Source organism: Papio anubis, chromosome 8 (genome assembly GCF_008728515.1).
Source record: "Papio anubis isolate 15944 chromosome 8, Panubis1.0, whole genome shotgun sequence".
Taxonomy (NCBI): domain Eukaryota; kingdom Metazoa; phylum Chordata; class Mammalia; order Primates; family Cercopithecidae; genus Papio; species Papio anubis.
The window spans coordinates 118,514,559-118,628,524 of NC_044983.1; the positions used below are offsets into that span (position 1 = coordinate 118,514,559).

At 45.0% G+C, this 113,966-nt stretch overlaps 3 protein-coding genes, 3 non-coding genes and 1 pseudogene across 8 annotated transcripts; 3 read left to right on the forward strand and 4 right to left on the reverse strand.

Annotated features, from left to right (window-relative positions):
- Window positions 1-4,085: 4,085 nt before the first annotated feature.
- Window positions 4,086-4,299, reverse strand: LOC116268793. The gene has a single exon (XR_004175949.1). It is a non-coding gene; the product is annotated as a small nucleolar RNA U3 (small nucleolar RNA).
- Window positions 4,300-4,919: 620 nt separating this feature from the next.
- Window positions 4,920-33,728, forward strand: FAM83A (family with sequence similarity 83 member A). The gene is made up of 4 exons (XM_003903126.4): window positions 4,920-7,085; window positions 17,544-17,711; window positions 19,764-19,888; window positions 32,062-33,728. Exons 1-4 carry the CDS (start codon window positions 6,606-6,608, stop codon window positions 32,591-32,593), a joined length of 1,305 nt encoding a protein of 434 aa, XP_003903175.1. The 5' UTR covers window positions 4,920-6,605; the 3' UTR covers window positions 32,594-33,728.
- Window positions 33,729-45,305: 11,577 nt separating this feature from the next.
- On the reverse strand, window positions 45,306-68,506 carry C8H8orf76 (chromosome 8 C8orf76 homolog). Of its 2 annotated transcripts, none has more exons than XM_021942606.2 (6): window positions 68,097-68,506; window positions 64,460-64,555; window positions 62,877-63,020; window positions 56,345-56,802; window positions 51,505-51,637; window positions 45,306-45,634 (listed from the first exon to the last, which is right to left on the reverse strand). In XM_021942606.2, the coding sequence occupies exons 1-6, from the start codon at window positions 68,211-68,213 to the stop codon at window positions 45,440-45,442; spliced, it is 1,143 nt and encodes a 380-aa protein (XP_021798298.2). In that variant the 5' UTR covers window positions 68,214-68,506; the 3' UTR covers window positions 45,306-45,439. The 2 variants fall into 2 exon arrangements, with proteins under 2 accessions (XP_021798298.2, XP_031525589.1); XM_031669729.1 differs by lacking the exon at window positions 45,306-45,634 and adding an exon at window positions 51,200-51,423 and having other exon boundaries at window positions 68,097-68,259.
- LOC103887091 lies at window positions 61,796-62,371 on the forward strand (annotated as a pseudogene).
- Window positions 68,507-75,557: 7,051 nt separating the features above from the next.
- ZHX1 (zinc fingers and homeoboxes 1) lies at window positions 75,558-103,516 on the reverse strand. 2 transcript variants are annotated; one of them, XM_003903131.5, is made up of 4 exons: window positions 103,152-103,516; window positions 96,331-96,443; window positions 81,060-83,909; window positions 75,558-77,419 (listed from the first exon to the last, which is right to left on the reverse strand). In XM_003903131.5, the coding sequence occupies exon 3, from the start codon at window positions 83,682-83,684 to the stop codon at window positions 81,063-81,065; it is 2,622 nt and encodes an 873-aa protein (XP_003903180.1). In that variant the 5' UTR covers window positions 83,685-83,909; window positions 96,331-96,443; window positions 103,152-103,516; the 3' UTR covers window positions 75,558-77,419; window positions 81,060-81,062. The 2 variants fall into 2 exon arrangements, with proteins under 2 accessions (XP_003903180.1, XP_003903178.1); XM_003903129.5 differs by having other exon boundaries at window positions 103,247-103,357.
- On the forward strand, window positions 91,878-91,984 carry LOC116268692. The gene has a single exon (XR_004175865.1). It is a non-coding gene; the product is annotated as a U6 spliceosomal RNA (small nuclear RNA).
- On the reverse strand, window positions 95,702-95,804 carry LOC116268768. Its single transcript, XR_004175933.1, has one exon. It is a non-coding gene; the product is annotated as a small nucleolar RNA U13 (small nucleolar RNA).
- Window positions 103,517-113,966: the final 10,450 nt, after the last annotated feature.

A 113,966-nucleotide genomic window follows, 5' to 3' on the forward strand; every position in this document is an offset into this window, starting at 1 on the left:
CGCATTTGGCTTTGTCTGATATTTCCTCCTAATTCAATTCTGATCATGTATCTTTGCCAGGAACATCACAGAAGTGATTCTGTCATCTTGTTGCATCCTCTCAGGTGGCTCAAGATTTCAGTTTGTCCCTTTATTAATGAGGGTGACTTTGATCCCTTGATTAGGGTGGTGTCTGATAAGTGTCTGTGTTGTAAAGTATCTTGTTCTCCTTTGTAATTTTCAAGTATTTTATGGGGAGTTTATTTTTATTTTATTTTATTTTATTTTATTGTTTTGAGACAGGGACTCATTCTGTCGCCCAGGCTGGAGTGCCTTGCACGAACACGGCTCACTGCAACCTGGACCTTCTGGGCTCAAGTGATCCTCCTGCCCCAGCTGCCCGAGTAGCTGGGACTACAGGCACACACCACCACACTAATGTTTTTTTGGTAGAGTCAAGGTCTTACCCTGTTGCTCAGGCTGGTCTCAAACTCCTAAGCTCAAGCAATCCACCCACCTTGGCCTCCCCAAATTCTGGGATTACAGGTGTGAGCCACCACGCCCTGTCGGGAGTTTATATGAAATTTCATCCCATTCCTTCTCAAACTTTCAAAATATGTGTTTATTTGTATTAGTCTGGTCTTGTGGTTTCCTACATTATTTCATGCATTATAATCCTTTATGGCCATGATTTTCATGCTCAGATTGTCCCAGGTAAGCCAGTGGGAACCCCTCCAAGTTGGCTTGCATGTCTTTTTGACATGGCCTCATCACTCTTTGAGCTCCTTCCTGCTTTCTGGCGTGAGATGCTCCATGATCACTTTGTACTTCGTCTGCTCTGGACTTGAAATCGGCCATTTCTCCAAGAAGCCCTGGGCACACATTGCAGTCTGAGCGTCACTGTCAGCAGACAGAACAGGAGAATCTATAATACATATTATAAATGAATAGAATATAAATACAGAAAACAAATTCTAGAAATATTATATATATATATTTTTTATCTATCTAAGTTTATCTATCTCTATTGAAAGCTGTGAGTTCCAATTGGTGCCTCCAATTCATATCTAAGAAGTCCATTTCAGTTTCCCCCTTTTCTCCATGTGTGCTCCCTGCTCTGACAATAAGAAACCTGGTTTCCCTTACCTTTAATCTATTTGTTTATTTGATCAATGCTCCTGTAGGTAACCAATCTCCCATCTTCCCCCACCTCCTCCTGCTAGAGCTCTGACACCCCTTTTAGGCAGCTCCCCTACCCACATGGACACCCTCTTTGCCCTGTTTGGTCTCCGACTGGCCCCTGTGAGGACACACCCTCACACCCTATGCAGACATTCCCTCACCCCCTCAGTCCCCTGCACCTCCTCACTTGGCCTGGGCTCCAACACATGCTCTGAGCCACCAAGCCCATTCCCACCGCTGACACCCACCTTGCTCTGACCCACCCATTGGCTTTAGGACTGACTTGTTCCAGAAGAAAAGAGAAGGGAAGTGTGGAGCAGGGAAGCATGCACACTTTTAATGACATGGAAAAGACACTTCTGAGTAATGCTAAGCAAAAAAGAAGGCAAGATATATAAAATTGTAAGGAGAGTGTAACATCAATGATGTAGAAAACTCAGAAAGAAACACTGGCACTCTCTCCGGCTAAAGAGCCAAGCAGAAACTGGACAAGGTTTGTTCACTGACCACCCAGTGCAGCGCCCTTAGATCTCACACCCTTTAAGGTTACCGCTGTGCCTTATTTCCTTCATGCATGAAACGGAATGATAATAGCATTTACTCACAGGGTTGTCATGAGGCTGAAGTGAGTTAGCACATGAAAATGACGTAGGACACCACCGCACTCACATAGGACGTGCCCCACAAATGTTAGCTGTCACTATAGGGACGAGAAGAGTGAAGTTCAGTGAGGTCCTCTATGATACCTTCCTGAGGTCCCCTATCATAGGCACAGTCTGGACACAGTTGTGCCCAACTCAGAGTTCATGTAAGCCTTTTGCCATTGCACTGCTCAAGGAATTAGAAGCAGTGGGAGATGGGGCAATACACCCATGACCAGGACAAGACTGCCTGAGACATATTCTACAAACGCCTTGCGGACCAGAGGAGGAGCAGTTACAGCCGCTTGGTAATTCACCAGGGGGGCTTCTTAGCATAGGTCAGATTCCAGATAGACCTTGAACGCTGGGAAAGATTTGAATAAGTTATGATGGTGGAGGGAAGGACTGGGGGAACAGACTGAACAATGGCAGGAGACTGGGATCCCCACATCGGTCACCTGTAAGGGTGTTCCTCAGCGCTGCACGTGTTCTGGGTCAGGCAGCTCTGTACTGTGGGGGACTTTCCAGTGTGTTGTTGGATGTAGCAGACCCCCTGGCTTATTCTCACTAACGCCAGTTAGCAACCCACGCCCCCAGAATGACAACCGAAAATGGCTACAGACGTTGCCTGATGTCCCCTGGATGGGGGTCCAAAATCGCCTCCAGCTGAGTGCCACTGTCCTAGATAAATGGAATCTTCAGGAAGCCCCAATATGCCACTCATTTATTAACAGGAGTCTGGCTTCTCATCCTTTCTCTGATTGTTGGATGACCTCATGAAAAGGAGACAACCACACTTCAGATGGCCACAGGAAGGAAGAAGGGAAGTGGAGTCCTCCATAATCCACAGTGCCTGTCACTGAGGGCTCCTTGATAAGGATTTTTCAAGGTATGAACGTGCAGTTCAACAGCTGGCCAGACTTCCTGGTTCAGAAGTGCAATCCTAGCTGGGGAAGTTTGTTATTGCAGCGGGCAAGAATGAGGACACTTCACAGGGCTGGGCTGCAGAGAAGAGATGAGAGACTAAGCTGATGAGAATCACCAACCAGTTTGATGACTTTGAGAACAGTCACTTCCTCTTTCTGGGCTACAGTTTTCTCCTCGGTAACTGAAGAGCTTGCAGTACCTTCAGCATTCCTTCAGGTGAGGACTTCTCTGTGATTCCTGCTATGGTTTGAATGTGTCTCCTAAAGTTCATGCGTTGGAGGCTTAATCCCCAGTGCAAAAGTGTTGGGAGGTGGGGCCTAATGAGAAGTAATTAGACCGTGAGTATTCTGCCCTCATGAATATATTAATGTCACTATCATAGGAGTGGGTTTGTTAAAATGAGTTCGGCCCCTTCTTTCTCTCTCTTTCTTCCGCCCTGCACTATGGGATGTACAGTGCAGAAGGTCTCACCACATTGCTGGCACCATGCTTTTGGACTTCTCAGCCTCCAGAACCATGAGCCAAATAAATTTCTGTTCATTATAAATCACCTAGTCTGTGGCATCCTGTTAGAGCAGCATAAAATGGACTAAGATAACCCCTACAAAGAGTGGCAAAAGAACAGTTTTCAACTCACTGGCAGAATCCTATGATCAACTAGTAATGTCTGCCAGGGATGGAGGATGAGTGACACCAACATGTATTCATCTTGATTCAACTGGAATCTCTGGGTCTGTGTGAGGACCAAGAGCTGGGGACAGAAGCAGGACTCTAGAGGGGAAGTTTCATTCAGATTCGGGTTTTTGTTTTGTTTTCAAGAGCTGCTCTGTGAGAGGACAAGGAGAAAATGGTCACAGATACCTCTCTCTCAGGGAGACACTCAAACATTTATTCAACCAAGAAAGAGAATTAGGTCCAGGTGAAAGGAGAACCCCAGAATACCCACCTACTTTTAAAGTTCTCCCCATGCATATTCAGGAACCAATAAGAGGATTTGTAATGCGCTGTAAATAGAAAGGGAAGGGGAATGGGAAAGAAAAAAGTGAAGCTTGGAATGGTGGAAAGTACACGGGCTCTGCCATTTACCAGCTGTGTGATCTTGGGCAAGTGACTCAACCTTTCTGAGCTTTGGTTTCCTCTTTGGTGAAATGAGGACTAATAATTCATTTCTCCCTCAGCACAGAGAGCCAGCAAGCAGTGAGCACTCAGCGATGGCCAAGTACAGGAGAAGCCAGGCTCGAATGAACATACGGGACCATTTTGTGCAGGGTCTCAGGTAGGCTCAAGACTTGGCACTTAGTTTAATAGGCAACAGGGAGCAATTGACAACTTTTAAAAAAATTAACATAAATGAGAACCACTCAGACTGTGTCCTCTTCCTCTTTCAGAGGAAGATAAGAACCATCTTCAATGGCACATGGCAGGTGCCAAATTGCCATGAAGCAATACCTAAAGCCACCTCATGCTCAGGAGAAAACGCTCACCTTCCCCTCCTGGTTCCCAGGGCTCTACACGTTCAGAGAAACTTCTCTAGTAATGAATTCAGGAACTGGTCGCTGAGAGTAGTCTATGGACAGCTTCGGAGCCATGGAGTGAAGCTGAGCAAATCCATGGACCACTGCCCTGCCCCGGGGTCTATCTCGCTAGACTGGGGACAGGACTTGGGTGATGCAGGAACAGAGAATGGCCTGAGGAGGACACAGACCAGACCAGAGAGGAGGGAAGATGGGAGGAGGATGTGGGAAAAGGGCTTGCATCAATCTACAGAAGCAAGAGTTAGCAAAAGGCGGAAGGGAACGGGCATAGATCCAAAAGGCAATGGGAGAGAGAGTTTATTGGGTTTGTCCTCTTTGACCGCCAGGGATTGTAGGGAATAGATAAAATAGAATAGAGGATTGCTCAAGATTATGAATTGGATTCCTTCGATGTTCCAAAAAGAGAGAGAGAAGAGATTCCTTTTATTTTATTTCATTTTATTTTATTTTATTTTTTGAGACAGAGTTTTGCTCTGTTGCCCAGGCTGGAGTGCAATGGTGTGATCTTGGCTCATTGCAGCCTCTGCCTCCTGGGTTGAAGCAGTTCTCCTGCCTAATCCTCCCGAGTAGCTGGGACTACAGGCCCAAGCCACCAGGCCCGGCTAATTTTTGTATTTTTGGTAGAGACAGTGTTTCACCATGTTGGCCAGGCTGGTCTCGAACTCCTGACCTCAAGTGATCCACCTGCCTCGGCCTCCCAAAGTGCTGGGATTACAGGCATGAGCCACTGTGCCTGGCCACACCGCACTTTAAAAAACACTGTGGTACTGCTGGGCTGAGGCACAAGGACCACAGCTACAGTAGGGTTACAGGTGCTCACGGCTGTTTTTCTCCAAAGAATGGCTATGCCACTGAGAGACATCAAGTTCTTACCATATCCCGGCTCTCTGAAGACCACACAGTCCTGATTTCTTGCTGTCGTCCCTGAGCAGATAGCGTCAGGGCCTTGCTTTAATTTCTTCCCTCCTCACCACTCCCACAGCACTCTCTGCCTGTAGCACCTGACACTGCCTGAAGACTTTCTCTGGGTTCAGGGCTGTGCTTGGTGAACTGGCTCCAGGAGCAGCCCTCAGCCAATGATAACTAGGACTCCTTAGATAAACTCTGCAGCTTTCTCACCCTTTGGGCAGGAAAACCTTAAGATGTATTTGCCACCATCACTCAGAGGTTCCCACAGGCTGGAAACCCCTGATGTCCCCACAGATGTCCATGAACCCAGATGTCCACAACAGTGGCCTGCTCATCACCTTCACCTGACCTGGCTTCCTTCCCTTCCCGTCTCTCTTTCCCACTCCTCTCTGTGCTTCTCAGAATGACCTTCTGATTAACCACCTGTACTCAAATCCTAGTCTCAGAACCTGTTTCCACCAGAGCCCAATCAAAGAGAGTCAGGGTTTTAGGCAGTTCATCCCATTGTCAGGCCACGACCTGATCTGGAAAGAACACGTGGTCACTCCCCTCAGAGTTCATGGATTTCAGACCCACGTGCTGCTCCTCCTGCTCCAGCACCAAGACCGACTGGTCCTTTGGGCTCGTGGGCTGCGGGCAGCCTCGGCTCGTTCTCCAGACGGTGTTCCAAGCAGCCTCTTCCAGCAAGGCAGCGTTGGCCTGAGAACTGGAAACTCTTTGCGGTCTCTGCAAACAGGACAATGACAATGACACTTGAGAAGGCATGGGAGAGAGGAGCTCCTTCATAGGGCAGGGAGGGGTGGGCACTTGGGCGTGACCAAGGAGAGGAGGCACACCTGGTCTACAGCTCTCCCTGGCCCGTGTCCAGCTCCCTCCTCACACGGGGCTGGGGGAGGCATCTCAGGGATGGCATCTTTCCCGTCACAGGGAAATTCTCATCTTTGACACAGCGTGGGAATCGAGGCATCCAGGAGGGGAGCAGAGGCAGGCAGGCCTCCTTCAGGCCCATCCTCCAGCTGGGCTGGTGGTGCTGGGGAGGCTCCCTGCTTGGTAACAAAGGCCTGAGGGAGAATTGTGAAACCCAGCAGGAAAGCCGGCTCACCTTCGCCTCCCCCTGCGGCTGGGAGGAGAGGAAATATCCCATGACTGACTGTGCCAAGGTGGTGTCTGAGCCAGCCCTCCCGGCCCGAGGGCAGGGCAGGTGGCCCTGGGAGATAAGCCAATCCCTCGGCTGCAGATGAGGAGTTCTGAGAAGCATTGCTCAGGACAGCGGTAAATCACTTCTTGGAGGTGCCCTGCACGCCGGTACTGGGATCAGGCGGCCTCCCAGGGGTGTGGGAGCCCCACTCCTCCGTGGTGTGTTCCATTTGCTTCCCACATCTGGAGGAGCTGACGTGCCAGCCTCCCCCAGCACCACGCAGGGACGGGCGGCATGAGCCGGTCAAGGCACCTGGGCAAAATCCGGAAGCGTCTGGAAGATGTCAAGAGCCAGTGGGTCCGGCCAGCTAGGGCTGACTTTAGTGACAACGAGAGTGCCCGGCTGGCCACGGACGCCCTCTTGGATGGGGGTCCTGAAGCCTACTGGCGGGTGCTCAGCCAGGAAGGCGAGGTGGACTTCTTGTCCTCGGTGGAGGCCCAGTACATCCAGGCCCAGGCCTGGGAGCGCCCCTGTCCCCCAGACACCCTGGGAGGGGCAGAGACAGGCCCTAAGGGACTAGACTCCAGCTCCCTACAGTCCGGCACCTACTTCCCCGTGGCCTCAGAGGGCAGCGAGCCGGCCCTACTGCACAGCTGGGCCTCAGCTGAGAAGCCCTACCTGAAGGATAAATCCAGCGCCACCGTGTACTTCCAGACCGACAAGCACAACAACATCAGAGACCTCGTCCGCCGCTGCATCACCCGGACCAGCCAGGTACCAATGGCAAAACCCTGTCTCCGTGGCTAAGTAGCAGGGAGGATGGGGGGCTGATGGAGCAGGGAGAGGGGTGCATTTTGCTCCCAGGGTCAGAGTCCAGATGATTGGGGCTTCAGATGGAGGGGCATTGCTGTCCGCCTTGCCCTGGACCACTGACCTCCTGATCCCACCTGTCACAACCGGGGTCTAGGCCACCACCACTTATCACCGGAACTCCTGCAATCACTTCCTGCCTGGCCCCCTCTTCCATTTTGATCCCCATCCTTGCAGTCTCCATACTGCAGTAGAGCGGCTTTTCCTCTCTTCTTTTCTTTTCTTTTTTTTTTTTTGAGACAGATCTTGCTCTGTCGCCCAAGCTGGAGTGCAGTGGCACTATCCCGGGTCACTGCAACCTCCACCTCCCAGGTTCAAGCGGTTCTCCTGCCTCAGCCTCCCGAGTAGCTGGGATTACAGGCGCATGCCACCACGCCTGGCTGGGTTTTGTATTTTTAGTAGAGATGGGGTTTCACCATGTTGGCCAGGCTGGTTTGGAACTCCTGACCTCAGGTGATCTGTCCACCTCGGCCTCCCAAAGTGTTGGGATAAAGGTGGGAGCCACAGTGCCCTGCTAGAGCAAACTTTTCTATACTACAAATCTAATTTGGTCTTTTCCCTGCTTAGAGCTTTTGGTAGCTCCCAGTTGCCCACAGTGGGAAGAGCAAACTCCTTAGCATGGTTCGCACCTCCTCCTGCTCCATACCAAGTGCCCTGTAGAGCTTGTCTGTGGGCCTTTGCGTGTGCTGTTCCCTCTGCCTGGCCCCGCTTGCCTTCCCTGCTTTTCATTTGATGCACACCTACTCCTGCTTCAGGACCCAGCATGAAAGCCTCTTCCCCAGTAAGCCTTTCCTGAATTCCCCAGGCTGTGTTGGGGTACCCACCTCCGCACTTCCAAATGTAAGGGGACCACTCCGCTGGGCTCACCTTTGCCCCTTCTCCTCTCAGACTCTGCCAAGACCTGTCTGCCCACAAATGACCTTGTGGCTCTTGAATCCAGCCAGTGGCCAGGCAGAAGATGGGGTAGGCAGCAGAGGGCGTTTCTCTCTCCCCAGAATTTTCACACCTTGATAAGTGTCTTTAGAAGAGAAAAAGCCCTTCAAGCCCAGAGCTGGGCTGGTAGGACTTCAGGCACCGTAAGAGCTGGATCAGGAGTTCTCCCAATGCCCCGGGATCTCCAGCCTCAAGTGACATCCTGCTGTCAGCCGGAAATGAGTGGAGGGACTCGACCTCTGGGGTCTTGTTCTATCCCAGGTGCACAAAATGACTCCAGCACCAGGCTGTGGGTGCCCACCCCTCGCTCCTGATACTGCAGAGGAGTAGGGGAGGATGGACCCCAAGGAAAAACATTCATCGTCTGTAAAATCCTGTCTCACTCTCTGCCTCTCTCTCATTAAAATTATTTATTTTGTTACCCTTAGAAGAACTCATAAAAGACCGTGCTGATGTTTAGGTTGGTTTTTTGCTAGGTCCCAGTCTCATAACTGAATTCCCTCCCAAGTTCAATACCGTGTGAAATCTTAAGGTTCCAGAAAAAGCCACCAAGGGTGAAGAGGCCATGCGTGGAGGAGGAGGGAGGGAGCGGAGTTGGAAAATTTAGTGGAAGGTAACAACAGGTGGGGCGTTGGCTTTCAGTGCAGCTGGGCTGCTTGGAGCAGTGTTTCATGTTTCCGTGGCAGGGCGGCATTTGAGGATGCGTCCAGGCAGGCGGCCAGGAGTGCCCACGCTGCCTTGCAGCCCGGCGCTGGCTGCACCCCCTCAGGCAAGTCCCTGGACTCCTCAGGGTTCAGCTTCTATGCCGGACTAAGGTCCCTCCAGGCTCCAAAGGCCTGTTCCTGAGTGTGCCAGTTCTGGTCTTTCTGCATGAAGTTCAGTGCTCTCCCGAGGTGTGGGGATCAATACTGTTGGGGGAAATTGTCAATCACAGCTGCTCGAAGGGCGAGGGAGGATCCCTGGAAGGAAGCCTGGTTAGGGCTTGTAAAACACAGTCCCCTGGCTGAGTCCCTCTCCTCCCCACTCCACACCCAGTGAGGCTTCTGCATCCACCTCTAGGACCCTGAGACCACTGATGTCCTTTGGACCAGCACAATGTGTTACGAACTTAGGACAACACTTAAAAATCTGAAGGTTTTACCCGAAAGTAAGAACTTGCAGCTCCTCTTAGCAGGTGGGCTCTGCTGGCATGGAGTTGTGGCTGCTTCGTTGGGTGGGTCCTCTTTGCCACAGTCCCTACCATTCCCTGTTGTCCTGGGACCCTCAGGGGTTCACCCGTTTGGATGTCTGCCAGGTACCCAATAATAATTAATTGGTTATAATTATTGGTTAACAGGCACTCCATTAATAATAAAGAACTATTTCAAACAATTCACAGTTTTAGTTTCTTTTCTTTTTTTTTTTTTATTTTTCTGTCCCCCAGGCTGGAGTACAGTGGCTCAATCTTGGCTCACTGCAACCTCCACCCCTTGGGTTCAAGCAATTCTCCTGCCTCAGCCTCCTGAGTAGCTGGGATTACAGGCAGCTGCCACCGCGCCAGGCTAATTTTTGCATTTTTAGTAGAGACGGGGTTTCACCATGTTGGCCAGGCTAGTCTTGAACTCCTGACCTCATGATCCACCCACCTCGGCCTCCCAAGTGCTGGGATTACAGGCATGAGCCACCGCGCCCGGCCAGTTATAGTTTCTAATATGGCAAACATCAGTAGCTATAATCCACATGAACAAAAGCTCTTTGAGATCACCAATAATTTTTAAGAGTAGAAAGCAGGGTTTGTGATGTCCCTGTCACACACACAGGCACATATGCACACACGTACACACACACGAATGCACACAAATGCACATACACACACCCCCATGTGCAGGGACTTGGGGACAGCCAGTTCCCACAGACACAGCTGGGGAGCTGGAGCCTCAGCCTATGCTGTCCTTGGAAGTAGGTGGCGAGAAGAATAGGAGAGAGTGAGGAAATAGATTTGAATTCTCCCTCTCCTAAGCCTCAGCCCCCGAGCGGAGTCGGAAGGGAACAAACTGAGAGACCCAGCCTGAGAGGTGTTTCCTGGAGCAGTTTCCACTCTAAAAGAAGCAGGAATTCTCCTTCCTTCCCTTCATGCCCAAATTCCTTTATTCCAGGCGGGGCGCGGTGGCTCTCACCTGTAATCTCAGCACTTTGGGAGGCCGAGGCAGGCGGATCGCCTGAGGCCAGGAGTTCAAGACCAGCCTGGCCAAGAAGGTGAAACCCCATCCCTACTAAAAATACAAAAATTAGCTCAGTGTGGTGGCAGATGTCTGTAATCCCAGCTACTCGGGAGACTGAATCAGGAGAATTGCTTGAACATGGGAGGCGGAGGCTGCAGTGAGCCAAGGTGGTGCCACTGCACTCCAGCCTGGGTAACAGAGCAAGACTACTCTGTCTCAAAAAAAACACTTCCCTTATTCCACAAAGCCTAACGTGCCCCCGCACCCAGGATGCCAGAGTGGACCAAGAGGGATCCCTCCCTCTGGGGAGCTCCCTGCCAACCACCTGCTCCTTAGGAGAGAGGAGAAAGCATTAGACGATGGCAGTCCCAGGCTTGGGCAACCCTTGGTGCCTGGAGGTGGAGAGAGGGATTAGGGCAGGCTTCACGAAAGAGTTGGTCTCGGAGTTGAGTCTCAAAGGATGAGTAAGCGTTTGCTGCGCAGAGAAGGAAGGGAAAGCAATTCCAGACCTAAGGAGGGTCACATGTGAAAGCCAGGAGGTGTGAGAGGGCCCATGTGTCTTAGAGGTGATGGGACCAGAGCTTGGGGATGTGATAAAGGGGGAGGACAGGAACAGAGGCTGTCAGGGTCAGAGCCAAAGACTGAGAGCCGTGGTTCCCAAAGAGTGGTGTGGGGGATCCCTGAGGTCCCTGGGGCCCTTTCAGCGACCGTAAGACCCTGCCCTTTCGAACCACTTATCCCATGTGGGGCTAGATTATTCCCATCCACTTCCTCCCAGACAACCCTTCGCAGCAGATTCACGCAGAAGCAGCTCTGATGAGGTGAAGGTGCGGACATCAGAGGTTTGCAAAAATGCAAAACAGTGCCGCTCTGCTCACCACGTTTTTGTTATTGTTTTGGAAAATACATTTCTTTTTCATGAAAATTGTTATTTTATGTTAACATACAATGGGTTTATTATTGATATTTTAAAATAACTGTTAATAACAAAGAACTATTTCAAAAACTATTCAGTTTTAGTTTCCAATATGGCAAACACCAATAGCTATAACCCACACGAACAAAAGCTCTTTGAGATCACCAATAATTTTTCAGAGTGGAAGGGGGTCCTGACACCAAATGGACAGGGAGTGTTTCAGGCAAGCCGGGGCCAGTGGAGAAAGTGAAGTGGGGATGAGATGGGATGATGTTCTCGGCAGGGAAACTCTGGGGGCTGGAATTATTGCTTTTTTATTTTATTTTTATTTTTTATTTATTTATATATTTTTTTCTGAGACTGAGTCTCGCTCTGTTGCCCAGGCTGGAGAGCAATGGCACGATCTCAGCTCACTGCAACCTCCACCTCCCAGGTTCAAGCAATTCTTGTGCCTCAGCCACCAAAGTAGCTGGAATTACAGGCACGTGCCACCATGCCCAGCTAACTTTTTTTTTTTTTTTTAAGTAGAGATAGAGTTTCACCATGTTGGCCAGGCTGGTCTCGAACTCCTGACCTCAAGTGATCCGCCCACCTCAGCCTCCCAAAGTACTGAGATTACAGGCGTGAGCCACTGCACCAGGCCTATTGCTCTTTTTCTAGCATGTCCTCCTTTCTCCCTCCCTTCCTCAGGCTGTATCTGATGGAAACAGACAAATAGGCAGACAGATGGACATCAGTCCTTCTCTTAGTCCTGAAGCAGAAGGTGCAAGGCGTGGACTCTGGGAGGGTCTGGGCCACCTCTGCATTCTAGCCCGGGGGAGTCGGAAAGTGATCTGCACCTCCGCTCCTCATCTGGAAACCGGGCCATGGTGTGGTGAAAGGCATCTGAGGTGGACACAGGACTAATAGAAGGTGCTCAACAGAAAGTTGCTGTTGTTATTACTCATTCCTCAAAAGCAGGCTCAGAAAAATCACCAAAACATAGGCGAGAAAAAGAAAGAGGAAAATAGAGTGGAGGTGGGGTGCTGAGTGGCCCCAACAACTGTGCCCAACATGGATGGCGGCCCCAACCGGACCCAAATCTCATTTCCCCTGAGGATTTCCAGCCCCTGAGAAACTCACATCCGCCTGGCAAGGAGCAAGGAATTCTCAGCCAGGATGCGAGGTCCCCACAGATGGCCCTGAGAGTGCTGTGGTCCCGCAGACAGCATCGCCTGGCTGGGCGCCTCCCTCTCACTGGAGCTCGGGACTCCTGGGTGTGCCAGGCTCTACTTCTAGACCCTCTTTCTTCAGCCAGGTGTCACGGAGAGTGTGTCCTTCTGCCTCTCGGCACCCCTCCCTGCTGTGCTGGTCTCTCTGAGTGGCCTTACAAGACACAGCCTTCTATATCCTGTTTCTTTGGCTTATACCCATAGAGGAGTGGCACTAGGTTTTTGTTTTTTTGGGTTTTTTTTAGATGCTGGGTCTCACTATGTTGCCCAGGCTACACTCGAACTCCTGGGCTCAAGCAATTCTCTTGCCTCAGCCTCTTGAGACTATAGACACGTGCCACCACACCCAGCCTGGGCACTAATTTTAACCCTCTTCCATAACCTGGCTTAGAACAACACTCTTGCATTCTGTTATTCTAACATTACCCATACTTTCTCATGAACAATGCACATAAAACCGAGAGTCATATTTTAAACTCTCTATATATACTAACGTACTAACTCTATATATATACTAACTAAACATGATATACTAACGTAATCACCTTTATTTTATAGTGCTGTAATTCACATTATCTGGGTTCACAGTTAGACCCATCTTTTCTGATAGCTAACGTGCTATTACTGTGTCGTATTTTAGAGGTAAAGAGACTGAGTACTGGAGAGGTGTTGACTTATTTGAAGGCTAGTTCCCAGCAGCATCAGGATGAGTGTCAAAGTTCCCTAACTCCAGACAGATTGCTTTTTCTCTGGGTTCTGTGCTACCCTTTGTGTTAGCTTTCTAGGGCTGCCATAACAAATTACCACACATTTTGTGGCTTAAAACTACAGAAATTTATTCCCTCACAGTTCTGGTGGCCAAAAGTCAGAAATCCAGGCGTCACTGGGCTGAGCCCACTACAAAGGCCTGAGGAGAGCGTTCTTCTTTGCCTGTCCCAGCTTCTGGTAGCTCCAGGCATTCCTGGTTCATGGCCGCGTCGCTCCAATCTCTGCTTTGGGCTTCACACGGCTTTCTCCTGTTCTCCCAGTGCTTCTCTTCTGATATCTCTCATAAGGACACGTATCATCGGATTTAGAGCCCACCAGATAACCCAGGATAATCATCTTGAGATCCTTTACTCAGTTACATCTGCAAAGAAGCTTTTCCCAAATGAGGGCATATGCATAGTTCTAGTGGTCGGGGTTGGACGTTTCTTTTCTTTTGAGGAGACACCGTTCAACGCACTACACCTTCTTTTTCTTTCTTTGTTTTTTTTTTTTTTTTTTTTTTGAAATAGGGTCTCTCTCTGTCACCCAGACTGGAGTGCAGTGGTGCAATGTCGGCTCACCGCAACCTCTGCCTCCCAGGTTCAGGCGATTCTCCTGCCCCAGCCTCCCGAGTAGCCGGGATTACAGGCGTGTGCCACCACACTGAGTTGATTTTGTATTTTTAGTAGAGATGGGGTTTCGCCATGTTGCCCAGGTTGATTTCGAACTCCTGGCCTCAAGCAATACACCAGCCTCAGCCTCCCAATATGCTAGGATTGCAGGCATAAGCCACCGTGCCTAGCCTTCAACCCACTATACCTTCTAAGGAAGAACAGTGGTCCAAACCAGTTACTGGCTTCAAATTAATCCAGCTGGAAGACAATCCCAACAGGAAGCAAACAAGATAACCCTAGACAGGGTGAGCCTGTATTTCCAAGCATCCTTTAATTCAAGATGCTGGGTTATTTCCAAACCTGCCCCGTCTCTGTTCATTCACCAGCTCACCCAGCCCTGTCTCAGGAAAATGGTGAGTCACTGGCACAGAACTGGAAGTACTTACTGACCTATCAGGCAGGGAGGCAAGGGTCTCTTTCGTCAATACCTTGGAAGAGGAGGCATTTATCTTTCAGCCAACAGGGAAAGCCTAAGCTGCTTTCGGTGCCATAAGGCTACATGTGTGCAAGACAATTAATTGTGTGATTACAGGGCCATGGTTCTAATGATCACACCCTCATTATTAGAACATCTTTTCCGATTTCCTGCCCAGGGTGAGCAATTTCTGAGGAGTTCCCTCTCCTGTCTGGCTATCCGTCCACATCACAGAAAGTAGATTCCAAGTGGATACCAGCTATCAGTTTGGCCTGCCAGCGAGACACCTCTCTTTCCTTTGCCACTTCCCAGATGGCAGTGGTTTAAAAAATATATAGCAATTATTAGAAAGAGAATGGGACATTATTATTGCAGGTAAATGAAAAAAGTGAATGGCCATATTCCCTGTGAAAGGAAATTATCTTGGGCCCCCAAAATCACTAAGGGAAACTCAAACTGGAAACTGCTTAGGGCAAACCTGCCTTCCATTCTATTCAAAGTCACCCCTCTGCTCACTGAGATAGATGCATATCTGATGCCTCCTTTGGAAAGGCTCATCAGAAACTCAAAAGGATGCAACAGTTTGTGTCTCACCTATCGGTGACCTGGAAGCTCCCTCCCAGCTTTGAGTCTTCCTGCCTTTGCTTCAAGTTGTCCCACCTTTCCAGACCGAACCGAAGTGCTTCTTACATATATTGATCGATGTCTCATGTCTCCCTAAAATGTATAAAATCAAGCTGTGCCCCGACCACCATGGGCACATGTCATCAGGACTTCCTCAGGAACGTCCTCAACCTTGGCAAAATAAACTTTCTAAATGAACTGAGACCTGTCTCATTTTCTGGGTTCACATGCCCCATCCTAACATGACTGCTAGTTTTTGCTTTGGGCTTATCTACAATCATGCACGGAATAATGACATTTTGGTCAGTAACAGACCACATCTATGACAGTGCTCCCATAAGATTATAATGGACCAGGTGGAGTGGCTCACTCCTGTAATCCCAGCACTTTGGGAGGCTGAGGCTTAAGGATTGCTTAAGCCCAAGAATTTGAGACCAGCCTGGGCAACATAGTGAAACCCCATGTCTACAGAACAAAAAAAAAAGAGGAAGAAAAAGAAGAAAGAAAAGAATGAAAGAAGAAAGAGAGAAAGAAAAAGAAAGAAGAAAGAGAGAAAGAAAACGAAAGAAGAAAGAAAGAAAGAAAAAGAAGAAAAGAAAAGAAGAAAAGGAAGGAAGGAAGGAAGGAAGGAAGGAAGGAAAAGATTATAATGGAGCATACACAGAAACGTGATATGCACTTGACATTGACATTGCAGATGAAATAGGAGAAATGATTAATATTCAGTAATGGTACTGGGACATTTGGTTTTCCATGTGAAAAAATATATATATATATATGAACATATATACCATCTAGGTTTGTGTAAATATACTCTATGATGTTCACACAATGAAGAAGTCACCTAATGACGGATTACTCTGTGTCTCCGCCATTGAGTGCCATTGACTGTATCTGTATTCACTCACTGGCAGTCATCATGGACACACTTCTACTTTATGTTGTTTTCTTTCTTCACTTAATTCATTGTTAACACACATTTGTTGAGATTATAGAGCAGGTTTAACTTCAGGCTATAAACATTTCACCTTGTCTTATAGCTTCTACATAACCATTGTAATTAACATTTTTTATTTTTATTTATTATTTATTTATTTATTTTGAGACAGAGTCTCTTTCTGTCACCCAGGCTGGAATGCAGTGGCGTGATCTCGCCTCACTGCAACCTCCGCTTCCTGGGTTCAAGCGATTGTCCTGCCTCAGCCTCCCCAGTAGCTGGGACTATAGGCGTGGGCTTCCAGCTCAAAAAAATAATAATAATTTTTTTTTTTTTTTTAGTAGAGAGGGGACTTCACCATGTTGGTCAGGCTGGTCTCGAACTCCAGACCTCAAATGATCCGCCCGCCTCGGCCTCCCAAAGTGTTGGGATTATAGGCATGAGCCACAGTGCCCGGCAGTAATTAACATTTTTAATGACTGCCTAATAAGCTGCTTGTCAATATATCACAAGGTATTAGAAAGGACTCATGATTGGGTGACAGAGAGTAAACCCAAACAAGCTTAAGAAGAAGAGAAACATTCATTGACATCCACAGTGGAAAAGACAAGGGTGGTACTGGTCTCAGGCATGGCTGGAACCAGCTGTCCAAATGACACTGCTGGTACTCTGTTTCTACCTCCTGGATGCGTTCTCCAGGGCTGGCTTCATTGTCAGGCAGGCTCTCCCCAAGAGGTAGCAAAATGGTTGCCAGCAGCCATTGCTTATAAAATGCCAGCTAAGCAACCTTGCAGAAAGAACACCTCCTTTCCTAGGAGTCCCAGCTAAAGTCCTGGGCTGACTCTCATTAGAATAACTTAGATCATGTGACCTATTCGTGTGACCACCTCTGAACCAATCTCCGTGGCCAACAGGAGATGCAATTCTCCTATTGGTCTAGCCCTGGTCATGTGGTCTCCCCATATCCAATCAAGGGATGGCAATGGACCCATCCAAACCACATTGATTGTGGAGGAGAGGCAATTCCTCAAGTCAGGCTGCGATGCTGTTGGCAGAAGAAGGGGGAATGAATGCTTGGCAGGAGGAACCCAGATGTTTCTCCTGCTCGCTGGATGTCTAGGACTCCCCTCCCCAGTTTCTGCTGTGACAGAGGATACAGTAGCTGTGGGTAGAGCGTCACTCCCTTCTCCGTCTCACGGGGAGCAGCTTGCTCTAGGCGTTTATATGCGATGCCTCCACATGGGATTTTGTTTGAGGCGAGGATTCCACCGCTTAACAGCATTTGAAAATCAGTGGCCATAGTGTGCCCTCCAGCTCCAAGTGGCTGAGAATCCATGACCTTAACTTTATTCCTCTCCTGGAACCCGCTGAGATGCTGCTTCTTGTTCTTCTCTGCTCTCCTTCTCTTTCTAGCCTTTTCCCTTCCTCCTCAGCACTCCCCACTCCCACAGTGGGCATAGGGGCCCACAGATAGCTGGTGAGGCTGGAGAGATGGTATCAGGACAGGGGCAGGGGCCTCCACTCCAGCTCTTCCTTTTCCTTCCATTAATCCTGCCCTGTCAGACCCACTCTACCCCTATCCTCTCCCCTCTGGCCCAGTGGGAACAGCTCTCCCAGGGCCACTGGGACTCAGGCAGTTTGGGTGAAACCAATTAGCACCTGGCCCTGACTTTTCTGGTAACTGAGCCCTCTACTCTGGCCCAGGTCCTGGTCATCCTGATGGATGTGTTCACGGATGTGGAGATCTTCTGTGACATTCTAGAGGCAGCCAACAAGCGTGGGGTGTTCGTTTGTGTGCTCCTGGACCAGGGAGGTGTGAAGCTCTTCCAGGAGATGTGTGACAAAATCCAGATCTCTGACAGTCACCTCAAGGTAGGGGCCCCAATGAGAGTCCTAAGGGTACTCATATGAGTCCAGACAGGATAGTCTATGCAGTAGTAACAAATGTCCCCATCTTGTGTTAACAGCTGAACATAATAAAGGTTCATTTCTTGCTCAAACAAACTCCTATGTAGGTCAGATGGCCCTCCTCCATCTTGTAGCTACATCCTGAGAAATACATGGTCTCTAAGATAGCCATGACAGGGAAAGGCTGGAGGACTCTGCAGGATTTTTCCAGGATCTGACCTGGAAGAGATTTTCATCGCTTTCTCTTATAACCCATTGACCTTACCCAGATGCACAGATGCTAGGAAATGTAAAGGGTCATGGGTATCTAGTGAGCAGCATCTCTGCCATGTACTCCTGTTCTCCTCTCAGCTGGGGAAGCCCAGGGGCTGCATCTCACAGGGCAGGCAACCTCCAGGGTCTGTGGGATACGTTCAGAACTCCCTGGCCCCAACAAGATGTTGATCCTCTTGGACTTCACTGAACCCTGTACTTCCCTCTCCTGGTAAAGAGAAAAGAAACCCAGAGATAAGGGTTCAATTCATCACACAAATTTGAGGACAACTAATTCAAATGTGAACACCACCCATAGCTTTCATGAGTAGGCCCAGCTGAGCAGCTGATGGGTGGCCCTCAGAGCTCCTTTGATAAGTCTCCTCTAGCTCAGGCAAGAGAGGTTCTGTTCTCTGGGAGAACCTCCCAGATAATAATGAAGCCTCCTCCCTCCCTCCCTTCTCCTATGCATGGATGCAGCTGAGTTCAGTGCTGCCTCCTGCTGCCATAGGCCTTGGGACCTCTGACTGCTGGTCTGTTTGGCATGACGTGGATCACATCTCCTTGGTACCAGGCCATTGAAACAGGTCAGGACCGTCAGAACTGGCCTTGCTTTCGTGGCCTATGCTGGCCACACCTGACAGTACTCTGCTCACCATAGGACAATGGTGTCCCTCCTCTCAAGATCTCACAGAGCTATGGAGAAACCCAGGGGAAGCGGCTGGAGGCAGGACTGCCCTTCCCAGAGCCTGGCAGCAGTCTTTTGAGGAATGCAGACAGTACTCCACCTCCCTCAGCCTTAACCTTGAGACTCCCACACTTTACCTGCCTTCCATTTCTCCAGCCTTCCAGCCCTAGGGCGGGAGCAGCAGGTGTTACAGGGAAGACAAGGGATAAATAGAGCCATGGTACGATTGCAGACTCACCTTTGCTTAAGACAATACAGGGTCTATTGCTACCTCCACAAAACTACCTCCTCTGGCTGCACCCAGCCTCCCTCTGAACAGCTTGCAGTCAGGGACTCAGGTCAAGCCACTTACAAGGCAGGGCTGGGCTTGCCTCCAAGTAACTGCCAGGCCACCTGTGGCTCATGGGGGCCTAGACTCGGGGCTCCATAGGCATCAGGCCGTTGCTTTTATTTGCTGCCTTATTTGAATTCTACCCCCTTCCTTTTTTTTTGTTTTGTTTTTGTTTTTGTTTTGTTTTGTTTTTGCCAGCTAATGCCAGGACAATGAAGAATAATTCAGCCCAAGGAAAATACTAATATGGTCCAGAATCCCACCAACCAGAGATAATACATTTTCATCTTGATGAACATTCTACCAGACATTTTCTTACACAAATTGTCTTAGTCCATCACAGCTGCTATAACAGAATTCCATAGACTGGTGACTTATAACAACTGAAATTTATTCCTATGGTTCTAGAGGCTGGGAACTCCAAGATCAATGTTCTGGCAGATTCGGCATCTGGTGAAGGCCACTTCCTGGCCTATAAATGGCTGTCTTCTTGCTGTGTCCTCACGTGGCAGAAGGAGTGAGGGAGCTCTCTAGGCTTCCTTTATAAGGCACTCATCCCATTCATGAGAGCTCCACCTTCATGACCTAATCTCCTCCCAAAGGCCCCACCTTCTAGTACCATCACCCTGGGGATTAGGTTTCGACATAGAATGGGTGTAAGGGGAACACAAACATCCAGCCTAAAGCCCAAATATATCTCTATAAACAGAATTAGGAAGTGACACCTTGACATTCCCTCCAACAGAACATTTCCATCCGGAGTGTAGAAGGAGAGGTGTATTGTGCCAAGTCAGGCAGGAAATTCGCTGGCCAAATCCGGGAGAAGTTCATCATCTCAGACTGGAGATTCGTCCTCTCCGGATCTTACAGGTGAGCCCTGGATTCGTCTCCTGTCAAGGGTTTGTAGAGGACAAGGGCTGGGCGAGGTGGAGCCCAGCTCCCATCGCTCAGACACACACACCCCCACCAGCTCCCAGAAGGTATCCCTCTGCCTGGAGCTGGAGCTGCATCACCTAGATGCGGGGAGAGGCAGGAAATGTGGGCCCTTTCTGGCAAGAATTCCAGGTAGAGAGGCATTTCCAGGTGCCTCAGTTTCCCTTGATATTGCAATAGGACATAGAATCCTCTTCTTTTCCCTCCTCGGATATCTTAGATGTGATTATGAAGTGATGCAATTTGTTTAGTTGTGTGTGTGCATACCCCATTGCTTTTCTCTTTTTTTTGAGATGGAGTCTCGCCCTGTCACCCAGGCTGGAGTGCAATGGTGCAATCACAGCTCACTGCAACCTCCACCTCCGGGATTCAAGTGATTCTCCTCCCTCAGCCCCCCACGTAGCTGGGATTGCAGGCACCCGCTACCACACCCGGCGAATTTTTGTATATTTAGTAGGGACGGGGTTTCATCGTGTTGGCCAGGCTGGTATCAAACTCCTGACCTCAGGTGATCCACCCATGTGGCCTCCCAAAGTGCTGAGATTACAGGCATGAGCCACTGCGCCCAGCCCCATTTTATTTTTTAAATTTTTATTATTTGCTCAAGCAATCCACCAGCCTCAGCCTCCCAAAGTGTTGGGATTATAGGCATGAGCCCCTGCGCCCGGCCTCAGTTTGTGTTTAGACCCTCACACATAGACTCCTACATCCAAATGACTGACCACCCATTTATTCTAACAATGCTACCTTGCCTGGGTCTGTCTTTGAAACTTGATTCAGAGCTTAAAAGATATTCTTTGAAATGTTCTTAGTGGTGGCACTAGGGAAGTGGATTTGATGGTGGGTTTTGTGGGAGGGATGAAATGAGAGGGCAATTGAGGAGGGAAGGAAGAGCCGAAGGTCATTTGGGAACATTTTGTTTAGGAAGGTGATGAGTGTGACAGAGAGTGCAGAGGGGGTAACTGGTTGCATCTTATCTTACTTCCTCTGCTGCAAACACATAGCAGTGACCAGAGAAATATGAGCACAAACATTGGGATAAGCTGCGAGTGGAAGGCAGGCTTCCGGGGGCGTTAAGGATGCCCTCTTTCCCCAGGGAGCAGGAGCCCGCAATGCTGTTCCAAAGCCAGGTGAAGCCAACTGCCAAATCTCTAGCCAGAGACAAATGAGCATAAAGGGAAAGAGAGAAAGGGAAAAGAAATAAATAAATAAACCCTAACATTTAAAATGTGCTATCTTTCTTTAGCCTTATTAGTGCCGTTTAGCTGAAATTCCACTTTTAATGACATTAACATTGCTACCTCCAGTCTTCCTTGGGCTTATACTGGTACAGTGTCTTAGTCCATTTGGGCTGCTATAATAACATCCCATAGACTGGATAGCTTATAAACAACGGAAACCCATTACTCACAGTCCTGAAGGCTGGGAAGTCCTAGGTCGAGGTGTTGGCAGATTCAGTGTCTGGGGAAGGCCCACCTTCTGTCTCATAGACTGCTGTCTTTTCACTGTGTCACACAGCAAAAGTGTATCTTTATCCCTTCATGGTAAAAAGGTGAGGGAGCTCACTGGGGCCTCTTCTGCAAGGGCACTAACCCCATTCCTGAAGGTTCTACCTTCATGACCTAATCATGACTAATCATCACATTGGGGATTAGGATTTCAAATATGAATCTGGAGGAGACACAGACATTCAGTCTAGAGCACAGAGCATAACTTTCTCTCCATCCCATTATTTTCAAACTTACTGATAGATTTAAGTGTGTCTTTTGTGAACAACATATCATTAATTTTTGTTTTTCTGAGACGGAGTCTCGCTCTGTCACCCAGGCTGGAGTGCAGTGGTGCGATCCCAGCTCACTGCAACCTCCGCCTCCTGGGTTCAAGTGATTCTCCTGCCTCAGCCTCCTGAGTAGCTGGGATTACAGGTGCCCGCCACCACACTTGGCTAATTTTTGTATTTTTAGTAGAGATGGGGTTTCGCTATGATGGCCAGGCTGGTCTCGAACTCCTGACCTCAGATGATCCACCCACCTCAGCCTCCCAAAGTGCAGGAATTACAGGCGTGAGCCACCGCTCCCAGCCTCATTAAAGTTTTTAAAAGTATAATTTTATCATCTGTCTTTTAATAGGTATAATCCACTTAGTTATTGTGATTGCTGATCTATTTGGATTTATTTCTAATATTTCTATTTTGACTTCACTTTGCTTTTCCCCTTTTGTGTTTGCAGTTGAATGGACAGGTTTTCATATTACTTCTCTTTTAGATAGCTCTTTTTTTTCTCTGCTTGCTACGAAGCTTAAAAATTTATATTTACTCTTTTCTTATAATGGGACTCCTTCAGTTTTTAAAATACTTTACACGTTTTCCAAACAAAGTCCAAAATTGTGTAATAATTCTCCTCTCCTCCCAAATACAACAAGGACCTTCGTGCACTGTTTTTCGACATTTTGGTTCCTATTAAGTTCATCAAGGCTGTTTCACTGTAAGGCACAGAAAATCTACTTAAACTGGCTAAGTAAAGGCAGAAGGGAGGGGGTGTTGTAAGGCTGTGGCAGTTAATCTCAGGCACAGCCAAGGGCAGGACCAGGGGCTGCCAGGCCTCCCCGAGTCTGGGAAAAGCTAAGGTAAAAGCTGCTCACTCTGGCTTTCATGGGTCCACAGGCCTGTTGTTTAGCTTCTTTTTCTGGTTCTCTCTCCTGCCTCATGGATTGTATAAGTTAAATCTGACCTCCTCATCCCTAAGCTTTGGGGCCTCCCAGCCCAGCCCCCACCACCATCACTCCTGGTCCAGCCATTCTGTCAGCCCAGATCACCAACCAGTGGATGAGCTGTCTCCGAGGCTGGTGTCCACCCCTGAGCCAGTAACCTGTGGCTGGGGCAGGGGTGGCAGAAGGGAACTTGGCACGTGGTGAAAACATGGCTGCCTTTCACCCAGGCCTAGGGTGGGGCAAGTTTTCAAAGAATCTCTAAAATATGTCATTCTGTCCTCAAACTTTTTAGAATTTGAAGGTAGGAGAACAAGGCTATGGGAAAAAAGAGAATGTGGCTTAGGGGGCACTTCAAGTGCAGTTCACACCTTCCTGCCCAGCTTGCCTTGAGGTCTGGAATGTCCTTCCTAGCACTGAGGGTCCCCATGTCAGTGCCTGCTCTGGGTGTTTCATGTAAATGGAATAATCATTCAATATGTGGCATTTTGTGGCTGGCTTCTTTCACATAACATTTTCCAGGCTCATCCGAGCTGCAGCGTGTGTCAGTGCTGCCTCCCTTTTCATGGCTGAGCAATATTCCATGGACCGGACGGACCACAGTTGGTTTATCTGGTCGTCAATCCATAGACACTGGGTGGTTCCCCCTTTCGGCGATTGTGAATATGAGCTGAGGAATTCTTGCAGCGCTCTTGACACTCTATTTCAAGGCACACATTCTCCCCTGGGGAATGCAGATTTTGTATCACTAAAGGGAAGAAGGAGGTTGAGCTGTGGGCTAGAATAGCTGAGGATTCCCTGAACATGGGGAAGAAATCAAAGAACAGGTGCAGTTGAGCTGTCTCCTCAGTAGCCCCAAAATATGATACACTTTAAAGTGATCTGGGCCGGGCGCGGTGGCTCACACCTGTGATGCCAGCACTTTGAGAGGCCTAGGCGGGTGGATCACCTGAGGTCAGTAGTTTGAGACCAGCCTGGCCAACATGGTGAAACCCCGTCTCTATTAAAAGTACACAAATTAGCTGGGCGCAGTGACACGCACCTGTAATCCCGGCTGCTGGGGAGGCTGAGGCACGAGAATCACTTTGAACCCGGGAGGCAGAGGCTGCAGTGAGCAGAGATCGCACCACTGCACTCCAGCCTGGGTGACAGAGTGAGACTCTCCTTCAAAAAAAATAAAAAAATAAAAAATAAATAAAGTGATCTGAACTTCAACAGATCAAAGTTTGGATGTTTAAAAAAAAAAAAAAAAAAAAAAAACAACTTCTTACCCAGAGGCTCTTATCTATAACATCCTGCCCAAAGTTCAAGATTAGACAATTATTTTTGAGAAATGTTGCACCCTCCCAGGACCCACTAGCTGCATTGCACACGACCATGGGGCGGTTATCTCTGTGGAAAAAAGGAGAAGGCCTGGGAACACAGTCATTTGGAAACAGAGATGTAAAGATAAAAGGCTGAGAAACAACTTCTTATTATCTGTGTGTATGACGAAAACTGATGAAGGAGCTTAAGCGACCGGGAGGGATTTCGAACATTTCAGGGAGATCAGAACTGCGCTAGTTGTGGGGGCTTCCTCCCTCTACCAAATGGTGTCAAATGCTGGGCAGATTAAGCTGAAACACATTCCCAAGATAAACTTCCCTGTAACACCTTCAGGAAAACAGTGTCTATCTTCAACTTCTCAAAATATGAATTGTTCCACCCTCGAATCCTCAAATCCATATCAGTTCACTTTTAAACCAAACAATATCTCATACATTATGCTTTCCCCTAGAAGAACAAGAATGTGAATGTGTTAGGTCGTACCCCACTCTTTTGTTTCGAGATGCTCTGTTGCCTAGCGTGGTGGTGGTGTGATCTCAGCTCACTGCAGCCTCAGCCTCCTGGTTCAAGTGATACTCCCACCTCAGCCTCCCAGTAGCTGGAATTACAGGCGTGCACCTGGCTAATTGTCTTGTATATTTAGTAGAGATGGGGGTTTCACCATGTTGGCCAGGCTGGTCTCGAACTCCTGATCTCAAGTGATCCGCCCTCCTCGGCCTCCCAAATTGCTGGGATTACAGGCGTGAACCACTGCTCCCAGCTTCTATACCCAACTCTTAATAGCTACGTACCTGTCATCTCTCTGGGCCTGTTTCCTCATCAGAACAAAATGGAAAATAATAACACATTCTCTTTGTATTAGAATTGTTGTAGAATTAAGTAAAACAGCAAGTGTAAATACTTAGCTGCTGGGCATCTGAGATGCACTAAAAAAAGGCCACTTAAGAGTGTATTGTTGTTTAAGACATTGGTATTAATACTTTCAAATTTATTTTGATATTAATAATTATAATTCCAAACAGGGTCTGTTTGAAGAGGATTACTGAGTTTTACCAGGCAGGCCGTGATTATTACTGTTACCAGCATTTTTATGCTTAACTAACATTGGTCTGTTGTATAAAGTGGTTTGACCTCACTTTCCAGTTGGTTTCTGTGAATTAGAAAAGAGCTGTCATTGGCCTGGCGCGGTGGCTCACACCTGTAATCCTAGCACTTTGGGAGGCCGAGGCGGATCACCTGAGGTCAGGAGTTCAAGGCCAGACTGGCCAACAAGGCGAAACTTGTCTCTACTGAAACTACAAAAAATTAGCCAGGCATGGCAGCAGGTGCCTGTAATTCCAGCTACTTGGAAGGCTGAGGCAGGAGAATTGCTTGAACCTGGAAGGCAGAGGTTGCAATGATCCGAGATCCACTCCAGCCTAGGCGACAGAGTGAGACTCTGTCTCAAAAAAAAATAAATAAAATAAAATATATATACACACACACACACACACACAAAATTAGCTGGTGTGGTGGCACACGCCTGTAATCTCAGCTACTAGGGAGGCTGAGGCAGGAGAATTACTTGAACGTGGGAGGTGAAGTTTGCAGTTAGCTGAGATACACTCCAGCCTCGGCGACAGAGCAAGACTGTCTCAAAACAAAACAAAACAAAACAAAAATGGACTTTAATAAGGATTTAATCCTTATGACAACACTTTGAAGAAGGCATCATCCCATCATCCTCCTCATTGACAGAGGTGGGGCGGGGGATTTAGGCACAGAAAGGGGAGGCAACTGACCCAGGGTCACCAGCTTCCTTGACTAGGGTCACTGGCTCTCCAATCCCTGTGAAGCTGGGGGCAGGGCTTGTTAGCCAGATGTGCAGCCCAGGAGGAAGGTGGCTGTAGCCTGAATACATGCAGGGCCATTTGTGTTTACTGTCATTCCTGAGGGTTGTGGAGGAGCCAGCTCCTGGAGGGAGCACAGGACACCAACAGTGATTTTGCCCTTGACATTCAAAGGTGATCTGCTTACCAGCCTTTTAGGGGATCATCTTCCCCAGGACCAGTCTCCCCTTAGAGTTGTTTCCAGTAAAAACAAAACAAAACAAAAAAACCAGAAGAGGCAGGCCCTTTATCCCTTTCTTTTAGCCCAGCTACCTGGGGCTTCAGATATTTTGGCCGCTCCTTCTGGTTGTATATGGTTCTTCCAAACTGAAGAGCCCTGCTTCCTCCGCTGAGGCTAGAGGGCTGAGGTTGTGCATTTCAACACTGAAGGGCTGGTTGAGGGACTGACCCCAGCATAGGTGCCATGCCAGTGCCATCAAGAAAAACTGCCGAGTGGCCAGAGGGGATTTGTGTGTGTGCTCTGAGATCAGCAGGAGCTAAGGAAGTGCTCCGGGGTCAGCTGAGAGGGACCCACCACTTCTGCCTGGCAGGTCCAGGAGGTCGGTGCCATTGGCTGGAGTTGGGTCTTGAAGGATGAGAATGATTTCAGGGGGTGGGGAAGAGGCAGGCAAAACTGGGCATTGGGAACAGCACGGAGAACAACAGCAGCAAGGCATCATCCTGGCTTCTAACTGGCCTCCTGCCCATGGGTTTTCTCTCCCAGGAACAGAAACACAAACCAGATCAAACCTCTTTAAAATCCTTCAATACTCGCCACTGCTCCTAGGGAAAAAAAAACCAAAAAACTACATCCTTACCAGGGCCTCTATCTCAGTAGGATGCCCCCACTCCTCCACGGGGTTGGTGCCACACTGGCCGCCTCCTGGGTCTTTCGTGCTCTTTCAAGTCTCAGGGCCTTTGCACTTGGTGTTCGTGCCCTCCATCGAGAGCTCATTCCTGCTGTCTCTATCTTGCTAACTCCTCATCTTGCAGGTGGCGGCTTCCAGATCATTGCCTCAGAGACCTCTGATCACCCCCTCCCGAGCCCTCTTACCCTCCATGGCTTCGCTCCCATCATGATTTGGAATTATTTATTTGTGAACTTGATTAGCCAAGATTATAAACAGCATGAGGTCAGGGACTGGACTGGGTATGTTTTCTTCTCTGTTGCTTTCCTGGCATGAAGTATGGTAAATATGGCATCTGATGCATTATACATGGCCACAAATATTTGTTGAATGAATGAATAAAAGCACATTGGGTTCTGAGCATTCAGTGTCCTGAAAGATTATAGTTTTTCAAATTGTGCCTTACCATCCATTAGTGGGGTGTGAAATCAATTTAGTAGATGATGTCTAGCATTTTTTTTACATGACACAATAGAATAAAAATAATCAGAGCACACTGAGGTAAAGGATGTTCTGGAAATTATTGTGTGGTTATGTACTTGTAGGTCATGATGTAAAATGTGCTTTTCCAAGAATAGCCAAGATAAATCCAAAGAAGAAAAACAAGCAGGGAGAACTTGCCCTACCAGAGTTCAGGACTTGTCATGAAACTGCGGTAATCAAGACAATGTGGCATTGGAAGAGGGACAAATTGACACACAGAACAGAAAGCTCAGGCACAGATTCACACATGACAGAGCATGTCAGAGCAGTGGGGAAAGGAGGAAGTGGAAAAAATACCCCCCCCGTATGTAAAACGGGATTACTACCCACCTCGCATGCATTTGTTTACAAATCAACTTGCAATTGATGAAAAGAATTTGAATGTTGAAAATAAACTTTAAAACTCTTAGTAGATTTCTTTAAAAAAAAAAAAAGCATTGACCATAAAAGTTTGCTTAATCTGACGATATTACAATTAAGAATGTTGGTTCATTGACATCTTGGCTGGGCACAGTGGTTCACCTCTGTAATCCCAGCACTTTGGGAGGCGGAGGCAGGCGGATCACCTGAGGTCAAGAGTTCAAGACCAGCCTAGCCAACATGGTGAAACCCCGTCTCTATTAAAAACACGAAAATTAGCCTGGTGTGGGGGCAGGCGCCTGTAGTCCCAGCTACTGGGGAGGCCAAGGCAGGAGAATCACTTGAACCCAGGAGGCAGAGGATGCAGTGAGCCGAGATTGAGCCACTGCACTCCAGCCTAGGGGACAGAACGAGAAAAGGAAGGAGGGAAGGAAGGAAGGAAGGAAGGAAGGAAGGAAGGAAGGAAGGAAGGAAGGAAGGAAGGAAGGAAGGAGGGAGGGATGGAAGGAGAGGAAGGAAGGAAGGAAAGAAGGAAGGAAGGAAGGAAGGAAGGGAGGGACGGAAGGAGAGGAAGGAAGGAGGGAAGGAAGGAGGGATGGAAAGAGAGGAAGGAAGGAAGGAAGGAGGGAGGGAGGGAAGGAAAGGAAGGAAGGAAGGAAGGAGAGGAAGGAAGGAAGGAAAGAAGGAAGGAAGGAAGGAAAGATATCTTAAAGAAAGTGAAAAGTCAGTTACGAACTGGAAGCAGCTATTGAAGATGCACACACCTGACAGAGATTAGTGCTGAGACTCACAAGGGCACAAGAGCACAGCAGAAAAGTGGGTGGGAGACGTAAGTAGGCATTTCACCAAGGAGGCAACACATGGTTAAAAAACAAAAATAAAAACAAAAACAAAACAAAACAAAAACATGTGGAAAGATGTGCAGCGTCATGAGAGATCCGGAAAATGTGAGTCGAGGCTAGAATGAGTCCCCATTTCACACCTCTCCAACCAGCATAGAAATGAAAAAGACTAACCATACCAAATGGTGGATTTCAGGGATCTTTCACACACTGTTGATGGGATTGCAAATTGGGACAATGACTGTGGAAAGATTTTGGCCTTTTCTCTAAAAGCTGTATACTCACCTAGTTTAAAACCCACCAACTGTACTCCTAGGTATATTTCCACAAGAAGCTGGTCCACATGTATGGTAGAAGACGTATGAGAATGTTCACGGCAGCACTGTTCACAACAGAACCCAAATGCTTAGCAGAGGGAGGTGATGAATGCACCACGAGACAGCCATCAGTGCCATATTACACAACAGTCAAAAATGAAGTACTGCAGGCCGGGCACAGTGGCTCACACCTGTAATCCCAGCGTTTTGGGAGGCCAAGGTGGGTGGATCACTTGAGGTCAGGAGTTCGAGACCAGCCTGGCCAACATGGCGAAACCCTGTCTCTACTAAAAATACAAAAACTAGCCATGGTGGCAGGTGCCTGTAATCCCAGTTACTTGGGAGGCTGAGGCAGAAGAAGCGCTTGAACCCAGGAGGCAGAGGTTGCAGGGAGCTGCGATCATGCCACTGCACCCCAGCCTGGGCAACAAGAGTGAAACTCTATCTCAAAAAAAAATAAAAAAAACCAAAAGACAAAAAAAATTCTTTAATTATGGAAAAATGAAAGCAAGGTTGTTATGATCACAGGATTCATGACGTGCTGAGTTCTAGTTCAGGGGTCCTGGGAAAGGGATGCAAGGAGGGATGCTATGGCTTGATGTGGACTATCCTCAAGATGCTACCTTGGCCAGGTGTGGTGGCTCATGCTTGTAATCCCAGCACTTTGGGAGGCCAAGCAGGGAGGATCACTTGAAGCCGGGAGTTCAAGACCAGTCTGGGCAACATAGCAAGACCCCATCTCTGCCAAAAAAAATTTTTTAAGAGAAAAAAAGTTTTTGAAAAGATGTGACCTTTTCTTTTAGGTAGTGGGTTCATAAGTGCTTACTATATTACTTAAAATCACCAATTAAATAGATAAATAAGTGAAAATGGGTGATGAATAGACCAATGAGTAGAGTGGTCATGAGCCGAAGATGATTAAATGAATGCTACGTACTTATGGGCCAAACAACAATAGAAATAAAATGTATTTCTGCTCATGGGCTGTGATCAAAAGTATAAAAGCTAAAGCATGGCCAGGCACAGTGGCTCACACCTGTAATCCCAGCACTTTGGCAGGCTGAGGCAAGTGGATCACGAGGTCAGGAGTTCAAGGCCAGGCTGGCCAAGATGGTGAAACCCTGTCTCTATTAAAAATACAAAAATTAGCTAGGCATGGTGGTGGGCACCTGTAATCCCAGCTACTCTAGAGGCTGAGGCAGACAATTGCTTGAACCCGGGATGCAGAGGTTGCAGTGAGCTGAGATCATGCCACTGCACTCCGGCCTGGGCAACAGAGCGAGACTCCATCTCAAAAACAAAAGGAAAAAAAAAAAGCTAAAGCACGAGATGCCCGGGTGTGTAGGTGTCGGGGGGCTCTGGTGCCGGGCACAGTGCAATCGGGGACACAGGTGCTGGGGACCTGAGGAATTGCCAGGACGTCTTTGGACTTGTTCTTTGGACTTGTTCTTTGGACTTGTTCTGTTGAGCAAAGCAGCAGCTATGTTGCCCCATGTAGCCTGATTTAGACAACATAGGGCGACTGGCTTCTGAGTGTAGCGCGGCCCTTTGTCCCTGCAGCTTGCCTCCTGTCCCGTGGCGGGGCTGGTCCTTGGCTCCGCTTACCTCTCTGGGGGTGTGGGTGGTTCCCTGCCTGAGGTGAGATTTAAACAAAGCCTCATTGCTGTTCCCAGGATTACCCGAGCCTTGTGCAGTCCCGCCCTGCCTCGCAGAGCAGGCAACTCCCAACCCCGGGCGGAGGCCAGGCCTTTGGGTGGCAAGACAGGTGGGCTGGGGCTGGGGGCTGCGACCCCATCCTTGGTGGGCCCCTTTCTGCTCAGCGCTGGCGCTGTCCCGGCTCGGCGACCATTGACCATTCCCCTGACCATGCTTCTCCCCTTGCTTCAAGTTCACCTGTGCAGGAGCCCAGGATCCTCTAGCCTGGTGCTCTTGGGAGATCTATGCTATTACCAGAGTTTCAAGCATTGCTTGGGGGAGGGGGGATTGGGGAGGGGGGGGGAAACGAAAGGAGTTTTCCATCGGAAACAGAAAAGATTTTGGGTTAAATCTGGGAATCAGGCCGGGCGCGGTGGCTCACGCCTGTAATCCCTGCACTTCGGGAGGCCGAGGCGGGCGGATCACGAGGTGAGGAGTTCGAGACCAGCCTAGCCAATATGGTGAACCCCTGCTTCTACTAAAAATACAAAAATTAGCCGGGCGTGGTGGCGGGCGCCTGTAATCCAGCTGTGGTGGTTTAGGCAGGATAATCCGTTTTGAACCAGGCCGGAGGTTCACCCGGGCGGGGCCAGAATCACGTGCCGTTGCACCTGGGTGGGTGACAAATGAGACTATCTCAAAAAAATCAGTAATCACACAAGTAATAGCCTGCCTTAGGCATTTGATTTTTCCCTAAAACCTGTAAGTGGTGGCCCCAGGCCTCTCCTTGGGGGTGTCTCCCCACCCCATCCCCTCCACCCCGTGTCTCCGGGGACGCACGCTGCACGGATGCTCATCCCAGCTGGGTCCCTGTGCCTGAGAATGGAGCCGAATCCTCTTTCAGGAATGCTTTAGATTTTCATGAAAACACAGCCCGGCTTCCCAAGAGCAGCCGCCTTTTGCGGGGGCTTTCCCCACCCCTGTAGTTAGGGCTAGTGGCTCCACATTCCACAGGTGGAGAGAGAAGGCCCCGGCTGCTGGGCTCTCCCAGGCACCCGGAGTCAGGAGCCTGGGACTCAGTCCCTTTGCCTCCCTCCAGGAGGGGCCTCACAAAGGGGGCTGCAATCACAGGCACCAGGAGGGCCAAGGGCCAGGGGATTCGCTCTGGCCTCTTAATTATTCGCCTGCAAACACATTCTGGCCCCTGAGCCTCAGTTTCGTCGTCTGTAAGAGAGGCTGCAATGTCTGCCTCTCAGGGTTTCCGCCTGGATGAAACGAGCCCGCCAGGAGGGGAGGGTGGGCATGGGGGTTGGTCCCCTTCCGTCCCTGCCTCGGGGGTCCCACAACTCTCAGACTGGTCACCCAGGAGGGTCTTGGGGCCTGGGCCAGCGAAGCCTCCTATCTGTCCTCCTCTTCCTCTCCTCCTCTCCTCCTCTTCCTCCTCTTTTCCCTTCTCCCCTTCCCCTTCCCCCTCCCCTCCTCCTCCTCCTCTTCCCCCTCCCACCCTCCTCCTCCTCTTCCCCCTCCCACATCCCCTCTCCCTCCTTCTCCTTCCTCCACCTCCTCCCTCCCTTCCCCTCCTCCTCCGTTTCCCCTCCCCCTCCTCCCCCCACCTCCTCCATCCTCCTCCCTCCTCCTCCCTCACTGTCTCCTCTTCCCCTCCAGCTTCACCTGGCTCTGCGGACACGTGCACCGGAACATCCTCTCCAAGTTCACAGGCCAGGCGGTGGAGCCGTTTGACGAGGAGTTCCGCCACCTCTACGCCTCCTCCAAGCCCGTGATGGGCCTGAAGTCCCCGCGGCTGGTCGCCCCCGTCCCGACCGGAGCAGCCCCCGCCAATGGTCGCCTCAGCAGCAGCAGCGGCTCCGCCAGTGACCGCACGTCCTCCAACCCCTTCAGCGGCCTCTCGGCGGGCAGCCACCCCCGCACCCGAAGTGTGTCAGCGTCTTCGGGGCCCGGCAGCCCCACGGCCCCACACCCGCCTCCACCGCCCCGGTTCCAGCCCCACCACGGCCCTTGGGGAGCCCCGAGTCCCCAGGCCCACTTCTCCCCGCGGCCCCACGACGGCCTGCCCGCCGCCCTCTACAGCAACCTGGGGGCCTACAGGCCCACTCGGCTGCAGCTGGAGCAGTTGGGCCTGGTGCCGAGGCTGACTCCCACCTGGAGGCCCTTCCTGCAGGCCTCCCCTCACTTCTGAAGGTCCCTTCCCCTGCTGCCCTCTCCAGGCCCAGGGCTGGGCCCTCCCTGGGGCCCAAAGACCCACCACAAGGCGAGTGGCGTTGAGCCACTTCCCTTTGAAAAGACACAGTCATTGCCATGGTTCAATGTTCCCAGGTCCCAGGCCATCCACTTGCGGGCCCCCACCAATCCTTGGGTTCCCTGCTCCAGTTCGACCTGTGCAGCACATTCCAGAAGGTTCCAGGGAGGTTGTGGGGCAGCTAGAGGACAAAATCATGAAAACGGAGCCCCTGTCTTCCAGAGATCATCCAGGGCTTTAATATTAATGGCCCCCTAAACTCTGTAAGAAGCGTGAAATGCAGCCCAAGTTTTACAAATGGGTAATCCGAGGCACTGAGAGGTAGATGGTAGGTTGGTACTTCTAGTTCCCAGTGCCTAGGAATGGTCCACTCCCAAGAGATTCAGGAAAGACAGAGGAGAAGCTGTGGGAACGTTCTGGATGTTTCGGGAAAGTTGGGCAAACTCCTCCTCCTAGGAAAGGCTAATACTAGGGTATCCCTGGGCCTGATGAGTTAGGGGTGAGGCCCCGGAACCCGTATCTGTGAGTTGTATGGGGGGCCATCTGAAGCTGTAGCCACCAGGGATGGAGCTAGCTGAGGAGTCTGGGGTGTCGGGTTTAGTAGACTCAGATTCTTGCTTCAAAGAGCCTTGGCCTGGCCTGGAGGTCCCTGGAGTCTAGGCTGGACCTAGGAGCTTGAGTTGTCAGGGGCCAGGACTGGCCCCACCGCAGTGCCCAGGCCAGTCTTGAGCAGCAGGGAGGGCTCAGCTGTCCCCAGATCCAGGTGCCTCTGACCAGCCTGGTCACCTCCTGAGGAATAAATGCTGAACCTCACAAACCCCATCATTCATTCCTTCTCAATTCACAGTGCCCATCTTTGTTCCTGCAGTGGTACTAGGTCCTAAGGGCACAGCCTAGCTGAGTGTAAATAAATATAGGATGCTTAGAAAGCATAAAGGAGGGGCCAGGCATGGTGGCTCATGCCTGTAATCCCAGAACTTTGAGAGGCCAAGATGGGTGGATTACCTGAGGTCAGGTGGATTACCTGGTCTCAAGACCAGCCTGAACCAATATGGTGATACCCCATCTCTACTAAAAATACAAAAATTAGCTGGGCATAGTGGCATGCGCCTGTAGTCCCCCCTACTCAGGAGGCTGAGACAGGAGAATTGCTTGAACCCAGGAAGTGGAGGTTGCAGTGAGCTGAGATTGTGCCACTGCACTCCAGCCTGGGCAACAAAGCACGACTCCATGACAGGGGGGAAAAAAAGAGAGAGAGAGAGAGCATAGAGGAGGGGTGGCCAGCCCTGTGGTGGGTGGGACATCAGGGAACTTCCCAGAGAAAGTAACAGTTAACCCTGCACCTGAGGTGTGATAGCGGGGTCAGTGGTATGTGATCCAGGCTGGGCAGCCAGAGGGAAGCAGGTGCCAACTCCACATCTTTCTCCTGTTTCTAGGCCCTCTCCTCCTTTGTCAGTTTTCGGCTGGGAAGCTTGGCCTTCGCTGTGGAGGGCCAAGAGCACAGCACTGTTCCTCCTGGTGGCCTCTGACCCCTGATGGCTTGTGGCATCCTCCCCAGTCCCCTCTGCCCATCCATCCCTCTGTTCCAATTCTCCACTGCTCCCAGCATGGTCAGGGGCATCTTGGCTTCCAGTTTCTTTTATTATTATTATTATTAATTATTGTATTCCTGTCCTTCACTTTTCTTCTCCTTAGTTCCTGAAAGTAAACAAAACAAAACAAAAACAAAACAACAACGCTTTGGTTCCTGGTGGCTTTCTCAACCCCAGCCCTGACCCTGTGGTTTCACAGCTGGCGGCTGAGATGAGGTTAGAATGGCCGGGCCCGGCTGAGGATTCCAAACTGGATTTCACCATCTGCTGAGAAAGTTTCAGCAGGGCAAAACTTGCCAGGTCATAGAAGCCCCCAAGCCCAGCTTTCCAAAGGCCTCAGCCTGTGCCTGTGTCGAGCTCAGTCCTGGGAGATAGGGGAGAACCCACAGACAGGAACAAGCCCCCCTACTCCTGACCACCCTCCATCAGCAGTCTCCCCTCCGTGGTCGTCTTTGTTGACAAAGATGCAGTTTCTCCTCTTCTGGGCACCTGTAACGTGTGATGCGCTGCCTGCTGGGAGGTTAGGTCACGGCTGCCCTGGCGAGTGGAGCATGAGCAGAACGGCTGAGGGTCACTTCCAGGCAGAAGCTTTGAGAGCCTGGGCACAGGTTGCCACATAGAAGCAGCTCTCCAGTTGAAGCCCTCCTCTGCCAGCCTGGGGTCCTAAGCGATGAGCAGAATCCCCACTCCCACCCACCAACCCACAAAGGATATGTAGTGAGCAAGAAATAAACCTTTGTTGTTTAAGCCGCTGCGATCTGGGGGTTGTTTCTTCCTGCACCATGATCTAGCTTTGCCCGAGTGATACAGCCTCTGAGATCCCCCAACTCCAGGCTGGGCCATTGCTCTGGATTCCCGAGACCCCCCACCACACACATTGTTTCCACCAGAGGATTAGGGGTGGTTTTACACACCTGGCAATTGTGCGTCTGAAAGCCAGAGCAAGTCTTTATCCAACTTTCAAATCCTACAAAACCAGGTCACGTTCCATCGTTAATTCTGCTCTGGGTTATAATCACACCTGTACCTCCCTCGCTGGGGCCTGCTTGCTAGAGTGTCACTCTGTGTCTTTAAACATATGGAGTCTCTACTACAGTGTGAATTTCAACTACAGTGTGAATTTCAACAGCCGCAGCTTAGCATCTCCCACGTGCCAGGCACCATGTCAGCTCTGGGACGCGCATCTATCAGCCTCAAAGAACTCCCAGGGCACAGAGAGGACTGGGAGGGACCTGCATGTGAACAGCCACCATGAAGAACATGAGAGAATGAAAGAAATACTATGATCTTATTGTCCTAGGGTACCTCACCTAGGGCCAAACGCATCCCCCAAACCAGGGACTTAGGATCATAGGACCTATCTACAGGACTGTCAGCCAGCACGGCCTGAGGTGTAAGCTGCTAATGATCAACCCTGCTCCTCAGAGCCCCTCTCTCCTCGGAACGATCTGTTACCTGCACTTGGTCCTCATCAGATCCTGCTCTCCTGTCTCTCCATCTACATCATAGGAGCCCAGAGACCAAAGGTATCTCTCTGGACCCACAGGATGCCACAACGGTGCCACAGACAGTCCAAGGGCACAGTCAGTCCTCCCTGGTTGAACACTGGTGAGGAGCTTTGCTCCCACAGGGGAGATGAATACTCAGATACCCCGAGACCACCTTCACTCTCTGCCCCTCCAGAATGCAGGGGAGGAAGGGCTGTCCTGCCTTCACTTAGTCTTCCTGCTGGCCCTGCTGGCCTGTCATGAAATGCCAAAGCAGCTTCTTCAAATATTTCACTTTTTCTTTTCTTTCTTTTTGTCCGAGACAGTGTTGCTCTGTCGCCTAGGCTGGAGTGGCGTGATCTCAGCTCACTGCAACCACCGCCTACCGGGTTCAAGCGATTCTCCTGCCTAAGCCTCCCAAGTAGCTGGGATTACAGGCACCCGCCGCCACATCAACTAATTTTTGTATTTTTTGTAGAGACAGGGTTTTGCCGTGTTGGCCAGGCTGGTCTCAAACTCCTGACCTCAGGTGATCCACCCACCTCAGCCTCCCAAGGTGCTGGAGTTACAGGCGTGAGCCACCACGTCCGGCCCAAATATTTCACTTTCTGAAGTTGATCCAAGAAGCCGGTGGACACAAAGAAACTGTGACTCACTTTCCTAGCTTCCTCCTGAAGATTGTCTGTGTGTTGGAACAACTGTTATTAGAGAACGTAAATATCGCAGACACACGTGCAAACTTGCTGTTATTCACTATATTTCGTTGACCCAGGCATTGCTTCCTGGGCGCTCCATCCTTCTTTCCTCTGTAGTGTGTGGTGAAGGAGAACGTGAAACCATGATGCAGCACACAGAGCGGACAGAGAGGCCCCAGCAGACGGCAGTGGCGGCACGCAGGGGAGGCTGAAGTCCACCATAGCTATGCTTGCCAAGGCCCCCTTCCCCTACTGTCCACTCCCTGAGTCAGGCAAGGATGCACTTCACAAATTCACGCGAAGACACTTTCTAGGCTAGTGGCCTTGACTTGAGAACCGAGATTTCCAGATTCTCCCACTGACATGGTGGTGAGTGAAGAATCGCCAAGCTCGTTGAGCCCTATCTTACCAGTCTCCCTGGAAAAATACAAGCAGGACTTTCCCTTGATTTTCAGGAACGTGGAGGAATAAGAAATGCAAACCCTGGAGGTAAGGAAGATGCCACCGACAAAGCACGCAAAGCAGCCCAGAGAAAAGGGAAGAGTAAGAAAATCCTCCAAGGAGTAAGAAAATTCCAACAGGGCTTTCCCTGTTTGTGTTTGGAAGGGCGGTGGGTTCCTAGGGCTGCTGGGACATAAACACCACACAATGGGCAGCTTCAACAACAGAAATGTATTCTCTCACAGTTCTGGAGGCTGGAAGTCCAAGACCAAGGTGTCCACAGAGCTAGATTCCTCTGTGGTCGCTCTCCTTGGCTCACAGCCTTTCTCCTTTCTTTTGCTGCCCCTTCACGTGGCCATTACTCTGTGTGCCTGTGCCCCAGGGGTCTCCCTGTGTCTCCAATTTCCTCTTCTTATAAGAACACCAGTCAATTGGATTAAGAGTTTAAGGAGCTGTGCACAGATGCCAGGTAGACCTACGATGGTTAATTTCATGTTTCGACTTGGTTATGGAGTGTCCAGATATTTGCACAAACATTCTTCTAGATATTTCTGCGAGGGTGTTTCTGGATGATACTAACACCTGACTTTGTAGATGGAGTAAAACAGATTATCCTTCCTAATCTGGACGGGACTCATGCAGTGGTTTCCCTGCTGAATATCCTATTCCAAATCCTGGATTTGCAATTAAAAAAGGGGTATAGAGTCCTGGAGGTCTGGGCTTGGGGAGGCCGGCCTTGGGTTCCACTTCAAAGGGACCTGCATTCGTGTATTTCATCACAGTTGTGGCCTACAACGTGCCAGGGGAAAGAGACTAGTGCTGGCACTCAGCTCACATGAAGGTGTCTGGAGCCTCACTGCCTCTGGCATTTGCACTGCCCTGATCTGTGGTTTGTTGGACTGACAGAGAATGATATGGAGCAGCGACAGGGGCCAGGGAAGGTCTGTATGAGGGGAGACATCAGTGCTGAGACCTGGAAGGGAGAAGGAGCCAGCCACACAAAAGGTGGGCAAGGCATGCCAGCCAGAGGGCAGAGCCTTGGGGAAGAGCTTGGCTCTGTTCAACATGGAAAGGGAGCTGCCAAGCGTGATGCCGTTTCCAGCAGTATGGATCCCCAAGGTGCCTCTTCTTGAGTTCACCTCCACCCTCCAGGTGAGCACTTATACCTGGGGCTCTCCCAGAAAACACATAGTGCTTGAAGCTTAAAGGTAGTTTAACATTTAGAAAGTAAAATCAGATTTGCCATTTAAAGCACAGCCCAATACTAGCCATTCCCGTTCACAAGTTTTCCGCCTGACTACAGCCAAGCTGCTCACCAGGGCATCAACGGGGCCTCGTGATTCAGCGCTGGCTCACCTGCCAGCCCCATTCCCTGCCACCTCCCTTCCTGCCACTCACCTGGCCCACCAACCTCCACTTCCTCTCTGCCTTTGCTCTCCTTATCCCTCAGCTGAGGACTCTGACACGGTACCTCTCATTCTCCACCGAGCCTGCTGCAAACCTTCCCCTCTCCTGAGATCTAACTCAGATGTTACCTCCTTCCTGAAGCTTCTTTGAGAGCCCTAGCCCTTGTCTGCATGCTGCACTATCCAGGCCTCCCTCCCTCCTACCCCCTCTTAAGTTCCACTTCTGGCCGGGCGTGGTGGCTCACGCCTATAATCCTAGCATTTTTGGGAGGCGGAGGCAGGCGGATCACCTGAGGTCAGGAGTTCGAGACCAGCCTGGCCAACATGGTGAAACCCCATCTCTACTAAAAATACAAAAATTAGCCCGGCGTGGTGGTGGGCGCCTGTAATCCGAGCTACTTGGGAGTCTGAGGTAGGAGAATTGCTTGAACCTGGGAGACAGAGGTTGCAGTGAGCTGAGACCGCACCATTGCACTCCAGCCTGGGCAACAAGAGCAAAACTCCATCTCAAAAACAAAACAAAACAAAACAAAAAAACAGTTCCACTTCTGTGGATGTCCTGAACCTCTAGTAGATGGGAGCTGCCTAAAAGCTGGTGTGGCCTCTGATCTTTGATATTGCCTACAACAATGCTAAATCAAGGTTTACCATTAAGCCGATGAGTAAAAGTACGTCATTTATAAAGAGCCTTCTGAGACACAGTGCTATTCTAAAGCCAAGGTAAAAAGGATTCAAGTGGCCCACATTAGGATTCTTGAGTTGCAAGGACTAGGTTACCTGGTGTGTTGGTTTCCTGTTGCTGCTGTAAGAAATGACCACACGCACAGTGGCTTAGAGTAACACAACGTTTTCATCTACAGCTCTCTCATTCCAACTCTCAGACGGGTCTCACTGGGCTCAAATCAAGGTTTCTACAGGGCTGTGCTCTTTCCTGGACACACTATAGGAGAGAATGTTTCCTTGCCTTTTCTACCCAAATTTCTTGGCTCATGGCTCCTTCCTCCATCTTTAAGTTAGTGCCGTAGCATCTTTCCGACTCTGATTCTCTCTGCCTCGACCCTCCATTTTTAAAGATCTCAGCGATGACATTGGGCCCACTTGGATAACGCAGGATAATCTCCCTATTTTAGTCAGCTGATTAGCAACCTCAATTCCCCTTTGCCATGTAACCTAATGTATTCATAGGTTCTGGGGATTAGGATGTGGGCACTTTTGGGAAGAGGACCTTCTTCTGCCGACCACACTCCAGGGTTCTCATGGAGGCCTCAGGCCCTAGAGACCAGGAACGGTCTGGAATCGGAAGTAGTAAAGCAGGCAGGGGTGGTGGCTCATCCCTGTAATCCCAGCACTTTGGGAGGCCAAGGCAGGCAGATCACCTGAGGTCGGGAGTTCAAGACCAGCCTGACCAACGTGGGGAAACCGTCTCTACTAAAAATACAAAATTAGCCAGGCATGGTGGTGCGTGCTACTTGGGAGGCTGAGACAGGAGAATCGCTTGATCTCAGGAGGCTGAGGTTGTGGTGAGCCGAGATCACGCCATTGCACTCCAGCCTGGGCAACAGGAGTGAAACTCTGTCTCCAAAAAAAAAAAAAAGAAAAGAAAAGAAAAAAGAAAGTAGCAAAGCAGAGAACTGTCCCTCTGGCCCTTTGGGGCATCTCCTTCATTTTGCTTCTCTGCAGACCTGCCCTGTCTATTCCTCAGTCACCTTGGCAGAACACAGCCACCCCCCCACTTTTGAGCTTGTTAGGGTCAGACCCATGAGAAGAATCATTTCTGAACCTCTGGGAGAGAATCTGATTGGCCAGGTACAGCTTGGGTCAGGTACACCCCCCGACTCCCCCATCAGTTAAGGTCGTTGAGTGCAAACATGATTGCTAGGTACTCGTCCCTGTGAAGGAGGGGGCAGTTCCCAGGGAGGGGGGCAGGGGTGGTGGTTAGCTCCGAAGCTGGGCCGATGCAACACCAAAGCGCGAGGCGATGAAGCCACTCTGTGCGAAGGAGGGAGAAAAGGACAAGGAGGACAAATGCCTTTCCTCTCCCAACTTCTCTAGCAAAGTCTCCCGATGGACACATTGTGACTGGGAACACGGAACTGGAGCTGTCACTCTTCGGACTGTTCTTCTGCAGGTTGGGGGGCGGGGGGGAATTCTCCTCAGCTTCTGACCCTACAGCGCAGGGCCAGGCACGGAGAAAGCGAGCGTGCGTGGATGACCGAGTCCGACCTCACTGCGTGTGCAGCCACACTGGCAGAGTTCTGGGCTCTTCTGCACATTCCTCTCTGTTTGCTTGCTCATTGTTTTGTTGTTTTGATGAAGCCCCTGGAAAGCAGGGTGTAGACAGATTACCTAGATTCAAGTTCAAAAGCACTATAAAGCTGCCCTTTAAAACCATCTTTTAGGCCGGGTGCGGTGGCTCACACCTGTAATTCCAGCACTTTGGGAGGCTGAGGTGGGAGGATCACGAGGTCAGGAGATCGAGACCATCCTGGCTAACACGGTGAAACCCCGTCTCTACTAAAAATACAAAAAAATTAGCCAGGCGTGGTGGCGGGCGCCTGTAGTCCCAGCTACTCGGGAGGCTGAGGCAGGAGAACGGTGTGACCCTGGGAGGCAGAGCTTGCAGTGAGCTGAGATCGCGCCGCTGCACTCCAGCCTGGGCGACGAAGATTTTTTACCCAAGGTTTTCCTAAAAGGAAGCACATTTTTTGGAAACATGGTACTGTGCAGGGGACAGGGCCACCTCTGGCACTGGTAGTGGGGCTGGTGGGACGGGCTGTGTGCTTGTGGCTTGCCATGCCTCAGACTGCCTCTGCAAGGGCCTGAGCTCCAGGAAGGCAGCAATGGCAGAAGCCACCACATGTCCACGGAGCTGAGCTCCACCACAGAAGGCAAACCGGAGACAGCACCCTAGAGCTTGTGATCTGGCCAGGAGGAATTATACAATAAATTAATTACAATTCCAATAAGCCCTTTGTTTAAAAAAAAAAAAAAAGCACCAGGCATATGATGACATTGGAAGGGGAACGTGAGCCAGTCTGGGGATCGGGCGGGAACATCTTGTCTGAGAGTGACCTTTGGGTGGAGATCCATGGGAAGGGGACATTTAAGGCTGGGCTGGGGGATTGCAGGGGAGAATGTTCAAAGTGGAGGTCACTGGATGGGCAAAGGCTTGAGCAAGGGCAAGCTTGAGGAGTCCAAGAACAAGAGAGGAAACCAGGGTGAGTACAGTACCAAGGGGAGCAGAGCGAGCTGGGCTGGAGTGGGTCAGGACCAGGCCATGTGGGGCCTCGCAGGCCTCATGAAGGACTATGAGAATGATGTGCTGTTTGTTTTTATGAGATGGAGTCTCACCCTGTCGCTCAGGCTGGAGTGCAGTGGCGCGATCTTGGCTCACTGCAACCTCCGCCTCCCAGGTTCAAGTAATTCTCTGCCTCAGCTTCCCGAGTAACTGGGATCACAGGCACCTGCCACCACACCCAGCTAATTTTTGTGTTTTTAGTAGAGACGGGGTTTCACCATCTTGGCTAGCTGGTCTTGAACTCCTGACCTCGTGATCCAACCGCCTCGGCCTCCCAAAGTGCTGGGATTACAGGCATGAGCCTCTGTGCCCAGCCAGGACTGTGAGAATGACCTTTCTAAGATCCCTCTGGCTCCAGTGTGAAGATGGTAGGGGTGTGAGAATATAAAGGACAAAAGATGGCTGGGCGCAGTGGCTCACACCTGTAATCCCAGCACTTTGGGAGACTGGGGCGGGCAGATCACCTGAGTCCAGGAGTTCAAGACCAGCCTGGCCAACATGGTAAAACTCCATCTCTACTACAAACACAAAAATTAGCTGGGTGGGGTGGCGCAAGCCTGTAATCCCAGCTACTTGGGAGACTGAGGCACGAGAATCGCTTGAACCCGGGAGGGGCAGGTTGTAGGGAGCCAAGATCATGCCATTGCACTCCAGCCTGGGTGACAGAGCAAGACTCCATCTCAAAAAAAAAGAAGACTCTTATCAGCTCAGCTCAGACACCCAGCATAGATTCCTCTTGAGGAGCAAATGTTGAAGACAGGCCTTTTGAGAGTGGAAGAGGCAAGACATTTCCCTTAGGTCCCACCCCATGCACCTGGAGTACAGTCACATCTGTGGCACACATTTGCTCACCTTCTAAGTGACTCACTCACTGTCGCGGGTAGTGATGTCGGAATTGGCAGGCCTGAAGGTTTTTCTTTAGTGTAATCATTGCTCAATTACCTTCACCATCTGTGCTGGAAATGATCGTGATGACTTTGTGTGATGACACCCAGAGATGCCCAGTATTCCTCGGTGTCCTTTCTCACCCTTTATTACAGCAGAGGCATCAGAGTTCAGGAGGCCAAGTTCTCACTTGCATCAACAGCGTCAACACATTGCTGCCAGGAAGGCAAGGTGGGGCGGAAGTGAGGTGTGAGCAGGATCTGTGAAGACCACTTCGGCATTCAGAATGGCGCAGACAGCAGGTCTGGGAGGAAAGCCAGAAGATGAAACGCTCAAAGCACGGGCCAGGTTGGCAAGTGGGCTAGGATAGAGACCAGAAGCCTAGAGGGGTTAGGGGAAAAAATGGGGCCTTTCTAGGGAGGTCAGATGGACAGAAGGAAGAGGTTTAGCTACAGACAGAAACAGGCAGGGTGCTAGGACTGCCTCAGCACAGTATCACATCTGCAGGGTATTAACCTTTTGCACAAATTAAGATGCTGGCCAATTCATTCAGCAATTCTTCCAACAAATATTTAGTGAGATGCCAGATTATTGTGCCTTGGGGATACAAATATAAACAAAACAGTCATAGTCCCTGACTGTAAAAAATTTAGTCTATCGTGGCAAACCATCAGGCAAACATGGAATAGAAAACACAGGAATAAGGGTCAGTATAGGAGTGAATGAGCAGTAAGGGAGCACAGAAGTGGGAAACCTCCCACCACTGGCAGGTCAGGAAGACTTCCAGGAAGCCGCAGGTAAACCAGACCTGAAAAATGAATGTGAATTAGCCATTGGATGGTGGGGGGAGGGGTTGAGGTGAAGGTCACAGTCCATTTAAAGGCGAGGAGCAGTGAAGGATGGGGCTCTAGGTAGCCAGAGCTACACCATGAAGGGCTTGGCAAGCCATGCTAGAGTTTATGCCCCATCCCGAGGGCAGTCCACAACTAGACAACAAACTCGATAACCAGTGTCTCCCCAGCAACCACACAACGCTTGACACATCATAGCTCAGTACGTGATAGGTAAAGACCAAATGCATAGAGGGACAGCAATGAGGTACTGTGGAAGGATGTGCACAATTTTTAATTCCTAAAATTGAAATGTCTACTAATTATACAAAGTCTTTGGCTTCACATTAGAGATTAAAGACTAAACGTGCAATTGCTGGTCACGCTATTGAAGTCACTAAAAGAATTGTTTGGCCGGATGCAGTGGCTCACGCCTGTAATCCCAGCACTTTGGAAAACCAAGGCAGGCGGATCATGAGGTCAGGAGTTCGAGACCAGCCTGGCCAACATGGTGAAACCCCATCTCTACTAAAAATACATAAATTAGTCAGGCATGGTGGTGCACGCCTGTAATCCCAGCTACTCAGGAGGCCGAGGCTGGAGAATTGCTTGAATCTGGGAGGCAGAGGCTGCAGCAGTGAGCCGAGATCGCGCCACTGCACTCCAGCCTGGGCAACAGAGTGAGACTACATCTCAAAAGGAAAAAAAAAAAGAAAAAGAGTTGTTCAAAATGTAAGAGCAGTTCCTTGCCTGTTTTGAGGAGGGTACTAGAAAGGGCGAGCGAGAGGGAGGAGTGTGGAAGGGAAACCCTGATGACTACACCTTTTAGCCCACGGCTGGAATTCTCTTCCTCTGCTGAGAAAGATCAAATAAAAGCTGTGCAGGACAAAAAGACAAAAATGAGCCAGGCATGTTGGTGCGTGCCTCTAATCCCAGCTACTTGGGAGGCTGAGGCAGGAGGATCGCTTGAACCCGGGAGGCAGAGATTGCAGTGAGCAGAGATCACGGCACTGCACTCCAGCCTGGGCAAGAGCAAGACTCTGTCTCAAAAACAAAACAAAAGAAAAAGCTGTGCAGGACAACATTTGCTGAAGTTTTTGATTGATTATTAAATTCCTCATCAGGGAGCTCTTCCATCCCAGCTAATTCACTGAGTAAGGTAATGGCCCTTTGTATTTAAGATGATGTTACAGGCTGTGATTAAAATTCATGTGGCTGAAAAAGGACAGGATGATCAACCTAGCAGACAAAGCTCCACAGCTCTCGTGTTTCTGTGCGACGTGTGAAAGAGGCACTCAGTGCTCATTGTTCCAGTCTATCTTCTCCAAGATGTTTGCAGGGCGAACAGCCTTAAAAAGGAGACAGCGTCTACCTCTGGAGCAAAGGGCAAGCATGCTCACTGCCCATTATCAAAGATTAGAGTTTCCCAAACTCAGCACTCCTCTCCTGAAGGCAACCAGTCATGTGTGCATCACAAGACATGGTAATGCACATTCATTGTATATGAACGTAGGCATTCCTTCTGTGCCCGTTATGTGCCCTTGGGACTTGGAGGCAAGAGAAACTGATGCAAACACACTGAAGTTTATACTGCCTGCTGGGCCATGGGTCATAAAATCCTTTGTCTCTGACCCAGGAGTCTCCTTTCTGCCAGCATCCATGAAAAGTGGGAGAGGCTAACCTGTTAGCTTACAAGTAGGGTAAGATCTCAGACGCTTCACAGGGTAAGATCTCCAACCCTTCACAGCGCTTGGTACACCCTTCTTAGAAATAGCTTAGTTTCACATCTCAACATTCTTGGTCATTCCCAATGAATTTACCTAAACAACGTGGATTCTTATGGTGCTGGCTATAATATAGTAACTGTTTTTAAAAGACCACAAATCTAAAAGCCTCCTTGATACACTTCCCCAACAGATTACCTTCTAAAGGGGTAGTAGGCCTAAGATACAGTACTTATAATGGGATAGGAAAAATCCAAAAAGAAAACAAAACATAAACTGAATGCAGTAGAAATTATTTGAGACAGAAGCCAGTTTTATAAAACATAAATAATCATTTATACTCCATGATTAGCAATGGATCCTGTCTGAAGTAAACAAGGACAACTAATACAGTACAAGATGTTTGTGGTTTTGTTTTTTATAACCCACTAAGCTAAGATTTGTATCTCTGTATGGAACTGATTTTCAAATGGACAGAAATGGTCTTTGATCTTTCTGAACCACTTGTCTTCAAATTCTTCTGAGGATGCAGTCACCAAGGCAGTCAGGGCTACGGAGCCAACACACTTCACCTCTGCGTGAACTTCATCTTTTATTTTTTCTGGGATATCTTCTCCCATAACCTGTAACAGGAGGGGGGGGAAAAAAGAAAACTGTTCCAATACGAGGCAGCAGACATGGAATGCTAGTTATCAACTGTAAAGGCTTTCACTCAAAGGCAGAAAATAGCAGCCAGGGGACATTCCCAACCCATTGAAAAGATGTTTGTTCGGAAGCAGTTATCTGTCTACCGCCATACCACCCTGAATGTGCCCAATCTCATCTGATCTCAGAAGTAGTTATCCAAGGACAAGTAAAATATCCCATATTTCTACTCTCATTCTCCCCAAGTGAAAGAATCACTTCGGTACTGCTGTGGCAGCAGTATTATTTGGCTTACCAGGAGTACTGAGTTACCCTCTTTGTTTCAAAGAGCATATTCTGTTGGTGAGAATGCAACTGTGCCATGTAGCTGGGCCCACCTTTTCCTGACCCAAAAGGACTCTAATCCCTCTATAACCAAAGCAATCTTAGGGATTTAAGGAGCCCGTTACCAATGAAGGTACAATACTGCCCCCTACTGGTCAGAATCAGGCCCAGATGAACACAGGGTCATGTCCCAAGATTCTGGGTTAGTTTCTTTGAGAAGACATCACAAGTTAGGTTGTAGAAAGCTTGTACCTGAACCCACTAAGTAAGCAGTCTGACCTTGGGTAATGACAATGAACTAAAATTAAGTTCCAAAACATTTCATACTATCTGGCATGAAAGCTTACGTAGGTAGCCATGGAGCAGGGATGTTGTGGAGGGAATTTAAGTTCCACATAGATTTGCATTAGATAATCTCCAAGGTTCCTGCAAACTCGGATATGGAATGTGTTCATGAAAACTCAAACTATAATGAATTAAGAAGCAAGCTCAAAGAATGGTTTTGAGGACTGGGTTTAAATCTTCAAAGGTTACATATTGTTTGAGGAAATTGCCAATGAGAGCCAAGCTTCACTAGGCAACAGTCAGTATTTACTAAAGCCTGGTATGTCACCAGTTCTAAGATACCTTTTTGTTTTTGTATTTTAACATCTCTAAAATCAAGATGTAGCTGAGCCAGGTGTGGTGGTTCACACCTGTACCCCAACACTTCGGAAGGCCGAGGGCAGGATGGTCGCTAAAGGCCAGGAGTTAGAGAGGGCGGCCAGGGCAACAGAGCAAGATCCCCGTCCCTACCAAAAAAAAAATTATTATTATCATTTTTTTTGAGTCAGAGTCTCGCTCTGTCACTCCAGGCTGGAGTACATGCCACTGTACTTCAGCCTGGGAGATAGAGTGAGACCCCACCTCCAAAACAAAAAAAAAAAATGTATTTGATAACCACTAGAGTGAGGCTTTATGTGATACTGTAAATGGCATCTTCTTTTTCTTTTTTTTTTTTTTTGAGACAGTCTCGCTCTGTCGCCCAGGCTGGAGTGCAGTGGCGCGATCTTGGCTCACTGCAACCTCTGCCTCCTGGGTTCAAGCTGTTCTGCCTCAGCCTCCCGAGTAGCTGGGATTACAGGCATGCGCCACCAGGCCTGGTTAATTTTTGTATTTTTAGTAGAGACGGGATTTCACTGTGTTAGCCAAGATGGTCTTGATCTCCTGACCTCGTGATCCACCGGCTTCGGCCTCCCAAAGTGTTGGGATTACAGGTGTGAGCCACCGCGCCCGGCTGACATCTTATTTTTCTTTTAGTGACACATCAAATGATATGTCTTACAACTGATGATTTTCTAGATTCAATGAAATGTAGTATTTTAAAATCTGGGATAAAACACCAAAAATGCCTTTCTTAAAAATAAAAAAAGATAAATGAATAACAGTAAGACCCAAACACACTATTTCCCAAAGAGGGATAGGCAGGCACAATATTTACAGGTGTCCAAAAATCTGCCAAAACAGTCAGCCACATAAACATTTTAAACTTCCATATGCCAAAAAAGAATCATAAACTTCAGAAAATATAGGAACATATAGAAAGATACTTAAGTGTAATATAGAGAGAACTCTTAAAATTGCTACGAAAAACAGAAAGAATAATGAAGCAAAAGCAAGACTAGGCATTTGACATGATACAAATGGTTGATAAACATATGAAAGAATTGTTCAATTTAATAGTAAATAAATAAACATTAATGCTAAAAATATTACATTTTTTACCTACCAAGCTACCAATTTTTAAAGTAATATTAAGTTGAATTATGCAAAATAGCTGATTTAAGAGGCCAAAATGATTGTTTTCACATGGTCCAATCTAATAGTCAGGATCAGCGTAGAAAAAACAGTGCTTTCACATATTGCTGGAGGATACATAAATTGAACTAACCTTTCTAAATGAGAATTTGGAAAGGTGCTTTTTGGAAATGACAATTTGGAAATGTGCTTTACGTCTTTAAAATACTCATATATTTAAATCCAGTGATTCTATTTATAATAATCTGTTCCAAAAGGTACAAATGCACACATTAATTTTCTTGCAAGGATTTATTAAAATAGGTACTGAGTATTTGTTAAATGTTCAACACAGGGAACTAAGTAAATTATAGTTTGTCCAAAAACTGACTACTATCCAGTCATTAAAAATTATGTACTCAAATATAATATTTAGGATATAGGGTCATACCCACGTCACAATGTTAGGTAAATATCACAAAATAGAAAATAAAATGTACAGTTTGGCAGTTCCTAAAAAAGTTAAAGCTAATATATGACCCAGTAATTACCTTCCTAGGTATATACCCAAAATAATTAAAAACAGAGACTTAGCTGGGTGCAGTGGCTCACGCCTGTAATCCCAGCACTTTGGGAGGCCGAGGCAGGCAGACCACTTGAGATCAGGAGTTCGAGACCAGCCTGGCCAATATGGTGAAAGCCTGTCTCTACTAAAAATATAAAAGTTAGCTGGGCATGGTGGCACACGCCTGTAGCCCCAGCTACTTGGAAGGTTGAGATAGGAGAATTGCTTGAACCTGGGAAGCGGAGGCTGCAGTGAGCCGAGATAGTGCCACTGCACTCCTGCCTGGGTGACAGAGCAAGACTCCGTCTCAAACAAAACAAACAAACAAAAAACAGAGACTCAAACATACTTATATGCTAATGTTCACAGCAGCATTATTCACAATATCCAAAAGGTAGAAACAACTGAAGTATCCATCAACAGATGAGTGGATAAATAAAATGAGATATGTACATACATATGAATATTATTTAGCCATAAGAAGGTATGAAGTTTTGATAAATGCTATAATATGGATAAACCTTGAAAACATTATGCTAAGTGAAATAAAGCAGATACAAAAGGACACATATGGTATGATTCCACTTATTTGAAATATCTAGAATAGATAAATTCATAGAGCAAAATAGTAGATTAGAGGTTCTAGCAGGTAGAGAGAGAAGGGAATAGGGAGTTATTGCTTAATGGGTAGAGTTTGTTTGGGGTGATGAAAATTTTTGGAAATAGTGGTCAAAGTGGCACAACACTGTATATGTACTTCATTCCATTGAATTGTACATTTAAAAATGATTAAGATGGCAAATTTAAGTTACGTATTTTATCAGAGTAAAAAAGAGGGAGAAGAGCAGTTGTTATAGAATAAAAAACACATATGAGACAAAAGCACCACATACAATATTTAGACCTTGTTTGGATCCTAATTCAAATACAAGAATTATAAACAGGAAAAAAAAAAAGCATATGATCAAAGAAAATTTAAGGATATGGGGTTATGTTATCACAAGTCAACTAAAATTAAATGCACAAAATAAAGGCCGCATGGTGGCTCACACCTGTAATTCTAGCACTTAGGGAGGCCAAGGTGGGATGATCATTTGAGGCCAGGAGTTTGGGACCAGACTGGGCAACATAGTGAGACCCTGCCTCTACAAAAAATTTTAAAACTAGCTGGACATGGTGGTGGGTGCCTGTAATCCTATGAACTTGGGAGGCTGAGGTGATAGGACCACTTGAGCCCAGGAATTTCAGGCTGCAGTGAGCTAAGATTATGCACTGCAGCCCAGCCTGAGTGACAGAATGAGACCTTATCTTTAAAAAAATAAAAACAAGCACAAAACAAAATGTACATTATAATCCTAATTACAATCCTAACGAGGGCCCAGACATTTTCTATCTTTTTAAAAAGCTCCACTGGTATATCACATGCATTGTCCACATAGGAAACTACTCTTCCACCCAACCAACAGATTTATCGAGCATGGTGAAGAATACAAAGATGCTCAAAACATACTATTACATATAAGGAACCTAACACCTAGATGAAAACATAAGACACATTCTCATGTCTTTTTAGGGGCCAAAGAGCTATCTATTCAAGTAATCACTATCTGAGCTCAGAGGAAGGAGAAATTACAACAGAACAGAGTATTCCAGAAAAGCTTCCTGGAGGATGTAGAACTTGGGGGAAGTAAAAGACTGACCAGAAGTGTTTTTCTTGTGTTTTGTTTTTTGAGGCGGAGTCTCCTTCTGTTGCCCAGGCTGTAGTGCAGTGGCACAATCTCAGTTCACTGCAACCTCCACCTCCCGGGTTCAAGCGATTCTTCCTTCTTCCACCTCAGCCTCCTGAGTAGCTGGGATTACAGGTGCCTGCCACCACGCCTGGCTAGTTTTTTGTATTTTTAGTAGAGATGGGGTTTCACCATGTTGACCAAGTGATCCACCCACCTTGGCCTCCCAAAGTGATGGGATTACAGGAAGTGTTTTGATGAGTAGTTCCATTTTAGACATTTTGCACTTGAAGTGACAGAAGAGTAATCAATAATTATCCCAAGTTAACCACCTATAGGCAATTAATCTGACGTGAGACACATGTCCCAGAGATGAGACTAGAGATAAAGACTGGAGAGTAATCAACCCAGAGGTGACAATGGAACCTAGGGGTGTGGTGATGATTTCTGTGAGAGAAAAGTAGAAAACAGAGAGGCCAAGGGAATCCTTAGTATGCCATTACTTAAGCTACAGAAGAAACCAGCTGAGTCCCAAGAGGAAGAGGAACGTTAAGAAACACAGGAGAAAAACAGATTAGCATAGCCTCTCAGAAGTAAAAGGAAGAGATGTGGCATGGTGGCCCAGGCCTATAATCCCAGCACTTTGGGAGGCTGAGGTGGGTAGACTGCTTGAGGCCAGGAGTTCAAGACGGTCTGGCCAACATGGTGAACCCTGTCTCTACTAAAAATACAAAAATTAGCAGGGCATGGTGGCGCACACCTGTGACCCCAGCTACTTGGGAGGCTGAGACATGAGAATCACTTGAACCCAAGAGGTACAGGTTGCAGTGAGCTGGGATCGTGCCACTGCATTCCAGCCTGGGTGACAGAGCAAGACTCTGACTCAAAAAAAAAAAAAGCCAAGGAAGGTTTAAATGTTAGTTTAAAAAAACTGACCTTTGAATTTCTATGCAACCATCAAAGTAGTAACAGGGTGGAGCAGAGATAAAATGGACTTGCAGCTGGCAAACACAAGCTCCAGACCTGCTCTGCCTCTGAAAATCTGACCAGAAGGAAAGTCACAAGCTCTCTGAGCCTCAGTTCTAGCTCTACTCATCTTCACAAGCTGTTATGATGAATGGAGGAAAAAAAATAGAACTGCTGCACAAATGTAAGCATTCATTCATTCGTTTATTCAGCACTGAAACAATTATTGGGCATTGATGATGTTCAGACAGGCAGGTGCTAACAAGCGCTGACAAGTGCATGAAACACAGCCCCTGCCGTCCCACACACTGCAGGGGAATGCCGATCAAGAGGCCGCCTTGGTGATTGCTGAGTGATCAAAAGGCACACAAAGGAGGGAGACAAGTCCTTCAGTAGATGAGTTTTCGCCCTGCTTTTTAAAAAATGCTATCAGAACCAGGGAAAATATCTATGATGCCTCGTTTCACATAAACCCGAGGGATACACTCACCTCAGCTATCAACAGCAAAGTGTCTTCTTTGAAGCTGAACCCTTTCATTTTATCTTCAATTTCCTGCTGAGTCCTTAAGTTCCTCTCCAAAGCAAACGATGTTTGCTGAGGTTGGGTAAACTGAAGCAGAAGCCTGAAAAACCGAAAAGTCCCAATGCGTGGCGAAAAGTCCCAGCGCTTCCAGATAAAGGAAAGCCGTGAGGAAACGTTCAGAGAGCCCAGGTATTGAGTCGGCTGCGAGTCCCACCAGGTTAAAAAGCAGGTACCCACCCTCACTAGAACTATCATTTCAATCCCTAAAGCTTCCGACTCGGAATCAATTGCCCAACTTTACATTGGAGATTCATCTTTTCTAAAAGATAAAGACTAAAACTGCTCAAAGAAATCTTTAGAGGGCAACACGTGAAAAGAGCTTCCGGCCTCAAAAGAGCCTCCTGTGGAAGTCAAGGGATTGAAAGGATGAGTAATTTGGAGTGAAAGGAACGAGCCTCCCAATCAGACTCCTCTCACACAGGCCCTCCGGATTTGCTCCTTTGAAGTCAGTGTTCTGTGACCCTTCCATCTCGCTGACCCCACAGCAACTTGACCGCAAGGACTAATTAGATTCGCTAGCACACTTCAATTACCCCAAGCAGGGCCAAATCTTTGATGACCCTCTGACAACCACTCTGCGATACCTTACCACTGACTTCCCCGTCATGACATAGCTGGTCTCCTCTCTCATTTAACTTCCTCCTGTCTTCCTCATTTGGCTCCTTCTGTTTTTTTTGTTTTTTGTTTTTTTTTTAATAAATAATATGCAGATCTTCCCCATTTTCTCACTGGTACCTACTGCAATGCCCAGAAGCACTCGGCTCTCCATACTGCAGAACGTGCCCGACACTATGCTAGGCATTGAAAGATATTGATGAGCAAAACACATTTGAGGCCTCATGGAATGGAAGGAGGGAGACAGCACACAAGCATTTCAGGTAGTGACAAGTGCTAGGCAAAAAACCCAAGACAGGGTGGACACAGTGTCCTCTTCAGATGCGCCGGTGTAGGCAGGAAGGCTTTCCTGAGATACCAGGCAAGCTACGAGCTACCTGACGAGGAACCAGTGGGAGAACATTTGGGGGCGAGGGCTTGGCCAGGGAGAAGGGGGCTCTGACACAGGAACAAACTTGACATGCTTGAAAATCATTAAGATCACTGTGGCTGGAACACAGTCAGAGAGAAAAATGTGTAGGAAATGAGGTGGGGAAAAAAAGGCAGGGCCAATTCAAATCAGACCTTGCAGGCCGTGGCAAGAAACGTGGAACTGATGTAAGTGCAATGGGAAGCCACCGGGGCGTTTCAGAAAGGAGCCTGACCTGACTCACAGGTGAAATGATCATCTGTCTGCTTCAGTCTGACCCGCTGACATCACCTACCCGGCCTCGGGAAGCATTCACCTTTGTGATCCCTTTGATGTAACTTGCTTTCTGCCCTCTGGATATCCTCCAGGCACCTGAGTCTCGGTACTTCAAGCCTAAAATCATTGCCTTCCACCCTAGTTCGGCTCTGCTCATCTTCCCAGGTGTCCTATCTCAGCGAAAGGCACCGCCATCCACCTGTGCATCCACGAGAGACTGCAGAGACTCTTCCATTCTCCCACCCTCATCCTTCCCACACACTCCGCTGGTCACCACGTCCTGTCTATTCTATCATGCAGTGATATCCATTTCTTTTTTTTATTACCACTGCACCAGCCTAGGTCAGGCCCTCATCATCTTCCACTAATTAGTCCACAACCTCTAGTCCTTAGCTCCTCCTTCTAATCCAGCATCACAGTCACCAGAGCTCTCTAAATCACAGGTTTTGGCCAGGCGCGGTGGCTCACACATGTAATCCCAGCACTTTGGGAGGCCGAGGCCGGCGGATCACCTGAGATCAGGAGTTTGAGACCAGCCTGACCAATGTGGAGAAATCCCATCTCCACTAAAAACACAAAATTAGCCGGGCGTGGTGGTGCATGCCTGTAATCCCAGCTACTTGGGAGGCTGAGGCAGGAGAATCACCTGAACCCAAGAGGCAGAGGTTGCGGTGAGCCGAGATCGCGCCACTGTACTCCAGCCTGGGCAACGAGTGAAACTCCCGTCTCAAAAAAAAAAAAAATACCAAACACACACACACACACACACACACACACACAGGTCTTATCACATGCTCCTATATTTAAAAAGTGCAAATACTCTTCAGGCCTTCAGCACAAGGACCAAACCCTTGTGACATCGAACATCTTGTGCTAACAATAAAAACAACAAAAATAAAAGTACCAATCTAATGTTTACCAAGCACCTACTACATACAATGCAGGACAATAAGTACTTTAAATACTTTAATTCTACAACCCCAGGAAGCAGGCATTTTCCCCATTTCTCCATCTGTCAAGATTAAGCAACTAGAGAGCAGAGTTTAAGGAATGTGTGCAAGGTCAGACCGCTGGCAAGAGTCCAGGCTCATCCACTTAGCATCAGCAATTTACTAAGTTCTTCAAAACCAGTTCTGACGCCAAAGTCCTACTTCCTACTTCCTCTGCCACCCTGGCACTGTGGCCACAGCCTACCTCGAGCCCTTACCACTAGTACTGCTCTTACCTCAGACAATGTGACAAACCTGTTCTAGAACGGATCCTCTGCCCCTCCGGGTGGTGCTTGCTTTCTTTTTACCTACCTAGCACGCCTCTTTCCACATGGGGAATATTAACGCGGAGCGAGCAAGATAAGCTGGAAGAATACAGGGTCGGGAATCGGAGACCAGCTCCAAATCCTGGCCCTGCACTTCACAGCTGCACTACTTTGGGAATGATTTTAATAGTTTCCTGGTCCATCAAGTGGGATCCCAATAGGTACCCCAGAGTCATGAGGATTAAAATGAAATAATGTATACACAGCATCTAGCACTCAGTGGTCCACTGACAAGGGTTCCTACCGGGCTCATTCAGCAGAGGCATCACCCCTCTGTAAAGGCTTCCTTCTTTTGGCCACGCCAAGAGCTCCCTGACATTGGTCCCCCCAGAATTCTGCTCACAGCACTGATACACTATTTAGCACCCGTGTTGGCAGCTACTGGCTAGACATACCATTTCCTTAAGTCAGTGAGTGGCATAAGGAAAGAGACTGCTTTTTAAATGATCTTTGTGATCCTGGCACCAAGCACATATCTGGCACACAGTTGTCATTCAATGTGCCTCTGAATTAGTTACACGGTCAATGCTAAACAAGCATCCACTGAATACATTTTAAAATTTGCCAAATAGGGTTGGAAACGGTGATTCACTCCTGTAATCCCAGCACTTTGGGAAGCCGAGGCAGGTGGATCACCTGAGGTCAGGAGTTCGAGACCAGCCTGGCCAACACAGTGAAACCCCGTCTCTACTAAAAATACAAAAATTAGCCAGGTGTGGTGGTACACAGCTGTAATCCCAGCTACTCAGGAGGCTGAGGCAGGAGAGCTGCTTGAACCTGGAGACAGAGGTTGCAGTGAGCTGAGATCGCGCCACCGCACTCCAGCCTGGGCAATAAGAGCAAAACTCCATCTCAAAAAAATAATAATAAAATAAAATTTGCCAAATAGATACCACTTCTCAGTAAGCCTATTAATACTTCTTGAATCCTCCTGAGTTGAAAAATCTGTACATTCTTTGGTACCATTTGAAACATGAGAGAATCTGCTTCTTCTCTCATCATTTATAGAACTGGTCAAGTGTATTCTCCCCACCCTTCCCTCAAACTCTTATACTTTAAGGATGAAAAGTACTTGGTAACCCTAGGCACAAACCATGGGAATTCTCTAGAGAATGAATTAAGCATCATCTACTCCCATTATCAGCAATGCAAACACAAGAGCTGATTTTCTTCTTTAGATTTCTGTGGAACATATAAACAGAAAATTCCTTCTTTAAAATATCTCCTCTCCCTTTTTCAGTGTTTTATACATTTTTATTTTCCTAATTTTTAATGTTTTCTAATCTTAACATTCCATCTTGGGCAATGACACAGGTTATATTGCTTTTTGTTTCTGAGACAGAGTCTCACTCTGTTGCCCAGGCTGGAGTGCTGTGGTGTGATCTCAGCTCACTGCAGCCTTGGCCTCCCAGGCTCAAGCAATCTTTCCATCTCAGCCTCCCGAGTAACTAGGACTACAGGCACGCACCACCATGCCTGGTTACTTTTTTTTTTTTTTTTTGAGACAGAGTCTTGCCCTTTCGCCAGGTTGGAATGCAGTGGTGCAATCTCAGTTCACTGCAACCTCCGCCTCGAGGGTTCAGCGATTCCCCTGCCTCAGCCTCCTGAGTAGCTGGGATTACAGGCACACGCCACCACACCCAGCTAATTTTTTGTATTTTAGTAGAGACAGAGTTTCACCATGTTGGCCAGGCTGGTCTCGATCTCCTGACCTTGTGATCTGCCCACCTTGCCCTCCCAAAGTGCTGGGATTACAGTCGTGAGCCACTGCGCCTAGCCCACATAGTTAACTTTTTAAAAAAATTTTTTTGTAGAAATGGGATTTCACCATGTTGCTCAGGCTGGTCTCAAATTCCTGAGCTCAAATGATCCACCTGCCTCAGCCTCCCAAAATGCTGGGATTACAGGCATGTGCTACCACACCCAGCCACCATAGGTTGTATTCTTAAACAAATGTAGTTTTGTTTCCAAGTATTACGTATTAGAATGACAAACGTTCAACACAACCATAGGAAAAATTCAAAAATATATACCAAACGTCTAGCCTGGAACTTTTTGAAGCTTAAAATTAGAAAATAAAGCCTTTACTCCGAGCTCATTGCCAAGCGTTGCTTAAGCGACTCTCAGCTTACCTGGTTCGTATAAAAGAGGCACATGCTTTCAGCTGAGTCTCTGTCAACACTGTTTCTCTCTTTTCTGCCATACAGTTTTGGATATTTGTAATAGCTTTCTCATTTTTCTGGCTATTACTGCTATTTGCTTCCACAGGAAATAAAGAGCTCTCAGGCAAGGTTTCAGGAAAACTCAAAAGACAGTCTTTTCCTGCGTGTGGAAAGGAGGATTTGATAGTTTTGTCACTTGAGGTGAAACTCTGCTGTTTCTGAGATGACGCAAGTGCTGCTGAAAGAGCTGGCCCCAGATTCAGGTAAGCCTCGGCCAATCTGCCCCAGTTCCAAGGATTAAAAGGATGCAAAGAAATCAGTTTCTGCAGGCAGAAAATTGTTTTCTCCAAGTTCTGCAGACTTGAAAAAATAGCAAGCTGGAGGTAGAGTACCGTGGTTAAATGGTCTGTGTTGGTTGCTTTATTTTCCTAAGGAGAAAAAAAAAGGTTAAAAAGTTTAAACTTCCAAGCATTTTCCATATAAAATGAGAATGCCTAAAAACCCAAGTTGTATATGTTATAAATCAGAAGTATCTTTCAGTAGCTATACGAGTGACCTAAATATATTTCAATACACCTCATGTTTGAAACCATAAACCTAGAGAGATACATGCTATCTAGAGAAACAGTCGCCAGCCATTCTCAAACATCCTAATGTCATAATAACTTAACAATTCATATGATGGTGGCCTGCCAGAAGTTTGGCATCAAAAACATAAATATCCATTTATGTCCAATTTTTATTATAATCTTTACTGTCTTCAGCCAGATATCTGAAAGACCCAGCCAATTTTCTTAGATCCTTGCCTAATGATTCCACTGTAATATTCAAGGCTTTCTAAAAATTCAAATGGTAATTTCCTTGAGGATTTGAACAAACTCCACTTCCAAATTTTATTTGGCTTAGACATTTTAAACAGGATAGCCCTGAAGCTCTCTATGCTTCATGACGCATTCTAATTGAATCCAAATGCCTTCCCTGGTAACCATTACCAAGGTCAATTATTTTTGGCCAAAAGGGGTTGCTTAGTTTCCTTCTGATCAGAAAATCCTTTTCAAATCTCCTTAACCAGAGCCACCATCTCTTGCCTAACCTGCCATATGGCAAATGTCCTCTGGGTTAGTAAAGACAGGTCTGCTTTTTGTAAGTTAAAGTTTGCAGAGAGCAGATGGCAGACTCAAATTACCTTCAAGTTGATGTGAGGTCTAAGGAAAGCCTGGCCTGCGAGCGTCCAGATCAGGCTCCCTCAGAACCACACTGAGCATGAAACAGGAGCAAAACTACCTGGTGTACGGCCCCAGAAACTATACACCAGCAAGTGAAGGCCTGTGGGCAGCTCTAAATATTCCCACACTGAGTGAAGAGATAGGAGATAAAGCCCCATACAACTGACGTGGTGACACTGTACCTTCCCAAAGACAGAACACATCCCGTTTTATTGTTACTACTGTTCAGCATCTGTCCTTCCCAACAGACCATTTAGCTCCATAAGAGCTTTTGTTCAATGTAAATTCCTAGTACAGAGCACAGCTCCTCGGCCATCACAGATGTTAAATCACGTTTGAGTAATGACTTTTCTAAAGTCAAATCATGTGTTTTATTTATAAGGAAAACAACATGTATAGACTACATCTGTAACAAATGCTACCCTTCTTCTGTAATCAGTCTATAGGGCTTTATATTGTTCAGAAACCTTTTTTTTTTTTTTTTGAGACAGAGTTTCGCTCTCATCGCCCAGGCTGCAGTGCAGTGGTGTGATCTCGGCTCACTGCAACCTCTTCCTCCCCGGTTCAAGCAATTCTCCTGCCTCAGTCTCTGGAGTAGCTGGGATGACGGGCAGCTGCCACCACACCGGCTAATTTTTGCATAAAGTAGAGATGGAGTTTTGCCATGTTGGCCAGGCTGGTCTCGAACTCCCGACCTCAAGTGATCCATCCGCCTCAGTCTCCGAAAGTGCTGGGGTTATAGGCACAAACCACTGTGCCCAGCCTCAAAAACATTTTGATATTGAGAAAGCAAGCGTATGTTAAGGTGGAGGCTGTTACTCACAAACTATGACTCTGATGACAGGGTTTTGTTTGTTTGTCTGTCTGAGATGGAGTCTTGTTCTTTCGCCCAGGCTGGAGTGCAGTGGCGTGATCTTGACTCACCGCAACCTCCGCCTCCCAGGTTCAAGCAGTCCTCCCACCTCAGCCTCCCAAGTAGCTGGGACTACAGGCGCCCACCACCAGACCCAGCGAGTTTTTAAAAATTGTCATTAGGGATGGGGTTTTACCATGTTGGCCAGGCTGGTCTTGACCTCTGGACCTCTGCCCACCTCAGCCTCCCAAAGTGCTGGGAATACAGGCGTGAGCCACTGTGCCCTGTCAATGGTATGGTTTTGAGAGCTGGATTAGTAAACTCCTTTCTTAAAATTAAATTATATTTAGGCTGGGCACGGTGGCTCACGCCTGTAATCCCAGCACTTTGGGAGGCTGAGGCGGGCGGATCACGAGGTCAGGAGATCGAGACCATCCTGGCTAACACGGTGAAACCCCGTCTCTACTAAAAATACAAAAAATTAGCCAGGTGTGGTGGCGGGCACCTGTAGTCCCAGCTACTTGGGAGGCTGAGGCAGGAGAATGGCATGAACCCGGGAGGCGGAGCCTGCAGTGAGCTGAGATTGCGCCACTGCACTCCAGCCTGGGCGACAGAGTGAGACTCCGTCTCAAAAAAATAATAATAACAATAATAATATATATATATACACACACATACACATACACATATACATACATACATATATTTAAATGAGTTTGAGTGATTTTTCCAGAATACTGCAACTCCTGTAACAATAACATGATGATGACAGTTAACATTTACTGAGTGCTTACCCAGTGCCAGGCACTATTCTAAGTGTTTTCCTCATTTAATCCTCCTGACAATTCTTTAAAGTAGATTCAATAATTTTCCTTATGTTATAGATAAGGCAACTGGGTCACAGAGAGGTTAGATAACTTGCCTGGCATAATATGGCTGGTAAGCAGGAGAGCTACAGTCAGTTATACTAAAAGTCAAGGAATAAAAGGTACTTAAGAAGAGGTGATATGGCCAGGCAAGGTGGCTCACGCCTGTAATCCTAGCACTTTGGGAAGTTGAGGTGGGCAGATCACTTGAGGTCAGGAGTTTGAGACCAGCCTGGCCAACATAGTGAAACTCCATCTCTATTAAAAACACAAAAAAGGCCGGGCACAGTGGCTCATGCCTATAATCCTAGTACTTTGGGAGGCTGAGGCGGGTGGACTGCCTGAGTTCAGGACTTCAAGACCAGCCTGGGCAATATGGTGAAACCCCGTCTCTACTAAAATAAAAAAAAAATTAGCCAGGCATGGTAGTGGGCACCTGTAATCCCAGCTACTTGGGAGGCTGAGACAGGAGAATCGCTTGAACCCAGGAGGCGGAGGTTGCAGTGAGCCGAGATCACGTCATTGCACTCCAGCCTGGCTGACAGTGGGAGACTCCATCTAAAAAAACAACCAAAAAAAATTATCTGGGCGTGGTGACACATGCCTGTAATCCCAGCTACTTGGGAGCCTGAGACAGGAGAACTGCTTGAACCTAGGAGGCGGAGGCTGCAGTGAGCCAAGATCGCACCACTGCACTCCAGCCTGGGCAACAGAGCAAGACTCCATCTCAGAAAGGAAAAAAAGAGCTGATATATATACGTGCGCTGGTAAACCCACCAGACACTACATGAGCACTGCATGTACGCGATGTATTGTTTGTCTCCTTAGCATCGAACCCAGAACCAGGAAAACAGGACTGAAATATTTGTTGAGTGCTGAGTGGATAAATGAAAAGGAGTCATTTACTACCAGAAAGCCATTTTCTTACCACAGTTACCACGTAAGCATACCAACCACTATAAGAAAATGTTCTAATTATTTAAGAAATAAGTCCTATTATAAATCTTATCCAAAAATCATGAAAAGAGGTGAATGAATTTCAGCAGAAATTGTGAACAGAAAATGTTTGTATCTTGATGGGCACCTTGGGACTGTCTATTTTGTTCAATGTTACATACTGTGACAGGTCCCCTACAGAATGTGAAAAGACAGTAACTACTGTCACAAAAAACAGATATGGGTCAGAGCTAATAACAAAAGGCAAGGGTCCTCACGTAGAGAAGAAATTAAAAAAAAAAAACAACACAAAACACAGCTTACCAGGAAATGAGAATGCCATGCAGACAGGCAGGGTCCACTGAGATCATGTGCAAAGCCCACAGAAAGGGGCGAACCCCATGAGCCCACTTTCCACCCGACAGTCCTGCCAACTGGATTGCTGGGACACCTGATGCACAGTTCTGAAAGTCCAGGATTCTCTGACTGGTGTTTCTCCTGCCTAGTAACCATCTCCAGCACCAGAGACCTGGCATCGGCTGATTGGCAACAGATCCTTCTCTGAGCCACCAAAACAGACTCCCTAAGCTAGAAGGAACCAGAGATGACTCAACCCCTGCCACAAATCCAGCTGCCACTACCTTCAACGATCAAGGCAAAGAGGAGGAAGCACAACAGTGACGTGCAAGAAAGCGGAGAGAGGAGGACAGTAATGAAGGCTAGAGAGAGGCACCAGAAAGGCCAAGAGCACTGTTAATTTGCAGACTGGGGAGACTAGAAATGAACACAATTAAATCCCATCAAGTTAACTGCTCATGCAAATGCTTCCTTAACAAGTGATGTATCTTTCAGCTTAAGCATTAACCCCCAATTAGTAGAGAACAGAAAAGAAACAACAAAACACAGCTGTTTCCCTTGTTCTTAGAACAATTACTGCCAAAGTTTCCTTGCAAGAGGCGGAGGTCCTATGCTGTGAAGCCCTAAGCAAGCAAAGGTTAGGGATTTCTCTTAGTTAATGAGACGGCAGATGTCAGCTCAATTGTGTGCATATGTTAGGTTGATCGCTGGGCGGTACATCCACAGAGTTCAAAATCAGTGCCATAGTGTCTCCTTAATTCCCTCCGAGGAAGAAAACTAGTCCATTTAGACTAATTCCCATATAAAATTTACACAAAAATCAATACAAATAATGCCTTAACCTAGAAACAAAAGCAATAGAATCTAGAATTGGAAAGCACGGCCTTTCTTTATCCCTTAAAAAAAAAATTCCGCTTCAGAATGTGTGGAAAAAGGCAATAAAACTTTTTTTAAAGAAAAAAAAATGCCGAGTGCAGTGGCTCACACCTATAATCCCAGCACTTTGGGAGGCTGAGGCGGGCGGATTACAAGGTCAGGAGTTCGAGACCAGCCTAACATGGTGAAACCCCTTCTCTACTAAAAATACAAAAATTAGCTAGGCGTGGTGGCGGGTGCCTGTAATCCCAGCTACTCAGGAGGCTGAGGCAGGAGAATTGCCTTAATCAGGAGGCGGAGGTTGTGGTGAGCCAAGATCGCGCCACTGCACTCCAGCCTGGGCAACAGAGTGAGGCTCTGCCTCAAAAAAATCAATAAAAAAGAAAGAAAGAAAATTCGCTCTCTTTCTTCAGTGAGGCTGCCAAGCTCCAGACGCAGAGATGCAGACCTTTGTGAAGACCCTCACAGGCAAGACCTTTGAGATCAAGCCCAGTGACACCACTGAGAATGTCAACGCCAAAATTCAAGACAAGGAGGGCATCCCACCTGACCAGCAGCATCTGATACTTGCGGGCAAACAGCTGGAGGATGGCTGCACTCTCTCAGACTACAACATCCAGAAAGAGTCCACTCTGCACATGGTGCTGCGCCTGCAAGGTGGCATTACTGAGCCTTCCCTCTGCCAGTTCGCCCAGAAATACAACCGCAACAACATGATCTGCCGCAAGTGCTGTGCCCGCCTGCACCCCGCTGTGCTGTCAACTGCCACAAGAAGGGCGGCCAAACCAACAACCTGTGCCCCAAGAAGAAGGCCAAAGAAGGCTCTTCTTTCCCCCAAACAGCAGCCTCCTGCCCAGGCCCCATAGCCCTGGGGCCTCAATAAAGTGTCCCTTTTGTTGACTGGGGAAAAGAAAAAAGAAAAAAAAATTCTGCAAATTTCACTTAAAAATAAAAAGGACTATTAAGTGTGGCTTGGTATGAGTATTTAGTCATTTTTGTGAGGGGGACCTTTTTTGTGCTTAGAAAAATATATGTTCATTGTAGAAATTTTGGAGAACAAAGTCTAAAAACAATCTAATGAAGAAAACAGATCACTCATAGTCCTTCCACACTGAATGTTACTCCTAACAAGAGAAAAACCTCTGCAAAGGAGATTTTCAGGCAATAAAGAATTTTGAGAATGACACAAGAAAAGTATTACAAGAAAATGATTATGCCTAGGTTCTAAGTTGGTCATCATAATAAAATTCTCACACCCCTGACAATTTTCTTCTGCTTATCCAAACCCATAGATTTTGCTACTAGCAAGAAGTTTGTTTTTTCAAAAAATACACCATTCGACCACCCTTATAGAAATATGTGTGAAAATCAGCAATAAAATCACTCACCAAGTTTGCAGCAATCTCCAGCGCTTCCATATGCCTACCCAGGTGAGCCAGACACCGAGCCTGACCTTCCTGGACATCCCTTTTCATGGCAAAATTGGTTGGTGACAATTTTTCAGAGATACTGGAATACTCCTGCAGTGCTTTCTGGAAATTATTTGTTAAATAAAGGAATGAAAGGAGGAAAACACAACAGAAAAAAGGATTCAGAATAGGGGTGATTTTTTTCGTAGGTGGAAAGTAATGTTATAACTGATCAATGAATTAAATGAATATTTAAATGAATTAAAGAAGATTTCAGCATTCTAGTGATATGGTTTGGCTGTGTCCCCACCCAAATCTCATCTTAAATTGCAGCTCCCATAACCCCCGCATGTCATGGGAGGGACCTGGTGGGAGGTAACTGAATCATGGGGTGGGTTTTTCCCATGCTCTTCTCATGGTAGTTAGTAAGTCTCAAGATATCTGATGGTTTTATGAAAGGCAGTTCCCCTGCACATGCTCTCTTTGCCTGCTGCCATGTAAGACATGACTTTGCTCCTCCTTCACCTTCTGCCATGATTGTGAGGCCTCCTCAGCCATGTGGAACTGTGAGTGCATTAAACCTCTTTTTTTTTTTTTTTTTTTTTTTTAAATAAATTATCTACTCTTGGGTATTTCTTCACAGTAGAATGAAAATGGACTAATACATCTAGTCAATCCTACTTTCCTAAAAGGTAGAGAAGGAATGGCTAGAGAAAATAATCACTACTACTATGGAAAGAATCATGACATAGTAGAAAGAATATTCTGAGACCAAATATACCAGGCTTTGAATTCTGGTTTTGCCACTAACTTACTTTATAACCTCTTCATGAGCAAAATAAAAACAGGATTCTCATGAAGATGAAATGAGATACATGTGTAACGCAATCTAACATCTAGTTGTTAGTTCTTCCTTTTTCCTACACATCTTGGGGTGATTTGCTCCTGTGGCACAGTGAAATATCTGTGCTAGAGGGTCCTAAGTAATGAGGAGATACAAAACCTTGGGGAATAAACCTACAAGGACCCCAAATAGATCCTTTTGTTGGAGTTACAGGAAACAAACAAATCATACAGAGCCAAGCAGAAAAGGACAGAAACTTGGGCACCTCAGATTACAAACACACATCACAAAAGGTTAAATTCATCTTCATAAACACCACACTAACTTGGCACACTGTTATTTGCATATGCCATAATCGATAAAACAAGAGCCCACGTCAAGTACCGCCATCTTTTTTTTTTTTTGAGACGGAGTCTTGCTCTGTCGCCCAGGCTGGGGTGCAGTGGCCAGATCTCAGCTCACTGCAAGCTCCGCCTCCCGGGTTTACGCCATTCTCCTGCCTCAGCCTCCCGAGTAGCTGGGACTACAGGCGCCCGCCACCTCGCCCGGCTAGTTTTTTGTACTTTTTAGTAGAGACGGGGTTTCACCGTGTTAGCCAGGATGGTCTCGATCTCCTGACCTCATGATCCACCCGTCTCGGCCTCCCAAAGTGCTGGGATTACAGGCGTGAGCCACCGTGCCCGGCCAGCACTGCCATCTTCTGTATGTGGAATTCTACCTGATACTCTTGTCGTCTGTAGGCCAGGTCTCCTTTGAATTTCTTGAGAGTCAGCACTTCAACATCATCACTGCTTTCTGTTTCTTCATAAAACCACTTGAAATCATGAAAACAGTCTATTAGAGAGTGAAGCTATGCTTTTCCACCTCATATCAGAAGCAATTTCCCATAATATAATTGATTAAACCTCAAAGACTTCTTCAAGATGAGACGCAGGAGAAACACACTGACAAAGAACGAACATTTTAATTATGGCTCCATTTTTATTAAAATGATCACAAGCTGCTCAGGTGCAGTGGCTTACACCTGCAATCCTAGCACTTTGGGAGGCCCAGGTGGATAGGCTGCTTGATGCCAGGAGTCTGACACCAGTCTGGGCAACATAGCGAGAGAAAGACCCTATGTCTACAAAATATTTAAAAATTAGCTGGGCAGGTCAGGCACAGTGGCTCACACCTATAATCCTAGCGCTTTCGGAGGGCAAGGCTGGTGGATAGCTTAAACCCAGGAGTTCAAGACCAGCGTGGACATGGCAAAACCCTGTCTCTACTGCAAATACAAAAGTGGCTAAGTGGTGGCATGCACTTGTAATCCCAGCTACTTGGGAGGCTGAGGAGCCCAGTGCTTGAACCCCGGGGAGGTGGAGGAGGGATTCTGCAGTGAGCAGAGATCATCCCTGCACCCAGCTTAGGCGACAGGAGGCAAGACTGTCTCAAAAAAATTAGCTGGGCATGGTGGCATGCACCTGTAGTCCCAGCTGCTCAGGAAGCTGAGGTGGGAGGATTGCTTGAGCCCAGGAGTCTAAGACCAGCCTGGGCAACAGAGGGAGACCTCATTTCTACAAAAAAAAAAAAAAAAAAAAAAAAGAAGGAGCTGGATGTGGGATGTGGTTACTTGGGAGGCTGAGGTGGGAGAACTGCTTGGGAGTCTGGGACTCGGAGACTATGATAAGCTGTGTTCAGGTCACAGCACTCCAGCCAGGGCAACAGAGTGAGACCCTGTCTCAACTAAAAATATATTTAATAAGTAAAAAAAAAATTATCACAGGTAATAAGTGCAACAATAATATGATACCTCTCTAGAAAAGCAGCACACAACTGTATGATTTTATCTACAGCATTTTCAATACATAGGGCTGTGGTGCCTGGGAACCTACATTTATCTAGCATAGTTCACACTAGTTCTTTACTTTATTTATGTCTTTATTTTTTTGAGAGAGTCTCACCCTGTTGCCCAGGCTGGAGTGCAGTGGTACGATCTCAGTTCAACTTCTACTTCCTGGGTTCAAGCAATTCTCATGCCTGGGCCTCCCAAGTAGCTGGTATTACAGGTGCGTGCCACCACACCCAGTTAATTTTTGTATTTTTTTGTAGAGATAGGGTTTCACCATGTTGGCCAGGTTGGTCTCGAACTCGTGAGCACAAGTGATCCTCCTGCCTCAGCCCACCTTGGCCTTCCAGAGTGTGTGAGCCACCGCATCCAGGCCACACTGGTTCTTTAAAACGAGACATGCTCTCTTGTAGAGACATTTTAGTGTGACTGGAATAGGGATTGACAATTCTTTACTGAAAGGACATAGGAAAGAAGAATTATAGATATGGTGCAACTATGAAAATGTCATAATGGCAAAAAACTAGAATTTCAGCAAAGGAGACAGAAATTAAGGCTAGACGGAGGCTCCAATGCAACGAAATACCAAAAACCTGTAGGAGAGAAGTCTGAGGAAATGCCCATCTGGGATACTTTATTTGCTTTTCTTTTTTTTTTTTTTTTGAGACGGAGTCTCGCTCTGTCACCCAGGTTGGAGTGCAGTGGCCAGATCTCAGCTCACTGCAAGCTCCGCCTCCCGGGTTTACACCATTCTCCTGCCTCAGCCTCCCTAGTAGCTGGGACTACAGGCACCCGCCACCTCGCCCGGCTAGTTTTTTGTATTTTTTAGTAGAGACGGGGTTTCACCGTGTTAGCCAGGATGGTCTCGATCTCCTGACCTCGTGATCCGCCCGTCTCGGCCTCCCAAAGTGCTGGGATTACAGGCTTGAGCCACCGCGCCCGGCCTTTATTTGCTTTTCTACTGATTTAAATCCTATGGATAAAAAGGAAAGTGAGACTGAGATTGTTTGACTATTGAATAAATAATATACGGAAAGGCAGTGGCTTACACCTATAATCCCAGCACTCTGGGAGGCCAAGGCGGGCAGATCACTTGAGGTTAGGAGTTCAAGACCAGCCTGGCTAACAACAGTAGAGAAACCCTGTCTCTACTAAAAATACAAAATTAGGCCAGCATGGTGGCATACGTCTGTAATCCCAGCTAGTTCCGAGGCTGAGGCAGGAGAATCGCTTGAACCCGGGAGGCGGAGGCTGCGGTGAGCCAAGATCGCGCCATTGCACTCCAGCCTGGGCAACAAACTCCACCTCAAAAAAAAAAAAAAAAAAGAAAAAAAAAAGAAAAAAATCACTTGACTTTAGAATTTGTGTTAAATTCTATGCACCTGTACAGCACATCAGACCTGACAAAAGTATTTTCATATACATCGTCTCATTTCACTCTCACAATAACTCTGTGAGGCAGCATGTATTATTTTTCTGAAGGGACAAATAAGGAGCTGACACCTTCAAGGCAAGTGGTAAAGCCAATATTGGAATTCAAGAGTCCTATCTCATAACCAGTTTTTTAATGTTCTGCCACGTGGTTTCCAAGCCCATTCCCTGTTTTGAGTCCAGGTGATCCAGGGCTGAAGGTAACTTTGAAAGATCGTTATGTGATAAGGAGAAAATGTAACCGAAATAACCAAAAACATAATTCGGTAATTATCGAGGGCCTGGCATCTTGTCAGTACAATTGTGAGGAACGAATGAGACAATATATGCGAAGGAACTCACCACTGTGCCCGGAACACTTCCGTATTTTCCATAAACATTAGTTTTGACTGATGAGCTATTTACACTCATGAAAGAATAGGAAGTAATACTGTACTAATTCAAAAATATTCTCGGAGTCCCTATTATGAATAAAAACGGTTAGGCACTGCCAAGGGCATCAAGAACCCATGCTGGTGCGATCATTTAGCACTCCGGGTCTCAGGACTGCATGAGAATACTGACAAGTGCTTTAAGTAGAAGCTAAATAGAGGGAAGGGAGCCAAAGAAAAATATTTGGCTGGAAGACGAAATCGGAAAAGACTTTCTGGAGGAGGTGACATTTAAGATGTGCCTTGAAAAACGAATATAACAGCGCGGGGTTGGTACGGGGAGGGGGAGCTCGCTGAAGAGGGAGGAGCGAGTGGGTATGCCGGACGTCACCGTTTTGGGGGGCCTGACCGCCCGGCTGTAGGAGTAGTGAAGGCAAATGGGAGGTACCGGAGATTTCAGGGCCGGGGCGTGAGTCCAGCCGGCAACAGCCAGGCCGGCCAAATGCCAGTTGGGAGTCAAGCTGCTGACAACGCGGGGATTCTCGCCCATGGACCCGGAATGGGGCCTGGGAAGTCCGCTTCCCCGTGTAGGGTGAGGGACGGCGGGGGAGGCGGTGGGCGCTGGAGCTGGCCAAGGTTTGCGTTCGCGCGGGCGGACGGGCCGGGGACCCCCGGAGGGCGAGGCCTGGGGTGCGGGATGAGTCAAAGAGGCCCCAGCTTCTCACCTGCGGCTCGCAGAGCTTGGCGCAGTAGGACGCAGGCGGTCCTGACCGCCGCTTCGGCCTCTCCTCGAACACAGAGTCCTCGAACTCGCCGCCGAACAACCAGCACCCGGTATCCATCGCGCGCCCGCGGCCGGGGCAACGAGGAGGCGGGGCCCGCCGGAAAAGGCGGGGCTTCCACGGCCCAGAGCGCGGCAGGCTGGGACTTGTAGTCTTCGAGGGCGACGCGGGGATGTGGCCGCTGCTGGCTGGGAGTAGTGGTTGAGCTGAGATGATTATCTGACCCACTAACTGACCGAACCCCAGGACGGAGGTTTTGACTTCTTGTCAGGAGATGGACAGAACGATCCTTACCGGCACGCCTCAAAAAGCACGCTGGCCCCAGAGTAGCTGTTTAAAACTCGCAGGTACCTTTTTAAAAATTAAAATAAAAGGCCGGGCGCGGTGGTTCACGCCTGTAATCCCAGCACTTTGGGAGGCCAAGGTGGGCGGATCACCTGAGGTCGGGAGTTCGAGACCAGCCTGACCAACATGGAGTAACCCAGTCTCTACTGAAAATACAAAAAGTAGCCGGGCATGGTGGCGCGTGCCTGTAATTCCAGCCACTTGGGAGGCTGAGGCAAGAGAATCGCTTGAATCCGGGAGGCGGAGATTGCGGTGAGCCGAGGTCGCATCATTGCACTCCAGCTTGGGCAACAAGAGTGAAACTCCGTCTCAAAATAAAAAAATAAAATAAAATAAAACAACTTTGAGACAGGGTCTCACTCTGTCACCCAGGTTGGAGTGCAATGGCGAGATCATGGCTCACTGCAGCCTCGAACTCCCGGGCTAAACCGATCATCCCGCCTCAGTCCCCTAAGTAGCTGAGGCTACAGGTGCGTGCCACCACGCCTGGCTAACTTTTGTATTTTTTGTGGAGACTGGGTTTCATTACGTTGCCCAGGCTGGTCTTGAACTCCTGATCTAAAGCGATCCGCCCACCTCGTCCTCCCAAAGTGCTGGGATTACAGGAGTGAGCCACTGCGCCCGGTGCAAGTACCAATTTTTAACCACTGTGCATTCCTGGCACTGTGTTAAGCACATTTTCTCTTTTCGGCTAACGACCACCTTGTGAAAGCCACAGTGATTCCCATTTTGCAAATCCTATTTTGAAGATATTGGAGTTTGGAGAGGTTAAGTAACTTGTTAAGTTTCAGTCATTACGTGGCTGAAAGTTGGGAAATACAGAAATGAGTTCGTACTCTCCGTGCTTCCAGGCAAGAGACACTACCACCAATAACAAAAGACCGGAGTCATTCATGCATTTATGAAAGAAAAAACACAGAAATATACCGTGGGAGGCTAGATCAGGGAGCATTCATTCGACCCTGGAGAACACCAAATCTCAAAATTCTAAGACTAACATTTACTACAATTTACTACAATTCTTATACTTTTGACTCTAGAAAGCAGAGATTGTTGACAAAATATTGGCCAGTATCGTACAGCACAATATTGTGCCATATTACACAGTAGGTAATAAACATACAGGTTTTCCCTATTTTTTTCCTATTCCTCTTCACTCTCACCAGTTTCTCTTACACTATTTGTCTTTCAGAGTTCTTTTTTAAAATTTTATTTGTTTGTTTATTTCTGAGACAGGGCCTCATTCTGTCACCCAGGCCAGAGTGCAGAAGCGCGATTTCGACTCACTACATCCTCAACCTCCTGGGCTCAAGCCATCCTCCCACCTCAGCCTCCCGCGGGCCACCACACCCAGCTAATTTTTTGTATTTTCAGTAGAGAGGGGTTCCTTCATGTTGACCAGGTTCATCCTTCTTTCTTCAACCCAACTTTTTCCTCCACAAACTCACCTAATCCACTCCCCTAGGTGTCAGAATCCATCTCGCTGCTAATTATTGCCAAAATCTAGAACCAGCTCATTTATCCAGCAGCCTGGGGTGGGAGGCTCCACCTGAATAGCCTCCAGGTATTAGCTACTGATGAATTAATTCATCAAGATCCGTTTAAAACATTTTTCTGGCCGGGAGTGGTGGCTCACGCCTGTAATCCTAGCACTTTGGGAGGCTGAGGGCGGCAGATCACTTGAGGTCGGGAGTTCGAGACCAGCCTAGCAAACATGGAGAAACCCCTTCTCTACTAAAAATACAAAATTAGCAGGGTGTGGTGGCGCATTCCTGTAATCCCAGCTACTTCAGAGGCTGAGGCAGGAGAATCCCTTGAACTCGGCGGGTGGAGATTGCGGTGAGCTGAGATCACACCATTGCACTCCAGCCTGGGCAACCAGAGCGAAACTCCGTCTCAAATAAAAAGAAAAAACAAAAAAAACCACATATTTCTGCTGAAACAGGAAGTGTTAGGGTGCTTACGGATAAAAGGTAGTTCTTTGCCCTTTAGACTCAGGATTCCTGGGCTCGAGTGTTTCCAGCCTTTTTACCACTAATGACCCTTTCAGTTTCTCCCTGAAAGTTGTGGAGGATTTCTGTATAAAACTGCATTTATTAACTAATAATTATTTTATTTTTCCTTTAAAAAATAGAATCCAGATCCTATATAACAGCCAATCCAAACTTCTACCCAGCCTAAGTCTACCAGCATTGCCTCACTGTACATTAGAATTCCACTTGAAAGCAAAGCAGCAGCTATTAGGGCCCTGGGAAGCCTGAAGAAAGGTAAAATATGATTAGCATCGGACCTCAGGCAATAATGAAAACACTTCAAAGACTCCTATCACTACTGAGGACCCGGGGTCTGGGACCCCAAGTTACACACCTCTGCCTCATTTGATACAGAGGCGCTAGGGTAATGTCATTTTAAAAAAGTAAACCAATAAAATAGAAGGGCATTATATGCTCTATAACTGTTAAATCCACCTCATACACTAAGGAAATGCCAAGTGTTAGGCAGTGTTAGGAAACTAGAATTCTGCAAGTATCTAAAATTGTGTGGTTGCAATTAAAACCTGTTTCTGTAGACTTTGATCTATAAAAATCTGATTTTTGATTGAGGTGACTGAGTTCCCTATCACAAGGTAACCACCACCTCCTCCAGGCAGCCATCCTTCTTTCCTGTAATTCTTCCATGCTTCTATCTATCCACTGTGGCATTTAGCACTCTGTGTGGACTGTTGGAGGTTAGAGGTGGTGTCTTTTTCAATCTTGTCAACTCAGCCCCCAGTCAGGGATTAGCTCAGACCACTGCAATAAATGTGTTTGATTTATGGAGATCCAAATCCTGTTGAATGGATGGGTGAATGGGTAAATAAAAGAAAGGAGCTGGGAAAGGTGGCTCATGCCTGTAATCCCAGCACTTTTTGGGAGGCTGAGGCAGGCAAATCACCTGAGATAGGGAGTTCAAGACCAGTGTGACCAACATGGAGAAACCTTGTCTCTACTAAAAATACAAAATTAGCCAGGCGTGGTGGCGCATGCCTGTAATCCCAGCTTCTTGGGAGGCTTAGGCAGATAATCACTTGAACCCGGGAGGAGGTTGTGGTGAGCTGAGATCGCACCATTGCACTCCAGCCTAGGCAACAAGAGCGAAACGACGTCTCAAAAAAAGAGAGAGCGAGAACCAGGAAATGGCAAAAGGAGCAGAGGAGCACTTCTCAGTTCTAAGTCAGAAGTTCATGTCCTATCTACAAGTAGGGGAGGGAAAAAACCAACATTTATTGAGCATCTATAATGAGGTCATGCTATGGGCACCCTATTATTTTTATTTATTCTCATAATCTGAGTTTAGATGTTATTATTCCCATTTTGACAGATAAGGAAATATTAATAGGATCTGAGCGGTAACTTGTCCAAAGTCCCAGGTAGTGAGTAGATCAGTTCAAAGTCAACTTTATTTGACATGTTGTTAAATATCCCCCGAAAACAAAATGGCAGAGCTTCATGAAGACGTGGAGAACCATGTCTGTCACTGGCTGGTTCTGCCTGCCCCATATTCTAGCGCCTTAGGTACTCTCATTTCTTCTGTGTGTCTAGGCAGAGTGACTTCTCTGCCTTGTTTGTACACATCCCAAACACGGCCTCTCCAGCTTGGGCTTACCACTGAGCTACATTAATTAAAACAATGTGGTACTGGCATAAGGATAGAAATATCAACCAATGGAACAGAACTAAGAGTTCAGAGGTAAACCTTCACACATTTATAGCCAATTGGTTTTTGACAAGGGTCCCAAGTCCATTCAATGGGGGAAAGAATAATTGCTTCAACAGATGATGCTGGGACAACTGGATTACCACATGCAAAAGAATGAAGTTGGACCCCTGCCTCACACCATATTAAGAAATTAACTCAAAATGGATTAATGACCTAAATATAAGAGCTAAAATCATAAAACCCTTAGAAGAAAATTATTCATGACCTTGAATTTGGTAATTTTTTTTTTTTTTCTGAGACAGAGTCTCGGTTTATCACCCAGGCTGGAGTGCAGTGGTGATCTCAGCTCACTGCAACCTCCACCTCCTGGGTTCAAGTGATTCTCCTGCCTTAGCCTACTGAGTAGCTGGGATTACAGGAGTGTGCCATCACATCCAGCTAATTTTTTTATATTTGTAGAGATGGGGTTTTGTCATGTTGGCCAGGCTGGTCTTGAACTCCTGACCTCAGGTGATCCACCTGCCTTGGCCTCCCAAAGCGTTGGGACTATAGGTATGAGCCACCGCGCCCAGCCTGGTAATAGATTCTTAGATATGACACCAAAAGCACACAAGCAACAACAACAAAAATAGATAAACTGGGCTCCAGAAAACTTAAAACTTTTTGTGTATCAAAGGACATTATCAAGAAAATGAAAATACAGCCTATAGAATGAGAAAAATACAGTTAATTCTCATTATTCAGTTATTACATTCTATAAAGTCACACTGAATTAGCAAATCCTGAATACATGCTCCGAGGGTTAGGGTCCTGCGAGCCTCTGGTCACAATATATATCAAACAATCAAAACATCACCATGTTTTGTATTTTTCTGTTTAAAGACTCCCTTTTTTTTGAGACAGAGTCTTGCTCTGTTGCCCAAGGTGGAGTGCAGTGGCTTGATCTTGGCTCACTGAAAGCTCTGCCTCCCAGTTTCTCACCATTCTCCTGCCTCAGCCTCCCCAGTAGCTAGGACTACAGGTGCCCACTACCACGCCCAGCTAATTTTTTTGTAACTTTTTAGTAGAGATGGGGTTTCACCGTGTTAGCCAGGGTGGTCTCGATCTCCTGACCTCGTGATCCACCAGCCTCGGCCTCCCAAAGTGCTGGGATTACAGGCATAAGCCACCGTGCCCAGCCTAAAGACACCTTATTTAATACTGTTGATTCATTAACACTGAACTCATGACCAACAGCACTGTAACTCATGCCTGAATGAAGCTTATCTAACACATATTTTCTCCATAGGGCACATGACAGCCTTCTAATATTTAGAAACACTGACAGCACTTCAGCACTACACTTGGGACCATTTTAAACTGCAGAAAGCAGAAAAATATGGAAAACACAGCAATAAATAGACTACAAAAAGGATGCGTTTTAATTCCTATGTACACACACACACACTCAGGTCTCTACAGTATGAGACCTGAAACAAGGCAAAAGCATCTCTTTGGTTGACCTTTGCTGGGAACATGTGCACTGAGCAACACAATGTTTTTTTCCATTCTGTATATGTGCAGGAATGACCAAGAAAGTACTATGAGTACTGATTTGGGGGTTACAAATACATTTTAATGTGTAGGCAAATTTGCATATACAGAATCCATGATGAGGATCAACTTATTTGCAAATCGTAATACAGACAGTCCCCAAATGATGATGAACTTAAGATGGAACACATAATCCCATGGTAACCTAACCCCATGGTAAACTGAGGAACACGTGGATTTATAATTTATGATTGTGGCTGGGTGCAGTGGCTCATGCCTGTAATCCCAGCACTTTGGGAGGCCAAGGTGGGTGGATTACCTGAGGTCAGGAGTTTGAGACCGGTCTGGCCAACATGGTGAAACCCCGTCACTACTGAAAATATAAAAATTAGCTGGGCATGGTGGTGGGCACCTGTAATCCCAGATACTTGGGAGGCTGAGGCATGAGAATCGCTTGAAACCAGGAGGCAGAGGTTGCACTCCAGCCTGGGTGACAGAGTGAGACTCTGTCTTAAAAAATAATAATAATTTATGATAGTTCAAGTTTATGGTGAGTTCATCAGGGTATTAAATGCATTTTCGACTTATAAAAATTTTAACTTACAATGGGTTTATCAGGACGAACTCCATTCTAAGTCAAGAAGCATCTGTATCTGATAAAGCTGTAACATCCAGAACATATAAAGAGCTAAAACTGAACGACAAAAAGGCAACCCCATTAAAACCTGGGCAAAGGATTGAACAGACTTTCAATATATTCAAAGGAAGATATATAAATAATTATGTGAAAAGATGTGGTTTTGATTTGCATTTTCCTAATGACATTATCATTCTTCATTAGGGAAATGCAAATCAAAACCACAATGAGACACTACTTTATACTTACTAGGATGGCTATAATTTTTATTTTTTTATTTTTAGAAATGGGGTCTCTGTATTGCTCTCACTGACCTCAAACACCTAGGCTCAAGTGATCCTCCCACCTCAGCCTCCCTGGTAGCTGGGACTACAGACACAGACCATCACACTGGGCTTATAATGACTTTTTAAAACTGAAAACGAAAGGTGTTGGCAAAAATGTGGAGAAACTGGAATGCTTGTATATTGCTAGTGGAATGTAAAATGGTACAGATGCTTCAGAGAACATCCTGGCACTGTGGAAGAGTTTGGTGGTTCCTCAACAAATTAAACACAGAATACCACATGATTCAGGAATACTACTCCTTGATATACTCAAAAGAACTGAAAACGGGTACTCAGATCCTTGTATGCCAATGTTCACTGCAGCATTATTCACAATTGCCAAAAGGTGGGAAAAAAATAAGTTTCCATCAACAGATACATGGATAAACAAAATGTGTGTGGGGGGAAGTGCATATGTGTATAGACACACACACACACACACACACATACATAATAAAACATAATTCAGCCATGAAAAGAAACAAAGTCTTGATATATGCTACAACATGGATGAACCTTGAAAACTGTAAGTGAAATAAGCCAGACACAAAAGGGCAAATATTGTAGGACTCTACTTCTTTGAAATATCAAGAATACACAAATTCATAGAGACAAAAAGTAGATTAGAGGTTACCAGGGGCTGGAAGGAATGGGGAGTTATTGCTTAATGGTTCCGAGTTTCTGTTTGGAGTGATGAAAAACTTTTGGAAATACTGGTGAAGGTGGTACAGCATTGTGAATATAATTAATGCCATTGAATTTATACTTAAAAACTGGTATAATGGCAAATAGTATGTGATATATGCTTTACCACAATGTTTTAAAAATTGACTTCGTTAATAAAATGAAAAAAAGGTCACTGTAAACTACTAATCACTACTAACTTTTATTTTGTATTCAAGGTCACAATCAACCAGAAGAGGGTTCTTTTGCTCCGTCAAATAAATGTATTTAAAAGCTAGCAAACGTCAGAGAAGAATTTTATCAGGCCTATAAAAGAGATGAGGGAAATTTATTAATAGTTATTTACAGCTACACAGAGTTAACATATTGCAAGGGAAACAAATATATTCAAAGGCTTCATTTCTAATACTTGACATTTCAAATTTTGAGAACATTAAAATTATTGTCAAACAAAACTCAGACCACATTAGCAATGGTTTATAAAAGGGAGCAATTTAATCATTATATTACAGAGTGCTTTAAGAAGTTTTTAAACGTGTAAAAGAAAAAAAAGCTTAGTGCATTACAGTCTTTACATTGCTTCTTTTTTAAAAAAGTTAACAATAGTATGAAAAAAGCCACCCACAAAGCCAGCTGTCTGAGTGAGGAAATCAGCTACATTGCAGCATTTTGGAATTACTAATAAAGCTATAGTTAAAAAATAAAAAGTTTATAAAAATGAAAGCAGCATGCATATTCAAGGCTTTTTCATAACATTTTCAATGGCTGAAAAACATTTAACCAAGAGCTTAATATTTATTATTCATTAAATTAGAGAAAATAAACTGGCCAAGCCTACATCTGGTCATTCAGAAAAACATGTTAAAATCCAAAGCTAATTTAAACTGAACATTTCTTCTACGAAGAAAGCGCGTTTTGGAAAATGGTCCTATGGTCACAAAAGAAAGGGTTCTTCCCAACATGAATGAACAGCACCAGTCTTTACAAAGTTTGTAAGTTAGTATGAACTTTCAGTCTCCTGATACGCCGAGTTAACAGTTAACACTCCCATGATTCATAAGTGAAAAGCTAACTTTTAACTCATTATGATCAGTTCAGAATTTTTTCTCTATTCACTGAAATTGTTATAAAAGTAGAATTTCACTGAAAGATAACTCTTAAAAATTCTGATCTGACACCTGTATAAACATTTCTGATTTCCACGATTGTAAGAAAACACTAAGTATATATTTACTACATGATTATTTTTCACATTTTTTGGTGCAGTATTTATTTCAAAGTTTCTCCCTATCCAAATTATCATGCCAGTTTCTTTTCCTTCTTCAGAATTAATTACCTTCAGTTTAAGAAAAGCAAATCAGTTTCTAATGGAACAAGTAACAGTAGAAACAGTGGTATCCATGAATGTGTTTAATGAAGGATCCAATTATTAAGGGCCAGTGAAGCCATAAAATCTTATTGTTTCAACATATATAAATAGGCTGTTTTTACATTTGAAATTGTATAAGCCCATGCACAACTTTTAATCTTAGTGCAGGGTCTGATAAATAAGACATAGTAATAAATCAGGGTTTGGTTTTTTTACCCATTCCTAACAATTTTTACTGTAAAATTTTTGGTCAAAGTTCTAAGCTTAATCACATCTCAAAGAATAGAGGCAATATAGCCCATCTTACTAGACACACAGTATTAAGCTGCACTGAATATGAGGACAAGCTCTAGTGGTCATTAAACCCCCTCAGAAAGTCTAAGATTCAGAATGTCTCCATCATATTAGAATAAAAATGTACTGTATTAAAATTTAAATTGAATTTTTACAAGTTGTTTTTTAATTAGTGTTCTATTTACATTGCAGAACTTCCACCAACTGCAGTAGTTTAACTTTGGCACAACATTAAGTTCCATTTCTTTTGGGTATTGGATCCTGTTTTTTGAGTGTGTATGCCCCAAAACGTTTTCTATGTCATCAAAGATTGGGCCAATTCACAGTAAATCAGACATCTTGAGTTGAAGAATTGATTCTCCTTCAACGTTTTAGGCAGCTATAAAAGAAAAACATCATAAAAAACTGAAAATTTAAAGAAAACCGCATTTTAATTTTTACTACTTTTAGAAATAAAAGTATCAATTATTCATGAAAATACATCTTTTGTATTCTCTTGAAATCACCTGCCACAGGTCTCACACAATACACTAGACTTTGTGTGCAACTCATCTATGTATATGTTCTTCATATGCTAGATTTGCTTATAAACATTTATCACCTTTATGTAATAATTAATTTAAAATTGTATTAGCAGGGAGTATATATTTCATTGTCAGCATCTGTAATAAGCAGACTATGAAATCTAAAGACTTGTACTTTTTTCTATTTCTATATAAGCTACAAAAGATTTTTTTTTTTTTTTTGAGCCGGAGTCTCGCTCTGTCGCCCAGGCTGGAGTGCGGTGGCCGGATCTCAGCTCACTGCAAGCTCCGCCTCCCGGGTTTACGCCATTCTCCTGCCTCAGCCTCCCGAGTAGCTGGGACTACAGGCGCCCGCCACCTCGCCCGGCTAGTTTTTTGTGTTTTTTAGTAGAGACGGGGTTTCACCGTGTTAGCCAGGATGGCCTCGATCTCCTGACCTCGTGATCCGCCCGTCTCGGCCTCCCAAAGTGCTGGGATTACAGGCTTGAGCCACCGCGCCCGGCCTACAAAAGATATATATGTATCTCACTTCCTGTAATAATTATTTTGGGAAGGTTTTGGTAACTTTTTTGGTAAATTGAAGAATATTTAAATGAAGAAATAACTGTTTAGAGAAGGCTATGGTGAATCCTCTTATAACTGAAAAATTATTTTACTAAGCCAATGATAACTTGATGTTTTATAAATTTAGACTTTTGTGTATTTAAAAAGCAAGGCATGCTTCTATGCTACCACAAATGTATATAATATGGTTTGGCTCTGGGTCCCCACCCAAATCTTACCGTGAATTGTAACTATTAAGGGACAGTGATACCACAAAATCTTATTGTTTCAACACATGTAAATAGGCTGTTTTTACATTTGAAATTGTATAAGCCCATACATAACTTTTAATCAGGGCGTGTCGGGGGAGGGAGCCTGGTGGGAGGTGACTGAATCATGGGGGCGGGCGGACTTCCCTTCTGGCTGTTCTCATGATAGTGAGTGAGTTCTCAGGAGATCTGGCTGTTTGAAAGTTGTATGGAACATCCCCTTTTGCTCTCTCTCCTGTTCGGTCATGGTGAGATGTGCTTGTTTACCCTTCTTCCCCTTCACCTTCTGCCATGACTGTAAGTTTCTTGGGGCCTCCCAGTCATGCTTCTTGTTCAGCCGGCAGAACTGTGAGTCAACTAAACCTCTTTTCTTCATAAATTACCCAGTCTCAGGTAGTTCTTTTTTTTTTTTTTTTTTGAGACGGAGTCTTGCTCTGTCGCCCGGGCTGGAGTGCAGTGGCCGAATCTCAGCTCACTACAAGCTCCGCCTCCCGGGTTTACGCCATTCTCCTGCCTCAGCCTCCTGAGTAGCTGGGACTACAGGCGCCTGCCACCTCGCCCGGCTAGTTTTTTGTATTTTTTTTAGTAGAGATGGGGTTTCACCGTGTTAGCCAGGATGGTCTCGATCTCCTGACCTCGTGATCCGCCCGTCTCGGCCTCCCAAAGTGCTGGGATTACAGGCTTGAGCCACCGCGCCCGGCCAGGTAGTTCTTTATAGCAGTGTGAAAATGGACTAATACAGTGCATGTATAGCATACATCATATAATTTTTTGAAAACTGTAGCTTTAGGTGAATTTTCTGACCGGAATTAGTATCCATTACAGTGTTAATATATAACATAAGAATTATCTATACAAACTTAAAGGTCAAACTAAATTGTACTAAAAAATTCGCATTATTTTTGAAAGACTGCAAGTCCCCAAAAAAATCATTGCAGAGGTTACAACAACAACATTCACTGCAGCAACAAATTTGTTGATTTAATCTTGGCTGAGTGCACATTCTTGTGTTTAGCAATAAAAAAAAAAAAGGCCGTTAAAAATATTTTATGTATCTGGGTCAGAAGAAAGCCTGCTCTGAAGATTTCTGACATTAGGAAATGGAGGGCTGCACTTCAGGATAAAGCTGTACGAAACTGTTTAAATTCTTATAACTTAAAATGATTACATTATACCCTATAACCTGGAATGATATTTATACTGCTTATTAAAATAGGTACATTTTTAGTTTCATCTGTTATCCCTTAAAAAATATTAACAAGGAGAAAACCTGAAAAAGGATTGCCAGACAGTAAGAACAGTGCCTGGCACACATTAAGCTCTCTATAAATAATTGTTAAAATAAATAAAACCAGAGAGGAGATACAAGGGAATTAAGGAAAAACTGCACAGAATAAGAAAGCATAGAAGTAGGGGATGGGATACCGATGCAAAAAGCCAAGGAAATAAGTAAGCATGCTCACTTGTAAAATAATAATGAGGGTCAACGTCTCATTTCCTTTCTCACTGTTTGAGAACACTGCAGTCATTTCTGATAGCAAGATGCTATTTGGACTACTGACAGACATACACAAACATTTCATGACAACTGCATTGTTTTCAAAACAGTGTACTTTTACCCTGGAGCACTCCAAAACAAAGAATAGCAAAGAACAAAACTATGTTATTAAATTCCAGAAGTATTAAAAATTCAATTCCTAACTCCAAAGCAGGTATCTGATTTGCAACTACAGTACAACTTTAATTAATCCAATTTATATAACTAAGATTTAAGGAACATGCCAAAACCTTTCAAATTTAAGCCATATTTATTTGCATTTTTAAGACTACAGAGATATACTTTAAATCAAATACAATGTTAGTGCTGGTAGCAGGTTTGTTTTATACCAAAGAATGAAAAGATATTTTAAGTAATTGGGTTAATATCAAATCTGTTATTTGCCTTTTGATCTCTAAAACAGAAATAATTTATATCACAGTTTTCAAAGACAGATGCTACCTAAGCAAACATGAATTTATATATGGCCTAAAACAGACCTTTGACTTTTAACAGAAAAAGATATTGAGTAATTTTATAAATTACTAAAAAGATACCGAGTAATTTCATAAATACATAAAACATTTTAACTCTAGTTAAAAATCGAATAAAGTTTTGAGAGCAATGCAATGAAGAAAAAAAGATACCCATTTTCACCTAGTTTCCTAAAAAAACTGTGCAATCCTCAACCCTGTGATCTTTCCTTTGGTGTACTTTTCCCCTTCCTTTTAGTTTTCATTTTTGAATTCTTTCCTTAAATAGGCAAAAAATGAAGCTTTAGTGAAGGGGGCGTTGCAATAAATACATTTTAGTTATCTTTAGTATTTGTTTGTGAATCCCCTCAACCCGACCGCCAGTCTCCCTTCATAGAGACTGGGTAACTTTCCTTCAAAACAAAGTAAAAAAAACCCCAATTCATATGAAAACTAGTAATTAAGACATTAAACTCTACATAATAATAATAAAACTACACATGATAATCATTTATCTCTTGGCTATACTAGTGGTACCTAGACTTATTAGGGAAAAGAAAAACTACTTCAGAAAAAACTATCAAAAATGAAGAGGACTGATACAACAAGGTGACTGTTCAAAATGTATGTGGTTGATGAACATATACACAGATTAAAAATTTACATAACTTACATTTCAGTCATCTGATTTAGAAAGCTTCCGTTTCACATGTCGTGGAGGTTCCCAAGTGTCACTATCATCTGTTTCTTCTTCATCCTCTTCCTGGTCATCAATAACTTCATCTTCCTCCTCATTTTCCTCAAATAATTCTATACCTAATTCTGATCTTCTCTGTCTTTCTGCAAACCACTCTCTGACCTGCTCATAGCCCATATGTGATTTGTTAACAAGTTCATCAAGGTCTTGCTCATTAAGAAACTTGTGCTTCAGGTAATAATCCTTAAGTATTGCAGTTCCAGTTTTAAATTTTATGAGTGATGGTCCCCTGTCCCAGTTGTTAATTCTTTTGCTTCCTCTAGGCCGCCCACGTGGTCTTCCTCTTCCCCGTCCTTTGGGTCTCCCTCTCCCTCTTTTCCTAAGGGAAGACAGACCATTCATACTACTTGAATTGGCGCTCTGATAGTAGTAGTACCATTTCAAGTTTCCATTCTTCCAAGCATAACGGGTGTCCCCAAACCAACTAACTATGTCTGTTCTAGCAAGCCCGCTTTCTTTGGCCAACTTGTCATATTCTTCTGGTGATGGCCACTGTGTCCGGACAAATGCACTCTTAAGCATGTGCAGCTGCTCAGGTGTTTTTTTACATATCTTGCCTGTACTCCCTGACTTAGGTGCACCAGATTCATCTCCAGGAGAAGTTTCTCCAGCTTCTTCTTTGGAACTACCTGCATTACTTTCATCTATCTCCATTTTCTCTTCCTTTAAAGCTTTTGATTTCTTCTTCTCTGTAAACCAAGCATCGATTTCTCTTCTGGTAAGTTTGGTTTGTGCCCTTAACCTATTTAATTCTTCATCTGTAAGTACAGAGCTGTTGAGAAAACTTGCCTGAAGGACACGAAGCTGCTCTGCAGTTTTCTCTTTAAATTTTTGGGGAGTAAAGTCAGGAAAAGGATTCCAGGATTGCTTAGGCTGTGCAGTACCAACAGATGGGGATTCCGTGGTTTCATCACTGGAGTCTATAATAATGGTGGTAGAGGAATCATTGTTGAGATGTAAGCACTGATTACTCTTTGAATTTCTCTGGTTGTACCTTGTGTCACTAAACCATTTTTTAATCTCTCCTTTTGTCAGGCCTGTTATTTTCATAAGTCTGATAATTTCTGAATCATGGGGAAACTGATTTTTAAGGTAGCTAACTTTTAATTCTGCCAGTTGCTCTTTTGTCTTTTTCGCCCGAATGCCAAATGAATCAGGGTTTACCAATGCAGTTTCATGTTTGACACTTTGAGAAGCTGGAACTGCTGCTGTTGCTGGCTTTGTTTCTGCAGTAGGCTGAGCAGCAGGTACCTGACTTTTCTGTACATTATTTTGACTTGGAACGCCTGCCACTGTCAAGGCTATAGGTGCTGTAACTGGCAAGCTGTTTGTTCCAGCCACTTGAGTAAGGACCAGACCAGGCTGACCAACTATTTGGCATGTCTGTAAAATAGATGGTAAACCATTACTCCCTGTGGAAATGTGTGTAGGAATAACAGTTATGGTCTGAGGTACAGTATGCACTGTTCCATTGAATTGTTTCCTTCTTGCCTCCTCTACTTCCTCGGGAGTCCAACTAACACCGTGTTTTAAACGTTGGGCTGAAAACCATATCTTGATCTGTTCCTCTGTATATTTTGCTTGAGCAGAAAGAACTGTAATTTCTGACATTGTTGGATAAGGGAATTTGTTGTAGGTGTTAAGTAAAAGGGGATTGTTATCCAATGCAGCATTGTAGGTGGGAATGCTATTAACAGGGATTAAGACTTTGGGAATCAAATTAGAATTCTGCTGAGCAGATACAGCAGTTATCACCTGTGCCAATCCAGGAAGAACTGCTGCTGGTGTCACTACCGTGCTGGCAGTACTTGGATGTATTCTGTTTACAATGGAAGTACTTGTATTCGATTCAGAAGCTGAAGAACTTGGGTTTTCTACAATTTCTTCACGGTCTGGTTTGATTTCATTCTCTTTCTCTTCAGGAACGTCCTCAACTGAGTTATGATGAACTGCAATCCGTTTGTTTTCCACTTTATTTTTCATCATTTTCATGATAGGAGTTTTACTGATAGATATTCCTGAAGAAGAAACTTCTGTAGGTTCTGCTTGCTCTAAATTCTCCTCTTTAACAAAACTACCATCAAAAGTCAGATCATTTATTGTTTGTTCAAAGATTGTCTGGTTATTACGTTTCACCATAGTCAACTTAAAATTCTCTTCTCCTGGGTGATATTTCAGATTATGCTCAGAAAGTGCATCATACCTTTTGGTAAGAAAATTGCATTCGACACAAACATAGGATGAATTTAGCACTACGTTGGGATGTTCTGAATCCACATGAAAAGTAAACATATTTAGATCTGGAGTTTGAAAAGTACAATATTTACATTCATATCCACCTTCAACTTTTTTATTTTGCTGATTGTCTGAATCCACAGATTCATTAACTTCTTCATCACTTGAGATACTCTCTGCTCTGGTGTTTTCTACAGGTGTAAGTACAGGAGGACCTTCCTCCAAATCTGATATCAACTCAAGGTCTGGATCTTGTTCACTGGCAAGGACCATGCAAGGTGTTGTTGATTTTCGCCTGCTTGCCATTCTGATGTTATGAGGAAAAGCTCAGTGGTGATTAAAAAGCATTGAGGCTTAAAACTGTTCAGTGTTCTTCATTTGAAAACAATGGCTTTTCGTTCTTCAAGTCCATTTTTGTGCTCAACAAGTCTCATTAGCAGCTTTCTCATGGTGCAATCAAGTAAAGAGCTTATTGTTGGCAGATAAAATACTGTTGAATTTCTGAAATTTTTGAAGCACAACTCCAATCACCTACATTAAAATAAATTTAAACATGTTTTAAAACAAGTAACTATGATCTTTTAAACAAATTATAGTTATAGTTCACGTATATGAAGTGGCTGGATAGCTCAGTTATAAAGATCTAGAGTAAGATAAGAATCAGAAAAAATGTCCTCTGAAGATCAAAATAAATGTCTCCAAGCCAACTAACTTACTGAACGTTAAGTACTTTACCTTGGGTCAGCCACAAGCTTATTCATTTGAATTTTTTAGCCAGCTATATATTAGAAGACAAAGGGGAAAGGGCCTGCTTTGGCAAGCACACTACTATTAATGTGAAATGGCAATGTTAACAAGGGAGGAACTTTAACACTATAAAAAACATTCACAGCTACTAAAATATTATGGCCATTAAGTGTGTAAGAAATTCAGCGTGGCCAACAAGGTGAAACTCCATCTCTACTAAAAATACAAAAATTAGCCAGGTGCAGTGGCAGGTGCCTGTAGTCCCAGCTTGTCCGGAGGCTGAGGTAGGAGAATCACTTGAACCCAGGAGGCAGAGATTGCTGTAAGCCAAGATCACGCCACTACATTCCAGCCTGGGCAACAGAGTGAGACTCCGTTTCAAAATAAAAAAAGACAAGAAATTTAATCCATTAGTTCATTAGTTACGTCCGCTTCTTCCTACTGGTCTAACTCATCAGCCAAAAGCATGCTTCAAGTATGGCAAAAATAGCAAAGATGGAGGATGAATAATCAAAGTTTCGGAAACATCATTCTCTCTTTTTTTTTTAAAGACAGAGTCTCACTCTGCCACCCAGGCTGGAGTGCAGTGGCGCAATCTCGGCTCACTGCAACCTCTACCTCCTGGGTTCAAACGATTCTCTTACCTCAGCGTCCCGAGTAGCTGGGATTACAGGTGCTTGCCACCACGCCTGGCTAATTTTTGTAGTTTTAGTAGAGACGGGGTTTCACCATGTTGGCCAGGCTGGACTCAAACTCCTGACCTCAGGTGATCTGTCCACTTTGGCCTCCAAAAGTGCTAGGATTACAGGCATGAGCCACCGTGCCTGGTCTACCAGAAACATTATTCTTAGCACTTGCCACAATGCTACCAAAAGTTATAAAGCATATCCAACCACATCAGTCTCCTGATACAGGTCCCCAATGTTGAAAGAATAAAGTCCAAACTCCTTGTGGGACAGACATATAATCCCTTTCACAACCTAGTCTAACCCCGCTTTCCTTCCTCCTATTTCCTTATGCTTTAGGTACACTAGAAATGACTGACAATCCACAGACATTCAATGCACTTTCAGACCCTTGCTCAGGCGCTTCCTTAGGTTAGGACACTGGATGCACTGATCTCTCTGTGTGCCCTCCAGGACAGCAGTCCCGAACCTTTATGGCACCAGGGACCTGTTTCATGGAAGACCATTTTTCCAAATACCGCACTGCAGGGGGATGAGATGGTTTTGGGATGAAACTGTGCCACCTCAGATCAGGCATTAGATTCTCACAGGGAGTGTGCAACCTAGAGCCCTCGCATGTGCAGTCACAATAGGGTTGTGCTTCTATGAGAATCTAATGCCGCCACTCATCTAACAGAGGGCAGAGTTCAGGCGGTAATGCTTGCTTGCCTACCTCTCACTTTCTGCCGTGCGGCCCAGTTCCTAACAGGTCATGGATTGGTACTGGTCTGTGGTACAGGGGATGGGGAGCCCTACTAGAGACCACCTTCTCCCTTTCACTTGGTCTCATTTCCTCCCCTGTTTATTTTCTAGTCTAGTACTTACCATACTGTACATGGCAGAGTAATATTACATTTCTGTCCCTGCACCCCCATTCATATCTGTGGTCTCCTTACTATAGATATTGTGTCTCTCTCTTTTTTTTTTTTTTGAGACGGAGTCTTGCTCTGTGGCCCAGGCTGGAGTGCAGTGGCCAGATCTCAGCTCACTGCAAGCTCCGCCTCCCGGGTTCACGCCATTCTCCTGCCTCAGCCTCCCGTGTAGCTGGGACTACAGGCGCCCGCCACCTCGCCCGGCTAGTTTTTTGTGTTTTTTAGTAGAGACGGGGTTTCACCGTGTCAGCCAGGATGGTCTCGATCTCCTGACCTCGTGATCCGCCCGTCTCGGCCTCCCAAAGTGCTGGGATTACAGGCTTGAGCCACCGCGCCCGGCCTCTCTTTTTTTTAATAACAGCTTGCTATAATTTGGATGCTTGATCCCTCCAAATCTCATGTTGAAATTCGGTCCCCAATGTTGGAGGTAGAGCCTAACAGGAGGTGTCTGGGTCATGGGGTCAGATCCCTCATGAACAGTTTGGTGCTGTCCATGTGGTTCTCACCCTATCAGTTCCTACAAGAGCTGATGGTTAGGAAAAGTCTGGCACCTCTCCCCTGTCTCTCTTGCTTCCTTTCTTGCCATGTGATCTCTGCACACATGGATTCCCCATCATCTTCTGTCATGAGTGGAAGCTGCCTGAGGCCATCACCAGAAGCAGATGCTGGAGCCATGCTTCTTATACAGTCTGCAGAACTGTGAACCAAATAAACCCTTCATCTTTCTAAATTACCTAGCTCTGGGTATTCCTACAGGAACACGAAGAGACTGAGACACAACTTTTTTGAGATAAAACAAAGTCCCCAAAACTCTGGATTGAGCCAAGAAACTTTGTATCTTCAACCTAATGCTCTCCTAGCTGAGCTATTTTGGCTGACATCTCATTAATGTTGCATTCCCAAGTGCATACAAGAAGCCTGAATTCAGGGAGGTAACCACTCAATGTTTATTAAATTCACTAGAACGAACAGGAAAATAGTCCTACAAAACTCAACAGGACCTGCAGGAGGCATCACCATAGAGAACAGTATCTGAAATTCACAATAACTAAATCATCAAGAAAACATGAATTAGGATCATACAAATATATTTAAATAAATTTTATACCTAAAATTTGTAAAATAAAAAGTTTACTGCTAAAGTTTGTGTTTCTGAAGTCTAATCCAAATGAAAATGAATAAAATGGGTGATTTCATTTATTCTCCACCACAAATTAGAGCTATTTTTAATTTACTGGCACAGTAGCTGAATGGAAGAGAAGAGAGTGCTTCAAAAATTATAAAGCAGGCCGGGCGCGGTGGCTCAAGCCTGTAATCCCAGCACTTTGGGAGGCCGAGACGGGCGGATCACGAGGTCAGGAGATCGAGACCATCCTGGCTGACACGGTGAAACCCCGTCTCTACTAAAAAATACGAAAAAACTTAGCCGGGCGAGGTGGCAGGCGCCTGTAGTCCCAGCTACTCGGGAGGCTGAGGCAGGAGAATGGCGTAAACCCGGGAGGTGGAGCTTGCAGTGAGCTGAGATCCGGCCACTGCACTCCAGCCTGGGTGACAGAGCGAGACTCCGTCTCAAAAAAAAACAAACAAACAAACAAAAAAAAACAAAAATTATAAAGCAAAACCACATCCCTATGAGACAATACATCTAGTCAGTAAATGGAGAGACGTTTTTAGGAAAGAGAGCAGTCCCAAGAGAGAATACCCCGATTTTGAAGGATGGTAAAATCCTCCTCATTGGAATTATTCAAATAGAGACTACACATCCAAGCAGCAGAAGGAAAGTTGGACTAAATGTCCTTTGTTCCCTAATTTCCCATATTACCAAATAAAGAGCATCAGTTTAAAAATAATAGTGGTATTAATAATCCAGATCCCTATTCTCAAAGGTGTCATTCTTCTTTAAAACATTCTTGATTTCTAAGATATTATGAAGAAATCACTCATATTTACAACTATTTCTTAACCAAATGTTATAAACTAAGCCAATGTTATCTTTTAATCAAATAGGGGTTGCCATTACTTTTTTTCAAGTATCAACACAGATGTTTGATAATTTTTTCTCATTAGAAACAGTTAATTCCTTAAATGGCTCTAAATAAGTGGTCCAGACATGGTGGTATACATCTGTAATCCAGCTATTCAAGAAGCCAAGGCAGGAAGATTCCTTGAGTCTACGAGTTCAAGACTGGGCAACATGGGAAGATACTGTTTCTAAAAAAATTGTAAGTGGAAGAGTAATAAATGAGCAGCACTCGTATTTTGAACAGTAAAGGGAATTGTTGAAAGGCAGAGGAGTAAACTATTTTGTGACTGTTACTTTCCTGGAATCTGAGAGAGACTATATTTAATTGGGGTATAATAATAGTTGGAAGGCAAGAGGGTTTCTTTCTGAAACTTTTTCCTCAAAGTGGTGGTTTTCAAACTTTTTGTTTTAAGCAAGGGAGCCCTTTCTTCAAACAAAATGTTATGAGAAATCCCAGGTCAAAACAGATAAAAGAGGAGCCATCAGCCAGGTGCGGTGGCTCACTTCTGTAATCCCAGCATTTTGGGAGGCCGAGGCCTGTGGATCACAGGGTCAGATCATCAATCATCCTAGACAACACTGAAATCCCGTCTCTACTAAAAATACAGAAATTAGCCAGGCGTGGTGGCGTGCACCTGTAATACCCCAGCTACTCAGGAGGCTGAGGCAGGAGAATCACTTGAACTCGGGAGGTGGAGGTTGCAGTGAGCCGAGATCGCGCCACTGCACTCCAGCCTGGGTGACAGAGCGAGACTCTGTCTAAAAAAAAAAAAAAAAAAGAAAAAAGAGGAGCTATCTGGTTGGAGGAGGCAGAGGTTAAACTACTCTCTGGCCAAATTCCATGAATCTTACAATCCCCACTTCCACCTTTCAGGGATCCTGAGATGTGTTTAAAGCCTTTGGCTTGGCCGGGAGCGGTGGCTCACTTCCGTAATCCCAGCACTTTGGAAGGCCGACGCGGGTGGAACTCGAGGGCAGGAGATCGAGACCATCCTGGCTAACATGGTGAAACCCCATCTCTACTAAAAATACAAAAAATTAGCCAGGCGTGGTGGCAGGCGCCTGTAGCCCCAGCTACTTGGGAGGCTGAGGCAGGAGAATTGCATGAACTTGGGAGGTGGAGCTTGCAGTGAGCTGAGATCACACCACTGCACTCCAGCCTGGGCGACAGAGCAAGACTCCGTCTCAAAAAATAAATACATTAATTAATTAATTAATTAAAATAAATAAAAGCCTTTGGCTTAAAACTTAAAACGTACCGACTGAGTGTGCCTGTAATCCCAGCACTTTGGGAGGCTGAGGAGGACGGATCACTTGAGGTCGGGAGTTCGAGACCAGCCTGGCCAACATAGTGAAACCCCATCTCTACTGAAAATATAAAAGTTAGCTGGGTGTGGTGGTGTACACCTGTAATCCTGCTACTTGGGAGGCTGAGGCAGGAGAATCACTTCAACTCAGGAGGTAGAGGTTGCAGTGCGCCAAGATTGAGACATTGCACTCCAGCCTGGGCGACAGAGCCACACTCCATCTCAAAACAAAACAAACAAAAAAATATATATATATGTGTATATATGTTTGTGTATATATATGTATGTGTGTATACATATATATATGAAGACAATATATCAGTTTCATCAAAAATCCTCCTCTCATTGAGCCATTGCTCAGCCATGAAATTCAAAAACTCATCTAGAGAGGCCAGGTGCAGTGGCTCATGCCTGTAACCCCAGCACTTTGGGAGGCTGGGGGTGGGGGTGGGTGGGTCACTTGAGGTCAGGGGTTCGAGACTAGCCTGGCCAACATGGTGAAACCTCATCTCTACTAAAAATACAAAAATTAGCTGGGCCTGGTAGTGGGCGCCTGTAATCCCAGCTACTGGGGAGGCTGAGGCACGAGAATCACTTGAATCTGCGAGGTGGAGGATGCAGTGAACCAAGATCGCACCACTGCATTCCAGCCTGGGCATCAGAGAGAGACTCTATCTCAAAAAAAAAAAAAAGAAGGCCGGGCGCGGTGGCTCAAGCCTGTAATCCCAGCACTTTGGGAGGCTGAGACGGGTGGATCACAAGGTCAGGAGATCGAGAGCATCCTGGCTAACACGGTGAAACCCCGTCTCTACTAAAAAATACAAAAAACTAGCCAGGTGAGTTGGCGGGCGCCTGTAATCCCAACTACTCGGGAGGCTGAGGCAGGAGAATGGCGTAAACCCGGGAGGCGGAGCTTGCAGTGAGCTGAGATCCGGCCACTGCACTCCAGCCTGGGCGACAGAGCGAGACTCCGTCTCAAAAAAAAAAGGAAAAAAAGACTATTTGCTTGCTATTATCTACTGTCAGAACCCCATGATTTTGCTAACAAAAGTAAGGTCAATGTATTATTTAACGTATTTCTAAAAAGAGACTGAGAAGTCCCAAAAGAGTTTCAAGATTTGGTCCAAAAGCTCAATTCTGCATAATGTGTTATAGTCTAAAAATAGACCAAAGAGCAAACAAAGGTATCCTTGGAATTCTTATTATAAAGTCATAAGTTTGGAGGAAACAAGGATCTTAGTACAACTGCCCCATTTTTATGGAAGAAGAATCCCAGGCCCAGAGTAATTAATTCATAAAGGCATTGTGGATAGGGTAAAACCACAGGTTTTGCAGTCACCTTTGTCAATTAGCAGTTAGGTGCCTGGAAAAGCTATTCAATTCAACCTCAATTTTCTCATGTATAAAACCAAGATTCTTCAATTCAACAAATTCTATTCAACAACTATTTGTTGTATGTCAACCATGTGAAAGGTACTGTGTTAGGCAGTAATGATGCAATGGTGACCAAGACAGGCAGTCTCTGGTTTTTCAGGTACTAGCAGTGAAGCAAGGAAAGCAAGCAGTAAACAATTACTTAGAATAACTATGATTAGTGCAGTAAGACAGGAAGTATCGGGAACTATATGAACACACTGCAGGAGGCTTCTAGAAAAGGAGCAGAGAAGGCTTCCCTGGGGGAAACAGAAATAGTAGTATCCACATCAGAGGAAGTAAAAATGCTTCCTTCACTTACTTTGACACAAAGTAGGTGCCTAATTGTTGCTATTTTCAGTCCCTGAAAAATTATTTCCGGAAAAAAAAGAAACACCATTTATTTAATATTATAAGTTCTCTCACTTTTTTTTTAAGCAACTTAATCAGCTGAAAATGCACAAAAATTGGATGAAAAAGTAGGAGTAAAAATACAGAATAAGAATTTCTAGGATGTTGTTCCTATTCATCTCCCTTTATCATTAAAGTGCAATGGGACTGGGACAGGAAAATTGCTGTATAGAAATCACTATTAGCTGAAGGCATCACATCCTCTATTTGAAGGTCAACTAAAAACAGGGCTCAAAATCAATTTGGGGAAGCTTGCACTATTTACCTATAAAAAGAGGTTAGAGGTCAGTTGCACAACTCAGTAGCTAGGTGACTCTGCAATTAAAACACAATTAAAATTAAGTCTGCCAATAAAAAAAGTATGCTGTAAATGCATCCAGCACTGTGAATGTAATTACTTTACAAAACTGCTTTCAGTTAACTTTTCAGTAGGGGAAGTGTTTTTAGAATTGCTATACTGCCATTAAAATTGATAATCTTAAGAGTAATTAAGGAATATGGAAAAATTACCCATTTACTGTTAAATTTTTTAAAACTCAGAAAATTTGCATATTAATTAACTGTGAGGAAATATGTATGCATGTGAACAAAGATGAGACGAGAATATGTAACAAATGAAAATTTCACATGAGATTATGGGTGACATTTTTATGTGTGATATTCACAAGTTTTCTTTTTCTTTAGTGTTTTTTTCCTTTTTGTGGAGAACAGAGTCCCATTATGTTGCCCAGGCTGGTCTTGAACTCTTGGGTTCAAGTAATCCTCCCACCTCTGCCTCCCTGTGTTGGGATTACTGCCTAGCCTACAAATTTTCTTTAATATTGTTATCACATTGCTTTATTATAAAGTACCACAAACAATACTTTCAAGACCCTAAAATTGCAAATAGACTAAAATATTTCTATGGCCAATGTATGACCAATATTTCTATGGTCAAGCTGGAAACAAAGTTTCTTTTCTATTATTAAGGCAAAAAACATGGCTACATAAAGGATTTTCCAGTGCTGGCTTCCACAGCACAAATACTAAAATTGGAACCATGCAGAGAAGATTAGCATGGCCCTTGGGCAAGGATGACATGCAAATTTGTTAAAAAAAAAAAAAAAAAAGAAAAGGAAGGGAGGGAGGGAAGAAGAGAGGAAAGAAGGGAGGAAGAAAGAAAGGAAGAAAGAAAGACAAGAAAGAGAAGGAAGAGAAGGGAAGGACAGGGGAGGGGAGGGGAGGGGAGAGGAGGGGAGGGGAGGGGAAGAGAGGGGAAGGGAGGGGAAGAGAGGGGAAGGGAGGGGAGGAAGGAAGGAAGGAAATAACAACAACAAAAAAGGATTTTCCAGGGAAGCAGGAATCCCTCAGTATGTAGCATTCAGGTATAGTTTTTGGAGCTCTGAGAAGTCAGACTGGCTCTAAGAGCCCTCAAGACCACCCAAACACAATCTCCAGGGTGTAGATCTAGACTAGCCAGTTACCATATATCTATCTGTATACTGGATCTTCTCCTGAGGGTAGGATACCCTTCAATCAACTTATGATTCTGAACTCATCAAAACAATTGATTTTTACAATTTTACAATTAATATTTCTCTACAGAAAAGCATTTTAATAAAGCAAAATGTGTTTCATCACAATCTAAAAAGTTTAAGAGTTCTTATCCAAGTTCTTCTTTTAGATCAGAAAGAATATCTATTTAGCTATCCACTATATTCCCAGGGCCCAACAAAATACTTACTAGGACCCCAATAATGTTTGCTAAAAAATATCTTTAGGCCGGGCGTGGTGGCTCACATCTGTAATCCCAGCACTTGGGGAGGCTGAAGTGGGCAGATCAATTGAGGTCAGGAGTTCGAGACCAACTTGGTCAACATGGTGAAACCCCGTCTCTACTAAAAAAAATACAAAAATTAGCAGAGTGTGGTGACGGGTGCCTGTAATCCCAGCTACTTGGGAGGCTGAGGCAGGAGAATCACTCGAACCCAGGAGGCAGAGGTTGCAGTGAGCCGAGATCGCTCCACTGCACTCCAGTCTGGGTGACAGAGTGAGACTCCATCTCAAAAAAAAAAAAAAATTTAAATATAGCTATACTATGTATTATTACATACATTTTACTTCATTAAACACTCATTTATAGAAGAGCTATAAAAACAATTGTGCTTGATTTACCATAGATTACTTTCGATGGTAAAATTCTTAATAAAAATTACCTTAGTCAAGAATATTAAAACATCCTTGAATCTAAAACATTCTATTAAAGTATAGCAATGAACATTCAATAAACATTTACTAACATCTAAAATGTTATTGTAATACATCAGTTTTATATATGAATTGAGTATATTTAAATTTGTGGATTACTTAAGAGTAAAACAAGGGAGAGCAAACATTCAAAGAATGATTTTGGCAGTGAAATTCAGGAGAAAAGGGTATAGTTACTATAAAGACAGCAAATGCAAATTTGTACTTAGAATCATTACTTCTCTGTTTTATGAGAAAACTATACTTTAATAGTGTTCTACTACATTTTTTAAAAAATTAAAAAGTCCTCGATGTAATACACTAAGAAGTTAGTGGACTGTTTCAAATTCTATGCTTACTACTACTAAAAAAAGTCTAAAATATTTATCATTAAGCAGAGCCACAACTGCACTGAATTTGCAAGCTTCTGGTTTTTCTGGCTGTCTTGGACTTCAAATTAAATGATTAACAGATAACAATATGTTGGCCTAGTTAGCCACAAAAGCATGTTATTTGGTAAGATTTTATGCGAATAAAAATGAACTTTTTTTTTTTTTTCTTGAGACGGAGTCTCACTCTGTTGCCCAGGCTGGAGTGCAGTGTTGCGATCTTGGCTCACTGCAACCTCTGCCTCCCAGGTTCAAGCAATTCTCTGCCTCAGCCTCCCAAGTAGTTGGGATTACAGGTGCCTGCCACCACGTCTGGCTAATTTTTGTATTTTTTTAGTAGAGATGGGGTTTCACCATCTTGGCCAGGCTGGTCTTGAACTCCCGACATCGTAATCCGCCTGCCTCGGCCTCCCAAAGTGCTGGAATTGCAGGCGTGAGCCACTGTGTCTGGCCACTAACTTTGTTTTTTATACCAATTCTGGGTCAAATAAGAGCATTTAGAGCTGGGCGAGGTGGCTCACGCATGTAATCCCAGCACTTTGGGAGGCCGAGGTGGGTGGATCACCTGAGGTCAGGAGTTCGAGCCCAGCCTGGCCAACATGGTGAAACCCCGTCTCTACTAAAAATACAAAAATTAGCTGGCATCGTGGCATGCACTTGTAATCCCAGCTACTCGGGAGGTTGAGGCAGGAGAATCACTTGAACCTGGGAGAAGAAGGTTGCAGTGAGCCGAGATCATGCCATTGTACTCCATCCTGGGCAACAAGAGCAAAACTCTGTCTCAAAAAAAAAAAAAAGAGCATTTAGAAGATACTATAGTTTTTAGGGATCATGTTAATTTTGATGTAGCATCAAAACTAAAACTGTTCTTAGGTAGCAAAAACATGCACATGGAGAATCCGGAATCTGCATTTGTGTATATATTCCGAGAATGTTTAGGATTCTGTAATCTATTTAGTGTCACTTCTCTTTCTCTGAATCAAGAGTTCTGTTTAGCCAGTTGAAAATACTTTAACACGTTTGTATTAAACTAAAAGTTACAAATACACAAAAATCACGGAATGCCTAAACAGTACGAACAAAGAATGAGGTCAGATTAAAACAAAAGGTACCCACTGTGTTAAAAAAAAATAAAGGTTACTTTTACACAATTAAGGTATTTTCAAAGTTAAAATGTAAAAATAAAAATAAAATGTTAAAATATTTAGAAACATCAAGTTCTTAAAAAATTAAATTAGGAATTTGACAACACAAATTTATATCCACAGCAGATGTTCTTAACGATTGCTGGTAACCTAGAATCACTACCTGAGAGATAAATCTCAAGAAAACTGCCAAAAAATAGTTTCAAGACAACAGAAAATCAAGTATTAAAGTGAATATACAAACAGGAATAAAAATAGTAAAAGTGAAAGCATCTAAGAAATTGTGGTCAAAGATAACCAAATGTCAGAGGATACCTTTGCTAATGCTAATTAAGGCTGAAAAGTAAGAAACCCTATCCTGTCTACCTGTTTTTTTCCATCTGAGAAAGCAGACCTTAATGACACTAAAGATTAAAAGAAGAATCCAAACTGGACAGATTTTTTCTGGCAAGCTCCAAACATAGATTGGAGGAGTGAAATCTTTTTGAAAGGTCTCTCCCGAGGACACTAACATCCTAGTTTTCTCCGCACAGCTGGCAAGTAGGTAGGTAGGTATGTAATACATTGAAAGTGATATATAAACTAGCAGTATCATGAAATATCTTATCTTGTGAAGAGTTTGTGAACATGATCAAAAAGTAATTTTCTGCCGAAAACAATTTTTCCCTACTTCTCTCAAGAATGTGTGTTAAGTCTTTTACAGTTCCAAGTGAGATTATCTCTGAAGACTGAAAAACCATTCATCTGGTCATTATCTTCTCTATTTATAAAGGTAAGGTAACTGTTACCCACTTCACTGAGGATATAATAATTTGATTTTTCAAAATACTTTGAAAGATAATAGTAATCAGTATTGGCAATATCAACTTAAAAGAACTCTGTTATCAATTTTTTAAAAATGAAAACTACCACATTAATGTTTATCAAATCTTTCCTAGTATTTTCTGGAATCATCTAAAATAACAATTGGATAAATGCTTCTTATAAAAGCCAATTAATTAATCAGATAAAATATAAAAGCAATTATGTACAAATATATTCAAATATATATATATATATTTTTAACGTCACACAGGTAATGTGCCAGTGTCATAACAAAGTTTGAGAAAGGCACATTTCACACGTGAGCATGAAACCCAACCATCACACTTATGAACTACAAAAGGATCAATATTCAAATATTTAGGTTTTGGTATGGTTAATATAAGTAAGAGTATTTAATATTCTGACTCTTATAATTAACTATTATTAGTAGCGTATGTTTTGAAAATATAGTTTCAGGATTTGTTCTTGAACATCCTGAAGCATTTTTCTGGATATAGGTAAAAGCATAGCAAAATTTCTAGATCAATTTCCCCACACCAAAGGTACATTCTGTCTTGTTTACCTCTGTTATCACAGCACTTGGTATAGTGCCTGACACAGCAGATTTCATCAAATACTAAGTTTAAAATCCATTATAAATATACCATATAAGCTTTATTATGAAGTGTGATGCTGTCTCTTTTGAAATTAAAGCAGTCCTATAGTTATAGCTCTTAAAATTTGAAAGTATATTAAAAAAAGTGTTAACATATGTCTGCTGCTTTTTAAGGAAAGCTTTTAAAAACTTCAGCCAAATATAGTATCATGGAATCTAAAGTGAGTACATTCAGTATCTGAGTTTTACCATACCAAAACAATGAAACACATACTTGCCACAGCTTCCTTAGCATTCTGTTCTTGAAATGGAAGGGTATCCCTTCTAGTTAGATGTTTAGCTCAGGCCATCATCACCAACAGGTCCAAAGCAGCTGTCTGTCTTCTCCTACAAAAAATACACATTTTATTATTCTAGATATAATTTAGCTTTAGGAAATTTCTACAATTTATGGCTTAGTTTTTAATAAATAAATGTAATTTTGGAAAAAAAAAAGTTTATTCCCTCATCAAAACTTTAAAAGAACCATCTAAATACCAATCCTAATATTGGTAGGAAACACAAAAACTACACATTAAAAAATTCTATTTGTATTATACAGAACAACCAAATAACTACTACACCATTTTCAATAAAATTTCAAAATGTGAATATATGCCGTCTGTAAAGTGAAAATTGAGATGCAGAAATTGGGAGTTCTTTAAAATGAGTATATAGGCCAGCGCAGTGGCTCATGCCTGTAATCCCAGCACTTTGGGAGGCCAAGGCAGGCAGATCACCTGAGGTTGGGAGTTCGAACCAGCTTGACCAACAAGGAGAAACCCTGTCTCTACTAAAAATACAAAATTGGCCAGGCATGGTGGCGCATGCCTGTAATCCCAGCTACTCAGGAGGCTGAGGCAGGAGAATCACTTGAACTGGGGAGGCAGAGGTTGCAGTGAGCCGAGATCGCACCATTGCACCCCAGTCTGGGCAACAAGAGTGAAACTCTGACTCAAAATAAATAAATAAGTATACAAAGGTTATGAAGGCAATTTAGTTAAACTAAGAAATGGAAGTAGTTGTATATGTTTATGTGTTTGTACATAAACCTAGTGACATTTGTATCCTAATTTATTACGTTAATCAGAATGGAGAGGATTATTAATGCTGACAACACAAGCCAAAACAAGTTAAACAAACTAGTAGTACTTGATCTGTAAACATGGGGTTATCTAACAGAATGACTGGTGTTTAGCCATGTCGTTTCTGCCTGAAAGCTACTACCAAATGGCTTTACAATCAGTGCACTGTGAAACATTAATATCATGCAATCAAATAAATAGAAAATAATTCTCTGAAAATTCAATTACTGTCCAAATATGTTGTAGTATATAACCTAGAGCAGTTAAACCAATCAGAAAAGTTTAATAAAGCTACAATTGCTTCTCTTACTAGAACAGTCATAAATAACACTTTTGAAGGGTTAAAGCATTTTGGTTGTATTCTTTTTTTTTTTTTTGAGACAGAGTCTCGCTGTGTCGCCAGGCTGGAGTGCAGTGGCCTAATCTCGGCTCACTGCAACCTCTGACTCCCTGGTTCAAGCGATTCTCCTGCCTCAGCCTCCCGAGTAGCTGGGATTACAGGCACGCACCACCACGCCCAACTAATTTTTGTATTTTTAGTAGAGACAGGGTTTCATCATGTTGGCCAGGCTGGTCTCAAACTCCTGAGCTCAAGTGATCTACCCGCCTTGGCCTCCCAAAGGGCTAGGATTACAGGCATGATCCCTAACTGGCCTTTTGTTGTATTCTTTAAGCACTATTCTCTGTAAACTATAATGAATAAATATTAAGGAAGATTATTTTCCCAATTAACCTTATTTTTTGATTCCTGCTACTATTACAGGTTTATGAAGAAACTTCTCACATCAAGAAATAATGTAAATACACCAGTCCTCTAGTAAAATACCTCTAGATTAAGTTAAAACTTAGGCTGAATAAGTACACTATTTTTATGAAAAGCAAAAGAGCATTTTCCTGGTAGGCCCAGTGAAGCATCTTGTTATCTCTGTAGCCTGGGACTCTACAATTTCATTTCCTGGTATCTCCTTGTTCTGCCACTCGTTAGCCATCAATCTACAGGATGTGGACTAGAAGAGAAGATAGGAAACAGCTGCCAAAGAGGGAAGGTTATTTTCCAAAATGAATTATTAATACTGTAGGAAACTGGTAACCTATTTCAATCCACTCTTAAAATCACACAGTAATTGTAAGATATTTTACTGAATGAGTCTCTTAAGAAGAGCTGCCAAGACATGTAAAGGCACAAGGATACCAGAGGAGCAAAAATGAGCTCATCAGTGCTTTTGAATGAAAATCCTAGTTGCCTGATGTTAAGTTCCTGATACTGGGATTACTTCAGAACATTTCTATCTAATTCAAAGTATTTTTCTTAATTTAGTATGAGTGAATTCCAAAAATTAAAGAGCTCATCTCAGCTATATACATTATATAATAAAACAGAACAAGCTGTTCTGGTAGTAGATGGATTACAAAAAAAGACCAAGAGCCTGAAAAATTTGGAACAGACTGGGTTCAAATCCAGCACTGCCACTTACTAGCTGTGTGACTTTAGACAAATGGCTTAGCCTATTTGTGCCTCAGCCCTGTCATCTACAAATGGGGCTAGTAATATTAATAGGATACTACTTACTTAATAGGGTGGTTGTGAGGATTGAAATAGGTAACACATGTAAAGTTTCTGGAATACTTCTTGGTACTTAGAACACAATGAATGTTAGCAAAGAAATCTTTGTTTAAAATTTGCTAACTGTTGACAAGTGATAAAATAAGAATCTGGGTAACAACCAACCAGCAAAATGTATTTGCCATTTCGTACCTTTGAGCATATTAAATCATGCTGGAACAAGTTGGCTTCAATAGGCAGGTATTAATCAATCAAATTTAACCTCTCCCCCACAAACATTTTCTGACCTTAGCTTCAAAATGAATCATTACTGTATGACATATTTAAGGGGTATTTCATAGAACTAGCAAACATCTGATGTAAGGAATTTTATCATAGTAACGAGCAGAAATTGTTCTCATGATCCTCCCCACTCCCAAGTACAGCCCATGTCTAGCAAAGTTTTAACAAACTTCTTTTTAAGAATATTGGATTGTAAAAGAGAACAAACTTAGGATAGAAGAAAAACATAATTATGAGTTAAGTGCTTAGAAATATCAGAACCTCCTATTTTCTTTCATTTCTCACTAAACAACAAAAAAGGAAAAGAAAGACTTTTAAGAATGGGAAAAAGGATTAGAAATCTTGAGAAATAGGAAATCGCCAAAATTTAATGAAAGAGTTATTTTATTTACAATAATATATGATATGGCTATGACTTCAATATTTTAATTTTGTTAAGATAAATTCTGATTTTTTTTTAAATCTAAAACTAAGAACTGAAAATTAAAATCTTGCATTAAAAATTATTTATTTAGCGAATGCAGTGGCTCACGCCTGTACTCCCAGTATTTTGGGAGGCCAAGGCGGAGGACTGCTTGAGGCCAGGAGTTTGAGACCAGCTGGGGCAACACAGCAAGACCTTATCTCTACCAAAAAAAAATTAAAAATTAGCCGGGTGTGGGTGACACATGACTGTAGTCCTAGGTACTCGAGAGGCTGAGGAGAGAGGATTGCTTGAGCATAGGAGATTGAGGGTGCAGTGAGCCATGATTATGCCACTGCATTCCAGCCTGGGCCACAGAATGAGACCCTGTCTCAAAAAAAAAAAAGTATTCAATTGGCTCCCTTGACTAAACATCATTGTTAAACTGCTCATGTATACTTATTTTCCAAAGTATGTCATCATATTTGTTTAGACCAAAGGTATACAGTCTTACCTCTTAAATTGGAAACCAATTGTATAAAATGCCAAGATTAAGTATCTTTTAAGATCAAAACGTGGCAACTACATAAAAATTTACATATTACTATTTACTTTAAGAATATCCTGTATAAAATGCAGATCTCCAGAATGTAAACTCAATGTATATTCTGATTAATAATCTAAGTCAGCAACTTCAGTCATGCAAATCTGGTTATTCATGACTACAAATATATCAGAGCAACAAGGATACAATAAAATTTATCAGTAGTAGTATAGAAACATTGACTCTTATTCTAAAGACAGTAGCAGTTTCAAAAACAGAAATATAACTTACTTTTGAAAATATGTATGATTATTTAAAAGGATTTTAAGTTCAAAAAATTTAGTCTTAACAGTAAATGTGCTTATCACAACATAAATAAATACTTACAATGGTTTAAAAAATGTGTATTACTGGCTAGCACCATAAACAGTACAACAGATAATTCTAAAAATCTCTCTGAATAATTGCATTGACTATGATATTAGATTAAAAACTAGATGCTGAACTTTCAACACTGTTAATTTAAGTAAAGTCTTTTGGGCCCAAATCCACAATGCTGCAACACAAATAAAAGGGTTATTTCCTCAGCAACATTTGTGATCATTTTAATAATTTTAAAAGCATTTTCATTTAAATATTAAGTTATAATTTACAGCAAACTAAGTCTCAAATATCACATTTTATGCTTAATTAGCATAAGAAATATAATACATCATAATGTAACCTTTCCATCTTAATATAAAATAATACAAAAGGGAGAAAAATCTTCAAAATTAACCACCTCTCCTATGCTATTAATTTCGCTAATAACTGTAAAACTTTGTTCCCATTTATTAAAAAAAAAAAAGAACTTACAATTATCATTAAAGGTGAAATAATTGCTACATCATGCATGAACTACCTCCCAAATCCAGTGAAATAATAAGCTTAGCTATAAAGGAAAGAAATGTACTAATGAGTGTTCACTAGCACAGACACATTTATGTTTTCGGCTTTAGCATATTTTCAAACCATCTGGCATTAATGCCTCTCTGGTTCACCCAGCCTAATCTGTTCAGAATTGAATATAAAACTAGAGCTACATGCACACTGAGGAAACCAAAGAACAGCACACATGCATACAATGTTCCAAATGTGAAGTTCTAAACTAGTTTATACTTGAACTCTATCTTTAAAACATTTCCACTGAAGACGTTAAAGTTCTTTTGAAATTACAAGAATGGTTCAAGAAATCTCTATGAATCATCACTATCATCAGTTACCCAAGTATTACTCTTTATTTCTCATTTTAATCCTAATTGTTAAATAAGGAATCTGAAGAGGTACTTCAACAAAAAAGATTCATTGGTAACTGAAATGCTATCATTTTGTATCGAAAAGCTCCACGATTATACATTTTACTTTGTATAAAATTAGTCTGCTTAGCCCTCAAATGCTTTGGGAAAGGAGAGAAAAACTAAAAGGAAAAAAATATTCATGAAAGCCCTTTTTCTTTTATGTCCTGTTCCCGCATTATTGTCAATGGCAGCACTCACATTTCTTTTGCTTAAAAATCAGGAGTCAGAATTGCTACTTTAGAAATTAAAATAATCGATGGGTATACTAGGGTCAATTTCCCTGTTAAAACCAACTCCTGCTCACCTTCACTCCCAACAAAAAAACGAATGACTTTTTCAGAATAATTTTTCATACACAAAGATAATTAATGTAGCACCATACAATACAAATTAAAGCTTTCAGACAAAGACTGAGAAACAATGACCAATACCAACAAATCTAAAGTGCTCTTATATATGTATACACACAACACACACCCCAAACCAAATATTAACTGTTCCTGGGGGAAAACTGCTTCTTCCTCCCTAACCGTGAACCGCTGTATATTTTCCAATTGTGTTATTTTCCTTTTTCTGCTATCACATTAACCTCCAAAAGAATTGCTTAAGTTACATGGAATCCCAGCCTAATCACATCACAACTTCTCTCTCAGCCTTTTCTTACACTTTTCTCTCAAAGATTATCTCTTCGCATTTTTTTTTTTTTTTTCCTAATAGCTGGGTTGAGTTGATAGAAAGGGCTGTGGAATTCCTGCTGTCCGATATCTTCCCTGTATTTCTCTTTTCTCATCCCTAGTCCCTGTTCTAATTCCCCTGCCTGCTGTTTCTCATTGACGCCTTCCCAGCTGCTGGATCCTTCACTAACCTAAGCTAAGGATATCAAATTGGAATCTTTTCCTTCTCAGGGGCTATGCTCTTTCCTCACAGTTACCCACGGAGGAGAGAGGACAGGAAAGGTACTAAAACAAAGAATTGCCAAGTCCCTTTACCTCCAACTTTGGTGTAAATATATAAGGAAAGGGCATCTGCCAGGGCTCTTCTTTCCTGCCCTTAGACTTTGTTCCTCTCAAACCTCTCCTTCCCAGCCTTTTATTCCCCTTGAGGAATTAGTAGATTGTTCACTGTGGGCCCTAAGGCTTGGAGGATTCCCATGGGTCAGCCCCCACACCCCCACGCCCCTACCATCCTCTTTAATTAACTTCTCCGTAAATCCCAGGGCTTCCTCACAATCGTAATATGGTTCTTAAGGACTCAACTCCCAGTCTTCCCCAAAGTTGGGACACGGCCTGGCCCCGAAACGGGTGCGCACAGCCTTCCTTGAACTGGAGGTAAGGACTTCTCCCGAAGGGTTTGCTCGGGCTCCAACCTCAGTCAGTGCGCTCAGCTCCAGCAAGAGAATCTCTCCTTACCCTCAGGGAGACTGAGTCCCCACGAAGTAGCCACACGCCCCCGGAGGACAGCGCTCCCGACCTCCTCTAGGACTACCAACATCACTGGGGTGCTCCCTCCGGCGGCGCCCTCCGCTGGGAATACGCAGTCTTCACTCCCCTCAACAATCCTAAGTTGCTCAGTCCTCACCAAGGCAGGGGGCTGAGATTTTCCCTCCAGAGAGCCCCCCGCCCCCAAGCTCTTTCGGTGGCGGAGACACCCAAAAAGAGCGAGGGAGGCTGTGGGTCTATCTGTCCCTCTGCGGCGACTGCCCAGCCGCGAGGCAGGCCCCGTCCGTCCCCTTGGACGCCCCGCGCCGGGTCCACCACGCCACCGGCCGCCGCGAGCGGGCTCAGCCCCAGGGGTCTCTGCTGTGAGGCCACCCTCCTCCCGCCGGGCCCCGCGCCACTCGCCTTTCCCGTGCCGGCCGCGGACTCTGCGCTCCGGTTCCCACCCGCAGCCCAGAGTCTCCAGGCCCGCTGGTCGCGGGGCCGGCTCACGCCACTACCTGCAGGGGCCGCCGCGCCTCTCAGCGCCACGCCGCCGCCATCTTGCATTTCAAACCGGCTGCACTTTTCAGGGAGTCAACTCTGACCTGTGAACCCTAAACCCGGAACCGCTCGGCGGGCCCGCAAAGGGGCCTCAGCAGCTCGGTGGCCCCGCAGAGCGTGGGGACCCAGGGTGGGGGTGCGAGGAGAGGCGCGCGCCCCAGCGGCCGTCGGGGGCGGAGGGGGAGGGGAGAGAGCCGGTCAAGGAGGGGCCCTCCCGCGCGCGCGTCCTCCGCGCGCCCCCACCCCGTACGGCGCCGGGCTCTCCACGCCCAGACCCTGCTACTCCACTGGGGTCCGACCCCGGCCCCTAGTCCGGGGATTGGCGCACCGCGGGAGGTAGGGAGCCGCCCCGCCCCTCTGTCAACAGAAGCCCCGCCCCAGGCTGCGGAAGCTCCGCCCCCTGTCAGGAGAAGCCCCGCCTTCCCAGGGCTCGAAATGGCCCCGCCCTTTGCCGGCGACCGCTCCGCCCACTGTCGACGGAAGCCTAGTCTTCTCTCGGGTCAGCACAGAAGGCAACCCCGCCTTCCTTGCGCTCCGCCTTCCTAATATCACTGCTGGATCGTGAGAGGTAAGCATGCTGGCTTCTACTGAAACGCCCCTTGTCATCACACGCCCATCCCCAGGGGAGACACGACCCAGGCCCCGCCCCTTTGGGCGGAAGCCCCGCCCCTCCGAGACCGCCGCGAGTCCGGCTGGGAACCCCGTGCCCTGACAGATGTCGCCGCGCCCCTTGTCAGCGGTAGCTCCACCTCTCCTCGCTCCTCCGCAGGCCGCAGCTCCACCCGCTGACACCGAAAGTTCAGTTCAGCCGCACTTGGAACCGCCGAGTAAGGCGGAGCCGCCCTCTGTCCCTCCGCCGCCCTCCTCCCCTCGAACAGCCACTCTCTCTTCCCGAGACTTCTTTCCGAGTCGAGGGCTTCACATCTCGACGGCTTCCAGGGAACCAGCCCTGCAGCGGGGTCAGCGAGTGCCCGGGCTTTCGGGAACACCGCCCGGCGTCGCCGCCCCTCTCCACTCACTTTCCCTTTCCCCCGCACCGCCGTCAGAACCAGGAGGACAGAACCAAAGCGGAGAGCGGCAACTCACCCTCCAGCCGCTCCACACGCCGGGTCCTGGACGCTCGAGCGCTCCTGGGCCCCTTGACGTTCACTCCCCACCCCCATCCCAGTCGCGGACCCTTTGTGCAGAGCTCCGCTGAGCCACATTAATCCTAAAAGCACAGCAGAGCTCCGCTGAGCCACATTAATCCTAAAAGATGAAGTTGTTTCAAGTGGAAATATGATTTTTTTTTTTTTTTTTTTTTTGAGACGGAGTCTTGCGCTGTCGCTCAGGCTGGAGTGCGATGGCGCGATCTTGGCTCACTGCAACCTCCGCCTCCCGGGTTCAAGCTTTTCTTCTGCCTCAGCCTCCCAAGTAGCTGGGATTACAGGCGCCCATCACCTGACGCTGGACTAATTTTTGTATTTTTAGTAGAGACGGTTTCGCCATGTTGGCCAGGCTGGTCTCAAACTCCTAACCTCAAGTGATCCGCCAGCCTCGGCCTCCCAAAGTGTTGGGATTACAGGAGTGAGACACTGCGCCTGCCCGTGGAATCTGTTGAAATCAGTGTTCTACAATGTTCTTTTTATTTATAGGTTTCATCTTAGAATCCTAAAACTTGCGTAGGATGAGGCTTAATCTTATAAGCAAAGGTATTCAACCCTGCCACATTCCACGCCCTGTATTTACAACAAAAAATACAACACTGCTTTACTCCTCTGGAATTAAATTCCTAATGCATACTATCTCTACAAATAATTTCGAGAAACCGATGTAATGTTCTAATAAAGGTGAAAAAATAGAAAGTAGTTTATAATAAAATATGTACTAATATCAAGAAAAAATTTAAAATAACAGAGTTTTCACAATGCGAATACTCTGCCACCAATACAATGCAAAACAAAAACTGCCCCCGCAAAACTTCAGTGCGCCCCCAAGGGGCAGTACTGCCCTCACTGGGAACCTCTTTAGACCAAGGAAGGGTCTAGAAATGCTTCAAATAGAGAAATTCATTCTTTTGTCTACACATTTAATGACAAGTTTTCTTTTGTTCGTTTGTTTTTGTTTGTTTGTTTGAGACGGAGCCTTGCTCTGTCTCCCAGGCTGGAGTGCAATGGCGCGATTTTGGCTCACTGCAACCTCTGCATCCCGGGTTCAAGCCATTCTTCTGCCTCAGCCTCTTGAGTAGCTGGGATTACAGGCACGCGCCACCACGCCCAGCTAATTTTTGTATTTTTAGTACAAACGGGGTTTCACCATGTTGGTCAGGCTGGTCTCGAACTCCTGACCTCGTGATCTGCCCTCAGCCTCCCAAAGTGCTGGGATTACAGGCGTGAGCCACTGCACCCGGCTGATGACTAGTTTTTATGTGTGCCAGTGTATGCCAGGCACTGTGGGAGATGTACGGCTGAGTTAGGCAACATTCCTGTCTTCCAGGAATGTACAACCTAGTGGCCAAGCAAAAACAGTAGCATAAAGATGTCTCAAGTGAAAGGTAAGAAGAGACCCCTTTAGGGACGTGGAGCCGTTGACTGCAACTTCACATTTTACCCCCACTTCCTCCCTTGCTTTCTTCTTCCTCCTCCTCTTCTTTAGCACTAGTTTATAGAGTCACTCCTCCTCCCTATAAGCTGTCTCCCTGGTTCACTGCCCAATACCAGCAGCCCAGAATTCTCCCAGTTTTGGGTCATGCCCACAGGGCAATTCTGTCCAAGAAAACACAGTGCTGAGAACAATATCCTTAGCTGAATTGCTGCCAACTACTTGGTATCCTTCTACAAAGCAAGACTGTTATCATCACCACTCAAAAAAAAAAAAAAAAAAAAAAAAACTGGTTGCAGACTTAAGCAATATGAATATATGTTTAGCATAGCAGATTGTGCCAGCCCACATAAATCTGCTTAGAGATCAGCCTCACAGAGGAACTTGTTTTTATTAAAATAAATTCATTTATAAAAATTGTAAATATGATGGATTTTAACAGCTGCGTGGCTCCAGAAGTTTTTTTTTTTTTTTTTTTTTTTAAACCATGGATTGGCACAATTAGAATAGTCTAGATTTTTTTATGCATATGTTTTGCAGTTTGTCATACTCAAACTGGTATGGCAAAACTTCAGTACTCTTAGAGATAGAAGTTGTTCAGCAGGTTTTAAAAAGCACAGCACTTTTGCTATTCAGAGCCTCTTCCACCTTTGGAACAGTGAAAAAAAATATTGGTAGGAAATGAAGAGCTTTGGATAAAAAGTTCTAAGCTCTGGTGTCATCTGAAGAGGAATCGGCTTCCAACAGCACTTTTTGTAGTAGCTCCCTTCTGTTATTATTTTTCCTTTTTCTACTTTTTGTGAAAAAGTCTTTTTAAAAACATGATACCGTGAAATAGAACAGTCAAAAAAGACATCAAACTAAGACACTTTAAACTTCTGACTATAGTTAGGCGGACTTAAGAATTTAGCCCTAGTGAAGTGCTCCCACTATTTTCTCTAATGGCTACATTAGAAGGTGAACAAAAATGTTCCTACTAAAACTAATTCAGGCTGAACAAACTTTCTAAGTCAGTTTGGGGGTCAAGCCATTTCCTGTTTCTCTTAGTGCTTGCTCTGTGAAAATAATAATATTACTGGTAATAACAACAGTAAAAACAAGTCAGTATTCTTGGTACTTGTAAAATTCCTTCCCTCCACTCTTTCCCTCTACTTCTAGCATAGGACCATATATAGGACTACAGGACTATAGATGCAAAACAAGGAAAACAGAGAGGAAAACTGATTTTCCAGTATTCATTCAAAGAGTAACACATTGATACACTTTATATTTTAATCATAGTGTCATCTGGGTTGATTCATTCATTGGCGTGTAACTCTATATCCACCAAAACTTAGTGTCTTGGCCAGGAAGGGTGCCTCATGCCTGTAATCCCAGCACTTTGGGAGGCTGAGGCAGGTGGATCACAATGTCAGGAGATCGAGACCATCCTGGCCAACATGGTGAAACCCTGTCTCTACTAAAAATACAAAAATTAGCTGAGCATGGTGGCGTGCGCCTGTAGTCCCAGCTACTCAGAAGGCTGAGGCAGGAGAATCGCTGGAACCCGGGAGGCAGAGATTGCAGTGAGTCAAGAAGATTGCACCACTGCACTCCAGCCCGGGTGACAGAGCGAGACTCCATCTCAAAACAAACAAACAATCAAAAAAACCTTGGTGGCTATATCAGCATGACTTCTAAGGAAAAAGTGGCAGTATATATTTTTTAACCTAAAAACTTAGCATACAAATAACCCTAGGGAACACCCCACCAGAAAACAACACTAGAGTGAGAAAATGCAATAATTCACTGTGTTTCAGTCTTTGCAGAGAAGTCTAAGTAGCAGTCCTTAAATTTTAACGTTCATGAAAATTATGGAGAACTTTCTTTAAAAATAGATTCTCAGACCCCACTCCTGCGAGACACTAATTCAGTGGGTCTGGGATGAGGTCATGAATCTACATTTGACATGCAGCTGCAGACTTTGAGAAATACTCGTCTAAACAAATGCTTATAATTAAGGAAAAAATTCTTGTAGAAATAACTAAGGGTTACAAACTACAAAAACTCTGAGAAGAGGTACCGTTCCTAAAATTGTCAGTTACATGGACATCAACACTGGGAAGGAAATGCCTTCAGTCATTAAGAACTTTCGGACCCATTGCAGACTTTCCATATTCTAGGAAAGGTCATTAAACTCAGAGCACTTTAGATATGTTATCCCATTATATCCTCCTGGTATCTCTGTGAGATAGTGAGTATTGTTTGCAGTTAACATATGAGGAAGCTAAAGTTTGGAGACATTAAGCTACCCACGATAAGTAAGCTGGATTTTGAATCCATCCTGACCAGTCCTAAATCCTAATAAAGATGTTACATACACTGCTTCTAAGAAAGAAGGCATTGCATTAGCCAAGCTACAGTGTGCACTGGATTTGAGACCTTTCACTGTCGTTGAAGTCAGATGGTCACTGTCAAATCCCAGATTCTCTGCCACTTGCTAACTGTATCAGGAAGTACAAACCCATCAAAATTTAGTGGCTTAAGAAATGAAGCAGTTATTTACCTCAGAGGTCTGTGGGTCAGCTGGGTGAGTCTGCTCATCTGGATGGTTCTGAACTGGAGCAGGTTTGGCCGATCTCAGCTGGACTTGCTCAGGCATCTGTGGTCAGCAGGTGGGCTGTCTGGGGGCTGCCTGGTCTAGGACAGCTGCATTCATATGTCCAGGGGCTGGCTTATGCAGGACGGCTTCAGCCACACCTTCAGTGGATGGCTGGCTGTTGATCACAGCGGGAACTGGGCCACGTGTCTCATCTTCCAGTAGAATAGCCTGGACTCATTCATAAGCAACCACAGGGTTCCAAGAAAGCCAGAAGCAGCCTTTAAGGTCTCTTGAAGCCTAGGCTCAGAGCTGACATAACTGTCGTTTCTGCCACATTTTGCTGACCAAGGCCAATCACAGAGCAAGCCCTGATTCCACCTCCTTTTTTTTTTTTTTGAGAGAGAGAGACAGGGTCTTGCTGTCGCCCAGGCTGAAGTGCAGTGGCACAATCACAGCTCACTGCAGCCTTGAACTCCTGGGCTCAAGGCATCCTACCGCCTCAGTCTCCCAAGTAGCTAGGACTACAGGCGTGCACTGCCATTTTCGGCTTGATCCCACCTTTTGAAAGCAGCTGCAAAGTCACATCGCAAAGGATGAGGTTACAGGAACGGCAAACAATGGTGGCCATTTCTGTCATTGAGTTACTGCACTATGTGACTGAGGGCAGGTTTCTTAACCTGTCTATGTTTTCACTCATCTGTAAAATGAAGATAACATTACAACTGTTGTGTCCTAGCTCAAAGGGTTAATAGTTCATGAAAAGCGCCTGGCTTACCTTAACTGCCCAGAAAATATCAGCCTGATGATGCTGTCTATGGTCTTTCCAGCCTGAAAGTCTTATGAATCTGCATGGAAGAGAGACCAGACTGATGTATGTGGCTCCTCAGGGAAGGACGTTGGCCCTGATTTTCTCACTCTTGATTTCATACTGTTCCAGTCAACACAGTTCTGGTTGTGAGGTACAGAAACTCTCGTAAGCTAGCTCAATCCAGGAACGAAAGCTACTCTTTGACCCTGCAGATCTACTCCATCCTCTCCTCTCTTGTCTCCCTTTTAAACAGATTTTTTTTTTTTTTTTTTTTGAGACAGAGTTTCGCTCCTGTTGCCCAGGCTGGAGTGCAATGGCGCAATCTCGGCTCACCGCAACCTCTGCCTCCCAGGTTCAAGTGATTCTCCTGCCTCAGCCTCCTGAGTAGCTGGGATTACAGGCATTGGCCAGCACGCCCTGCTAATTTTGTATTTTTAGTAGAGCTGGGGTTTCTCCATGTTGGTCAGGCTGGTCTCGAACTCCCGATCTCATGTGATCTGCCCGCCTCAGCCTCCCAAAGTGCTGGGATTACAGGCGTGAGCCGCCGCACCTGGCCTCTTGACTCCTTTTAAGTCTCCTCGAGAACATGGCTTGGCCAAGTAGCCTCAGCCAAGGAGTCCAGTATGACTGTTGAGCTCTGTTCATTAGAGCTAATGCACCAATTCCCAAATCTAAAGAGAGAACCTGATTGGTCCAGCACATTTCTTCTTAAAAGGTCAGTTTAGTGCAATCTGCCGGGTTAGGAGGGGAAGCCAGTCTTGTGGGGAAAGAGCAGCTTTACTTGGGCAGCAGAGGCTGTAAGCAAGGACAGTTCCTTCAGAAGATGACTGTGAGCCAGCAAAGACAGTGCTTTACATCTCCTGGACATATGTCGCCTTCTCTACAATTTGAATTTACCTTTCCATCAAATAGTGAAAGGACTCAACTTCAAGGACCTTATAAAATCCATCTCCTCTCTCTACATTTCTTGATAAAGTGGATGCATGGGGCTATTTCTCCCACCCACTCACCAAATAACTACCTCGTGCTTTAGCTCTAACATAGGCATATTATGCTAGGACTGCATATTATGGTCTGTCATTTTCATGCCTTAGCTCTAACATAGGCATATTATACTAGGACTGCTGTCAAAAAAAGTGCCACAGACTGGGTGGCTTAAACCACAGAAATTTATTTTTCTCGCGGTTCTGGAAACTAAGTATCTGAAATCAAGGTGTTGGCAGAGTTGGTTCCTTTTCTTTCCTTTTTTTTTTTTTCTTTTTTTAGTTTTTGTAGACACAGAGGTCTCACTCCCTTGCCCAGGTTGGTCTCCAACTCCTGGCCTCAAGGAATCCTCCCGCTTGGCCTCCCAAAATTCTGGGAATACATGCGTGAGCCACTGCGCCTAGCCAGGGCTGGGGTTTCTTCTGAGGGCTGTCAGGGAAGGATCTTTTCCATGCCTATCTTACTGACTTGCAGATGGCCATCTTCTCCCTGCGTCTCCACATCGTCTTCCCTCTGTATATGTTGGTGTTCAAATTTGCTCTTCTTATAAGGACACCAGTACATAGGATTAGGATCTACCCTCCTGACCTCATTTTAAATGACCTCTGCAAAGACCCTATGTCCAACCTCGGTCACGTTCTAAGGCACTGGGGTTTAGGGCTTTACCATATGAATTCTGAGGGAGTCACAATTCAGCCCTCAGTAGCAGGAGGAAAACAGTCATCACTATAAACTACAAAATGCAAGTAGTATCTCAGCCTGTTCTTTCCTGGGCTTATCCACAGTTCTGCATTTCCGAATGTCTTTCAGTCCCTAAGAATATTCAGTAACTACTTAACTGACTGTCTGTAGTCTGTAATTTTTTAAAGTTCCACGTCTATGAAAAGGGTGGTCATACTGGATACTTTTTGAAAGCTTTTTATATTGTGGCGAGTTTGTCGTATGTTTAATCAAATAGCATTTTGTTTACACATTGCCAAAGGCCGTGGTTTAGCAGCTAACAATAGAATCACCTGGTGTTTTCTAAAAACATCTATTTTTGATTGGTCTATTCAAAAAAAAGAAAAAAAATCTATGCCCCAGCTCTACCTCCGAAGATTCTGATTTATTCAGTTTATGGTGAGCTACAGGCACTGTTCTGTTTTTAAAAAGCTTCCCAAATGATTCCAAAATGCAGTCAGTTTTGAGAACCACTGGCCTCAGGTAAGGGGGAAAGGAGTTAACCAACTCTTATGAAGAACCTCTACCTGCCAGGTTCTGAGGTCAATACTTTTCTATATAACCTAATGTAATTTTCAGAGCAATCCTATGAGTATTAATACTACATCCCCCATTTTGTAGATAAGAAAATTGGGGTGTAAGATTTATTTGCTCAAGTTCCACAAATTGTGGAGGCAGAAGTTCAAATAATGGGTTGCAGGACCCTGGTAGGGCTGGAGATTTTTCCATCAGAAGGTCGACAGCCATCATGTGAACACATTATCTCTATTTCTCCAAACAGACTAGGCTATGCTGCTGTAACAAACCCGCAATACCCAGTCTTAACATAACTTTTCAGCCATCGAGGCTTCTTTGGGCCCTCAGTGATTCTCTAGGGCAATTCGCCTCTAAGTGGTGACTCAGGGACCCAGGCTGCTTCCTCTTTTTGGCCATATACAAGGAATGTGGCTAGGTACAGGAAATGTGGTAGAGTAAATAGGTATTTTGGTGAGCAGTAAACGTTTCTTCCATGTTACCTTACCAAAAGGCATCTTTTTTGGAGAACCTGTTCCAGAAGATTGAAATGCATGTTTGACTCCACAGGCCCTCCTTTTCCACCACACAGTAAAGCTTACGGTCCATCCTTCTGTGCCTTGGATTATTAAAAAAGTCAAGGCAGGTCGGGCATGGTGGCAGACACCTGTAATCCCAGCACTTTGGGAGGCCGAAGCAGGCAGATCACCTGAGGTCAGGAGTTCGAGACCAGCCTGGCCATCATGGCAAAACCCCATCTCTACAAAAAATACAAAAATTAGCCGGGCATGGTGACGTCAAGGCTGCAGTGAGCAGTGATCATGCCATTGCACTCAAGCCTGGGTGACAGACCAAGACCCTGTCTCAAAAAAAAAAAAAAAAAAATTGTAATATGTTTTAGCTACTTTGATCTCATTTTAGTTATGAATGTTAAAAATTGAAAATATAGACCTAGGTGTTACTACATATGCTTTTGGAATATTTACAAAAATTTTTTAAAATATAGACTGATTAGCTTGGACTTCTCACTAAGTTAATTTCTCAATTTGTAGTCTACTCACACATTTATTTCCCTCCTGCTTCATAGCTTATGCATCCAGCTATGAAACTGCAAGTATGCAATTTACAGCCAACAAGATAATATATGGCTGTGCTTATGTTACACATATACCCAAATGTTAAACACCTTTCTGATCATGCAGATAGATTTGCAGACTTTTAACAACTTACTTGAAAAATACTCGCCCAAAGCCATAATAATCTTTTATATTTTATATTTAAATTTTATTATTTATACTTTTTATATTTAAATTTATTTTATATTTAAAAATTTTTCAGTTTACAAACACAAGGATTTTTTTTTCTGATCTTTTTCGGCCCACCTTTAAGATATTTCAGGTTTTATAACAAAAAAAGAATTTTTGCTTAAAAGCAGTTTTTAAACTTTTATGAAACATTTGTATGAACAAAGGAATATCTTCACTATAGAAACATTAAAAAATAGAGATGAGAATCCATCTATGTTTCTCCCTTCCTAGCCACTATTAGCATTTTAGTGTATTTCCAAACTGGCTATTTTTAGATGAAAGAAAATGTGTAGTTGTCTCTGACTATTCTCCTGCAAGGTTATTTGTTCTAAGAATATTTTTAAAATGTCTTTTTGGATAGACATTTTCATTTAGCTAGTATTTTAGTGATTATATTTCATGCAACAGCTGTGAGGTGAAGGTTCAGAAGAAACCAGGGAATTCGTTTGGTTGATGGTAATTTACATTTTCTCCCTAGTGGGATGGGAAAAAAGACTTAAGAAAAATTTAAGGAAGAAACAGAAAAGAGACATATGTAGTGGTCCTAAATATAAAACATGTAAACTCCATGAAAAAAAAATTACAGAACATAAAATTGGAGGTAACTTATTTTTATTCCTAAATAATTAAAGCAAAAGCTTGTGTCTTTTTTTAAGATCCTGATTTTCCTAAATATTCACCACAGTAAATAGCTATAATTAGGATTCATCACACGTAATCAGTTTCCAAATTATTTCATGAATACATTATCTCTTGCATTGAGCCCCCCTTTTTTCCTCACAAGTCAATCTTCAAGCCAGTTGAAGTTTCACAATGGTCCTTTAAATCAATACTTGTAGCTCACAATGTCTGTATGTCCCGGGTACTCATGTCTGGCTCCCTTTGATCTATTAAATGTTTTAGTTCCATATCTTTTGGGCATTTAAATCATTTTGATTCAGCATGTGCTCTGAAGGTAGAAGTATTTCAGGAGCCCTCTCGCTGCATGTTAAGTGCTGTTCTCTGACTCCCAGCCAGAGCTTGGATGTTGGCAGGGTTGATGGCTCAAATGTAGTGATTTCATTTCCAACCTTTGCACACTAAAAGTACATAGCCTAAACACAAAACTTCCAGATTTTTCCTCTTAGAAGCACAACTTAACATTGCCACGAATAAAACAATCTTTAAAATGGGAAGAAATTTGA

Bases quoted from the DNA above. Each gene is read 5' to 3' on its own strand.
- FAM83A (XM_003903126.4), top strand. From the start codon at position 6,606: ATGAGCCGGTCAAGGCACCTGGGCAAAATCCGGAAGCGTCTGGAAGAT. The intron at 7,086-17,543 runs GTACCAATGGCA...ACTCTGGCCCAG, and splicing joins GCATCACCCGGACCAGCCAG to GTCCTGGTCATCCTGATGGA. The intron at 19,889-32,061 runs GTGAGCCCTGGA...CTTCCCCTCCAG, and splicing joins GTCCTCTCCGGATCTTACAG to CTTCACCTGGCTCTGCGGAC.
- C8H8orf76 (XM_021942606.2), bottom strand. From the start codon at position 68,213: ATGGATACCGGGTGCTGGTTGTTCGGCGGCGAGTTCGAGGACTCTGTG. The intron at 63,021-64,459 runs GTAGAATTCCAC...AATAATTTCCAG, and splicing joins ACAGACGACAAGAGTATCAG to AAAGCACTGCAGGAGTATTC. The intron at 56,803-62,876 runs GTGAGTGATTTT...TTTTCTCCTTAG, and splicing joins TGGAGATTGCTGCAAACTTG to GAAAATAAAGCAACCAACAC.
- ZHX1 (XM_003903131.5), bottom strand. From the start codon at position 83,684: ATGGCAAGCAGGCGAAAATCAACAACACCTTGCATGGTCCTTGCCAGT.